At 48.4% G+C, this 115,940-nt stretch overlaps 7 protein-coding genes across 14 annotated transcripts; 2 read left to right on the top strand and 5 right to left on the bottom strand.

The window, feature by feature from the left end:
• Positions 1 to 3,577: 3,577 nt before the first annotated feature.
• PGF (placental growth factor) lies at positions 3,578 to 11,171 on the bottom strand. The gene is made up of 7 exons (XM_030005600.2): positions 11,009 to 11,171; positions 10,793 to 10,832; positions 9,888 to 10,084; positions 8,387 to 8,463; positions 6,594 to 6,623; positions 6,441 to 6,503; positions 3,578 to 5,846 (listed from the first exon to the last, which is right to left on the bottom strand). Exons 1-7 carry the CDS (start codon positions 11,072 to 11,074, stop codon positions 5,825 to 5,827), a joined length of 495 nt encoding a protein of 164 aa, XP_029861460.1. The 5' UTR covers positions 11,075 to 11,171; the 3' UTR covers positions 3,578 to 5,824.
• Positions 11,172 to 21,684: 10,513 nt separating this feature from the next.
• EIF2B2 (eukaryotic translation initiation factor 2B subunit beta) lies at positions 21,685 to 27,895 on the top strand. 2 transcript variants are annotated; one of them, XM_030036984.2, is made up of 8 exons: positions 21,687 to 21,895; positions 22,591 to 22,711; positions 23,275 to 23,423; positions 24,200 to 24,363; positions 24,647 to 24,742; positions 25,627 to 25,764; positions 26,462 to 26,528; positions 27,438 to 27,895. In XM_030036984.2, the coding sequence occupies exons 1-8, from the start codon at positions 21,733 to 21,735 to the stop codon at positions 27,593 to 27,595; spliced, it is 1,056 nt and encodes a 351-aa protein (XP_029892844.1). In that variant the 5' UTR covers positions 21,687 to 21,732; the 3' UTR covers positions 27,596 to 27,895. The 2 variants fall into 2 exon arrangements, with proteins under 2 accessions (XP_029892853.1, XP_029892844.1); XM_030036993.2 differs by lacking the exons at positions 26,462 to 26,528; positions 27,438 to 27,895 and adding an exon at positions 25,885 to 26,446 and having other exon boundaries at positions 21,685 to 21,895; positions 25,627 to 25,854.
• Positions 27,896 to 28,900: 1,005 nt separating this feature from the next.
• MLH3 (mutL homolog 3) lies at positions 28,901 to 50,316 on the bottom strand. 5 transcript variants are annotated; one of them, XM_041119485.1, is made up of 13 exons: positions 50,191 to 50,316; positions 45,914 to 49,284; positions 42,193 to 42,291; positions 41,474 to 41,544; positions 40,384 to 40,488; positions 38,278 to 38,350; positions 37,558 to 37,629; positions 36,478 to 36,586; positions 33,034 to 33,193; positions 31,809 to 31,832; positions 31,520 to 31,601; positions 30,040 to 30,191; positions 28,901 to 29,396 (listed from the first exon to the last, which is right to left on the bottom strand). In XM_041119485.1, the coding sequence occupies exons 2-13, from the start codon at positions 49,209 to 49,211 to the stop codon at positions 29,301 to 29,303; spliced, it is 4,341 nt and encodes a 1,446-aa protein (XP_040975419.1). In that variant the 5' UTR covers positions 49,212 to 49,284; positions 50,191 to 50,316; the 3' UTR covers positions 28,901 to 29,300. The 5 variants fall into 5 exon arrangements, 4 of the variants coding, with proteins under 4 accessions (XP_040975419.1, XP_040975424.1, XP_040975425.1 ...); XM_041119490.1 differs by lacking the exon at positions 50,191 to 50,316 and adding an exon at positions 49,803 to 49,985; XM_041119491.1 differs by lacking the exon at positions 42,193 to 42,291.
• A 294-nt stretch (positions 50,317 to 50,610) lies between these two features.
• On the bottom strand, positions 50,611 to 51,875 carry ACYP1 (acylphosphatase 1). Its single transcript, XM_030007315.1, has 2 exons — positions 51,719 to 51,875; positions 50,611 to 51,282 (listed from the first exon to the last, which is right to left on the bottom strand). The coding sequence occupies exons 1-2, from the start codon at positions 51,800 to 51,802 to the stop codon at positions 51,067 to 51,069; spliced, it is 300 nt and encodes a 99-aa protein (XP_029863175.1). The 5' UTR covers positions 51,803 to 51,875; the 3' UTR covers positions 50,611 to 51,066.
• Positions 51,876 to 52,023: 148 nt separating this feature from the next.
• ZC2HC1C (zinc finger C2HC-type containing 1C) lies at positions 52,024 to 58,079 on the top strand. The gene is given in 4 exon segments (XM_030042256.1): positions 52,024 to 52,364; positions 52,860 to 53,907; positions 53,909 to 54,091; positions 54,779 to 58,079. Coding segments are annotated over 3 exon segments (1,491 nt in total). The 5' UTR covers positions 52,024 to 52,364; positions 52,860 to 52,866; the 3' UTR covers positions 55,046 to 58,079.
• Positions 57,295 to 84,368, bottom strand: NEK9 (NIMA related kinase 9). Of its 3 annotated transcripts, XR_005931202.1 has the most exons (24): positions 84,069 to 84,368; positions 83,588 to 83,617; positions 82,676 to 82,853; positions 79,580 to 79,635; positions 78,644 to 78,714; positions 76,634 to 76,739; positions 73,864 to 73,995; positions 72,794 to 72,904; positions 72,117 to 72,181; positions 71,111 to 71,161; positions 69,817 to 70,009; positions 68,427 to 68,571; positions 67,285 to 67,485; positions 66,822 to 66,868; positions 65,814 to 65,969; positions 65,315 to 65,423; positions 64,605 to 64,766; positions 64,059 to 64,229; positions 63,770 to 63,829; positions 63,008 to 63,198; positions 62,609 to 62,773; positions 61,717 to 61,929; positions 61,069 to 61,316; positions 57,295 to 57,406 (listed from the first exon to the last, which is right to left on the bottom strand). XR_005931202.1 is itself a non-coding variant. In XM_030042243.2 (23 exons), exons 1-23 carry the CDS (start codon positions 84,255 to 84,257, stop codon positions 61,194 to 61,196), a joined length of 2,925 nt encoding a protein of 974 aa, XP_029898103.1. In that variant the 5' UTR covers positions 84,258 to 84,368; the 3' UTR covers positions 58,836 to 61,193. The 3 variants fall into 3 exon arrangements, 2 of the variants coding, with proteins under 2 accessions (XP_029898103.1, XP_029898094.1); XM_030042243.2 differs by lacking the exon at positions 57,295 to 57,406 and having other exon boundaries at positions 58,836 to 61,316; XM_030042234.2 differs by lacking the exons at positions 57,295 to 57,406; positions 83,588 to 83,617 and having other exon boundaries at positions 58,836 to 61,316.
• Positions 84,369 to 88,909: 4,541 nt separating this feature from the next.
• TMED10 (transmembrane p24 trafficking protein 10) lies at positions 88,910 to 105,115 on the bottom strand. The gene is made up of 5 exons (XM_030040930.2): positions 104,840 to 105,115; positions 100,558 to 100,678; positions 96,001 to 96,074; positions 91,675 to 91,801; positions 88,910 to 91,195 (listed from the first exon to the last, which is right to left on the bottom strand). Exons 1-5 carry the CDS (start codon positions 105,065 to 105,067, stop codon positions 91,074 to 91,076), a joined length of 672 nt encoding a protein of 223 aa, XP_029896790.1. The 5' UTR covers positions 105,068 to 105,115; the 3' UTR covers positions 88,910 to 91,073.
• Positions 105,116 to 115,940: the final 10,825 nt, after the last annotated feature.

Here is a 115,940-nt window from a genome sequence, read left to right as displayed (position 1 = left end):
GCAGGGAACGTCTGCACAAATGCATTAAGGTGCAGCAAAATGACAGCGTAGTCGAGATCCCGGCTGGTGGACAACAAATGCTTTGTATGTGGAAAATACCAGTCTTTGGCTTAACCTAGAAGCACACATTCCCGGCCTCCTTGGCCTGGCTTTTTCTTGGAAGGCCAGGTCTGCAGGGCCCGCTAGATCACCACGGTTATTAGCGAAGGGGATTTGCTGAATCAGGAGTGCTCAACCAGTTATGGCTCAGGCCAATTGGCTTGATGCATCTGTGAGATGGTCGGTCCGGGTCCAAACAACCGCCTTGCTGGAGGGGTGGCAGGGGACCTGGAAAGGGAGGACAGCTGGAATCCAGTCCCAGCGATACCCTAAGACAGAGTGTGCTAAGATGGGTTGGGAAGAAGGAGACACCTGCATCTTTGTCCATCCCTTGCTAACCTATGGGCATGTCCCATTGCAACAGGAAATGCTTCTAAAAAGGCAGTTTCACTTCGATAGGAGCTGGCCCCGTGCCGTTCCATCGCAGCCACACCAGCCTGGACGGTCGCTGCGTTCAGCCCCTGCTGGAGCTGGTACTTGCTATGGGGCTGGCCCCAGCCTCTCCAGGGAGTGACCAGGTGGCATCTGAGCCCGGAGCAGAGTGAAGGTTCCAGCGCCAGGCCAGGATGCCCAAGGGAGCATCCGTTTGGGGCTGACCCATTACTTCATAACCTGCGTACACCGATGGTGGGGGATCTCCCCTGGCTCAGCTCCCCCAGGCAGCTCTTTTGCGCAGCCCAGTCTGTTAACAGAACGGGAAAAGTAAAGCCCGTGCCCGCAGGTCAGCTCAGCGTTCAACAACCGAACGCCCTCTTTCTTGCGAAGACAATTTGCTTGGGAGTGCGAAAGGCTAATGCTGTGCCTCAGAGGGCAGGTCTGGTAGGACGCATAGGGGTCAGCTTTGTAAGACAACCTGCTGCCCAAACACAATCTGTGTGCTTGGTTCTTTGGTTTTTTTGGTCAAAACACTTCTAAGTTCCTTTTTCCCACCAATCTTTACCTAACAGAGACCAATTTTTTCTGCCCAGCCTGTTTATACCCCCCAGTCTCTAGGGCCTTTTAATTCCCACCAGAGCCTGAGGGCTCCTCCTTCAAAAGTCTGAGCCAGCAAGAAGTGAAGCAGGGCCCGGGATGACGGCAGGGATGCTGCTGGCACAACTCACCTGCCTGACTTGAGCAGATCTATGTGGGCCTGGAGAGGATGGAGAGCACAGGTAAATTACAAAACCCAGCATAATGTATCTGTAGAGGGGTTTGGATATCGGGGTGATGGTGGTGGAGAGGTGTGTGAAGAGGAGTCACCGGGAGGGGGAACAAAACTCTGGTGAGTTCATTGCCAAACACCTCCTTTAGGCCTCGCAGAGATAAAGCAACCATTACCTAAAGTCACATCAGGACTGTATTTAAAGCATTTTATTGCTTCACACAGTTAAAGCTGTTCAGCCTCTGGACAGGAAGGGAGGAGCTGGAAGACAGTGGTTTGACTGCCTTTTGGGAGACCGCAGTGGAGCTTTGCAGAGCTGAGCGGGGCCGTTTTTGGGCAATGCTGGGATCGTTCAGCCCTGAGCAGTCACGCTGTGGGGCCAGCAAGGCAGGGGGGACAAGGGACAGCACAGAAGAGAGCAAGCCAAAGGCATCGGCAAGAAGTGCCCCAAGGACTGGCCTGTGATGAAGAGCCTTGCAAGGGTAGAAGATGTGTACCAGCCCTGAGGCATAGTGGCCCTTACCTGTGGGCTTCCAGTTTCCCATGTCAGTGCTGTCTGGAGGATGTTAAATTTGGGGGATTATTTTCAGATTAACTTGCTGAAGAGCTTGTGGCACTTGTCAGGAAGTTGGAACTTCCAAAGTAAGACCAGCAAGACAAATAACAGGGAGGGGAGTGAGAGCCACCCTTTTTCTCACAGCCTAAAATAGATGCATGAGAGCTGGCAAAAGCTTAAAACAGGCTGAGACTGCAAACATCGCTGGCTGCAACAAGCAGAAAGATTATGCCCAACTTTGTGAGGATGCAAAATCTTGTAAGTTTCAAGCGAGAGGTTAGGACCTCGGTACATCTTTATTTGCACAGAGACACGTGGGAGACCTGCGCCGGCATGTGCAGGGAGGAGCTGCTGCGAGGCAGCACTCCGCTGGCATCCCAGGACTGGGGAGGATGGAGGTTACCAGAGAAGCTTTAACATCAGGGCTTCACCAGCTATGATACTACATCTCTGGGCTGATCTCCACATCACCTTTTCAGGTAGTTCCCCAAAAATATGTGATGTTATGTTCCTAGTGCAGCCTGGAGCCCAGCTTATGTTTTGTCTCCCCTATAACTCTCCTTCTAAACCATCTTGCTGCAGCTCTGCCTCCTAAAGCTTTATTAAACAAACCTTTGCTCTGTAAGGCTGGGAGACACAGGGAGCCCAGGGACGCTGATAACCCAGTGGCGTGCTGCTCCCATGAGACAGCTGCCCATCTACAAGGGGTACACAAGCAGGGGAAGGATGGGGGATTTGGGAGCACCAGGGCTGGGGCACGTTTGGTGCCTGTCCATGGAGGATCAGCATGGGGTTGTTCTGCTCCCCGCTGGCTTTGGGGCTGGGGTCTGCCCCAGTTCCTTTTCAAGGGAGCCAGTCCCCTCCTACAGCCCCGCTCTGCAGCGCGTGGGCAACATGGGGGTCTGTTGATGTAGCTGACCTTGTCGAGGTGCTCAGGGGACATCTGCTGCGGCCAGGGAGGGCTGACAGGAACTACTGGTGTAAGCCTCCAAAAAGGGCACAACTGGGAGCAACACAGAGGGGGAACAGGCAGACAGCAGCTGGTCCCCTTGGGAGGGAGCGTGGGTGGTGGCCATGAGCCCCAAGGTCAGGAGCCCCGCTCTCCCGCTCAGGGCAGCAGGCCTCCACCCTGACCCTCATGTCACCGTCGGGTGTGATGTCCTGCTGGAAGTCCCTGTCACCCTGGGATGAGGAGGGTCCTGGGGGGTCCTAGGACTGTCCCCTCTGGCAGAGACATGCAGAGGGAGGGAAGGGAACGGGTCCTCCCCTGGGCACGTGATGCCTGCAGCAGCTGTGAGAGCGTCAGGGCTCATCATGTTCCCTTTGCTGGTGAAGCCTCAGTGAAACATGCCCAGGAGCTGGAGGGAGCCCCAGACGCCTGGAGATGGAGCTTCCAAACTTCCCATGCTGGTGGTGCCTTCCCCTGCTCCTGTTCTGCCCCAGCTGATCCTCTGTGCCGCAGCGGGACAGCCACATCCCTCCCAGGCACCCACGTCCTTGCTGTCCACCCCGACATTCCATGCCATGGGAGGAGCAGAGGCTGAGGCCGCACACAGCACGAGGGGGCTCAGGCAATGCAGGGGGAGAAGCCACACAGGGCGGACGTGCAAGGCAGGCACCCGGTCCCCCCCAGCTCTGGGCAGAGCTGCCTGAAAACTCTCAGTGCCAAGCAGCAGCCAAAGAGGTGACGCCAGACAGCAGGGACCATTAGGAAAAGCCGCTGGGTGGGAGTTTGTTTGAATTTTTCTTAAACCTAATCACCACTCTTGACAAACTTATTTTTATTCATTAACATCCTTGGGTTTATGTAACTTCCTTCTTAAAGGTTTAATACTACCGCGGTGAAAGTTTTACTGTTAAAAACAATACAGAAACCATCACGTACATCCCTCGAGTGCTGCACACAGTTCTCCTTAGCCTCAAAGCACAACCAGCCAGGCTGAAATGGCACGCAGGGTTGGCAAGAGCCTACACGGACCAGGACAGGCCGCCGGAGCTAGGGTGCCATGTGGCCCATGCAGATCCTGACCCAGGAAGGGGAGCAGCAAGTCCCCCTCATCTGTGAGGCAGCCATGGAGGAGCTTCATGGGTCATTGTTGAGGCAGAGTCCATGTAGGCTGTGCCCCAGGACACTGTGGATGCCAGAAGCGGAATGGGGTCCAAAACGGATCCAGCAGGCTCCTGGAGGATGTGCCCAGCTGCATAGGTGCAACTCACCCAGTCCATGCCACGTTGCGTGGTGGCAGCGTGGAGATTCACATTGCCTCAACGACCACCACTGGCTTTCCCTGCCAGGGTACCACTGCCACAGGACCTGCCCTGTCCCCACGTCCTTGTGCCAGCCCCAGGCAGCACCAGCATTATGGCTCTGAGGGACCCTGCCCTGGCTACATGCTACCATGTCAGATGTGGGCAGGAGCTGCCTTGGACCCCAACACCTGCTATGTTAGGCCCCACTCTTCTTCCTCAGTGCAGGATAAACCACGGGTCACCTCATTCGATGGTAACGCTGAATCCTTTGCACATCTTGCCCTCTAGCTGTTTGCCTGAAGCTTTCAATAACCCTTGATTTTGTGTTAAACCCATGCCAGGGGTGCCCCCGAGCATGCTGGTGCCCAACTCGCCCTTAGGGTTTCCACCAGTGTGCGCTGCTCCAGGGTACAGCTTGCACGGAGCAGCACAGGATGCGCTTGGCAGCCAGCCCCAGCCCCCCCGCAGCACAGGCAGGAAAGGGGAGAGGAAAAGCCCCAGGGACACTGCTTAGGGCACGCAGAAGCGAGGGCTGGGGCTGCCCCCCACACCTGGGCACAGACCTGACTGAGCGGGGAAAGCAGGAAACAGCAGCACCCACAGCCACCTCAATGAGGGCCACCAGTCCCCGACAAACCCCAGGATGTTCCCCGTAAGAGATAGGCCCCCAGGCCAGCCTGTCCCCATGCTGGGTGAATGAGTCTTGGTGGGGTGTTTGCTGGGTGGGAACGCCCATGGGCTGCCTGCCCACCGCTGCCCTAACCTTACATCAGCCCAGTGAGGGAGAAGGAAAGCCACAGGACAGTGAGCCAGACACTCGGACTGGGGTGAGAACAAGATGGGCATGGTAAACAGGGAGACGTACCAGCACCACACCATGGTGTAGAGGAGAAGGGCAGTTCCCTCCAAGGTCTCCCAGTACCCCCCTGAGCTCCAGCACACGGGTAACCCCCAGCAGCTTGCTCCTGACCTGCTGGTTGCCCATCTCCAGCATCACACCACAGGCAGCCCCTTGGCTGCTGCAGGAGTTGGTGCTGGGGACAAGCCCTGGGCCACCACAGGATGCCCTCCTCCAGTCTGGGTGGGTGCCCATGGGGAAGAGCCCTGCCTGCAGCTGCTAGAAAGCAGACAGGATTGCTCACACTGCCAGCTCCTGCATCTGACCACCAGGTTTTATTGAGCAGGGCAAGGCTGGGATGTGGCTGTGAGTATGAGGAGCCCTGGCAACCCAAATTCCCTCCCCTTCCCCACCAGGCAAGCTCCCTGGCTCCCTCATGGGCTAACCTGTGCCAAGGCTGGGACAGACACAGCCTTGCAGCCTTGCCTGCCCCAGGTTTCCTTCCTCCCCAGCTGCAGGGCGCTGGCAGAACACAGCAGTTTTGCAGCTGCAGCCCTCCGAGCTGCCTCCACTCGCCCCCCACATCATGCTGTCCCCAGCCAGCTCCAGCAGCACATCCACCAGCTCCGCTCCTCATTGCCCCCAGGACGCCATCAAACACCAACACGCTGCTTGAGCTCCTCATCTTCAGCCCCAGGCCTGGTCATGGGTCCTCTTGTCCTGCTGCCGCCGATGGTGCAGACAGGGCAAGGGAGTCCTCGGTTCCAGGCTGCGTTCCCACCAGGGCCAAGCAAGAGTCCAGTCAGCTCTCCCCTGCCGGAGTCCTGTTCCCCACCACTGCTTGGAGGGGCACAGCTCCACAAGCCCCCCATGCTGGGGGGAAACACAGCTGGCTCAAACCCAGGCAGCAGGAGCGAGGCCAGGGGCAGAGCGGAGGCTACCTGCGTGGCGTGCCACATCTGCAAAGAGAGCATGGCACAGAGTGAGCACCACCGGGACTGGGGGGGACACTACGACCCCCAGGCTAACCTGCTTTGCCCCAGGTCCCCCCTCTCTGCCTGGCCCCTCCAGCACCGAACCGCAGGGGTAGGGACCACAGGCAACCTCTTCACAGGGAGGAGGGCAATGGGGCTGTAGGTGCTAGCTGAACGCCGAACAGCAGGCTTCAGCCAAAACGGGGCAATGCAACAGGGAAGTGCCAGCCACAGGCACGATACCCTAAAAGTGTCCACAGGAGTCCAGCCTGCCCTGTTACAGCAAGCTGTTTGAGAGCTAAACATAAAGAGGGAAAGGGTAGAGTAACCCAAACAACAACCAGCCAAGGACGTCAGGAAGGACAGAGCAGGCAGCAAGATGAGGCTGAAAGTGGAAATTCATGGATCCAGAAAACCCTGGGACTGCACTATCCCCTCTGCCCTGCTTTCTCCTGTTCTGCTCTGCACAAACCTCTCGCTGCTCACAGTGTCAGTAAAGACCTAAAGGCTTAATGAAGCTGCTCATCCCAAAGAAATAAACCCAGAAGACACCACCCATACCTGCCCCTGCTCACTTACAGTTCACAGTCTTTACGTCTCTTCTTGTCTTGTCTTCTCTTACCTCGGCCCTTGGACCTCCTCCTTTGAAAGAAAAGCACCACAAGAGAGGCTGATGTGTGGGAGATGAGACCCACAATCCCAGCCGGTAACGCCAGCCCTGACATCACTTACCTTCCCAACCTCATCAGGTCCTGCCGGGGCCTGCAGGGTGGGAAAAGGACAGGGTGAAGTGGTTACTCGGGCAATGGTGTCTCTTGAGCTGCTGGAGGTGGTTTATTGAGATGCCCCAGTGTACAGCACAATCTACCTGTTACTATTCATGCTTAAAACAGACCCAATACAACCTCTCCACATTATCAACTCCTCAGCCAGGAGCTGACTGCAGTAGGCAGAGAGAAGGCAGAGACAGCAAAGGGGCAGGGGATGGTCAGCTTTGGTGACTCCCCTGGGGATGTGACATTTTGCCCATGAGGACAGGAAGCACAGGTTCAGTTTCAGGTGCTCTCAGTGACAGCTTTCATAGCTCAGCTGGTTAAACAAGATGCAACGTCCTGAGTAACATGTGGGATTTGCTGCAACATCTCAGTAGTGGTTCTCAGACAACAGCCATGACATACTTGGCTTAAGCATCCCCTATAGGGGCCAAGGCTGGGACATTCACCACGCCTACGCTATACTTCAAAGGTGTGCAAGGCAACTTAGGGAGAAGCCGAAAGGTGCTGCAGAAGCAAGAAGTTTACACAGATTCAAAGGCAACCTGCACAAGTGCTCACAGGAGATCCCCTGGGAGTTACCCTAGGTAGGAAAACCACAACAGGCTCAGGAAATTCCCTGCATGGAAAATAGCTGGAAGCGGAGGGGGGAGAATTAACACGTGCTTCTTCCCGCTCCCCCTTCTGCATCCACCGAGAGATACTCCAGAGACGGCACAGAGCTGGATGGGCCTTGGGTCTGTTCCAGCACCGCCTCTCTTACAACTGCAGGGGAATACCGACTCAGGCTCTTCTTCCAGGCAAGCATCACATCTAACGGTTGCCCAGCAGGACACTCAGTCCCCAGTTTTCGCAATACTAAATCAGCCAGGGATCATGATGGAGAGCAAACGCCAGGACCCCCCATGCAGACAGTGCTGGAGAGGCTCTGTGGTGGGGACCAGCTGCGGGCAGCACCGGAGCTGCTCCCCACTCCCACAGCGCTGCAGCCCCCAGGCAGAGACCCCATCCTGCCCAAGCTCTCACCACTTCTGGGACACAGCGAGCACCCCGAGAGGTTAGCTATATGCCACGAGTCTGCGGCAGATTGGTGCTGTGCATCCATCCCAGGCCAGCACTGTGTATCCATGCCAGGCTGGCGCTGCACGTTTTAAGCTTTCATTTGTTGGCCTGGATGTAAACCACAGCTCCCCAGCCCTGGATGGGGCAGCCTCCCTTAAATGGAGGCCCAAGGCCCAGTCCTTCAGCTTTCTCTTTGGGCCACAGTCACACTCAGGTATACGAAGCCATGGAGCTCCCTGCTGAGCCACCATCTTGGGCATGCTGTCCCACACCAAACACCTGCCTCAGAGGCACCAGTCTTGCTCCGTTACGCACAGGCAACTCTTCTAGCCAGAGGAGCACACGCCAGGCATGCCAAGGCAGCTGCAGGGATGGGGGGCACAGATATCCCTGCTCACAGAGCCGGGGTGCCGCAGCAGCTCCAGCCCTGCAGACAGTGCGTGGTTCGTGACCTGGCCGCACAATGCTACGCACCCCCGTGGCTGCCAGGAGCAGGCTGCAGAGGCACAGTGCAGCCTGCAGCTGAGCAAGGTCCATAAGCACCGGCAAACCCCAGCGCAGAGACAGTGAGGGTGTCCCAGCATGGCTGGGGTGCCCCCAGAGCATCCTTGTCCCACACGCAGGGCGAGCTGGCAGGGTCCCTCTTGCTGGAGGGGCACAGGGTTGCAAAATGAGCCCGGGGGTCCCTACCTGCACTCGCACTGCTTGTGCTCGGTGAACGCCATCTCCACGTAGGGTGCCTCCCCATTTGGCTTTATCTTCAGGAGCTGAAAGAGGAGCAAAGGTTACTTCCCAGCTGGCTGCAGGAGGGGGCTGGAAGGGCTCCGGCGGCACTGCCTCGCCACCCCAGCCTCTCGGGCAGATGCGTGTCTAACCTGTTCCTCGGGACCTCCAGCAGCGGAGACTCCACCTCCGCATGCAGGCAGCACCGGCCAGGTCTGGCCACCCCGGCAGCTTGGGAGGCTCTGCTAGTACCGCCCCATGTCTTCAGGGCTGTAATTTAAGTCCCGTGGTCTTGGGATTTCCCAGCCTTATAGGAGATTTTTCTGTCTCTGCCTTTGTGGAGAGCTTTCACGTATTTGACCACTTTGCACATCTCCCTTCTCTGATGGAGATATCCCCCTAGACCCCTTTCCCACAGCACCGAGCCTGGAGTCAGTACCATGGTGCTACTCCAGCCCAGGGGTGCAGGATTTCCCCTGTGACGTGTCAGTCCACAACCCAGCCTGGAGTTCGGGTGGGACATCCAGGGGCTTCACAGGGTATGTTCATCATTGGTGTGATCCACACTAGCCCGCGCAGAAGTGCCTGGCATTGCCACCCCGCACACGGCAGAGGGATCCCTCCTGTTGAGGGAGACCTGTGCTTGGGGAATTGCCTCCCATTCACGTCAGGCTCTTGCTCCACCTCAGTCAAGATTTTCTGGAGACTCCCACCTTGCCTTCCAACACACTTTCAACTCCCAAGGGACCAAAATCACTGGTGATTTATTGCAGGCACTCTCTAGCCCATCACCCATGGCAAAGCAGAGCTTTTCCCTTCTCCCTGCAGCAGCAGCGGGTTGATTACAGCAGCACAGCACAAGGGCTGCAGTGTGAGGACAACGGCTGCCTGGCGCATGGGGAAGACCTGACTGGCGGCTTGTTCGCAGTCTGGGATCTCCCACGCTGCTTCACAGAGCTTCCACAGTGGCAACTGGAAATGCGGCTGGCACAGCCCTTCACGCTCACCATGCCCCCAGCACACATTCACTGTCAGTACCATCGCAGGCATCTCCTGACACACAAGAGCCTCGCTTCTCCCCATGATTCAGGGGCAGCGCCTGCTTTGCCCCAGCAAACAGTCACAGGCAACTGGGACACCCCCAGCCCCAGCGCAGGAGAGGGGAGGTCTGGAAAGGTGACAGCAGTCAGCAAGATGGACCACATAGAGAGGAGGGGGCAGGGAAGCAGGGAGCGAGGCCAGTACCACCAGAGGTGTCGCCTGGACTCAGGGACAAGCCCAAAGAGCAGGCAGAGGGACCCTCCTGCTTTGGCATGCATTTGAGCAGTTGTGAGTAAGCCCGCTCCCCTGTTAGCCGTACTGCTACGATGTCTGAAGAATGTGAAGCTGCAAGTTCACCCTCCCGGCGCTTGGCGAGGAGCCCACTACCTCCCCAGCACAGCCACAGCCCCACAGCAGCAGCACTTACCTGCATGGTGACCGTGCTTGTCTCCACGGGGACGCAGCGGAGACCCTCGTCCCCACAGCAGCCTCCGCAGCGCTGCAGGGAGACGCAGGAGGGTCTGAAAATGTACTCCACCTCGTTGGGGAACTCGGTAATGACGTCCACCAGCTGCTCCAGAGGCCGGCAGAAACTACGATTCCAGATCTCCCGAAAGGTCAGGACTGCAAGAAAGCGGGGTGGGGGCTATAAGGAGGCACCCCGGAGAGGCTGAGCCCAGCCGACCCACTGCCGGGGCAGGTGCAGCAGCCGCCGTGGGGTCCTGCATCCATCACGGAGGCACAGGGATGCAGAGGACCCCCTTGTGCCCCCAGTAAGCCCATCAGCGCACCGGTGCGGGGGCTCAAACAGTCACCACATCCACCCCGATGGGCTCGTCCTCCGCCTGCCCGCCAGCCCCTCTCCTGCTCGGGCACCCCGCCTCCCCCCGCAGCCCGCCGCGGCGGGGCTCCCCCGGCTCCCCCGCCCTCCCTCGGCGGGCGCAGAAGCCCAGCCCCGCGAGCGCAGCAGACAACCGTCCCCTCGGGTTTCCCACCGGGGCGAGCAGAGGGGAGCCGAAGGGGAGTACTCCTGCCCGGGACCCCGCAGCCCGGCATCGGAGGGGCGGCAAGCCGGGGCCAGGGCTGCGCTCCGCTCCGGCCCGCGGCGGTGCCCGGTGCCGCAAGCGCCCGGGGCGGGCCGGGGGGAACAGGCTGCTCCGAGCCCCAGCACAGCTCCCCGCCGCCCGCCCCCGCCGCGGCATCGCCACGGGACTCCGGGGAGGATAACGGCCCGGGGGGTACCAAGTTCCCCCCCGGGCCCTGCGCGCAGCCCTCCCCGGGCTGCCGCCCCCTCCCAGCCGGGGCACCGGCGGCCGCCCGCTGCCAACTCACCGGGCGGCTCCGCGCTGGCTGTCCCCCGCGCCTCCGGGGCCTGCAGGGAGGGAAAGGCGGGCGCTGGCGGGGGCGGCACGGGGGGACCCGCCGCCGTGCCCCTCGCCACCCAGCGCCGGGAGGAGCTGCCCCGGCCGCCACCGCCACCCCGGGCGGCGGCACCGGCGGGGCCGGGCTGCCCCCGCTCCGACCCCCCTCCCGCCCCCCGGTTCTCACCGGGGCGGGCGGCGCCCCCAGCGCCCCGGCCACCAGCAGCCGCAGGAAGGCGCCGAGCAGCCGCATCGCCGCTCCCGCCGCCCCGGCACGGACTCGGCGCCGCCGCTACCGCCCCGCCGCCCCGGGCATGCCGCCCCGCCGGGCCCCCGGCCCCGCCGTGCCGCCTCCGCCGCCGCCGGGCCATGGGAGCGCGCCCCGCTCCGCCGCCGTATTTCACCGCCGCCGCCCCGCCCCGCCCCCGCCCGCCCCGGCCCCGCCGCGGGGCGGGAGCAGGTGCCCGGCCCCGGCGGCCGCGGGGACGGTCGGTGCCCCCGGGCGCGGCGGAGCCCCCCGCCTCCAGCTACCGGCACCGGCCGTTTCCCCGTCGGGCTGCCCCGGGGCTTCTAGGGACCGGCCCGTGCAGAGCGGGAGCGGGAAGCACCGGGGCTGTGTCGGGGCTCCTGGGCTCGTTGGGCTCCCCCGGGTCCTGTCCACCTCTCCCAGGGCCACCCCGTGCCGGCCCGGCCGCCCCGTGCCCACCCAGAAGCCCCTTTCCCATCCATCCACCCCGTTCCCCTGCTGTTGCCCTGTCCTCACCCGGGCACCCCAGGCCTGTCCACCCACCCTGTTTCCCTCAAGCTGTACCACACCTGCCCAGCCAGCCCTTGCCGCCGGAGCCCTGGCAGGGGTTTCCAGACCCCTCAGCCTCAGGGACAGCATTCCGCTCCTGTCCGCCATGGGGAGGGGGTCCCGCCAGCTTGGGAAGGAAGGGGGCACAGTGGTTCCCTGGAGCAGGTCTGGGGCCAAACCCTGCCGCCAAGGGCAAACCCAAAGGAGATCTGTGGCCTTTTCTGTTCTATTTTTAAGGCCCAGAGGCCAGGGAAGCTGGAGCCATGGGAGGTGGGAAGGGAAGAGATGCCAGCAGGCAACACGATCCCCCGTGGGCCACAGGTCCCAGGGAAATAACGGGCTCTGTGTCCCTGCCAGGGTTCACGTTTCTGTCCTCCTGGGAGGGCAGGGAGGCTGCTCCAGGGCTTCCCTGCCCACCTCTGTGTGAGGTCCGTCCCTGCCGCATGAGCATGCTGGTGGCTTGTCCGCAGTCCCGTGGGGTCTGTCCCCAGGGGATGTGGGACATGCCAGCTGCCTGTCCCCCGCCCCGCCGGACCATGCAGGCGGCAGTGGCTCAGGCGGCAGCGGGAGCTGGTCTCTGGCTGGAGCTGCCAGCCATTGGTACCGCTGAGTGTTCGAGAAAGCTGCTGGAGCGGGGCCTGGCAAATTAGCAGGGAGATGCTGCAGAGATAAGCGCACAGAAATCCCGGCCCCCGGGTGCACTGCAGTTCATCACTCAGCAGGACAGCACGGCAGCTGCCGGGGGCTGCCATGGCGGCGTTCGGTGCCTGTTCACTCTCTCACCCCTAGCAGGGCAGCGAGGAGCCGGTACCATCCCCACTGTGATGGCTGGAGCATGCCCGTGCTCTCCCTCTGCTACCCCACAGACCCTCCAGGGCCAAGGGGACCCCCCCACCTCCCCAGGGATGGTTTTGAGATGAGTGGTGAAGGGAGTGTTTCCTCCCACTGGAGAGGCCGGACCAGAGGCTGCCCTGAGCAGCAGCTGCTGCCAACTTGCTGGACAGACAGAATCCTGTTATTGCAAAGACCGTGACCACACGGGGCCTCACGCCTGTCCTTGCAGGAAGGTCCCTCAGGGCCACCTCTCAGACACAAGGCCCAGCCTCTGGCGCTGGAGCAAAGGGCTCTCCCCCAGGAGCCGTGTGGCTGGGGAGACCAGCCCTTAATTGCCGAGTGCAATCCTGTTCCTGGTCCGAAGTTATTTCCTCAGAGGCCTTGGGCAGAGTTTACATTCCTGGGATGAGCATCCCCTTTCTAGGCGGCATGGAGCAGAGACAGGAGCAGAGAAATAATATTTGGACACTGGTAACCTGTGACCAGCAACATCCTCCTGCAAATGGGACATCCAGCTGGCTGGGGCCATGGCCGCTCACTTTCCCCTCTGCTGTGCTCCTTCCCCCGGGGGCCAAGCCTACCCTTCCCCAGCTGCAGGACAGGGCTGGAGGTCGATGCTATAAATGCACCAGCGTGTACCTCGCACCGCCTCCCACTGGGCTCTGGGGAGCAGAGTTACGCACTTTGGGAACAAGGGACAGAGGAGGCTCAAGGGATCGGCCTGGGACATAAGGCAAATAGAGTCATTTCCTTAAAGGGCAGATGCCTCGCCCGCGGTGAGCCCCATGCGACAGCCCCCGGGCTGAGAGCATCGCCTGGAATATGCCACGGCCTGCCTATGCCACCTCCTTGCCTCGCTCACACCGCTGCGGAGGAAGGCGGGTGGGGAATGATGGTGCATCCCTGTTGCGGGTGAGCCCTGGCAGTCCGGCAGGGATGGCCAGCCCCAGCACCCGGCTGCAAGCACGCTGTGGGGCAGCCCTGCTGTGGAACGGGCTCACCTCCATGCCTCTTACACCTTCTGGGTGACGGGCAAGAGCAGGGGCCTGGCTGCCCGTGAGCACTGAAGGAGACCAGCACAGGCAGCCGCTCTCCCCTGTGAACCCCCACCCTGCTCACCACAGGAGAGGTCCCTCTAAGTCCCCTTTTCCATAAAACAGTCCTATATGAGCATCAAAATCCCCTCATGCGCATCTTCTCCCCTGCAAAATCCCATCTTCGGCATCTCGGATGAAAACAGCCCAACAAAAACTCGTCCCTGTGTCACTCTTAATCCAACTGTAGCCAGGACCTCCTGTGTCACCGCTGAAGCCCTTGGAGAACACGCCTGAAATCCTCAGGGCATTATTTTTGTGCTGCTGCTCTTTAGGACACCAGAATCAGCCTCATCAGGGCTGGAGGCTTCCGCTGGGGGAAGTGCCAAACCCCCCGTGCTCCAGCGCCTGGCACAGCCACCCCCTCGGGCTGCTGCTGCCGCTCCTGCCCAGTGGGCAAGAGCCCCCCCAGCAGCTACCTACATCCTGCGCTGTGATGGGACTCCCAAGGTCAAAGCAGCACAAAGACGTAAGGCGCTGGGCTCCTCATGCCCACCCTTCATCCCAGGGAGCCCATGGTGCGCCCTCAGTGTTTCGTTCGATTGCTTTCCCCAGCCCTGTGATCTAGCTCTTAGACTCTCCTAAGCTCCCCTATCAGTGAGCATGGAGGACTTGGTTCACAGCTAACGCTGAGATAAACCAGCTCAATCTTCTGCAGGTTGTGTCTCTGCAGTGGGGACGGAAGGCAAAAAGGCAGAGGGCTGGAGACTGGCTGGTTGGAGCTGCATGTACCCGCATGTGAGAGTGGGAACGGGGATGGGCATGGTCTGGCAGGGGCTTCCCCAGCACCAGCGTCTCCGCATGGGGAAACCCAGGCCTCTCTGCCAGGAGGTTGTCGCTGATTTCTTCCGGGAAACACAGGGCTCTCCAGTGCCCTTGCAGGCAAGCGGGGGTGCACCAGTGGCCCCTGGATGGTCAGCATTGCTCCTCAAGGAAACAACCTGCAAACAACCCGCCTGGGCACCCGGGCCCTGAAGGACTCCCCAGAGCCATGCCGCAGCAGCTCCGACTCCGAGAGACGCTGGTGGCGGCACATCCCTCGCTCCTGGCAGCTGGTTCCCGTGGCGTCAGTGCCTCCTCCCAGCCCAGGTGCGCAGGGGGATGTGTTTGCGGAGGGGGAGGCTGACAATAGGGGGAAATGGGCCGTGCCGCGCACCCCGATGGTGGTGGCTCACGGCCCCGGCCGCTGCTGCCCGTGGCAGGCGGAAGCGTCTGGCCTTAGTCAGCCCCAGCTGCACGTGGCAGGAACTCTGCTGTTTGTTTTGGTTCCTCAGGAGGGGAGTTCGGCCCCCCTGGGGACCCACGGCCAAAATTGCAGGCACCTGAGGGCCCAGCCCCATGCCTGGGGAGAGCAGGGTCTGGCCCCCCTGGGTCACAAGCACTGGGGCGGGCCCAGGTCAGACACGAGTTTCGGAGGGGCACAGGACGGGCACCAGGGCTGCCCGAGAGTGCTCAAGGCAGGAGACCCGGGCGAGGGGAACCTGTGGCAAGCCTGGCTGCCGCTCCTAGGCACGGCTTAAATCCCCCATGGGAGCAGGGACAACGCCACCAAGGAGGAGGTCCCTGATATCACCAGACCGGAGCCCTGGGAAGCCATGGCCCTCAGCCAGCCAGTGCTCCAGGAACAGGTCGATGACTGGCAGACTCAGTGCAGCTCAGCTTAACGCTTTGTCTTTCAGCGTAAGCCTCGTTTAGCGCCGAGGCTGAGCCCGGGGTTGGGGACGGAGTCACCTTCCCACCGGGGCAAAGCTGTGGGCAGGTGGCAAAGCGATGCCAGCAGCAGACGGGAGGGTTAATGATGACCAGCCATCTCCTAGCCCAGCCATCAGTCAGCTGTGCCCGGTGGGGAGGTGACAGAGAGCACACTCGCCCGGCACAGCGCTCGGTGGCCGGCCAGCCGGGCAGCCCTGTGCAGCAGGGACTGGCCGGACCACGGGTGTTTGCAGGAGAGCACAGCCCTGGAGCAGGGCGAGGCACCGGAGAGCCAAACCGCAGCCCCAAGCATACGTGGGCACCTACAGGTAAGCGTTTTCGTCAGCAGCCTCCACAGGGCGTGCAGCTACTGCGCCAAAACAACAGCCCCTTGCACAGGAGGTGCCCAGAGTCTGGAGCAGGAAGCGGAGATGCAGCACCCGCAGCATGGCTCACCCTGCTCTGCCCGAGCTCCTCTCCTGAAGCCCTGGGTGGGAGCAGAGCCCCCAAACCCCAGAAACCCTGCGGGAATTTCTCTCCAGCAGCTGCAGAGCGCTGCGCTTGGGAAAGCCTGAACAGGCTGCAACCAGGACAGACTGGAGCAGCAGCATGTGCGTGACCCTCCACCACCGCCAGAGACGAAATACCCCAGACCGGCATGGGGTGGGAGCGACAGGGTATGGCAGCCCTGGGAGGGACGGGACTCTCCCAGCAGGAGCAGAGCAGCCCCTCTCCCCAGGAAAGAGACTGGGGTTACTTTTCTACCAGAGAACCGAGCATAGTCTGCACATCTATCGTGTTTCATCTCCCCTGGGAAAAGGGCAGCGAGCACTGCACAGAGAGGAGAAGCGCATGGGTGTGAATTGCCCACTGCTCAGCTGCTGCCCCTCGCCTCCCAGCTCGCCCAGCCCAGCCAGCCGGTGGGCAGGGGCTGCCAGGCGCTTTTCTCCCCTGCCAAAGTCGAACCCAATCCACGCCCAGCCCAGAGCTTCTGGCTGCTTATCATGTGGATGCAGTTCTCCTGCTTTTAGCTGTCATAATATTGACACAAAGCAAAATAATAGTGACGGCGAGACTCTGCCTGGCTCTGGAAGTCAAACAGGCGAGGAGATGGTGAGCAGCACGATCCGCTATTGTGTGGGACAGGACAGCAGCACGGGCTGCTTCCAAGCTCTGCTCCCCTGTATCACACCTGCTGATAAGGTCGGGGAGGGGGGGGGGCATGGGATGTGGGCAGAGAGGGGATGCAGGATCCATAGCACGCTCTCCCCATTGAGGAGCGAACGTGTGCATCGGCAGGGCTTCATCCCGGAGGCTTTCCCAGAACGTGGGTGGAGGAGTGGCTCATCTCTCCCTTTCCCTGAAACCTGGCAGCCGCTGAATAGCTGCCATCACCCGCAGCAGACAATGAGCAAAGCGAGCCCGGGGCCAGCTGCAGCGCCGGGAGCGCGTGAGCAGAGGAACTGCGGGGAGCTGGCCGGTGACCAGGAAGCAGCCCAGACTGCTGGTGTCACGGACCCCTCGGTGACCACAAAGCGGCCGGGCCGCGCTTTGTCTTGCCCCAAGGGCCTGGCTTCCTGCAGCCGCGCCAGGTTTGCTTGGGGGCTTCTCTGAAGCCATCCTGGAGGGACGGGCCCCCAGCATCACCTCCTCCCTGGCCCAGCCAGCCTGCCGCGTGCCCTCTGAGCAGCGACAGAGCCATGGCCAACACCTGCACAGTGCCACCGAGACTTCTGAGCCGCTTGTGCCTCTGGTGGCACCGAGCAAAGCCAACGCCTTTTCCGGGTATGAAGGCCCACCATACCGCTAGCGACGCTGGGGCCGGTACCTCCCGCCCAGCCCCGCACCGTGCTCCCTCGTCCCTCACTGGGGCTTGTTTTCCTACATGACACACAGTGACTTCCCACACTTCCCTCGCCTCTTCCTGACCAGCCTGGCCTTTGAACCGGCTGCCTCCAGCTGCCTGCATCCCGAGAGGAGACCTGGGGAACTGCCACAGATGAACAAGCCGACGAGTGAGGCTCCACATCCAGGGGAGGCATTTGGACACCAACTTCCCATGCCTCTCCTGGGGGCTGGGAAGGGCGAGGGGCAGCCCAGCCTGGGCTGCTTCCACGAGCCCTATAAAAACCCTCCCGCTTTCCAGCCTCGGTCTCTATTTTTAAGGCTCCAAAAAGCAGGGGGACACGAATGGAGAACTTGCTGGCAGGAGAGACGGTCCCTGGGCTGGATTCAGAACCGCCTACTCGTTTCCCGTACGGATCGCAGACTGCATCGGTACCGCAAGGGTCTGGCTATGGACTTGGCCTGCCTCTGGGTGCTGCGTTGATGTGAGGATGAGCCAGCAGCCATTTTCCAGGCAGAGACAGGCGCACGTACACGCGGGCTGCTGAGCAAGGAGCTGCATCAAATCCTTCGCTAACCTGAGGCACTGAATCCGTCCTGTTACTCCCCGTAGCAACCCCTGTCTGTTTCTCCTTGGCCACCCAGGCAGCTATGGCAGCCTTTCACTTTCCTGAGGATGACCAGTTTAGGGGACAGTTGTTTACCAGGGTCATCAGTGAAGACCAGCAGACCACGTGCCCTGGTACCTGCAGCGTCAGCCATGAATTTCAAGCATGCTAAAACTGCCAATGACTCAGGCAACGTGTGTGCGCCTCCAGACCCACAGAGATGAGCTTTCCAGCTATTGACGTACCTGCTTTTGATCACCAGCTGTTTGTTTGGGTTTTTTGTCTTCTTTCCCTGGAAGCTCGAGTTTTAAACATGCATTCAGCAGTCGGTTCAGCCTATCATTTCCACCCCCTTCACTTACTAAGTGACCTACTTTCTCCCCTGTAGCACGTAGAAAACACTGGTTTGGGCTCCCTCAGCCCTTCAGCAGATTCACTCCTGCCTCCTTACAGCTCTGCCTCCACATCTGTGGCTGTAAGAGCTTTGGGCTTCCATTGTCCCCTCCCTTTTTTTTTTTCTCAGGCCTTTGAGCATGGACTTTCCAAAGAGCAATCACATCACACCGAAGATGCCTTTGGTGCATCTTTCTCCTTAGACTGTGCTTTGTGTTCCCCCTGCTCCCACGCACCATGCCATCTGTAACTCAGTCACTTGTGCTCAGCAAGTGGCTTAGGCACGCAGCGATGACCCTACGCTGCTTCCTCCTGTGTCACCTATCCAGTCTTCACAGTCCGTGCTGTCCTGACAGCCTGCCCTGTTGTTCCTGCTGGGCCATGGCTCTGCTGGCTCTCGCCTGCTGGCTCCTTGCCTTCGCCTGCACTGAGCGCGAGCAGCTCGCTTTGCTTACCCGGGTGTTGCAGACGAGTCCAATTACTAGAGTTCAGCAAACTCTGATTTCCCTCCCTGGCATTTCATCCAGCCCACTTATCCGCCGAGAGTTTCTAATCCAAACAGCCTCCCAGCACACGATGTTCCAATGCTCCCAGGCTCTACCCAGCCTCTGGCCTGCCTTCTCCTCCCTCACATGAGCAGTTGGGGGATAACATTCAGCCCCCGGGGATGCAGAATTCACTGGGTGGAGAGCAAGCAGTGTCTCCAGCAGCTGTCCCTGAAGGTACAGAGCAGGACGCCATCCTGGGCAGGCTGGCAGCTCTCCGAGGAGATGAGCCAGATTTCAACTCCTCTGCAGGCCCAGAAAACGTGCTGCCTTGCTCAGCCAGCCAGCTCATCCCCTGCTCAGCTCTTTTGCCCACAGCACCAGCACCGTCTGCAGTTGTCTCAGCCTCCTCGCTTGCTCATGCACCAGCTGGGAAGCTGCAGCGACCAGCTCTGCCCCAGGGGACCTGGATACACCCGGGAAAGGAAGTGAAGGGAAGGAGGGTGTGCTGTGCAGGAGGCAGCTGCCTGCAGCCGTGGCAGGAGAGGGGGATCCTGCTTCGTAGCACCTGGCAGCTGTGGACCACCAGGTAAGTCTCCTTCCAGCTGCCCAGGGACATACACACGCACTCCCCACCACATTGCCTCTACCACAGTGGCCAGCACAGTCTGCAAGGCAGCAAGATTTTAGCCGAGTACACCAGGACCCCAACATGCGTCTTTCCAGCAGCCTTGCCCACTTAACTCATGCTCCCTGCGCTGCCCTCGCTGCCACTCCTCTTCCCCACTCCCTCCTTTTCAGTCCTCCTGGGCACTCTTTGCCTAACTTACTGGGTCCTGGCGGCAGCCGCTGGCTAATGACAACCAGATGTCTCGTAGCCACGGTCCCTCTGAGCAGCCAGAGCCAAGTGTTTGCCTTTCAGCTCTCCCGAGAGCCGCAAGTTCTGGCTCAGCTCAGCAACATGGGGCTAATAGCTCCCCAAATCCCCATTCAGAGGCTTTCATTCATGAAATACAAGGCAGCAGACCAAGCGCGGGACTCTGCCCTTCAAGGGACACCGGAATGCCGGCCGTCTTTGGCTGGCTGTGGCAGCAATGCCTGTCAGAAAGTGCTGTAGGAAGAGGGCAGGAACAGCACAAGCAGGGAAAAACCTCTGCAGCCCGGCACAACGCTGAGAAGAAACTGTCCCGCAATAGTTACTGGGACCGGAGCAGGGAATGTAAACAGCCCAGCATCCACAAGGAGGTCATAACCTCAGAGTCCAGTTTCCCTTCCTCTTCTCTCTCCTGCCTAATCTCCAAGAGCTATTCTGTTTACTAGCGAGATAAGTAAACAAACAAAGGAAAGCTCAAAAGCAATGATTGGGGGGGGTGGGGTGGGGAGCAATTCACTGTGTGCCCAGTCCCAGGGTGCACACATGGGATTGGTCTCTGCACGCCATGGCAGCCGGCACACAGGCACAGCCAGCGGCAGAGGCAGGCAGGCAGCCGATGGGCACGGGCAGCCCTCCCCTGCCTTGCCTGCAATGTAGCTGTGCAGAAGGGCAAAAGGGGGAACTGCATTACCCTGTGTATATGCGGAGCCAGGCAGGCCTTGCTCCAGGGAGCCTCCAATTTACGCAAGATGGAAGAAAACAGATCCCTAAAGCAGGGGAGAAAGGGGAGAGAAAGCAGCAGGGAACAAGGATGTGCCTGGTCAGTACAGTGGGGCCCAGCACAGTCAAGCCAACAGCAGGGCAAACCCTGTTACCCTCTACTGACTCTCTGCAGGGGCAAAGGACAAGACGAGCTCATTGAGGAGGGAAACTGACTTCCAGCCAGGGCAGCAGCACCCCCCAAGCACATCCAGGCAAACCTGGACATGTGGCCTTTTGCCAGACATTTGAGGGATGCAGTGAGCTTCCTTCCCCAGGCTGGCAGGCGCTCTGCCTTCCAGGCATACAGGGGCGCTTGGGGAAGTGGCAGGAAGAGAGAGAGGTGGAACGACTCTCAGCCCAGCCCAGGCTTTGGGTGAGAAATCACCTGCAATATGTCCTCCAGACCCAGCGCGCAAACTGTTGGTACCTTGCTGGGGACTCAACAGTCCCTGGATGGCAGCTGGCTGTAGGGCAAGTCTTAAAGAGAATCAGACAATCACAAAAAGGACACGACGAGCACCCAAGGCCCTACAGGCCCCTGCAGGAAGCACCCGCTGAGAGCTTCCAGCATAAACCAGTTTGCTTTGGGATCCTAATCTAAAACAGGACACAGAGCAGAGCCACGGAGTACAGCAGCGCCGCAACGAGAATTACACCGTGGCTCCTGCCTGCTCCCTGGACACAGAGCTCCAGGAACTAGACACAAAGGAGCTACATTCCTGCCTTATCCAGGGCCGGTTCTGGCTCTGCCAGCAAGAACAATTGGACTGCCAGGAACTGCGCCTTTCCCACCCCATTTGCTTTGGCTCTTTGCGTCTAGAACACCGCACGGTCCAAAGTAAATCCCTGCATATGGGCTCTCCCTGCTGCTCGGCACAGACGCCGCTCCCTCCCTCCTGCCCTGCAGCACAGACACTGCGTTCCCTCGCACAGGCCCTTCCTGACGCCGGCCCGCAGCATTCCCCTCCACAGAGGCGTCAAAGGCGGCGCGCAGGCCGGGCGCTCCCCCGCGAGGACGTAACCTCGCTTCCCCGTCCGTGCCAGCCCGGGGGACCCGGCCAGCACACGCCTCCCGAGCTGTGCCGCGGAGGGTCACGTCAGGCCCGGCGCCCACCTCAGGGGGCACCTCCCCAGGGACGGCGCCCGCGCCTCCCGCTCGCCCGGCTCCAACACCTTCACACCCCCACCAGGCCGCGGCCCCCGGCACCGCGGCCCGGCCACCGCCGCCCCTCCGCGCCCGGCCCGCCGCCGACCCACAAGCCCCCGCGCGGCGGGCAGCGCCCGGGGGGGTCAGGGGTCGCCGCCCGTCTCCCGGGTTACGAGACACGCCCCCCCGCCGCCGCCCCGCGCGGCCCCCGCCAGCCCTCGCGAGCCGCAGCCCACCCGCCGGCCGCACTTCTCATTGGCTGCACCGCCCCCGGGGGGGGTGGGAGCACTTTGGCGGCTTCCGCCAATGGGGAAGCGGAACGGCGGAAGCGGAAGCGCTGCCAGTGGCTGCGGAGCCCTGCCGGTCCGGAGCGCCGCCGCCATGCCGGGTGCCGCCGAGCGCGGCTCGGAGCTGTCGGAGCAGATCGAGGCCTTCGTGGCGCGGCTGCGGGGCGGCGGGGAGCGGCCGCGCTCCGAGGACACGGCGCGGCAGACACTGTCGCTGCTGCGGAAGATCATCGCGCACGGGCGATGGAGCCGGGCCGGTGAGGGCCGGGCGGCGGCGGGCAGGGCCCCGTGTGGCGGCGGGCGGACGCAGCGCTTCTCCCGGGCGCCTGCGCCTCCCCTGGCCCCGGGAGCAAGGCGGCGGCCGGGCCCGGCCGCGGGGGACGGGGGGCGCCCGGAGGCCGTCGGGCCGCGCTGCGGCAGGGCCCGGCTTCCCGGTCGCGGCCGGCGGGTGCGGAGGGAGCGGCGAGGCCGGGGCAGGCCCGGAGCAGTGCTGCTGATGCTGCGGCCCGGGGGAGCTGGGAGCTTCGCTAGCAGCTGCCGTGGGTTTGCGTTCCCGGTACTTGTGCTGCTGCACCTCGGCCCTTTAAAGCCCGCTGTGCTCACCGGTCGGTGTCGTGGCGTGAGGAGCTGCACGGGTCTCCCCCGCTCCAGCCGCCCGCTTTCCCCAGGGGCGTCAGTCCCGGCGTTGACCGTCCCAGCGGCAGACGGTACCCTCTGTCTCTAAACTTGCCACTTATGGTCTTCCATAAGTTTCGAGTCTGCGTTGCACCCAAGCGATCCATACTGCAGAAAATCTGGTGGAACCAGCTGCTCTGCAAGTGGCTTTCTGCTTGCATCGCTGCACTCGTTCTCCATGTCATGTTACTAGCACCAGAGCCAGCCTCTGGCCGTAGGGCTGTTGTGGGGTGGGTTCGCTCTGGGCAGCGATAACCAAGGCCCTCCCCTCTTTCAGGGGAGCTCATGGATCTGATCCGGACGGAGGGCCAGAGGATGACGGCAGCCCAGCCATCCGAGACGACCGTGGGCAACATGGTGCGGCGAGTGCTGAAGGTCATTCGGGAGGAGTATGGCAGGTGAAGCGCCCCTCTCTTGCTGTCTGTACCCCTCCTAGGAGCCCAGAACAGCCCTCCCACGCAGTGTGTTCTGCTGCTTCTGTGAGACCCCTTCAGTTTCTATCACCCCCTTTTCCTACCTCCCCTACGGAGGGATTCCGCGAGTTTAACACCAAAGGAAACCTGTCGTTTTCAGCGTAGCTGGTGACATTTCCTCTAGGGAAACTCCAGTTGGTGTATGTGTTGTGGGTGCATGAGAACAGTTTGTGCCCTGACCTCAGGCTGTTCTCTACTTGTGTTCCCAGGGGGGTCCATCCTGCTGAGGCAGTAGCCTTGAGCCTGCTTCTCATCTGTGGGCTGCAGCGTTTGCACGTGACTTAGGAAGACGCTTCCTGGCGGAGGTTCGGGTGCCTTTCTGCCAGAGGCAGCTAGGGAAGCTCTGTGGCGTGGTGTGGTGTGCCTCTGGCATGTGGTTTTCCTTCCTCTCTGTTCACGTCCAGGTGTGCTACGCTGTGGGGACGCCAGTCAGCCTGGCCATGCCCCTGTGCTCTCTCCCGAGGCTGAAGGGCTGCTTCTCTCCGCAGGCTTCACGGGCGCAGTGAGGAAAGCGACCAGCAAGAATCCCTGCACAAACTCCTGACTTCTGGAGGACTGAGCGAGGATTTCAGCACCCCTTATCCTCCCCTCAGAGCTAATGTTATTGAAGCTATTAATGAACTGCTAATAGAGCTAGGTACGGATGGGTCTGAACTGCCCCATGAGTGGAGCTTCTTATGGGATGGGACAGATGCTTCCCCCTCCTCTTAGGTGGAAAGAGAATAGCAAGGCTCTGGGAGGCTGAATCTGAAGGAACTAAGGAGCTGAAGTCCTGCTGTTCCCAGGACTTAGTTTAAGTCCTCTTTGGCTTACAGGGAGATGGGTGGAATGTTGCAGAGGGAACAGTATGGGAGGCTATTGGCCTGTGCTCTTGGTCTTCTGGGAAGTCTTGAGCTGAGTCCTCTGAAGAAGAGTATCAAAAATATGCCAAGGTTGGACTTAATCCCTATGCACATATAACCTGGCCCTTGTCACAAAGCACTGTGATATGTTTTTCTTTTTCTGCAACCTTATGACAGATGAGGCACCCAACACTCCTTCTGAGGCCCAGGTTGTCCTGCCTCTCTTCTACGTGGTTCTAGTGCTGTTGAACTGTAAAACCATTGAATTCTGTCACTAGTTGTTGTATGGGCATGGTGGTTATCTGGAGTAGTGCTGATACAATCTACTCCCCTCATGATGGAGTTTTCAATACAGGTTTTTCTATCTGTAGCTGGGGAGCACAGGGCATTTGGGGGCCAGCTTCTTGGTCCCTCCCCACTGGTAAAAAGAACAGGGAAAAAAGCTGCTCCTGCTTTACCAGTGCTCATAGCATCGCTTTAGTAAAAAATGACTTTGTTGGAGGACAGCCCTAGCAGCACAAGTGTTCCTTCTCCTGGCTGCTTTTCCACCCACGGCTTCCTTCTGTTACAGAGGGCACCACTGATAACATTGCTATGCAGGCGCTGGAGCACATCCACTCCAATGAGGTGATCATGACAATTGGCTACTCGCGCACTGTTGAGGCCTTCCTGAAGGAAGCTGCCCGCAAGCGGAAATTCCAGGTCATCGTGGCAGAGTGTGCGCCATTCTGCCAGGTGAGGCCCGGGCTGTCTGTCTGCTCCAGGCGCTGTGTTGTCCCGCGCGTTCTTGCTGAACTCTTGTCTCTGGAGGCAAGCTGAACATTACAGAAGTTCCTCTGCAGTGGAGAGATTGAAGACAGCTCGTTCTCCTACCCAGTGTCCTTCAGTTGGAGGGCTGTATTTGTGTTCTATCACTTGGTATTTTTGTGGTTCAGACAAGAATTGAGTGCTAATATCACTGCAACTGCATTGCAGGACCTGTGTCGCAGGGGACCAATTGGATTCTCCCTCTTTTTAGGGTCATGAAATGGCTGTCCGACTGTCTAAAGAGAACATTGAAACTACTGTCATGAGTGATGCAGCTATTTTTGCTGTCATGTCTCGAGTCAACAAGGTAAGGAGAGCTCTGCTGGAGGAAGGGAGTTCATAGCAGATTTCAAATCAGCTGCAGGTCCCAGCAGTGATGGATGTGTTTCTTCACTGAAAACTCAAAATGTTAATAGTCCCTATTTACAGCTGGGGTGGAGATTCAATATGGAACCCCAAGTCAGTGTGATGACTAACTGCATGGCGATAGGTTTTTCTGCCTTAGTGGCTAACAGGCAGAACAGTTACAAAAAAACAAGCCAGAAGAGCCTCAAAGGATTAACTTCATGGTTTTTTTAACAAGATGGAATAAACCCCCGTATTTCCAAAGGGGAGAAATTCCCCTTGTGTGGAACACAAGATGGGTGGTGAAGGGAATCGCCAAGGTGTGTCTTTTCAAACAGACCTGTTCTGTACTTTTATAGAGATGAAGACTTGGCACACCAAACCAAAAAAAAAAAAAGTACTTATAATAAAATCCAGCCACACCACTTCTTTTCTGTATATTTTAAGCTGCTTTACATTATTCCCGTTTTACAGCAAGGGAATTGTTGCAGCCAGCAGTCAAGTTACTTGTACAAAGCTTACTTTGCAGGCTTGTAGAACAACAGGGAACACAGCCCAGTTTCTGCTTGGTGTTCCCTGCAGTAGAAGATACATTTGTTCTCTGAAGTTCTCTGTGCTGGCCTCACCATGCTGGAGTCAACTCTTGTTAGAGAGGAACGTCTCGGTGCAGAGTCAGTGCCAGATGAAACAGGTCAGGCATCCAGCTGCCCTGTAACTCCAGCCTTTGGCTGGCTGGCTGTTCTGACAAACTCCTCCTCCAGCTCATCCGGCAGGGTCCAAGCCAGGAAGTGTTTCTTCCCCAGTTTGCCATGGAACATGCTATTTAATGCTGATTTGCCTTTTAAGGTCATCATTGGTACAAAGACAATCCTGGCCAATGGCGCCCTGATTGCTGTGAGTGGGACTCACACTCTGGCACTGGCAGCTAAACACCACTCCACTCCGCTCATTGTGTGTGCCCCCATGTTCAAGCTTTCACCGCAGGTAAGTACAGCAGCTCTTCAGGACTGCACCTGCTTTACATAGAGATGGGGGCTGATTTTATGCTTGTGGAAGTTTAGGGTGGAGAGCACCATCTGTCCCAAGGTGAGGTTGGTAAATGAGCTGTCTCCCCCATCGAGCGTTGTTACTTCAGATAGGAGATCCTCACCCAAATCTGTCACACCTCAGGATCTCCTTGAAGCACCCTCCTCTGCCACATGTGCTGAGTAAGCAGTGCATTGGGTATAAGGATGTAGACCACTGCCTATGAGAGACTGACATCGCTATACTTACTTTTCTTCAACCATAGTGGATTTCAATTTATATTGTTGAAAGATCCTGTATACTGACAGAGGTAGATGGAGATGCTCTAAACTGTTTCTTACACTGAGCACTTTTTCAGTATTGTCAGATGAAGTTGCAGACTGAGGAAGTCACTCTGCTCCAGTTCCCTAGGCTTTGCAGAAGGGCAGCCAGGTTATAGAAGATTCTAAAAGCTCTGAGGAAAAACCTTACACCTGTAGATGTTACAGAGGTTCTAGGCACAGGCACTATGTAATTATTGTAAACAGATGTAGTATCACCTGGCAAGTCATCTTCCTCTGCTTTAGTTCCTTCCAGCACCCAGGATCTGTTTTCACTAGGCTAATGAGGTAGTCTCTTTTTTTTTCCTGACCTTCCTGTACTCTTTCTCATTCAGTTCCCTAATGAAGAAGATTCATTCCACAAGTTTGTGTCACCACAGGAAGTGCTGCCATTCACAGAAGGTACTGGTTCTTCACACAGGCTGGTCAAGCTGGTTCAGGCTATAATTTAAACGTTTTTTTAGTGGCTCACATAAAATTTAAACATAAGACTATCCTGTAACCCAAGACAGAAAATCCTTTCCTATTGTCTTAAGCAGAAAAAAGTGCTGGGAACCATCCTAATTTATATGTAACTTTCTATTACAGAAAGGACATAAAAAGGATTTCCTTTGAACACTATCTTTGCGCTTTTGCTTTAGCTCTGAAATAGTCAGTGTTTTATTATAGGATTGTGATAATGGTGCCAGGCAGGTGGTGGTTTCCTGTGGGACAGATGCCCAACACCAAGGGCAGCTTCGTTTCCTTCCTACAACTCATGTTAACTTCTTGAAACTTTGTTATGTGATCAACTTGCTGAAATCCAGTATCTCTGCCATGGGCTTCCCACACAAGCACCATCTTCAGAAAGGTGTCAGCTCCCAAGCCCATTTTCAGATAGCAAAGTCTCTTTTCAAAGCCCTGTTTCTATGTGACAAAGACTTTTTAAATGACGATACCGGGTTTGGCATAGGTTTTTGATTTTGGCCTTCTGAGCTTTTCTTTAAATAACAACTTTGGCAGCATCAGGATTCTTGTATTCTAATTACATACTGGCAGGTTTTTTGGAAATTAGTAAATCTACATCAGAGGGGATCTGGGGTTTTTATCAGTAAAAACTACCAAAAGAGAGTGCTGCCATTCATCCAAGACTGCTGTATACCTGTAATTCAATGACATCAGTGAGGAAGTTGGAAAGTATTCAGGATGTTTCAGTATTGACTTCAGGGTAGCATGTGCATAGCCAGTTTCTTCAGGGGCTCAGGAAGATGTGCAGAAGGCTAAATGTACTTTGAGTTGCTTTGTCTAATATTGCTGCTGTTCATTTTACAGGGGAGATCCTGGCAAAGATCAATGTTCACTGCCCAGTGTTTGACTACGTCCCTCCAGAGCTCATTACTCTCTTCATTTCTAACATTGGGGGTAACGCACCTTCCTACATCTACCGCCTCATGAGTGAGCTCTACCATCCAGATGACTATGAACTCTAATGCAGTGAAGCACGTCACTCTCCAGCCTCTTCCTGTCTTTCTCTTTAGAAAGATACAACAGCTAATTAAAGGGTACGTTGCAAAGACAAATTGCCGTGGGGAATTTGCTCAGCAGTGTCTTTCCTACCCAAAAGCAACAGAAGGCAGAGCTTTGGTACAGGTTTTGATTTCTCTGCTGGGTTAGAAGCCACATGGAGCTGCTAACCCACTTTGATTTTGAAACAGCAAGGCATATGTGTAACTCTGGGACAGCTAAGCTATTAATTCAAAGTATGCTGCAATAAAGGCTGTTTACAGTGATCTCACTATTAAGCGTGTTTTCCATATACACTTATTTTGTTTCTTTAACTAGCAGGAGTTTTACCAGTGTAGTGAGTTGCCTGCACCTATAATGCAGTAGCAGGCTTTAAGGTGTGCTTTCACATATGAGTGTGATTGATAGGAATATATTGGCAGTTGTCTTCAAAATGGATTTCTTTGTTAGAGTTTTCTGACAATTTTTGGTGAGTTGCTGAAATACAAACCAGCTTTTTGGACAATGCTAGAACGAAAATTCCATCCTTGATGAAAGGCAGACCTTCAGAAGCCCCACCAGCTAGCTTGTTCACCACTGTGTCAGAAGGCAGAGCTCAAGCTCTTGCTTCACTTATTGTAGTCTGAGGGTCTTCTCCTGTACTAGTTGAGTGACTGTGATTATTCTTCTTGGGTGGACATCTTGTCTCATTTGGAAAGTTCTTGATTTTTGTGAGGGGCAGCATGGAACATCTTGGAAATCTCAGGCTCTTGCAAGTTAGATCACTTTTCCGTAGTCCTTTTTATCAATGTGTGGCATACACTACACCACAGTTAAATCATCAAATGAAAGTAGTTTCCACTCCTTGTTTTGCTTTTGATTCAGCAGATGTCAGTATCATTCTGATTTGGTTTTAAGTAAGTTGGATGTCTGTGATTAAACAAAGATATCATCTTCTTTTACTCTTCTGAAATAAACTCTACTCGTCTACCTTAGACTGAGACACAAAATAGAACCGGAACTCATAAAAAAAAGTCTGCCTATTGTAAAAAATGCTGTGGGCTATTTAGTTATTTCTGTGGGGGTAAGTTTCTGTACCCTGAGAACGTGGGGCTATGGTAGGATTTAGAAATTTGTCACTCAAGAATGCAAACTGCAGGGAGCTGGAGAAACAGCTGAGTGTGTCATTCATTGCCTAGTTAAATAAAAATGTTTTTTGATCCAAAGTTGGCCTATATATACACTATGAAGCTGGTTGGTCTGCATTCCAACCACTGCCATGAGCTCAAGGAAAGAGTTTAGTGTTAATTTTATTAATAAATACCTCCCCATTTTCAAAGCACTATAAAATACATTAATTGAAAGTCTCCTCTCTTACACAGAATCATGCTGTGCTTGCAGAGAAAAAGCACTTTAGTAACTGCGAGTGGCTGCAACTTCTTGCCTCCAACAGTCAAACACTGACATAAGGCCCAGGCTTACAATGTAACCCGTTAATGTTGAAGACGCTTCTGCAGGCTACAAGGGTGGACTCCTCCGGCCATGTTCTCCTGGCTGGTCTGTGCTTCTTAGGTCAGTACTTGTAGCAGAACATTGGTGACTGCACTGGCTCAGAAACTTGGCTCCACGCAGGGTATTGTTGTCTAACAACAGGGGGACCTGGATCATACCAACACTTCTAGTGGTTGCATCTTACAGTCTTAACTTTTTTTGATTAGGGTCTTTTTTTTTTCCAAATAGGTGCCACGCTCGTGCCATCTTCCGCAGTCTAGCCAAATTAGGTTTAGGCTGGAGGGAGAAAAATTAAGCAGCACTAAATCATAACTAAGTAAATTAACTTCAACGTCTCCATACTCTTTGCCCTAATACAGTCATTCCCAAGTTTTTTTAATATCTATTTCAAAGTTCCACGTGACTTTCAACAGTATCCAATTTCATAACTTAATATATCATAATAATAGTAATAGCAAAAGGGAAGTAATTTTTTTTTTATTATTTAAATGTTGCTATTTCTTTGCTTTTCTTCCCCACTTTATACCGTCTTAAACTTTGGGGAAGTAGGCGTTTGTTTAATTAGCATCTTTGCCACTAGTAGAATATAAGAATTTACATGTTTTCCAAGTTTTACCCTTAAAAACTGCAAACACTTTAAATATATGCTTAACTTCAAGGACTAGTGGACCCCATTCAAGTCAATATGATCATTCAAATGAAATTAGCAAGGATCTTGCCATAAGTGTTTGCAGGACAGTGGTTTAATGTTCTGAAGTTTTATTTTATTGGTAACAGCTATGTAAAAATTCAAGTAAGATACAGCCAGTGGTGATGGTTTCAAATTGGTCCATTGTAGTGCTAACCCACGCATACATGAAATGCCTCTGATAATCCAGAGTGTGGATTATCAGAGGCATGTCTGTGTCCCAAACAGTACCTGCTTTTCCTGCTGTAGATGGTCTATGTCTGCAAGAGGCATCATGGAAGGTCTTCCATGAGCACACTGGAAGGGCAGCTGGCAAGATGACAAAGCTTCAATAAGCCTGCAGCTCTCCTCCACAGTCAAACGCTCATTAAACTTAATAGCTCCTGAAAAAAAGATACAACTTCTCACACATGCTGCCAAATAGACTTCAAACCACCCAGCAGACTTCCCTCCACAGCTGTGGTTTTCACAGAAAACAAGGCAGCTCCCAAAGATTAGCTGGGAGGCTGCAAAGGCTGCAGTAAGGCGGCCTTAGGGCTTAGCTCAATTAACCAGCCTGCTGCATAAGGATCAGCTTTCCATGGCCTAAACTTTGACCTAACTCAAGTCTGATGGATGGTAAGATGATTAGTTTTTGGCTTTTCAGATGACATTGCAAGAGGCAAATGGGCTTTTTTTTTTTTGCTTTTCTTTTTTTTGTGTGTGTTGCAGCTGAAGATGCAACCAGTTCACAAATCAAAAAGTATTAAACCAAGACAACAGCTAATATCAGTTCCATAGGCTTTATCAGTTCTATGTGCCTGCCACTGACAGGCATCAGTTCCAAGAGCAAACGCTAGCCCTGCCACTAAGTCCTTCCTCACAAGTGAGCACTTAATGGCATCCAGAGGAAATCCAAGCAGAACATTAGGAAGTCATTTCACAGGTGTTTGCAATCTTTAGCCTTCACAGATGCACAAGACCATCTCCAGTCTGCCTTTCAGCCATGGGACTTTTTTTAGATATAAAAAAAATTACATATTGTCTGCCACTTGTAGAATGCAGTGACACTCAGTGAAAATAGATGCTTTTGGTTCACATTTACCCCTTCAGCGTAATCTTGTTATACTGTATATGGCACAGGAACTGCCACAAGAGGCTAGAGCTACTACAGTCTACACTTGTAAGGTCTGCTCATTTCCAGGTGCTGGTAAGCCATAGTCCCTTAGAAGATGTAAATTCTTACTGCACTCCTTCCAAAAATACTTGAAAGGTCACAGGCACACTTAAACTAGCACTTTTGATACTTATATGAAACAATGCTTTTTGGGAAGAATGTCTAAGTCTTCATTCCTGCTTGCTTTAAAGCAGATTCCAGGACCTCCCCTTGCCCCATCACAGAGCTGTTGTTTGGATGGTTTAGAGCTTACAGGGATGACTGCATCTCAGAACTGTATTCTATCTGTGTTTCATCTGAGGGCTGGAAAGTACATTAGGCCCATACATGAATAAATCAGAGCAGTATTGCTGTCCCTCACAGTGCTGTCCATGAAAAGACCATTATCTCCTCATCCCTATGAAACACACAGCCTGTAATCCTGGAATTCCAGCAAACACATTCTGAAACCACTGCCCCAGGGAGGATATTGTGTAAAGACAGAAAGGTTTTTAAAAAAAACAAAACAAAAAAACAAACAAAAAAAACAATGAAAGAAAAGTACAGTTTCCCTACCATGACAGGCCTGGGAAGCTAACACCTTCAAAAACGTCAGAGGCAGTGTCCCTCGTGCTCCTCCTCCTGTGGTCTGCACTAGCTAAAAGTATTAAGGGAACATCATCTCACTTTCCATTTAATATGAGAAAAAGGAAAAACTGTAACACAAAGAAAACTAAAATGAGGAAAAGCTAGTGGATTATCTAGTCCACCTCTCTCATTTGAGGCTTAACACACTTACTCCCTTCGGTTCATGCAGTAAGCTTTGCATTATTATAGTCAACTTTAGAAGCAGACAGTAACTCACCTCAACTTGTTCTTGAATAAGCTCCTGCAAAGAAAAAGGTAGTATCATCAGTTGCTATTTCTCCCTTTCATTGCCCATACCCTGCTTTGTCCCCATCTGTGTATAATTTACTGTGTAACTGCCAGAACCAGGAAAAATGATGCTGTTGCTAGTACACTGACCACAGTGTGAAATAGGTGCAAGTCCTGACCTCTCACGACTATCTTATCAGACTATAGACTAATCATTTATTTTTTCTCTGCATCAGTTTCCTATCTGTAGAACGGGTATAATGGAAGTCTTATACCTCAGAGTGCAATGAATGCGTGTTATCTTTGAATAGCTGCCCTTTCTTCTTTGGATAATAGTCCATGTGGATTTCATTTATGATGTCTCAAATGCAATGAATTCATAATCAATCATGAATGGGTGCTACCAGTCCTAATTAAAATAAAAAGGATTGCAGAAGAGATCTGCCAAAACACTCAGGAGATCTTGAGGCATCAGCTAAGATTAAGTGCTTGTGAGGCATAGACCTGATACCCTCCTCCGCCACTTTTAGTGCTCTTGGCTCCCAAATCACACCAGGATAGTGTGTGTGAGTTCTTCCCGATTATAGCAAGGTTGGAAAAGAAAATTTAATCAGATGAATCATCTTCTCTGTTTCTTCTTTTCATGTCGAAAGAGATGGATGGCAAGACTGGACTGATTCACAATGGCTCAGCCTAGTGGCTGAATATGGTACTCCAGAAACAATTTTTAAGGAGTCCTTGAAGCAGTTATGATTGCGGGGAATTATTTACGATGGAAACTGCAAGTAATCTGTTCAGCAATTTCTTCCTCAAACCGCACAACATCTGGAACAGCAGCTTTTAGAAAGCTGCACTGCCCACGTAGAGAATTCATGAAAACAACTTTAAATCCTAACAAATAATATTTCTGTATCGGCAATATTAATCATTTTACTGTTCATTCAAGCATTCATGAGCAGTAAACTGTTGAAATTTCTGTACTATATACTATTTTTCTTAGCTTCTCCACTAGTCAAAGTCTGAAACAGTCTCCTATAGTTTCTGTTATAGTTCAGGGATTTCAGTTGTGGGAGTATTTAGCTACTAAAAGGGATGGCACCCACATTTGCCAAGGGACTTCATTGTCTCCCTCATAACAGAGATACTCTAATACCCTGGGCTATTAACACAGAACAAGACCCAGTATCACAATTTCACCCATATTCACAGCTGACCTCCACAATGCTTTTGGTGACAGGTTGTCTTTTCCGTCGTAATTCATTGGCTTCTCTTTCTATAAAACACAGTGGCACTTTCCTCACTAGAATCAAGGAGCTGTTGGTTTCAGGAAATGATAATTCAAGACCCAAGTCCTCCAAATTTTTGTAGCAGCATCTGCGGAAAAAAAATACCAGAAATAAGACATCAACCACAGTAGCTGTGCCTCCACAGCATACGTAAATATTACTGTAGTCCCCATATATGTTTCTTCCTGCGAGAGTTTCCAATCTCAAAATCCATGCATTATGAGATTCCAAGTAATTTTGCCCTTTCAGCCTACATTCAGCCACGTTTCTTCACTCCAGTCAACTGTGCATATTTCATGTTCCATAACCACAAGATCTAAGAGCTCCTGTATTACATGGAGAGAAGCTTTATGTCTAAATTTATAAACCTATCTTTTCTAAAGATGCACAAGGTGTCTGGTTCAACACACAAACACTCCAAATATTGAAATTACACAGTGTAAAGACTCCTTTAAGTCTAACGTAAAGAATTGTGATTTCAGTTGACACATCATAGCAAATACTTACAATGGAAAAATATATTTTAAGAAATATATGCTGGTTTAATGAACTTTACATCCCATTAAGCAAAGAGAACCCAGGAAAGAACAACCTCTAGTTAATCTGACATATGTCACCCTGTGGATAGAAGAATACACCCAAAAATGGGACTTCACAGTCAGATGAGAACTTGTCTTCAAAATGAAAACAACTGTAACAATATATAGTTTATTTTATTAACTCCGGGAATATTCACTTAAAACAAAGGTGGTAAAGGTCAATTTTAGAAAAGAGATTCTTTGAACAAAAAAGAAGCTAATCTAAACTTACTAAAAACAGTCATGAGAATAATACAATTATTAGCCTCCATACGGAGATGACTTGTGTAATTCTACCCCAAAACAGAAGACATGTATAGCCTTCAGCAAGAGCAGAGAGAGACAGAAAAAGCCCATTGTGGTGAAATGACAGAATCCAAGCAGCTATTGAAGTCAATCAGGCCTTTTTTTTTTTTCAAGGGGGAAAAAAAAAAAGGAAGTTCAAGAGAGTCAACAGAACAATGCATTACTACAATGCTTAGTAGACAAATAACAGAATCAAAGCTGCAGGTGAACCAGAGGTCCAGCTGAACTATTAAATAGCAAACATAGCTGAAGAGAAAGGTCTTTCAGGGAAGTTAATTTATTTCATTACATCAAACTTTACCACAGAATACAGTCATACTCTGCCAGCAACAATAACAACAGAATTTAGATTCTTACATAGCACTTTTAATTCATAACTTTTTAGTAAGGATAGTCTCATAGAGTGATTGTAAAGAGATGAACTGCCAATAAATACTAACAAATTAAAGAGCAACACATTAAAAGCACCAATAAGCCAGCACCAGTAAGCTGGTTGGATCAATTATCTTAAGGGATAACTGAAAATCACAACTGGCATCCCACTGTGCTGAATAATTTAACCAGTTTCCTTCAAAGAAAACCATGCCTCTCTGATTTGCTTTATCTTACTGATTTTTGTAGTATGTTTGTGATTTAGCTGATGAAGAAAAGTAGCTCACAGAATTTATTTGGTCTTTCAAAAAGCCTTTGATGCCACCTCTTAAAAGTGGCTAGAAATGCAAATGCAAAAGGTTGTCATGGATAGAGAAGTAACATTAGTCATGATTCAGAGACTACGGAAAAAAGGTATGCTGGCAACAGATGGTCAGTGTTCAACATGACATGAGTCCTGATCTGTATCTTCATAATTGTTTATTAATGATGTGGAAAAGAAGGGGCCTGGTCAAGCAGGCAAATTTGTAGAAAACACAAAATTATTTAGCTTAGCTGAGACTGAAGATGATGTTGAACTCAATCAGAACTTAAAACAAGTAGAAAAATGATGAATGAAATCAGTAGGATGAATGAAAAAGGCATAATGAAAAATGGACAGAAAATCTGAATTCACTGCTCCTAAGGACAAATAAATGCAAGTTATCAGGAATAATTTGATCTATTTGTACATTTTGTTGGCTCCTACATAAATAGGGAAAATAAAAAACTCCCACAACTCTGTGTTTCATTGTCATGACCATTCAATAAACAAGCAGTTCATGCAAGCAGCAGTAGCCTTTTTTAAGCAGGCAAAATATCAGGTGTGGATATAATAGACAGAAAATACAGGCACAACTGCAAAGCTACTGTACAAATCAATGGGATACCCTCACTTTTTATATTGTATTCGATTTTGGCCATCCAGTCTCAAAAGCAGATATATCAGAAATGGAAGACATTCAAAAGATGAGTGCAAAATAGTTCAAAGTTGAACAAGAAGCATTACAAATATTGTGATTTTAGGAAGAACATCGTTAAGAGATGGGAACAACAAAGGCATCCAAATATTACTGAACTGTGAACAGCAATGGTTATGTTCTCACATTTTTCCCTCAGGCAGGTGGAACATAATAGTGCTTTACACTTTCCTTTGGAATTTCTGGTATTGGCCATTGTCACACAAGAGTTACCAAACGGATACAGCAGGGATACTGTTATGATTGGAATACAACCAAAAAGGGCTTTACACCAAACAAGTGTATCCCTATAACAAGCAACAATCTTAACAAGAAGTGATTTAAAAGCTGTCGAGTTTGCCACAAGCATCACAAAAAAGAGCAGTTTGAGAATAATGAGGTAGTCCTGTGAATGTTAAGATAGAACTTCACCTGAAAATGAAGAACAATGCAGAGAAAAAAACCCCACAAATGCATGTGGCAGGTGACAGACAAGGATTTTGGGGAAAAAAGTTTGATCAGTGTCCAACGGGTCTGCAATAGTCCAACAACAAATCTGTATCTAAACTCTTGCAGTACAAAAGTTAAATATCCTAATAGTAGCTAGGCCACCATTCTGAAACATTTGGGAAACTGTTCATTAGTTACTCTTGGCAGGCACCTAGGATTGAGGAATGCATTTTTGAAGGATTCACAATACAAACTTTCCATACCCCATCCTTCTCAAACGGTGCCTGTTAAATCAGTGACTAGATCGACACTATGGGCACTGCACTCCAGTGTGCACTCCCAAGTCCTGAGCCCCAGACAGTACTATCTGTTGGAGACTGCTTTCGCACTTTTCTGGCCCACACATGAAGATTTACTTTCCCAGGGAAACCAGAGCACATTGCAGAAGCACAGAGATGGCACACCACAGCGTTTTGTCCTGAGATGTTGTAATGACATGCCGGAGAAGCACACCTATTTTCCTCAGCACAGATATAGCCAATTGGTCTCAGCTCAGGAAAGAATCAACAGCTTCTCTCCTGAGCTTCATGGTAACCTAGCAATATATAGAGATCTTCCCGGTCAACAGAGCCATCCCCAAAAGTTTAGAGCTATTGGCCATTACTAACCGTAGAAATCTTCTTTGTTCTTCTGTAACTTCAATCTCCAAAGGGGGAGAGATGGAGGAGGACAGTAATTTCTTCTTGCCACATGCTGCAGCTTCCTTCTCATAGGAATCTGTGAATGAATCATTTAGAAGTATCCCCTCTTAGAATATTTACGCAGGCATTACCCTTAATGACCCTATGGTTTGGCATGTAATCCTCTGTCTGGATTAAAAAGTGACCACAGAATGCCTTCTCCTGAAACTTGTGGAGGACTGGGAATGTCACAAACCAGACATCTAGTCTCTGGGGAAGGGTTGGTTAATGCCACTTTGTTTTTTTCCCACCAGTTCCAAAAAAGAGTCACCCTAAATAGCAAAAAAACTACTGATATATTTAGTTCAACTCAGAGAGAGCAATTTTTCCACAGAAAAATCTGATATAAATGGCATTAAAATACTATTCATTAAGCATTTCTCCCTTTGGTCTTTTAACTTTTTTCAGTACCTGACCAAAAGGAGCAGAGTTCCTGGAACCCTCTCTGCAGGAACTGTGCAGTATTTGTCAATGAAAGAGAAGGTCAATGATTTTTAAGTACTTGATGGATGGCTATTGTGCTTGTTAACACTGAAACCAATGGCTAATGTGCTTACAGAGAACACTATTATCCCTTTGCAGTATCAGACTGTGGAAATTTTAGGCTTTAAGCACAGTATTCAGCTAAAAAGGAACCAAATGAACTATGCTCTTTACTCTGCATCCCATGTCTTATTCTTCACAGCATAACCACTTAATCTTATTAATGTTGTTCTATTTCCTCTTCATTGTTTTTCCTATCAGTCTTCCTGCTCTTTCATTATGTCAGGACTATTTTAGTTTGATAGTTCTGTGGGTAGGAAGTATATCTTCTATTTTTAGAAACACTGTAACAATTTTCAGCTGCCAATACTATGACTGCTACAGATACTGAATGTCTGCACTCTCCCAGGGATCAAGATAAAGATGACAAATGAATATCCTATTGGTTCCATACATCCCAGACAGTTTGTTTATACTTTTCTGTGCACTGATTATCTTTTTTCCAAAGACCATCTGAATCCTCACCTGCAATAAGCTGCTCCAAGCGGATCCGTTCATGAGCTGCATGTTGGTCCACCAAAATCAAGAGGTTTCCATCTAAAAATGTACCACAATAGATGAGAAATAGGCAACTTTGTACCAGACAACTGCACGGGTTGGGAAGAATGACCACTCCCTAAAGGCCACATTTAGAAGGTAACTATCAGCAGTTTTACAGAAATAAAGTGAGGAGGCAGCTGTGTTGGCAGAACATAAAGTCACTACAGAACAGAAATTTAGTGATTCAAATTGGCATTTAAATTAAGGTAATTAGATTGAGTCAGAAACTCTTGTCTATTGACATCTTCTAACTTCAGAATGAGAGCTGAGGTCACCCACAAACTGTTCTGTTTAATACAGTCTTTAAAAATGTTACAAAAACTGCTGGTTTTGAATGCCTTTTTTGTACAGCTTCAGCAAGCTTCAACAATGAGTATGTCCAGACACTGTGAACAGAGTCTGAAAGACGTTAGTAATTTGAGTACAATCTATTTTTATAACACCAATCTGAAGGCAGTAGGAACATTCCACAATGTCCAAAATAAAGATAGAGAAGATCCAGGAAATTTCAAGTGAAGACTAACATTTTCCTCTACTCACAGTATCATCCCTAGGCAAGAAGAGAATACAAAGAGGACAGAGTTCCCTCTGCAGTCTAACTGCACTTGACAGCCACCTCAACTTCATGTTAATCACCCCTCTTACCTGCCTTTTTATCCATTTCATTCCTAGTGTTGATTAAACAAGCGATAAATTTATTGTCCACTTGCTGAAGAACCTGTAAGATACTCAGAAAAATCATTACTCAGTGGTAAAATTATTTTTAAAATGAAGGTAAACAAAAGAAGATGACAATCAAAATGGATCAAGTGCAACAAAAAGCCAGTAGGATGATTAGGGGAGTGGACGCTACATCTTTTCTAATCCCAAAGGCTTAAAGAATTTGGCCTAGCAAAACTGAGACTGAGAAGGTATATAATTATTCTTTATAAATACAGTGGGAGGCTAAATATGGAAAAGGCAGCAATTATTTAAGCTAAAAGACAATACTGGCAGCAGGTCAAATGACCATAAATTGGTCATGAAACAGTTTAGTCTGGAACTAAAAGAAAGTTTCAAAATATCCAAGAAAATAATTGTGGATCAATTTTTTCAGAGAGAGACATAAGGGCAGGAGCTCTAATTGTTCTAAGGTGGAGCTGGAAATTTACAGAATGGATTAAATGGTCATGTAGAAGCCTTGAGTTGGGAATTAAAGCTGTGCACAGCGACTCTGAGTATTTGATTTGCTGGTATCACCAAATGAGAATGTAAACTACCTTTTTTAACCTGCCCTGTATTTAAGGACTTGTGCTGATCATCTGTAGCAGCCAGGAAGCATTTTTTTTTTCCTCATTTTCTGATGTAGAATGTGTCTCAAACATCAGAAATCAACCAGAGCTACAGGGAATACTAAGCAGGGATGCACAATGCTTTCAGTACCTTATTGTTAGATTGAAATTAACAGATGTGGTGTTAGGGAGGAATTTCTCCCCAAGTCACATAGATAGAGCTCACTCTGAATTCTCTGTCTCACAACATGTGCATTGGTCCCCTCCTAGGTAAAAATGAGTAGATGATCCTATTTCTTTGCAGGGATGCAAGACATTGATGATTCTTTTTATTCTTTTTCTGTGGCATGATGCAATATTTTGTGCTTTTGGTCTTTTCTACAGAGATTCTCAAAATTGCTATAGGGTACTGAAGGCAGTATTTAACTTCTTCAGAGTTGGGAAGTGGTAATATCTTCTAGCTTTACCTTCTTAAAAACATACAAAGGAAAACATTACACAGGAAAAGTTAATCAAAGAACCACTCAGTAAGTTTTAAAGAACAGTTCTTATTATCAGTGAACAGAAAAATGGTACCTTTCCATTTTCCAGCTTTCCTCTCCTGTCTTTTTGAAACATAATCTGTTTACTGTAGTAACTTTATTTACTCCTGTTATTCTTGCACACACAACATAAAGGAATCATTTGGATCCTTGTCCACACTGGAGATCAACGTTACCATGCCCTACACAGTTAGAACCTGCAATCTCAAAGTCAGCAACCTGATTGCACGAGAATAATGCTAACTGGGCACATAGGCCTTTTGTCATTGAGATGCAAGAGAGGAAGAGAATCCGCTTTGGCACTTCTACCCAGGCAAACCATAAAAGAATGCAAGTTTAAGCCACACATTTACATTAGCTTTTAAGCTAACATTCAAAACATTTGATAAAGAAGCACTAAAACAGTTAAACTTGATGCTATGATGGCATTTTTAAGAATCACTTTTCAGGGCAGACATAAAGTGAAATTTCAAGTCTTTCCACAAAATCTGGGATTTGCTTTTGAAACCACTCTGCTGAAGAATTAAATTTCTAAGGTCAATAAAAATGGAAGATACAGGACACAGATTTCTGAGGAATATGAACTAAGCAAATGCCTACAATAAATACAAAAAACAGCCCATTGAAATATCACTTAGTTAACAGTGTTTCTAAGCAGCAGTAACAGGGCTGCCTCTTGATTTGATTTAACCATACATTCAAGGAATTTTAAAGTCACTTACAGATAGCTGATTAACCATAAGATGACATTAAGATCTGGCATGACATATGTGTCTGCTGGTATCACACAGCAACCAAGAATTCTGTTTGTGCTTGTGAAAATTAGGGATATGAACTATTTCCCTGGATACCTTTTTCCCACCAGGCAGAAACACCAGCAAATCCCATCTGCTAAGTGGGAATTTGGGGGTGAAAACTAGTAATAGATCATATTGTACCTGCATTGAATGAACCATGTCTTTGGTGAAACGATAAGGATACAAGATATTGTGAATTTTCACAGCCAGATTGTCAGCCTGACTGCTGGTCACATCAACAGCAATCTGTAAAAACAGAATTACAGATCAAGCAGGCTATAAAGGATATGGCAAAAAACCCAAACACACATAAAATACCCCCAACAAACTAGCTTTAAGAAAAAAATGGAAATAACTCTGTATTTTGACAAACTAAGCTTTCTACACAAGAATAGCACTAGCTAAAGATACCATCTGGCAATCCCTCTGATTCCATCCTCATATACTTTCCCATCTGCTAACTTCAACGCATTCAGCTGATTTCAAGTACTTATCAGAAAACCTGAAGTTAATTATTAGCCTACGTGAGTTCTCAGCGGATTGCTTTACAAAAGATGTACTACCCTGAAATGAGTCAGAGTAGACGTCACAGAAACAACTGAACAGAACTGTTCCTTTTCAAAAACTCACCAGCAGGTGGTTTGCTACTCCATCCCTATTGTTTGCAGGTGGAAATGGTTGCATACATATGTTTACACACACACAACATAATGATTAAAGATAATGCTACCTCATGACAACAAAGGAAGTTTTTCTAAAAGCTCCAACATTATTTCCCTCTCACATGCTATAATACTGCCAGGCTATAAAAATACCTATAGTAAAATACACTTTTAAGACCCGTTGCACCCCAGAGAAGAGACCTGGGTTATTTTAACTCAGTCCACAAAGAGGACAGATGCTATATTACAATTTTGCCATTCGATAACTTTGAATTTTAAGATGACTATCTCTGTAGAGGGCAAGACACCTTGCAATAATGTTTTGCTTTTGAAATGACATAAGGCAAAAGATTACCCTGATACCTGCTTCTCTGACTTTGAATAAATCCACAACAACTTACATATAAACAGTCTATAAAAACACATAACTGCCAGGTCTATAGTCTAATATATCGCTGAATAACTTATATGCAACAGTTACAATATTTGCATTTTTGGTGCCCATGTCAAACAATAACAGAAGGCTAAAATGATTCCTATTTTAGCATGAGATGTGAGATAATACTTACCTCTGGGCAGGGAACAAAAACAGGATTATCCCATTCTGAAAGCAATGACTGGAGAGACTCCCCTTCAGCATCTAGGAAAGAACACATAGATAATACAGGGACTACCACCATCCATCAACTGAAGGTGCATTAGGTACCTCTACCTCATACAAGTATTATTTTATATATTTCCTTCATAAAAATGGGAGAATGTACAAATAAATAATAGAACATGAGACTGGGCTTCTCTATTGTCGGCTTTAACTAGGAAAGACACCGTGCAGCGTTCTGACTCTTAAACATGCTGCAGCACAATTCAACAGGCCCTGGAAATGGGGCAGGGGGGGAAAGAAAGACCTGTTTAGCTACCCACTCGCTCTGGACAAAGCCACATACCAAAAAGATGATTTCATCCTTTCCACTGCAAAAAAAATTGTGAGGATTGAAGCTATTTTTCACATTCCAAGGTTGGAACGAGTACAAAGAAGGGAGTAGGTAATTATTCTTTAAACTACTGACATAATTCAACAAAGAACTGGGTATTTCATCCTGTAAATAAGTATCCCCTAACCTGCCTTCAACCCTAAAAGATTTTTTTTTCCAGTTCTAGATTTGAGATGACTCACACAGTCCCATTGTTAACAGACCTTGAGTAATTCTGGGTTCCTGTTGGGACATCTGGGAGAATTCTTTGATTTGTTTTTACCACAGAACACTGTGTCCTGGAAAGCTGGCCCTACCTCTCAGATCCTGGCTTGCTAGAGTCTTCTCTTTTCGAGGTCTAGGAAGGAAGGGCAGCACAATCTCACTTCTAAAGGGATGGCACCTGAACTGAATCCCTAAATACAATATAAATTTACTGCTGCAGATTCAACAGCATACAAAATTACAAAAAGTTATACAATTATGATATTCTCATAAATGAGCATGTGCTTAACCCTGTACAAATTAAGAGTATCCCGCAGATTTTGCAATCTAACATTGAGAAATAACAGCACATATGTAAAAAGCTGAGAATTATCAGACACACCTGCATCGGGAAATGTATTTTAAAATATTACTGTGGCTTCTGCAGGACTGTCGTTAAAAATTGGCTGCTGCTTTAAACATGTAACAATTCTTTCCAGAATTAGTGCAATCAGAAGTGTTACCCCCAAAGAAAAAGAGGAGGCATATAGTAGTCTGTCAGATATCAAAATGCTCTCAAATTCCCCCTATTAAGGGGCAGCAAAACTGCCAGTCTATCACCACTCCTATCAATACCTAATACAGTTATCAGGAACTTGTAAAACTGAAAACTACAAGTCAGTGAGACCACATGAGATATCAGAGTTAGCCTAACAACATGTTCCTACCCACCCAGAAATGATTTAATGATATTACAAACCTGCACTGTTATCAAGATTATTAAGAAAAGTGGCTCAGATTTCCAGCACAGTGGTAAACATTTCACCCTTCCTTTGGTACAATTCAGACTTCTATTCTTTGTGAAATAATAATGAATTAATAAAGTTCCTTTCTACTGAGAAATTAAGGGTGTGCATTCAGGAAAAGTGGCAGAGTGATAACGCCAAAGAAAACCAGCTGTGTGCTGATAAGCTCAGTATGACAAGGCTCTATGTGATCCTAGGCCAGTCCATAGATTCCTGACTGTTGGCTCCATTCCAGTAAGGACCAGTGATGGTCCTACCCTGGGGACTGAGAATCCTTTCAAGAATCCAAACTGGCAGCCCAGCATGGGAGAGTAACTCAGCATCCCATTGTCACAAAACCCAGAATAGAGGACAAGATGGCCTGACGTGACTCCTGGTAAATTGCAGAATGCTGCCTAATTCAGACTTTGACAGAACTTTGACAGAACTTTTATAGCTATTGTCATGGAAAGATATTATCTCTCAAGTTCACAGAAGCATCTATCATCTATATGAACAGAACTCCAGTATTTTATACATGTAATAAACAAAGAGTCATCTCCCTACTTCTTGTTGCAGGGAAAATCCTTGTTTAGGATATACATTGTTCATAAAGCTAGGATTTTCTTTCCCAAAGGCCAATGAGAATTCAGAGTTGGCAGAGACATTATTAATATGATTTTTCTGAAAAGTAACATCAGAAAAGGTGCTGAGGATAATAATGTATCTACTTTATACATGCAAACCATGTATAAATTACCATACTTCAGTATTCATTTTCACTTGCCTCAATTAGATCATTAAAATATGCTAGTGTAATGACACATCGGTCAATAACGTAATAAAAGTAACAAAAAATGCAAACATAGCTGGCATAACAACGAAGACCAAGTTGAACTGGGATGTTAACCTACTACAAATGCATAGCATTAGCTTATTCAAAAAGGCATCTGATGGTGAAATGAAGCTTGATAAATTTTCCTGTAGCAATCAGTTTCATCAGTACAAAGATGCCTGAGTCTAACCTTCAAAATCTAGCATTTCTGTTGAGCACATGGTTTGTGACTGGAGAAGATGGCAGATGGCCACTACTGTCATGGAAAAGAGGATATGCATTATTCTTACCTCCTTCCACCTGTCACCAACCAGTGTAACTTCCCTAAATTTGTGTATGAGATGCTGTTCTTCATAAATCACAGGGCTATGAAATTCTAAGTCAACACCATGGGGTTACTGATACTACTCTAAAAAGCAAAATGAAAGCATACATAGCAAGTGAAAAAATTATTCCACTCCTGGGTCTTAACAGCAGTCCAAAACAGTGCTCAATGTCAAGAGACACGAATGCTGTGTTAGGACACAGTTATGTTTATTCCTATGGCTAAAAAGAATGAATATCCTTTGCTTGAAAAATGTGTGAAAGAACATGTCTGTTTAACTTTGAAAATCTAAGATCTGTAGGGTCTAGCCACAGTTCAAACACCTTGTGAATGTTTGGGAGGTCCGACCTTCAACCTAAGAAAAGCAAAAAAATTGCAGTAGACATCTCACCAAAGAATAACGCCATTGACAGAGTTAAGAAAGAGTGGCACCGTTGATATGATGGAGAGTAACACCAATGATAAGGCTAAGAACGAACAATGCCATTGGAGGTAAAAAGATGCAACACAATATACATCTTCAAAGACTACAGACTAGACATCATCTGAAAGCGTAAGGGTACATAAGGTATTCTCTTCATAAATGTGAATGCACTATCCAAACATTTTGGATAGAAGGTCAAGCTCCACATCTCAGTGCTTTGGCTGGCTACTAAACAGCACTGTGGGCAACTGACATTGGTAAACCACAGAAATTAAAAGTGTTAGTCAAGAAGTGCACATTTGCGCTTGCAAGTAGTTTTACCTAATAAAACCAGAGATGTTCTTCTCCTTGTAACAAATGTACTTCAATGGAACACAATAAATATTAAGAACTATTGGCATCAATTATTATATTTAAAAGGGAATAGCTTAACAGCTGAAACACCTACTGCACCAGTGTTTCTATGACTGGTGATAAAGGAAGTAACAGACAAAAATGAAACAAAATAGAGGCTATCATGACTGATTAGACAAATATTTCACAGGAGAACTATCTAGAAAGAAGTCCAAACTACTTTTTCGAAACAAATTATGCAATAGAAAATACGGTCTACACGTGGAATGGCTGCATCTTCGCTTATAAAATCTGCCTATAGACAGAATGGAGAACAACTTTGAACAAAGATATATCCATGGAAGGGAAAATTATCAAGGACAGTATTCTGCCAAGCCAGATCAGGAGGACACAGAAAGCCAAACCCAACAGACAGATCTATGAAGACTCATGAACACCACAGCCCTGAAAAACCAGCACAATGTAGTGGTGTCCCGTCACCCCTGGAAAAGCTCCACCATCAAACCACCAACAATGCTGTACAACATCTCCTACAAAGCTAAGTGTGAAGCAACAGCCTTCCAAAAGATGCAGAGAGGAGACTACACATTCTCAATGAAGAGTTAGATTTTTGTTCATTTTTCAAAGGTTGTTTTAAATTTTGTATGCAGGTTGAAGAAAGATCATTTTAATATGGGCCTCTCAGTAACAACATATTCTTAGAAGCATAACCATTTAGGACAAAATGGTAAAAACCACCATATTTTTCTGGTACACTTACTTTGGAGTAGGTTTCTCACTTTATATGCAACAACAATTATATGTAACTGTGATCACAGTAAATGTCATGATGCCCAGTGAAAACTAGGCAGCTGTCTGTTAATTGACAAGTTGCTGACATTTCTTTTTACTTATTAAAAGATAATTTTTGATAAACATCTTGAATGTTAATGTTTTACTGTCTCCATACTTCCCAACGCTTTCCTGTTTTCCATACAGCTATTACATGTCAGGCAGTGGCTATTTCAGTATAAACTGTCAGGTGCTGCCAGCAAGATATTTTATGCACCTAACAGAACACACAGTGTTTTCCTCATCCCATTTTTACAACAACCACCACCACCCCTCTTACCATTCTCTGAGACAACATTCACGGCCATTGTTGTTATATCTTGAATGCAGGCAGCTTGAAATCCTTCAGTAGGAGGAGTGTGGTACATGCTCAGTCCAGTTGCTTTATTGATGTATATTGTCTTACCCGATGAAACATCAAAATCTTGCAGCCAGTCAGAACACCACAAATCATTCCTGGGATTGCCTGTGCTTGTGTTGTCTGCAGAGAATTCCAAGTTACTTAGGAAGGTCATATGGGGAACCTCAGTATCTTTCAGATTTTGTTCTGAGGATTCATCTAATGTACTTTTATCTCTACAGATGATGTTAGTACAATCCTTTTTAGGAGGTAATGATAAAACACTGCTTGAAGAGACTGCGTACTCCCCTTCGATGCTGCTGAGTGGTGATGGGCTGACAGTACTTTTCATGGACTCTGCTCTCGTACCATCTGATTGACACCATGCACCCCCCTTAGAAATGCTGTAATTACATTCCTTCATTTTTCCCACTGAAGATTTATATGTTTGACAAGCACTGTACAAAAAATCATTACTTGAAGATTCGAGATCAAAAGAGTAGTCATCTTTTCTACTTGAATCTGTTTGGAATTGTTCACCAAGTTGCTCTACTTCTTTGTGGTCACTTTTCATTCTGGACAGTTTGGATGATAATGATCCTGGACATCTTTTACAACTTATATTTATTTTACTAACCTGAGAGTAATCAGACAACGTCAAAGGACTCTGACAAAGGGCTTGTTTGTCCTGTGAAGTTTCTCCACTGCAGAGTGAAGTCTCTTCCAAAGAACCAAAAACTTGGCTACAATTATTAGAATCTGTACCTTCCAAAGTCAGAGTTTCACAAGTGCTCAAGCTACCATGATTGTCATTCTCATCCTTTGAAAAGTCACAATTAGCTTGTGAATTAAAAACCGGGCGATCAAATCCTCTCCTCTCTGACAACGGTGTTGATATTGTGCACTTGACTCTCCCATAGTATCTCCTGAACTTTTCTAACGAACCTAGCTGTGTGTACAAGCTCAGCTTCTTAGAAGGCTGAGATCTTGGCACAGCTATTTGTCTTCTAGTGCTTTTTATAACTTCATGGTGAGGAATACCTGAAGAAGTTGCCAGCGGCAATTCTGTAACATTTGTTGTCTCATAATGTCTTTTACTGGTGGCAATGGGCATAACTATCTCCTCACTCACTTGATCTGACAAAGTTTTGTTCTCTAACCACTCATCACCATCAACCATGCATACTTCTCTGGTGTAAGGAGGTGTGTATTCTTTATTTGTATTACTGGAAATATCCTTAGCATTTAAAGACTGAATCGGAAAATTCATTTTGTGGCCAAAAATATCCTTGTCATTGACAGGGCCAGCTCTACACTGCATGTTTAATGCAAGATTTGTTTCTGTTTGCTCACATTCACATGGGGGCTCATTTTGCATAACACGTGTTGTAAGGCCTGTAGAGCACAATTTTAATGGCACTGAAATAATAGCCCCTCTTCCAGCATCATCTATCACTTCAGCTGTTTCCCTGTCTCCTCTTCTTGCATTACATAGTCCCATCAATGAACTTCCAGTGACAGTTTCAGGTCCCACTGCTGTTTCGGTAGGGTCTTCTCTCTCAGACAGCGACTGAATAACATCATTATTTAAGATATGGACTGTGTTGCTTTTCTGCACTACTTTGCCTTGCTGGCTTCCCATATCTTTTACGTAATTCTCTGCACAATGCTGCAGGTCACATCTGTCTATTTTTCTTGTTTCTGATCTGGCCCCTCCACTAAAAGAGGAACAAAGATTTTCTGAAGGTTTCAGATGAGTATCAGATGCTTTTTGGGAACTGTTGGTGTCTTTTGGCTCCTGCTCTGAGATCTCTGATATAATGAAATCAGAAGCTGTGTGATCTTTGCTGGGCAGTGGAATCTCCACTTTGTTGTTTCTACATGGATCAGATGGTTCAGCAATCTTCTGATGTGGGGCGATTTCAGTTTCCTCCAGATTTTTATTTGACTCGATAAGATTCGAAGATTTTTTTGCAGTCATGGATTTCCTTTTGACATCTTTTGATTGCACGTTACACATTTCATAGGAATCCACAATTTCATCACATGCTTTCTTAAAATTGTCTTGGATGCTCTTCTCGTCAGAGAGTGAGGGCTTCAGAACTGGAGCGTTATACAAACAAAAGTCACTATCTTCATTAAATTCTCTGATGTCCTCACTACACGGTTCAATAAATAAATGTTCTCGTTTCAAAAATACTTTCACTCCTTCCTCTATGCATGTTAGAAGAACATCCCAGCTCTGGAACTCAATTAGAGTCTTTGCAGGTTCCAGACACACATCATAGTCACTGAACGCACAGGTCACATTGAGAATAAAGATCCCATACAACTCTGGGCCACAACGATGGCGACCAGGACTTGAACTAGCCTGTCTGCTTGCAGGGCCACTTTTTGCCTTGCAAATGACACTTTGTTTTCTTAATAAAAAATCAATTAGTTTATGTAGTCTTGTCTTTAAAACAAGCCTTCTATTCACATACAAGAACTGCATATTCTTGTTGTAATGTCCTTCAATACTGATATAACCACTTAGCGCAAATCCCCCAGACTTATAATTGATTTCTCGTAACTTCTGCGATCTGCCCAGTCCATAAATTTGACAAAACCGAGAGTATACATCTCTTGTTTTAGGGAGCTGAAGCACCATAGAACAAGAAGAGTCGTTCCTTAAAGAAAGTGAAACAGAGGGATGCATCAGCGAAATAGCCTCTACTTTCTGTCTCACTCTCTCAAATTCCAACACAGGATCCGTACACTTTCTCCTCACCGGTAGCTGATGGAATAGATTACACACGGTGACTGTAGTTCCACCACTTGGTCTGCTCACTTCAGCTTCACAGACTTCCAGTGCCTGCCCGTTGTGAAATAGTTTCACAAATGTTTTTGCTGTCCTGCTGGTCTTAGATGAAACTTCCACTATGCTGGCCATGTTGGCTATGCTTGCTACAGCCTCCCCTCTAAAGCCGTAGAACATCAGGTTCTCCAAGTCTCCCACTGAGCTGCACTTGCTGGTGAAGTACCGCTTTCCCATTGCATTTAAGTCCTCTCTCCCCATTCCGGAGCCGTTGTCCACCACTTGGATCTTAAAAGCTTCCAAATCCACCCTGATAGCTACACATGTCGCTTTGGCATCGATGCTATTGAGGACAAGCTCCTCAACGCACTGCCCCAGTGAGCTGATAGTCACTCCAGAACGCAGCCTGGCTCGCACATCTTCCACCAAACATTTGATCATGTCAGAATCAGACAGATGAGAAACTTGAGAAACTGCAGGGAGCTCACTCCTCCATGTTCCTTAAAGCAATTCCCTGGAGCGAGGAAAAAAAAAAAAGGAAAAAAAAAGAAAATTAAAGGCCTGAAAAAACTTTTCTTTATTCCATTTACCCACATAAATATACTTTTATTAGTCTTCCTAGTATTCAGAGGCTTTTTCTGTGATAACTTTCCTGCTCAGGCTTTGACTACACATCATTGGTGCCTTCAGGGTAAATGGCCAAAATCTGAGTATATGCTCCTTACTAACAATATGTGGTTCTCAGATTTAACATACCTAAACCAAACTCCAGCCATGATAAGGCTAAACTCAAATGATCTGCAAGCAAAAGGTTTCTGCTTCCATTTGTACCAAAAATATATAGAAGGCATCACCAAGAAGCAGGTGCAGAGCTGCCTTCCTCTCATTTTTAGCTCAATCTCCTCACATAAATTCACAATGCCTCATGCTGGCCAAAGAGCATCAGCTGTAATTCATCCAAGAAAGGAATACAGCGGACTTGGGAACAGGTGTGGGATACTGAGTAAACCGTTTACATGAAAGAGATCCCACTGTTTTCCAGTCCTGTCCTTGATGACTACCGGTTTCTTAGTGGTATTCGAGGGGGCATACAATTCCTCCTCGCATCCCTCACGCAGAGCTCCCCACGCAGCTTCGCATGCGCTGCTGGCCGTCTCGGGGGACCCGGTGCCCCGCTGTGTGACAGGTACCCCGGGGCTCCCCGGGGCGGAGGGGGGCAGCCGAGACCCGCGCCCGGGCTCGCTACCACACGCCGTCCCCACGGCACTCGGCAGCGGCGGGCAGGCAGGCCCTCCCCTCACCGGGAGGCAGGCGCCCGCCGCGACGGGGCGCTGACAGGAGAGGCGGCCCCGCTCCACCGGCAGCGCAGGGCGGCGTGTCCACCCCGCCCCCTCCCCTCCCGCTCTCAGCCCCTCGGTACCCGCTGGCCTGGGGAACGGGGCGGCCCCTCAACAGCCGCGGCGCGAGACCAACCGTCGCGGGCTGCCGCGCCCGCAGGCGGCTCCTGCCGGAGGGAAAGGGCGCGCGACGGCCCGGGCAGGGAACACACGGCGCCTGCGCGGTTGCTGCTGGCAGGCCCGGGGGGGTGTGCCCCTCCGAACAGTGCGTGCTGGGAGCTGTAGTTCCCGTCCCCGGCCTGGCCGCCGGCGGGCACAGGCGGACGGGAGCGAGGAACGGCCGCGGGAAGGACCCCTTCCCCGGGCCTTTGCCCTCGGAGCGGCAGCAGGGGCCGCTCGTAACACCACACGATCCCGCAGGGACAGGTACCGGCAAGAGGATCACCCTCGAAGGGCCGCGATCCGCTCAACCCCCGTATGACGCATCCATTCCACGCAAGCAGGAAGCTCCAAGAAGTTTTATTCTAAATTAAAAATAAAGTTCTGGAACAAAGTAAGTTGTTTCTGAGGCATTCAGAGCACAGAAATAACGTTTTCAGCAATTTTTCACATCAGCATCGATTCTCTGATTTCCTTCAAGCGAGCACAACGCTATACAAATCAGGAATTTTACTCACGTACGACTACTCAAACACCACTCTGCACAGACATTCAGAAATAGACACTGTGTCCCTGAACAACCCCTTTATTTAATAAAGGTAGCACAGCTCTTCCTCTGCCTGCCAAAATTTTATGAAAGGCCAGGAGTTAGACTAACAGTACAACAAACTAATAAATTAAAAATGTAATAAAATAAAGTTCTCTAGAGCTGCATATTGGCTGACTGAACAAATGGGGAAGAGGGACAATGTTGTGTGAGGGCAGCTCATGCTTCAGCTTTTGCTTCTTCCTGGACAAGGTTATTTCAAAATCTGGAAGTCCTTGTGCTCCAGCGCCGTGATCTTCTTCTCATTGCTGAACTCTGCCTGGCTGATGCGGGACTGGGGGCTTCCTACCTTCCTGAGCCATTCCTGTAGCTCCCGTACCCTGGCCGGTGGACCCTGAATTTGTCCTTGCACGGTGCCGTGGCTAGTATTTTGGACCCAGCCAACGAGTCCTAGCCTCTTAGCCTCCCCCTGAAGAGACAATGCAGAGCAAAATGAGATTAATCCAAACTGTAAGAGAGCTACAGAGTGACATTCGCATACAGGAGTCCACTTTATAGGTAAGACACAGACCTCCAAGGAAGTTCCTACGGCTCAGGCAGCAGGAGAGCAGCAGAGGATTCACCCGACTATTCATTAATATTCTTTCACGCGAAAAACCGGGGCTGAAACGCAGTTTTCAGCCGTGCTTACATAACGCGGCACAGGCCGCCAGCAGCCCTGAGAGACGACAGCCCCCATTCAGACGCGGCAGGAGCCGTGGCCGCCACCCAGCCCGCCCGTGGCTCAGCCCCACCGAGGCGCCCACAGGAACCGCCGCAGCGCCGCCGGCGCTAACGGAAAGCGCCGCGCACTGCACCAGGCAGGCCGCCCCTCAGGAAGGGGCACGCGGGACCGCGCCCCGCACCTGGGTGTACTTGCGGAAGAAAACGCCCTGCACCCTGCCGAACACCTCGTAGTCCACCGAGACCAGGCCCTCGCCCTCCGCCATGGCGCCGGCGCCGCCGCTCCCTCCTCCTCCTCGGGCTGCCTCCGCCGCACACCCCGCTGCGCCTGCGCGGCGCGGCTCGGCTCGGCTCGCGCTGGGGGCGTGGCCGTGTCCGCGCCTGGGGCCAATCAAGAGCCAGGACCCGGGAGAGGCCGGTCCCTCGTTAACCGCCTCATGAATAATAAATATTGACTCGCCCTCCGGCCAATCGCCCCTACCCGGCCATAGAGGTGGGGTCCTCCAGAGAGCGGAGTGGAAGGGGAGCGTGGCGGAGCAACCATCGAGAGGCCGCTCACCGGCGAGAGCGGCGCAGGAACTGGCCTTCGCGTGCCTGTCTCCAGGCAACAGCCGTCAACACGGCGGCCCGGGCGGCGGCGGGCGCGGGCGGCGGGCAGAGCTCCGCGCTGCCCCGGGGCGAGGGCGGAGGGCAGCAGCAGCAGCAGCAGCAGCAGGAGGAGGAGGAGGAGGTGCCGGGTCTCTCGGGCGATGGGAGACCGATAAGCGAAACGGGTGGCGACGCAGCTTGCCGAGGAGGCCGGGCAGAGCGCCGGCCGCAGCCCCGCAGGTAACCCCGCTCGCCCCGCGGGGCCGGCCTGCGGCGTGGGTACCTGGCACGCTCCGGGGGATGTGGTAGAACGAGCCACGGGAAGATTGTACCGAGCTTTACCGGACGCCTGCCTGTCAGACCTGCATGCTACACTGTCAAAACTGAAGGGACACGCTACGGGAAACACCCTGGGGGAGTATAACAATTTCTCTGGCAGTACAGCATACTTCTGCTGCCACCATGATAACACCGGGCTCAGACAGAAAGCGAAATAAAAGCATATTTTATTTCTGGCTGCATAAATGATTGGGACTGGAAGAGGCAGCATGGGAGCTCCCTAGGTGGAAGGAATGTAAAGATTTACAGATCCCAGAAAAGTTACAAAACTGTTGCTAATATTTATTATAGCCTCTCATTGTAGCCTCCAGGTGTAGACTGTTAGGAGAAAAGTTGTCCAGTTTTGGATAAGACAGTCTGTAATGACTTTGCTTCTAACCTCAGGCTCTTTCTCAGGCACTGAATGGCTTTGTTTCCACCGGTGGATTCTGTGGTGGCAGCTGCTAAGCTTGTTCCCAGTTCCCAGCTGGAACACCAGAAGAACAACTATCAGCATGAACTCATACCTGACAAAGAGGAAGGTTTAAAGGATCTCTATGCCCGAAAGAGCCGAAGCTATTCATATTCTCTTTCTGCAGAAAGCAGTCAACACGGCTCCAGGCACAGAGACTTCTGTTCAGCTGGACTGCAGAGCAAGTATTTCACCAGCCAGACCAAGACTCTGCCAGCTAAATCAGTAGCCATACAGAAAGAAGGAGTGGATCGTGCCCATCCCCTGAAACCAATCCTTCACCACAAGGGTGTGAGTGTTCCAGTGGTCAAAACAGCACAGCCCAAAAGTTCCCCATACATGGAGGAAGGTCCAAATAGTAGGCCTAGCTCAATGAGCAAAGGGAAGCCTCCAGCAGGGAGGTCTCAGCTAGCTGCAGTGCTCTCTCCTTGGACAGCAGAGCCTAAACAGTCAGCCTCCCATCTATACAGGAGAGAGCTGGCCTACATCCTCAAGTTGGAGGCAGATGGACGGAACCTGGAAGAGGAAATTCGAAAGAAAGAGGCCCTCCTGAGAGAGAAGCTGAGGAGAACGAAGGAGGAGCTTCGGAGGATTCAAAGAGAGAAGGAGCTTGTTGAGACAGAGGAGAGAAGAGACAAAGTGGAGAAGACCCATGAGGGAAAAGCCGCAAGGCACCCTGAAGAGAAAATGTTCAGAGTTGCAGTCAGGCCAGGTGATGGGGTCTTTGGCGGGGTGCAGTCTGCAGAGGCCACTGTTCCCAAGCCTGGCACCACTCTCTACCCCCAAGAGCTGGCTATGGGGAAACTTAAGAAGGAGCGGTTGGTGGCCAGCAACAGCAAAATTCGAGACCACAAGCCCATGGAGCGTTTAGCATCTTGTTCAAAGCTGGCCCTAAAATGCAGCCCTTCTCCCTCTGCCCTCTCAGACCGAGAGTCTGGTGACCACCTGTCTGCAGAGGTGCTGTACATGCAGGCTGCCAGTGCTGTGGAGCAGGGGGGGGCTCGGACAGTGCAGCTTCTGCGGACGTAAGTTTCTCAGCACCAGGCTTGAGAAGCACACAAGTATCTGCAGCAAGAGCCAAGGCTCCAAGAGGAAAGCATTTGACTCCAGCAAGGCCAGAGCTAGGGGCACAGAACTGGAAGAGTATCAGCAGTGGAAAAGCTCAGAGAGGCCTCAGGTAACATGCAGTCCCTTTGCCTCCCTCAATCCACGTCTACTACTTATGTTCATTCCACCCCAACATCTAATTCCGAGTGAGATGTGAGCGCCTTCACGCGTACATGGGGCTAAGGGATACAGTCCAGCTATTGCCTTGAAAGGTTCTTGCCATGGATAAATAGATCCATTTAAAATCTAATAGGTGGGTGGCAGGGGTCCTAACTGACTTGTCTTTGTATTGTGTCAAGGGTGTACTCCTGGAGAAAGCTCACTCCTTGCATAGTCAGGATGCTCAGGATTCAGACTGGGTCTGCTGCAGTAAAGCTCTGCAACATCAGGGGCTGCAGGGAACTGGCTGAAAATCCAGGTAGTGACACAGGCTATTAAAACTAAGGCAGTGGAAACATGCAGCTCTGTTCCTGCAAAGCAGCTATAGCAACCCTCTGCAGTTCCTTGGCCCTACTGCTTGCTTTTCTGGTTATTCTCAACCTCTTTCTAAGTGTTGATGTATCCATCAGTATTTCCTTCAAATCCCCCTTGATGCTGGTCTTTTTGATCCCCTTCGTGGGACTCAGCTTCTCAGGGAGGGTTTTACATCAACAGGGAATATCCAGGGATGGGTGACCTGAGTTGGACCCTGAGTGTAAGATTGAGAATGGAGGCTGACGGTGGTGCCAGTTGCTCTGACTGCCTTTCTCTTCTGCAGAATACGCCACCCAGAAGGAACAACTGGAGACAGAAGCACGAGGTTTTCATCCAGACCCTGCGCCAGGCCCGCCAGGTGCAGCAAGTCCTCTCCAAAGGAGGAAAGGTGTCCGACCTGCCCCCATTGCCTCCCATTGAAAACCCAGATTATGTTGCCTGTCCTTACTGCAGGCGCCAATTTGCTCCCCAAGCAGCTGAGAGACACATTCCCAAATGCAAAACTGTCAAAAATAGACCCCCACCCCCACCTCAGAGGAGGCGCTGCTGAGGTGTCCAACTGTACCTGCTGCTGCGATTCCCTGCCCATTTTCTGCCAGGTTTCCAGCCACAGACACTTGCACTTTCCCTAGTCTCAACACTGGCTGCGAGGGTTGAGCTTGTATGTACCACAAGTGAACAGCTCAGGATGTATAAGCAGAATACTAGAACTTGTGTACTTTGACCTGTGCCCTGGGATGCCCTGCTGGGGGCTGCTTCTCCCATCCAGTGAGCTCAACATGGAGTCTCAGTGTGGGTGTAAGGCTGTCACTGTTCAGTCAGCTGAGCAGGAAAGAAAGGCTGTTGCTACAGGTTGTCAGCAGGACAGCAGCAAGGAGCAAACCAGCCATCAGAAAGGGGCTGTTCTTCAGAATCGTATTTTGCCTGTAGGTTAGGGAGGCTTGGGCTTTTTTTTTTTTTTTAACAACTAGAGGTGTCTGATGTAGAGCTGCTCTCCTATAGCTCACCAGTGGCTGCAGACTCAGTTTTTTTCCTTCTCCAAAAACATAAAGTAGTGCTGTTCATGAGAGGAAGAGCTGGGCCAAACACAGCAGCATCTGCCTCATTTGCTCTACTGCTCTGTAGGTGCAGATGTTCACCCCTAAATGTGCTAACAGTGACAGTCGTTCTGGCTGGTGTAGCATTTTTATTGTAGCTCCCTACAAGAGATGGGGGATGTGAGGGGTGCCTCTTTTTTTTGCCACAGAAAGGACTCTCCATCCTTCAAAACTATTTAGCATTTAGACAAGGCATTTGGAGAAGTCAGAGGAAGGGGAGGAAGCTATGTAAGCAGTTAACTTTTTTGCAGCGAAGAGACTGCTGTGTTCTTCTGTCCTTGGTATCTGTACTAGACAACAGGATCCAGAGCTGCTGCTTGGTCATTGCTCTTGCTCTGTCCTAGTTGTTGTAGCACCGTTCAGTTGAATAATGAAAGCAGCTATGTAGGTAGGTTTATTCCACACTTGCTCTGCAGCAACCCAAGAGTTTATTTAGATACTTTTCTAGAATGCTAGTGACAATCCTGGGGCTAAATCTTACCAGCTGAAGATCTGTAACACTGCCATTTAGAAATCCAGTGTGGCAGTTTGAATTAGAAAAGGAGAACCGGGAGGAGTATTATTAAATAATTCCTGAACACAAGAAGCTCAGGATTGGAAATTCAGGGGGTTAGGAAAGCTAGCAGTAGTAACAGGCACTTAATGTTTAAGTTCATGTGCACAGAATAGCAGAGATACTCCGAACTGGCCAGGCCCTCGAGGCAACAGAACAACCATCCTAATGTGTTACCATGTAAAATAGCTGGGACTCAGAGTCAGGAAAGGGTGGAAGAAGAAATATTTAATTAAAGAATAGTGCCCCACAAGATCAAAAATAGGTCATGAATAAGCTCAGACTGGAAATTAAGTTTCTAACCAGGACAGGAGCAAGGTCATAGAAAAACCTTCCAAATAGATCAGGCAACAAACTTACATTGTTTCAAGATGGACTTAGAGAAGATCATGGAAGGGAGCATATGGCAGGACTTAGAAATTAAGAGTCGTGATACAGAACATTTGTTCCTATCTCCAGGCTGCTTGTATGAAGTGTGAAGAACAGATCAACAGATCTGTGCCTCAGTGTATCACTTTTGGGAGCTGAGAAGGAATTTCCTTCCCACAGCAACCTTCCCTCGATTCTTAACTTGGCATCTGATTTATTTTTTAATTTCCATCCAAAATGTTTAAGAACTGCTACAGTTAAAAAAAGCCAAACACACCCTGCCCCCAGACAGTACACTAGGGAACTTCACATTAGAAAACCTGTTAGCTGCTTCACTCCTATGTTCAGGGTTAAATCAGCAATTAGATTCAATATAAAAACCTGGAGTTTTCCTTCAGGCCAAGTTGCTAGGGACCTCTAAAACACAAGGCTTGCACCCTTCCTTAAGTCATCTTATTTTCATCTTAGTTACTGCAATGGTAGGGAATTATGAAAAAAATATACCCCTTCTTCTGCTTTCTTCTCAAGATGTAAGGTAGTTCTTGGTGATTTTGGCCTCATGCTAAAGATCTTTGTTTGTCACACACTGTTAAAGGGCCTTTTGGGGGAAATAGGTGTCATACAGACCCTTTTAGAGAATCATCTGCTTATATTGGTGGCAGTTCCTGCACATTTTTAAGTCAGTTATTTTTCCAGGTTCTGATTTTTAATATATTAGAGTAGTTCTGTGGTGTAAAAGTTGTTTTAAATGGTCACAGAGTGGCTTGTGTTCTCAAAGTAAGAATGACTACTTCGTGTGAGAACATTGCAACAGGAAGCAAACAAGGAACAAAAAAATTCCAGCAGCTCCTTTTGCAAGTCCTTCAGTAATGTAGCAGCAGCTCATGGGAACCTAGAAAAAGATAAAAAGCGACTAGATTAAATGGGTCAGAAGCCAAATATGAAGAAACACGCCAGCCTGCAGTGGGTGGACCAGACTCCTGAAAGAAGTTGGAAAGCTTCTGCCCTATAGGTGTGGACAGAAATCCCAATCCCTTGGCACACCCTAGAAAAGCATGAAAGTCCCAGGAAGGGTCAGTGCTGTACTGTGCCAGCCAGGTATGAGTGTACAAACCTAGAGGAGAGAAAACACAGACTTGAAACAAGGGAAAATAATCTGCTATATCCAAATTGACCGGAGAAGCAAGAGCAATGCCCTAACTTCAGAGCTTCAAACTACAGGACAGCAAGAGGTGACAAAAGATAGGAAAGGGATAAACTGGAAGCTTTATGCCAGCCTCCTTGAAGTAATAGAAGGGTGTAACTGAATTAAACAAAGAGTAGTTAAGAAATTAAGTACCACTGCCTGTCCTGTAATACTAACTCTGTTTCCCTTGCACCATGTTCCTTTGGCTGTGTTTAGTGGACCCTAAAAGTCAGCAGAGTGCAAATGGTGACTGGGGTAGACACACACAGGAAAGCTTTTGATACTGTAAAATAAATCCATATGTTGGGGACTTCTCTTAAGTGACAGGCAAATGGCTAACACACGATCGAAACTGTAGATTAAACAAAATTTACTGAAATTAAATCACCAGGCTTCATTTGTTATCTTTGTTTCAGATCCAACCACGGGCAGTTCACCTCTTTTTGCTGAGCTATTGTTTCAGATCAGGACAGACAGCAGTATCCAGAAAGTCTCTGATAACTGGTTTAAAAGTTAGTAACAGTTTAGCCAAAGCATCAGGCTCAGCTACTGCAGTACAATCCCCCTCTCGGAGACATGCTGCATTTTCAGTATCCAGATCTCTGGTGATTTTAAGTCTTTAACCCAGCTCTGCCTCTCAAGACATTTCTCAATTTACTAAAAACCCTGATAGGAAGTTAGAAGTGACAGGCATTAAGTACAGTGTGCAGGAACAGTTGGCAGAGCAGGTGTCAGGCAGGTTCTTCCTTCTGTAGGTCTTAATGCTCAGTAGAAGCTGTTCCGAGAGAAACAGGTACTTCTTCCCTTTGAGCCTCTCTCTTCCCATTACTCATTTCCCACTTGGCACTCAAACTGTTGAAATAAACACACGCACAAAAGCCCCCTGACGTCACTAGGAGCAGATGCAGCAGCAAGAGAAAAGAGTTGTTTTGTTGTTTGGTTGGTTGGTTTTTTTAATGAAGGGACACAGAACCTGATTTTTTTTCCCCACAGCAAAGAACGTGCAAGCCCCTTGGCCCTCTTTCTATAAGCAAAAAACATAATCAAACAACAGAATGCCATGAAGCCAGCTGACTATATGCGTATTTCCCCATCTTCTCTTGGAAAAAAAACCCCAACAACTCAACACAGGAGAACGAGTTTAAACATTTATTTAAACAGAAACTCCAAACCACTACAACCTTTAACCTTTCAAAAAAAGACAACGACAAACTAGTTTTCAGCCAGAGTGTCAGAGCAGGCGTAAGTTGTGTTCCACTATAACAACTCAGTAGCAATACTAGCAGGAGACCAACACATACGGAGCTAGCACTGCAAGAAGGGGAGAAGTAAAAAGGGTTTGAAACTGCTCAAAGGCACTTCTGCCCACTTGCCCTTCCATTTTCAGCCCAAGACAAAAGTGCTGGCTTTAAACTGCTTTTTTGGTTGCATAGCTGGCTGGTGTGAAATCTGTGGTCTGTAACAGGCACAACCTGGATAGCGTGAATCCTCTAAGGCACATATGAGATTGCGGAGCACAGGGCATCCTCTGTCAGGGACCCTAATCCTCCACTAGATCCAAGGGGAATCCAGTCTGTGCACCTAGCTTCCCAACTGCAGAGCATTGAGAAATAAGGATAGCAGTGCACTGCAGGAGAGCGACTCCCATCAGCTTGGTGCTTGCTTATTGGACATGGCTCAGGCTCAACTCTTCACTCCTCAAAGGCACTGCCGCAATGTCACCAACTCAATCATTTCTAACCGCAACAACAACCCTCAAGCCGGGACCCTAACCTGAGAGCTGGCTCCAACACACATGGGGGAAAGGATAGCAGAGTCACAAGGGCAACTAAGCGACGTGGCCACACCAGGGCGCCTGACGCTCACCACCTCGCAGGACGGCTGTCCTCCTGCCCTTCCTTCGGTAACAATGGATGGGCACGCTAGTATGATCCTCGCCCTGGACACTGCACTGGAGAGACTGCACTTGATTCAGCTCCAAGACACTAGCAATAGGCACCAACAAAGTATTTAAGGAGCGTAAGTTACAAGCAGAATGGTTTGGCAACCGCCTCTAGAGACAAATGGGGAACGCTGGCTCCCCTGGAACAGTCAATTCTAGTGACATGCCATTGATAGGGATGGTATAAGCCTAATGAAATCACAACCCCGCTCTCACAGCAAAGGTGAGAGGTACTTGGGACTCCTTAGAGGCTTCACGTAAGGCAGGGAAGGCTAGCTGCTCCCAGGGATCCTACCAATCCCAAAAGCTTAGTTCAAAGTCAATTTGGTAATAAATTTAAGGCCAATAAAATTAACCTCATTCTCTGACAGGAAATGAGGAAATCTTGAGCATCAGACCATGCCTCTTCCCATCTCCAATTTTCTTGGGAAAGCCTCTCACTTCTAGAAAGAAGGTGAATTCCAGAGACTTGATCATTCATGGTCATTGGGGAAGGCTGCATCCTGTGACCATGGCATTAACGACCTATTCTGGGTAGAAAACTGCATTCCAGCTTCGTCAAAACATTGAGTGGAAAAACACTGATTCTTCCCACACCCACACAGAGTGTGGGCACCAGGGGCTAAGCAGAACAGAAGCCAAGCAAGGAGCAGCTACAGGCTTATGCCAAGAAACAAGAAGCTCTGGCACCCAAACCAAGTTGAACAGCTGGAGCAAGAAATGGGTGACAGTCTCAGGCCCAGACGCTTATCGTCTGGTTGGTAAGCAGGTGGTCTGAAACTGAGAACCAGAGATCCCGTCTCAGACAGTCCCCACTACTGCTATTTGAAATGACACCTGATTCACTCATCTCGGTGCATTGCCTGGAAGTTGGAAAGCTCTAGGCACCCAGAATAAAGCCTTTAAACTCTGTCTATACAGGCCACTGTACACAGCCATATGGCCAGAAGCTGTGCCTCAAGACCAGGGACATGCTGTCTACCATTATCTTCCTAACAGGAAGATCTCCACTGCCTCCAGAATGAGACATTCTCTGCTCCCTCTGCCCCTGAGCAGAGGGGAGCAGCCTCACCGCCTGGGCCTTGCCATGTGGTAGGGAGAGGATCCTAGTCCTTCACCCCTCTGAAGTGAAGGTGGTGAGTTTTAGGGTTCAGCCAGCTTCAGTACAAAACACGTCTCCTCCTCTCATCTAGAGATGCAGTGATGAATACTGGGGTCCCAAAGGCAGCTCCCAAGAAGCAGTGAAACAATGAAAGGGCCAGAAGCCGCTACTGGAGCCATTGCCATAACGGGGCCGTTCTGCCTCACGTGCAGAATTGACGGATAAGGTACAAAGAGGAGCTGCTGCTGCTTCAATCACTGAGCTGGCCTAGAGCTCAGGGGCCCTTCCCCTCTCAAACTCACTCCTAGTTCATATCAAACGTACATGGGTGCTGCTCTGGAGCCTCCGGCCTCGCTTCTTGTCTGCGAGTGACCTGAAGCCAGGAAAGCCGCTCTCTGCATTCGGTTAGTGTGCTGTGAAGTTAGATGGATCCCAGTGGGCTCAGGAGACTAGAGGCTGGAGCGGCACGAGTCCGTTCCCAGAAGACACCAGGAATCTGAATCCAAGTCAGGTTTTGGATCCGCTTCCATCTCCTCTTTGGCTGTCTGTGTTCCTTTGGAATGAACGTCCACCTGCCAAAACACACAGCACTTACACTAACAGCTCTAGGACTAGCTGCAAAGAAGCTAGGAGCCTCGCCAGGCACAGTTCCTATTCTTCACAGCCATTTGGGACTCTCCGTGACATCTGACTGCCCATCCCTTCTCATCAGGAGAAATAAAAGGGAATCCCAGGTCCCTCAAGGACTGGGCTGTCCTCACAGGAAACTGTCTCCTTGGCTTCACTCCTGTTGCTACTACCAGAGCCTGCATCAGCAGCTCAAACAAGAGACAGGCACCATGCTCAGTCCCCCAATTCGGCTCTAAGAGAGACATCTGTTGAGAGCTGCTTCCTTCTGTGCAGCCTCCACAATCTACATGGGAGTGTAGTGAGCCCTGAGCATGGATGTGCACCCAGGTGATGGGTCCTCACCTGCTGCACTCCCTCCGTCCCCCTGCAGAACCGCTGGAGTTGGGCACTCAGACGAACAGTTTCCTGCTGCAGCTTCTTCTGATCATCCAGACACTGTAAAACCAGGCTTCGGAGGTGCGTCACCTCCACTTGCAGAGCACTGCACATGCAGCCCACAACAGGAGACGCAGCCTTCCCTTCACCGCACGGCAGGGTTGGACTCAGGCAAGTAGGCTGCAGAGACACAGAGGGAGGTCAGGCCAGGTTTGAGTGCAAGGCCAGAAGTTTTCTATCCCATAAGAAACCATGCATAGAAAGTGTCACCCCAGCTCATTTCCCAACTTCCCAAAATTCTAGCAGCCAAGGTCAGCAAGCTACTAGTCATTATGTCTTCAGTACAAAGCCACTAACTTCCTCCTTTTTCTGGGAAAGCTGCTCCTGTCCTCCTATCACCAAAATCCATCTGGTTTACCCCCCTTTCCCTAAGCCTGGGATCCGTGCCTCTTCTTGGGACAGAAAACTCCTGGAATACAGTAATCTCACAGGTTCTAATTTCTCAGTGATTTCCTTTATCAGTTCTTCCTATCTCACAGCAATTTCTGCTTTCTAAATTTCTATCTTCTGCTAGGCTGCTGGGCCCCAGGTTTCTCTATTTTTTCCAATTGCATGAACTGCATTTTTCCACAGAACTGATCTCGTTATTTTCAATCTGACCAAGTCCCATCTTTGTGTTCTAGGTTCCTGTGAGTTGTTCTCTTTGCAGCATCATCTCTGATTATCAATAGCCCTCTTTTCCTCATCCAGATGAATTAGGCCAATTCAACAACCTCTTCTCAGCTCTCCCCATAATTGCAACATTGCCATTTATGGTCCCCAAGAGCTTTCAGCCAAGCATTCACTTGCATAACATTACCCAGGGCTCCGTTTTGGGCTCGTTTAATCCAACAGGTTCCTCAGAGGCCACTTTGAGTCCTTGAAGTTTCTGGTAAGGGAGAGTCTCCTTCTCAGGCTCTGAAGACGCCATGCTCAGAGGAAAGGGGCTGTCAGGCATGGGGATGAATTCAGCATTCTCCAGCTCCTGGATCCACAAAAGCAGCACTGTCAGGCCTGCCTGCCTTCCTGCAGCCGACTTCATGTCCTCAACCAATGCACCAACACCCTCTTGTGGTAAAAAGGGCAGCGAGGCCTAAAGGGCTCCCCATGCAGCACAGCTCTGAGAACCTTTCAGAGCATCCCTTAAGAGTGGAAGGGACCACTCGCTTTTCCCCAGCCTACATCCCCATTTTAAGGCATTTCTGAGACACCACATTACCTTCCGGAGCCAGCCAGGGCAGGAGCTGCTGTCAGCACTGTTGCCTCCCTTAGCTTCTGTGGTGCTGATCCAGCCCCCCAACTCACGATCTGCTTCCATGGTTCCCCGAAAGCCTCCACTGGGATTGGGGGTCTCCGCTTCCTGTTCATTATCCTCTTCCTCTCCGCCTCCAGTGGTGCAGCTCTGAGCCACTAGCAAACAAGAGTGAAAACTTTATACTTTCCCCACCTCCGCTATTCCTGTCGCCAAACCCCAGCTGGAGCAGAGGAGCAGAGAAGATGCAGAAATTTGGGCTGTATGGCCACAGTGAGAGCACATGCTAGTGGAATCTCCCTCAACAGCTTATCTCCTAACACTCCCTGCAGGCCTCCCCAAAATGGCTTGTGTGCAGCAGCCTTTTGCAGCTTCTTGGCCCCAGCCATCCCACAGGTCCAAAAAACTGGACTCCATCTCTCCAGCAGCTGCCCCATAGCCTCCCTTCCCTTATCAGCTCCCTTCAGTGAATTCCTCTCAGCTTTTCCTTGTCAAACTGAAGTTCCTCAACTACGCTGCATCCATGTTCTTCCTCCTCTGTTTCAGGTCTCTCTTTCTGAGCTTTGGGACATCCCTTCTCATGCATGGCAGCAGCTAGATTTCCTCCCTTTGAGCTCTTCTTTGAGGCCTTTCAAACACAGAGGAACCATGCTGCAGGACCAAACTGCACCCACTCAAACTAACCACTGAATGTACTTAAACAACAGCTCCCCAGGGCAGGTTACTCACCAGTACCAATGGACAGGCCACTGCTGTTGGATCGGATTGTTTTAGAGTTCAACACCTTTTCTGCAAGGAGAGAAGCATGCTTTCAGTAAGCATGCCACATGGACAGCAAGATAACTCCTAGAACAGTGCACAACAAAGCCAATGTTGCACACCTAGAGCCCAGAGCAGCTTGCCACATTCCCCCCCAGCAACCTGGCCTGTTCCCAGGCAGGATTTATAGTCTAGGTCCTGGCAAGCAATACATGATCATAACCAAGATCCCAAAATTTCATCCTAAACTTACACTTACCAACAATGATGATGGTGTGCCAGCCACGGCACGACAGGTCTGGAACATGATGCAATGATCCAAATATTGGCCGAGGCCATGAGGTACAAATATCTGAGCCGTGAGCTCTCTCGGTTGATGTCATTGCCAGACGCCCATTCCCACCATTACCCCAGGCAAAGATATGGTTGTCTGAGGAAAGAGAGATTCAGAAGCTTCAATTCGCTCTCTCCCTCTTGGCCTGTAATCGTTTCAAGGATCACAGCCTGTCTGCTATAACTGCTATCCCAAAGTATCTTATCCACCATGTCCATTTTGCCAGTGGCAGAAAAAACTGATAATGAATCTAACAGGCAGCCACCAAGCCAGCACTCTGCAGCCCCAGGGACAGCAAATGCTTGGCGCTGCACTGGGATAACTAACAGGACCAGACAGGCCCAGTCTAGGAGGATTTCCTTCAGTGCAGTGCTGCGGGAGTGGTCTAGGAAATGCTCAGTGGGAGCCAGTTAACCACCCTGCAGATCTAGTTCAAAGGAACCCACCACAACTTCGCAAAGACCCACTCACCGTCAGTAGCAGCTATGGTGAATTCATCTCCACATGAAACCCTGATCACCTGCTTACCCCCCAAGGGGCCTCCCAGCAGGTTAATTCCCAGGTGCTTCTTATAGTCCCCAACACCAAGCTGTCCACACTTGTTGGAGCCGAAGGTCAGCAGGCGGCCTCGCTCTGAGAGGAGGAACAAGGAGACAGTCACAGCGAGGGCCCAACTCTGGAAGCAGCCATGCATGCAGAGAACTAGCAGCAACAGCCCATGACCAGAAAGGACTCTGCTGAAAAGCCAGCAAGGCCAGGAGGGGACAGTGCCAGCCAAGAGGAATGGCTTCAGCCTGGAAACACCTCCCTGGTTCCTTCTCCTGTTGCTCCCCTTTTCTGATGCTGGAGGCTGGGACTTCTCACAGACCTCTGACTGGTGTCACTTGGGCAAAGCCTAACTCGGTCATAAACAATTCCTCTGCTAGCCCAGAGCATGACTCTTTCCCAACCCTTTTTTTTTTTGTCCCTTTAAAAAAAAAGGAAGGCTGACCCAGAAGCTGATGTTGCTGCTTCAGCTGGCCAGGAGGCAACACTGCTGAGGAACAGGAATCCTGGGTCCTAGAGTAGGCACGAGCCTTGCTACCAAGAGCACAACCCTCAATGTCAAGGGCCAGGCTGAAAGGGCAAAGCTGATGTAAAGTAATCCAGCAACTAGTATTCACTTAATACATAGGGCTCACCATCAATGGAAGCTGTGTGTGTCTTCCCTGGAGAAATGGTACGGATCTTGTAGAAGGACAGCTGCTTGGCCAAAGTAAGGGAAGTGGCGTATGGCACCTCACAGTATGTCTGATAAAAGATATGTGGGTAAGCACAGAGTGAAAAACCACACACTCGTCAGCTAAGACCTACTCAAGCAGGTCCTGGCAGACCACAACATTAACATAGACAGTCCCAACATGGGTATGGTAAAGAACTGCCAGAATCCATGTCACTGGCTAAGTCACCCTGGAGCAGATTGCTATCTGTTTCACTACGTCAGATCTGACATAAACCCATAGGACAGACAGGAAACTGAGGAACAAACTGCCTCTTCGCAGAATCCAGTATCCATTGTCTCGGATCGGAACTAACAAATTGGCACAAAGCTAATGAACGTTCTGTCACTGTCACAGGACCTCCATTTCCCATATACTACTGACTGCTGGGAGCTGGAGCCAGGGACCCAAATGCACTTACATCATGGTTGATTATCCCTGATGTGCACTGATTCAGGCCCAGCTTGTTGAACTCATTGAGTCCACATGCCAACACTTTGCCTGTCTGGGTGAGCAGGAAAGTCCCATCACAGCCACAGTGAACAGACACAATGTTTAAGGTCTTCGGAACATCCACCTATGTAGAAGAAATATATCCCAAGAAAATCAAAATCCCAACACCTACTACACAGAAGCTGGCACATAGAAAACATATGGGGTTAGAGCAGTGGTTCAGCTAGTCTGGGCACTGACAATACCCAATGCAGTTGTTTTGAATGAAGGTGCAAAAATAACATAAAGTCTATAGCATACTGAAACTCTGGTCACAATGCAGAAATTCAAGGCATTCTAGACCTTGTGTACAGACACTGGTGAGCCAGGACAGGAACAAGAAATGTGGTGCACAGGCATCCTGGCCAGCTGGGGTCTACAAGCACCAGACCCAGTTAGCCGAGCAGGGCTGGGTCTGTGCTGTGTGGCTGTGATACTGTGTGATCACAGATATTTGGCTTCCAGGCACATCCTTGTTGGTTTCTAACCCCCAATGGGTTAGATTACCTCAATTACCCCCAGCACTGTATTTCAAGAGGGTTTTACTTTGAACTCATCTTTAACTCCTTATGTCAAATTCAAAGACTCCCAGTTGTTTGCACTGCTGTGAGTTTCCTCTACAGACCCGAGGTATGCAATTTGGTATTTTCTACTATGATTTCTACAACTGTAAGTTTAGCATTTCCAGTTCCAGCATGGAGATCAGAGCAACGAAGCTTTAAGTTGTGATGCTGGCTGGTTTGGGAGTGGTATGCCCCTCTACCACGATCTCTAGGGAGAAATGAAGCAAAACAAAGTGAAGAAGCAAAGTTAAAACCCTTGCAAACTCTATGATACCTCAGAAAAAACACCTGAGCCTCAGACAGTTAATATTTCCAAACAGCAACTAATTTGGATTTATGCCCATGCAGATTGTGAGAAGTAGTCACAGTCCCACCTTCTGAGGGGTGTAGTGATCTTCTTCTGAATCCAAGCCCAAGCGCCCTGCATCAGTGAAAACAGTGCAGTTAGAAATGGCCTCACAAGGTGCCTGTCCCTAAGAAATGGTATTGTCTCTCCATAGTCCCAAAGGAATCTCCCTACAGAACTAGAAACCTGTTCCCCTACATGCATCACTGCCTGCCAATCCTCAAGGCAACCCAACCCCACTCACAGAACAACTGCCCTACCCACAAGGAAGCCAAGTGACACCCTAGAGCTTCCCAGAGTAAAGTCCCAAGGGCTCAGTCCCCAGTTCCCCATTCTTACAAGGAAAGAAAGGCCCAAAGAAACAACATTCTTTGACCTCCGGGGCATACCAGACAGCCCTCACCCAGGCCCTGCATTACACACCTGCATCAAGCTGCTTTGTGGAGCAGACATGACCCAATGCCTTTAGGTTCCAGAGAGACACTACCTACCATACTCTCCACAGCCCCATGTGTAGACTTCTCTGTTCCTGGTCAGCACTGCCACATGGTTATCTCCACACGAGACCTGCTCCACAGGGTTGGTAAGAAAGAAATCCAGCTGCAGGGGCTCAAGCACTTCAGAGCCATAAGCCTTGTCAACACCAACGCATCCGTAATAGTCCGAGCCAAAGGCATACACCTGGCCCTCATCTGAAGGACACAAGGGAAGCTCGGTCAGCACACAGAGCTTGTATTAGGCTGCATATTAACCTCTTAGGACACAGCCAGAGCAATCTCTTTTCTGTAATCATCCTCCTCTTTAGTACTGAATGTCATCAGGATAATATGGAGTCCGTTCTTGTTCACATTAAGATGGATGACCTTATACCACAACCTGCAGGCCACCAGTATCAAAAAATCTTGGGTTGAACATGCCACTTTGTTTAACAGAAACTCACAAATTGATCCTGTGGCTCCCTAAGTCACTCCTCCAGCACACTGAGCGTCTGAGCTTATCTCTGTCAAACCTCTGCTTTTCCAGCACTGGCAAAATAAGCTGGAAACTACCTTGTTGAGAATTATGTTTCCATGGGTAAAGCGAGATTCAAATTCTTCCATAACAGACAACGCCACAGTTAACATATCTTTAAAAGTATGAGCAGGGTTAGAACTAGAGACAGCTACCAGGTCTCAAGTTTTCCAAATTAAACAGCAAATCTCAGATACACATCTTCTTTTATCATTGGGTGACTCTTTCCCCACACAGTCCATAAAGAGTTTCAAACACATTTACATTCTTGACTTCAGGCTCCTCTGTCTTTAATACAGGCATGCACGGAGGCAACACATGCACTGGTAAGAGCAAGGACTCTGCACAGCCACAAGGAGCTGTGCTCAACACCCAGCTTCATCACCAAAAAAGAGCATATCCTTAGCAAAACACCCAACTTTCTTGGGAGTCAATATCTTCCTCTGTATAATAATGCTGACCTATCTCCACTGCCACACCTACGATCCTCAAAACTGAGGGGTGAGTAACATATGGGACTTTCTCCTTTTTGCACAAAGCTGCTGGGCTAATCTTATTGTGAAGGCAAACATTTCCACAGCACAGCAAAGTGAGGAGACAGGGGTCCTCTTCCAGCTCTCACCTGTAATGCACACTGTGAAATCATCTCCACAGGACACCTGGCGAATAGCTTTTCCCTGAAGCTTCTCAACATGCTTTGGCTGCCGGTAGGAAGCTCTGTCTCCATGTCCCAGCTGCCCATGCAACTTGGTGCCCCCCTGCATATTCTGCAAGACAGAAACATCTGGTAGGGTTATGTATCCACAACTCCAGAGATGGTGCCAATAATTACAGCACCTCAAATAAACAACAGAAGACAGCAAAGAGCAAGAGAAAGTGTGTTAGCTACCTTAGGGAAGAGACTGATATCTGCTATGTGGCATAACAACAGGCAACATTCTAAATGGCAGCACAGGCTTTCAGGCAGTTATGCACTAACGAGAAGTGATCTGGTCTCAGGCCACCAGCTGGTGAGGAATTCCTGCTCTTTTCTCATCTGCCACACTAGAGAACCTGCTCCCTACTACAGGACTGAAATTTGTCCTTCAGCTTTTTGACCTACTTTTCTAAATCCTAATGGCTGCAAAGAAACCCATAAAATGAAACAAATGTCACCAAAGTGGCCAGACCTATCAATTCTACAGGAAAAACAAAATGACTCTGAGTAGCGTTGAAGCTAAAACTAAAATATTAATAGCCAGCTGAAAGATTTCAGTGGCCATTCTTGCAGAAACATCCAGCAAATGACTTCAAGTTGCTCTGCTCCCATTTGGATCTTTCTTTTCTCACCTACCTACCATTATTTTCTCATCTGTCTCAGCAGATTCTGTATCATCAATATAAAAGCCCGTGGAAGCCTGGAGATGCAAAATACCTCCATGTCACTGACCATCTAAGCCCAAGAAGACTGGGTTCAATTGTTTTAAACACATTATATGTCAACATTTTTTTACTCACTTTCAACTCTTACAGAATTTCCACTCATCACAAAAAGCAGAGTTGTTTAGTATAAAACATTGCTGGTTTCATTCACAAGTTGCCTTGCAGATGACATCTGTATTACAACAAGGTCACTCATCCCACCCATTCTGATCTCAGAAAACCTTCCTCAAAACTACACAAAGCCAACAGACCATCACAAAGCCTCCAGTGCATTTCTAGTAGCCAGGAAGGGAAGGAAGAGATGTTTGACTCCATGTCTGGGCCTACAAGTCCACCACCTACAATTCTCAAGTGCACAGCAAGTCTCCAATACACTTCCTGTCATGACAGAAAACCTCCCCAAAACACAGTTGCCTTGGGAGACTTGAGTCAGCCCCGAAGCAGATGGCCTCACAGTGTCCACTGCAATCAGATTTCTCCTTTTGCAAGCCGTTTGCCTATCTGATTCTAACAGGCTCATGAACAGTCAGCAGTGGATCTGGACTCTCCTTTCCCACCCTTACCCCCTTCCTGCAGTTTCTCTCACTTACCACCCAGGTGTAGAGCTCCTTCTCCACTGTCACCACAGCAAAGTGAGTGTTACCAGCACACACCTGGCGTGCACTGCAGCCACTTTTGATGGCATCCAGCTTCTGGGGGGTGGACTTCCCACCCCCCCAAACATACACCTCACTAGTGCGCGAAGTCACCACTGCAATGGGAGCCTCATTCATGGTACTTGACCTGCACAAGACCCCGCCCCCCCCAAAACACACATGCTTTTAATAATGAGTTTGCGTTCACTGTCATCACTCATTTTCCTACGGTTGTCTATCAGTTTCCCCTTCACAACCATTCATGGTTTTTATTTTCACAAACTGTTCTTTTCGTTGAGTGATTGTGAGGCCTCAAACTGCTATAGAGAGACTCAGGATCAAACCTGTCTCAGAGCAGCAGAGAAAGTAGCCTCCAGGAAGCATTTTTAATAGCCTACAATTCAATATGATGTAATTTAAAAAGACTGGGCTTTCAGTGAATGGCCATGGAGCTGTTCTCATTTGTGAAAAATGAAAGCCTTACAAACAGTCATGAAATCTTGCTCAAAATACAGAAGCATCCAAAAGCTTCTAACTTCCCTCTCTCCTCTTTATTTAAATTACAGGCTTCCATCTGAGGGCAAAAATATAACTCTTCGATACAGGTAAGAATCAATTCACAAGCAGATTGCAAAATGGAAGTTGTAATCAAAGCAAACTGTTTGCGAGCAACCTATGAACTGGAACAACTCCACATAATGTGCTCATACAGTACTTCGAAGTTTACAAGGAAAAAAAGATCAAATTCTATCTGACAAATCAACAGAAACCCAGCTATACACATCATGGAAGCTATCTGCTTCATGGATTAACCCTCCTTACAGGCTTGCTGGGGACTGTGGAGAACCTCTGCATATATCCAGTTTTATGAAAGATACTTATATTCACTTTATATTCAACATTCAGACAGTCATATTGCTCCTGCTCAAGGGAATCTGCATGAAAGGAGGGATCTACATTACATCCTCAGATATGCAGGCTGTAAAGACTACATCCTCAGTAGTACAGATTAGAGCTGTATGGGACCTGCTGAGGTAAGGCTCCAGCCATACATATAAGCAGGATATAAAAGGCAGAGTAAAACATGGGACAATAATCATGTAACAACTATGTCAAATTCCCAGCATTTAGGGATCTTCTAAACTACACTATTCCATTAAGGTTGTCACAGACTAACACCCTCAGCAAAGTTCCTCTCTGGGGGCTGTTCTCTCCAGACTTTCTTTCAAACACATGCCCAAATAATTACCTTGGTCGCTTATTTGGCCCATTAAGAAGTGTGACTTTCTCTTCCATCTCCCTGCCAAAGGATAAAAAGCATTTTAGGAAACAGTGACATCGCCAAAAGCAATCTACTGACAAGCAGCACGCAGAGACTGCTTTTCTTTCCAATAAAATGCTGCTCCCTCTTGGAGGAAATGTGGCAGCTGTTTACCAGCTCACAGCAATACACAGTAAGTAGGGCAGAAGTAATGTACCATGTAGCTAACAAACTTCCAGGACAGCTGAGGACAACAAACTACATATATACCAGAATGCGGCCAACCAATACCCATACTGCACAAGAATGACTTTGAATGGCTAAATATTATCAGGATTTGGGCTTTTACTAGTGCATACAGCAAGACAAAACTCAAACTTTGCTGACCACCAAGTAAAAGAATCTTGGTATAAAGGACTAAGTCTGCTGTTCCCAATGCAACCAAAGTGGGATCCAAACAGCCCAGAATTATGGTCCACCTTTCATAGAAAGACAGCATGTGCAGACTAACGGTCAAACTAAGCTAAAATGGGCCACTTTCAATGGAACTCTCTCCAGAAGAGGGAGGCAACAAAGGAGAAAGCAAGGGTCTCTATACTGCATGAAACATATATTTTGAAAGGTTTTTCCCAATGACCATAGGATGATCTCTGTGACCCTTCGTTCACAGAGATTTGAAGAGCGGGAACCAGCATTCCTCAAAGGAGCCTCAGAAAGGGATGCCTCAAGCTCCTCAATACAACAGCTTCTAAGACAAAGGATGCAGAGACCTTTCTCACCATATCCATGCACCAACAGAATATCAGAGCAGAAGTCAAGACAGCAAGAATGCACTTCTCTGCTAAAGAGGATGAAGTGTACTTCAACAACCGCCTCACGTCAGGCCAAATTACCTTAAGGACTTCACTACAAAAGCACAAACCCCACTAGTCTGCACAAACCCTCCTGTTCTCCCTGACACCTGTCCAGGTTTCAGGCAAGACCATCTGATTACCTCCTGCGTTTGCTGAGAAGGGGATGTTCAAGCAATTCATCTGCAGTGGGTCTCTTCTCTGGATCCTGAAAGAAGTGAGCAACAAGTCAGTCTCTAGGAAGTGCTCATCATCTACAATGAAATCTTGGGCCAGAAGACCTCATTCAAGCCTGCATGGACCTCCTTCCCTGGCTCCCTTCAGAAGGGAAAGGAATGAATTCAAATATTTGGAATGAATAGGGATAAATGTCAGGGACATGCAGGAGTGGCTTCCATTCTTTGAAGGTATCAATACTATGTTTGCTTTCAAGAAATTAATTCCCTACAGAAAGCCAGAGTCACAGTCAGAAAGCCAGAGTCACAGTCTCACACCTTAAGAGACTGTACCGAGATGATGCTCCCACCTTTGCAGCACTGCATTAGAAAATAATTGCTCCTGCCAGCCCATTAAATAATTGTTGTCAGAGTAAACCCAGCACCCCTCCAAGCCTGCAGGACTGAATGGTGTATCATCTTGAGACAATGCTTTCAGAGGACTGGAGGAAGCCCAGCCTTAGGGATGCCTCAGGCCTCACAGAAATTACCCTGCATCAACAGCCCTCATGCTGAAACAAGCATGTCATTCCCCTTCACCCCTGAATTCCATGGCTTAGGCAGCTGGGAAGGGGTGTCTGAAAATTAAAAAGTATTTCGCCAACCTGATCAAGGCAGAAATTCACCATCTGGATCAGCTCCCGGGAGTAGACAGTGGAATCAACCTCCATGGCACGATTTCCCTGTACAATCTTCACGCAAAGGTTCAGGGGATTCTAGGCAGAAACCAGAAAACAGCTTTAAGGGAACTGAACTGGACAATGTGTCCAATGGGGAGAGATGCTATAGGCCACCATTAATTCCTTCCTCCTCCTCTGATCAGGACACATCCTTCTTGGCTGCCTAGCAGGTTCTCCAGAAACCTAATAGTAATTCCTGTAGAAATGGGATCTCTGATAGCTGTTGGTGGCAACATCCAGCTTTTCACCAAATTCCCTAACAGTGGAGGGAGGATAGGTTTCCCTCTGCATGGAATCTCCTATGCAGCATATTGCCGTTGAAACACCACACAGAAGCAAAGTTACTGGGGACTCGGTAGCCATGATGAGAGGAAATCAGAAAAGGATGGTATTTTCACTACGTCTCTTTAAGGGTTACAAAATCTTGTATCATGGCAGCTAGCAGCTTTTCCCATCTCATGGCACAAGCTGGCAAATCACATATGCCAGCCAGCAATGCTCCCTTTCACCCTCCCCATGCCAGCTTGACCACACTTCTCTTGCACCCAAACTTTGAGAAAGGGTAACAGGATTAAATCCTATAAAATCCAAAGGCTGGAAGTTTTTGCCACAGAATGCTGCACAGAAAATTCACAGCTAGTAATGCTGAAAAAAACAAGACAACTACACAATCACAAACTTCCTCCTTCTAGAGAAAAGGATGTTTCATTCACAACCATGATACAAATTAGCACAGCTTATATTCTGCATCTGGTAAACCCAGGGCTGCAGACAAGGCTGGGTTTGGCAGAAGCCAGAGAGGCACCTGCGCTGCAGGCTAGGGAAAATCATGCAGACATTTTGTCTGGCTACAGTTGGCACTCGCAGGCCACTATCTTCTTAATCAGCAGATTTAAACGACAATGAAAGAAAAACATGAGTTAATAAGAGACAAGTGTGAATCTCAGGGTGATAAAAAATAAGGTTACTCAGTCCATCCTGTTTTGCAGCCTTACAGTAGCATCAAAGGTCCTCTTCAGAGTAAGCAGCTCAAAGATGACACAGCCCACAGCCCAAATATCTGATTTGAAGTTGTATTTCACACCCTGGCAGAGTTCTGGGGACATGTAATATGGAGTTCCCACCAGCTAGGAAAAAAAAAACATTGAAAAATCAGAAATGATCCAGCAGCCTTCAATTCCGGAGCCCTGCATCCATCATGTTTACACAGGCCCATGAGCATCAGAGCTAGACACAGCTCTGACACAGCACTGAAGTGACACAGATGACACACCCCACCAACGTGCTGGAGGGATGAGAACAAGGATGCTTCTTCCCTTCTCATCCACACGCCTGTGCCCGAGTTTCTTAGAAGATTCTAGACACTTCTCTGCTCAGATCCTGATGTGGTACATACTTCTCAATAGAGTAGTAGTCATGAGAACACAGCAAGGACTTGCCCCTCTCTTAATTATACTACATTTAGAGGTAATCAGGGGCTTACGTACTGACAAGGCACATGGAAACCCTCATAAGACGTTGAAGGAAAAGGGATCTAGCAAAGCTTCCAAACACAGATGCCTGTCCATGGCTATGGAGCCACTCTGATCACAAGGTACTGCCAGGACAAAGGCTACTCTGTCTCCAGTGAAAGAGGGGTTACTTTTGGGTCATTAAGTAGAAAGCTCACTTGAGTCCCACCTGAAAGGCTTTCACTTCAGAAGTGGGCTTTCCTGAACAATTGGTTTAAAACAAACACCCCTCCACCACACACAAAATCCCCAAACCCAGCACTTAAATACAGAAGCCCTCCCAGGTACAACAGAAATAGTGGCATAGCTCAAAGTCACAACAAGGAGAAACAGAACAAACATGATAAAAGATCTAAGAATGAAGCTTCCAGATGAATGGAGCTCATTCCCTGGCAAGGAACTAGACAGCGAAATAAAATGAGACAGAATTTAAAAGATGGGGAAATATTTATAGTTGCCCTCTTTTAAACTCTCTCAGTAAAGCTCCAAGGACTACAAAGCTTGCCTTTCATTAGACTCTACTAGTATGCTAGATACCTAATGGGCACATTCAGAATCTGCCATCTCCCTTCCATTTCCCATTACAGTGCGTGACAGTTACAGAGCTACGTGAGTCCCAGCCACAGGAACATTTAGAAGCCCACCTAGTTGGAGTATCATATGGAGAACTAGGACACTGCATCTAAACCTTTTTTAAGCAAAGGATAATGTAAGCTTTCTGTAAGACGCAGACATATTTTCTATATCTTCCTTGGTAAATGGGAGAAAGAATGATAAATTAAGAAATCAGTGTTTAGTAAGCAAGACATAAACATTTTACAAAATCGTAATTTGACTGTTACAATTACAAATACTGACAATAACATGTTTTGCACTCATTTCACAAAAAGTTACTTCCAGACCACCACTAGTCATTAGATCACAAATTGAGCAACTAACCCAGCATATACAGAATGAAATATCGTTGAAGGTATGTAGCTCAATATTTTTCAGAAGTGAAAAAGGAGAAAAAAAAAGCTCGCAGGTGTAGATGAACACACACAACACAGGCAAAAAACAAACCTGGAAATTCATAGCACAGACTGCACTTTCCCTGAAAGCCAGAAAGCCATGAAAAATGTGATGAAACAGAAGTGGTATTGCTGCAGCCCAGCTTAGCGAGGGCTTTATGCAGTAGCCTTCAGTTCCCACTTACTGTGCCACCACCAATAGTGCTCATGTTCTGGAAAGAAGTTGGCAAGTATTTAACTACACATCCTAACAGAACACCAGTAGCTTGCATTAAATCTAATAATACGGCCTGGTAAGGGGAAGTGCAAGCTGGCTTGCATCCCAAACTATAATAAAGGCCTTTAGCAGATAGGAGCTCCAGACACTGTCTCCCTTTCCAAGCCTAGTGCTCACCACAGAAATTAACGGAGCTGGGAAATCTAAGCTGAGCCTTTCAGGTGCCTGCAATACAGCTTACCCCATGTCATAACACTAGTTGCAAAACTGCTTTCTGGAAGGGTCTGGAACAAAGCTAAGCTTGACAGCCTTCTGGTAAAATTAATCTCTCCTACAAAGCTTTGCCCCCCTCCAAGAGCATTGCCAATAAACCATACACCTGGTTACCATAAGAAGCACAAGTGCCTTTCTTGCTTCTTTGTAATTCAGTTCAGAGCCTGAGTATTAAAGAGATAGGAAATGTATCTATGGCATAGTGCAATGTCAGGCAAGTACATCCAAGCTATCTCAGATCCAGCTGAGGCAAAACGCCCCTGTCAGCATCGCAGCATGACCAAATTAACTTGCTGGGCTTAATTAGCCCAGAGGCAGAGCACTGCACTGATGTGACTATATCGCTGTCTCTGTACCTTCAGATAGCACCGCCTTTGTGTTACATAGGTTCACCTTTGGAAGTATCATGCCTAGGTACCAGGGAAAGAAGAACAGCACCCTCTAGCACAGCTATACTGGCTCTGGCACAATTCCATGCCCACAGTGGCACTTATCTTCTTTACTCTACTGCTGCTTTGGAGAGAGACAGACCTCTAAAAGGTAACCTGAGAGCAAGGATAACTGCAGGCTGCAACACACCAGCAAATATGCCAATGTTAGTGAGATAACACAGAGGGAAATTGAGGGGAGAGGGAAAGGAAAACCACAGAAAACGAGCAGCAAGAATGTACAGCGTCCCTGGTCTTCTGCAAGGCATGCGGAGATGAAAGAAAAAACACACCTCGGTTTGCACACAAAGAAGGGAGATACTCACAGTCTCAGCCATAGAGTACTCGGAGTTCAGCTTCTTTGCCAACCCATAGTCTCCCAACTTGATCAGGTTTGCCTTGGTTAGAAAGATATTTAATGTCTTTATATCTCTGAAAGGAGAAAAAGAAATGCAGACACTCAAATATATTTCTGGATTTCACAGTTTTCCACACACTACAATACCTCCCCTCCCAAAATGAGGTACTTGCTACTCTGCCAGCACACTCTCTCACACACACAGAGCTCTCCAAAGGCAATTTGACCCCAAGTACTGAGGCAGTAACTGCACTTATCCATGTTTTATCACATCCCCACACAAACATAGCACAGTCTAGAAAGCTCAGGCTCCAGACAACTATGTAAAAGGCCACAAATGAAAGACAGTTCTTTTTCCCCCTCTCAGTCTCTTCTCTTCTCATGTGAAGGTCATTGAGCAGGTCTTATTTTTCCTAGTTTTATAAATAGACCCAAGTCAGGAGTCCCTGAGCTCACTAAAAATATGAATGTATGTGTGAATGTGTTTGTATGCAAATATAAACACACACACAGAGGGTGTGAAACAGATGCCACTCTAGAACTTAAGCAAAACATCCCTCTACCTTATGCCTCAAGAACAACTCTTTATAACATGAGGTACTACGCCCAGAAGATCAAAAGGCTGATGGCCACAAAAATGCCGAATTCCAAAACTCTTTGAAAACACTTTCTCCCAGACAGAATAATTTGTATGTAGTTTCACAGATCAATAAAAGAGGCTGTAAATACAGAGAGGAAGCCGCCGCAGTATGATATGCTTCCCACGGCCAACACTTCATAACGCCCCCTTTTCCTAACGTACCATCAACAACTTCCCAGTGTAGATCAGGACAACATCAAGTAAAGCAGCACTTTGCATTCATCCACTTGGGGCATCGCAAAGTCCTGGGTCACTCTGACAATGTCTGCAGCAGAAGGAAATCACTGCAAACATTTAAATAACTGTTCAATTCATTATTATGGAAGGATTTGGGGCCACACGTTCCTAGACTGTGAACCCTGCTGTGAAGATGGGCAACAGAGGTGGTAAGCAGGAAATCACTGCAAAGAAGGACAGACATGACATCTGCTTTAGGTCAAAAACTTAGGCACTACTTTGTTGAGTGTAGGGTACCAACCCTTCATTAGCAAGGCTTTCCAATTACCAAAGATTTAGAATGGCAGCAACCAGGATACTATCCCACAGAAAACATCCTCACACAGCTATGCTCATTAGTTAGAGAAGGATGTTGTGCAGCACATGATCCAACCATGCTGGAAACAGCTGTCGGCATGTGCAGTACTCCCCAGAACATCACAGCCTCCGTGAAGCACACATAAGCCATGAAATTTACCCCTCCCAGACAGAAGAGAGCAACAGAGGAAGGTAATTAGCTACTCATTAAAATCTCAGTGTCAATGTCAAAATTACCACTACCAGCTAACAAGCTATATTACTTCCTTAAATAACAGGCCGAAGAAATTAGATTGGGCCAAATGTAGGACAAATCTTTGCATGGGTTATACTATAGCAATCCACCAATGCAAAGTCTTCACCACTGTTAGCTTCCAGGAATTACAGAAGGATGTACATGTTGGTTTGAAGCTATTAATTGTGGAGCAGGTAGGAAGTACGTTTGGCCTGTGGTAACTGTTCTTCCTACCCACTTTAGCAAACGTCATTTATGTGCTATGGCAATAAAGGGCCAATTTACTTCCTTCCTACATGGATTAACTCTTTGTTCACAAAGCTGCAGCATCAAAGACAGCAATTCCTTTTTCATATACAAAATTTCTTACACCTTTATCACAAGATAGTTTCTAGCCCTATAAAAATTCTTTACAGAAGTCATACTTAACATCTAGGCAGTCCAGCTATGCTTTGGAGAGAAGCTCAGTGCTTGCTTTAAACACAGAAGCAAAGGCTACTCAAAGGAGTTCTGCGCTCACATCTGTGAACCGCACTGGTTACCTTAGCTTCACCACATGCCACACTTACCTGTGAAGAATTCCTGCTCGATGAATGCAGCTCACAGCTGATGCAATTTGAAAGAGATACCAAACCACCATCTGCAAAGGTAGAAATAAAAGCCTTATGTGAGGCTCAAAAAAAAAAATCCCCAAACCCACTATGTCCCTGTCACACAGAGGCAAAGCAAGAGGGCCTAACAGTACCATTTAGAAGCTCTTTTGGGAGCATGAAAATTTAGAATTTCCTCTTTTGGAATTCTCTGAAAAGATATCCCAAAAAGTAGATTGTTCTAGTGCTGTTCATAGTGTCTGCCCTGACAAGCAGAATTCAGTGAGTGAAAAGACTTAGGAATGACAGCTAGTGACCACCTGGGAAAGATCTACAGTTGGGCTCTCTGGAATATGAATATTCACCACAAGCTAGAAGGCCTTAAAAGTCATTACATAAGATAAATAAGTGTAATCATTAACCACCGCAGCATGAGGTGGAAGCAGACAGCAGAAAAGTTTTTTTTAAAAAATGAAGAAAGAAAAATAAAAGGAACAAGAAAAAATTCTATGGTGAGATGGATTCAAGGCAATTACTGAGAAAAGAACCTACAAAATTATTAAGAGAAAGAAATTGAGTACCAACCAGGAAGAAATGCAGAAAGAGGTTTTAAAGTTAAATGTTAGCCAAGATGACAAGGTGACCAAAGTCAGTTGAATGCTCTCTTTCATTATTCCTTCCTTGGAAGTTTATACTGCTTATAGACAGCCAAAAAGGTAAATAAAAAGTTTCTGATAGTCCATAAATGCTTGCAATAGTCAACAGGAGAGGAAGGATGTCAGTCCCCAGATATATACAGAAATTCCCCACCAGCACTATGGAAAAAATGCTGTATAAATACTCAGATAACCAGACCAGACAGATCCCCAGAACATTAGGCCAGCCCCACTACTCCCTCAAAACAGTCCAAATTACCTCTTCTTCAAATAACTTGTCTTTCTGCCGCAGAATCTTATCGTAGAGGTTCCCTCCTGTAATTGTAAGTGAGAAAGTCAGAGAGGTTCATCTTAGTTAATGGCACCAGTTACTCTGCTCGGGTACTGCTGGGAATACTCAAATCCCCTAAGAGATCTGGTGAATCACTACAGCTCTCCCTCAGCACTCTTCACTTAAACTGGTCAGGCACTCAAAAAATTTAGTTCTTCTTCCATCTAAGAACTTCACTGGCATATCTAAGTTTAAGCAGAGATGACTCTTTTTTAACACCACTATTTAATACTCTCTGAAAAGTGAATCAGTAAGATAGGCTAGTAGTCTCTACTTTTTTTAGTTGTAAGAGCTTCTTGGGTTATTTAAACATTTATAACTTGTACACCAAATCATGTGAGATTGTCCTGCTCAGCATTATATTTAAATAAATAATACATTAAAAAAAAAGAAAAAGAAAGCAATTTTAAGTTCAGAGTAGTCCCTGAAAGCATAAATTGCTGCCTTTCCCCACTTAATGCCCAGCTCTGACCTGCCTCTCTGCTTCATCTGCCCTGCCAAATACATCGATGCAGAATTCACAAAGTGTTGACAACAGCAGCACCATCAACAGAAGCCTGAAATCAACAGACTCTTCAGGGTACCTCACAACTTCAAGATGGCAGACTGAAAACCACGGAGAGCTAAAAGAAATGATGCTGAGGGCTGGAGGCAGTGAGACTCCCTGTCAAATTAGCATCCTACCAGTAAACCCCAAACCTCTGATCACATCCTGTTGCTATTTCATTTCCCAATTATCATATATTATGTCCTAATAGTAACAGAACACCAGGCCCTTCCCCATTCCCATGGGCATAGTGCAAGACAGCTTTCTGCTGTATGATTTCCATGGGCCTGTCAAGTTGTAGATGTCCAAAGCAGGTCACAATGGCTCCCCTTTGCCTCCTTGAGGGACTTATTTCAGAATTCCATGTTAGGAAGACTTTTCTGATATTCTGATTAAGATTCCCTTCACTTAATTTCTTCTCATTCAGCCTTGCTACAATCTCTCAACATTTCTTTTTTCTGCCTTATGATCGCATTTGCAAATTATCCACAAATCGCTCTTCACATTCGCAATTTAACCAAAGTATTCACTTCTGCCTCTTCTTATGAACCTCTTTCCTAGCAATTCAGACTATAGAGGCTTTTAGTGAATTCTGTTCCTTGTCTCTGATTTTTTGCCATCTTTTTTGCAGCATTTCTGAACCAAAGAGCAGCATGACAGGTACTACATCGCCAAAACCCTACACAAGGAGACAAATTAGCTCTTGACTCAGATAACCGATACCTCTATATGCACATACTGAAAAGAAAAACAAATTACTTTCTTCTTTGTTTCATCTAATCACACCTAACCTTCTGACACTCTAGTCTCTCTTCAACGAATGTATTTTATAGACTATTTCTTCCTAAATCTATTTCAGATGTATTCACGGATGTTATCCCATGATAAACCCAAGTCTTACAGTACCATGATACACATACACAACTATAGGCAAATAAATCAATAACTTGTCTTCCTCCCCTGTAAAATGGGGACAATATTTACTCAAGTTTGAAAGTCTTTCCTAGATCTCCAGAAGAGACGTGACAATGAAACAGTAAACACTTTGGATTCTGAGTAGTGTCTGACAGCAACTACTCCAGCCTTACTTTAAAAATTACTGACAAATTATCTTGGACTTGTAAAAAAAGCCACAAAAACAACTGTTAACACATTCGCAAAACCAATATCCATAAGCCTAAGTAAGATTCCCTCTTTCTCATGTCCCTACTTCTGTTCCACTCAGACATATTCAGGCAACATAGGCTATATACTCATCTCTTGGTTATTGTCCCAAAGTAAAACAAACAGTTTAGAGACGTTAACAAACATGCACAGACATCAGTGCTATGCAGCCCTCTCTCTATGCCCTCCAATGAATTTGTAACGGCCCCAAGCATGCAGTCTTTTCAAGGCAGCTAAATAACTCACACAGAGTACTCCTAAAATAAACAGTGCATCAAAGAGCTAACATTCCCCTACTCTTGCACTGGACTCCAGCCTGCATAAGAACAGAAAGCAGAGAAGCAAAACCAGCTTTGGCCAACATGCCAACCAGGTGTTTGACACCCTTCAAAAACACTTTCCAGAAGTCTGTTGTCCTCCCCAACCTGTCCCAGTGAAAGCAATCTAAGATGATAACATCATGATAGCCTTTTCGACCAAAAGTTTCTGCTGATGAGCCAAGGCTTAACGTAACCCCCAAACACACACAGGATACTTAGCTGGGGACCTGTCCCACTCATTCAAATAGGAACCATATTGCAGTTCTAGGTAGGTATCCTGTTCCAGCAGTATTAGCTGTGTATGACCTCCTCTTCCAGCTGCCTACGAGTAGCTGCAACTCAGACCCTCATATCAAATCCTTCTGCCTCTCCGTCCCAGCTCGGACTGTTTCCCCTGCAAACTCCAAACAATACCATCTGATCTACTCTTAGACGGAATTTTAAAGTTTTCTCCACCACCAGAAGGAACAGATTTCTTTTTTTAAAATAGTAAACATAGAAGCTGATAGCACAAGGCAGAAAGAAGTCCTGACTGCAGTATGCCAGTAGATTTTTAAGCTTTGATTTAAAATTGCCAAATGGATGGGTCTATTTAAGTGATGCTACTGAAAAACAGCCCCACTCTGTACTGCCAGAGAGGCCCAAATATCCTCATGGTCTTTTCCCTCTGTCCTCCTAAAACAACACAGCAAGGAGCATTAGAAGTGTACATTACCAATAACCCACTTCTTCCACTGCACCAGCTACTCAGAAGACTTGAGAAATCATCTACTGCCTGAACTGCCTGCACTAACTACTGGGCTTCTTTCTTTGGCACCTGAGACACAAATCAATCAGAAAGGTTCTGAATCTCTTCTTCAGGAACTATGCAGAATTCACCTCCACTCCTCTGCTCCCCAGAGGACACCCCAGGAATACGCCCTGCAGGTTCTGCAGGAGGGTGACTCAGCAACGTGTCAGCTGCCTGTTTGTAAGTGGGAGCAGGGATCTCACCATTACAGTACTCCAGCTCAATCAGCAGCGTGGTGTTATCCATGAAGTGATTGTAGTACGCGATGATGTTCTCATGCTGCAACAGGGCAAGGATAACAATTTCGTTCAAAGCATCACGACGCTCCTTTTCTGACAGCCGGGTCAGGTCCACCTCCTTCCACACTACAAGTGAGTCGTCCTGAAACACAAAAACATCTTTTAATTGCAAACACACTACTATGAAGAGTACAGGACGTGTCTTTATAGCAGGAAATTAAAATTTCAGGAAAAGTAAAAAGACTTTCCTGCCACTTACAGATTTCAGACAAAGATTCTTCACAACAATAAGTTTTGAGGTTTTCTGTTTGTCACTAGGAATAGCGAAGGCCTGAAGCCATCTTTCTAGCTGACCAGCACTTGCTTTGAAAAAAACCAAACCACCAAAAAACCTTACTACAAGGCTTCCAGGTAAAGACTAAACATACTCCAGTTCAATAAAGGGAGAACAGTGTATTTCCCATAACTGTGGGACATCGGACAAGACCATAAACCATTACAAATATCCAGGTACGCCTAGAGACAAAAAAAAAAAAAACCAAAAAAACACAAAAACCAAAAAATCAACGAAACGAGGACAAATTTAGTTTGCCCTTATCAGGCCCGCCCACGTTGTCAGACAGGCTACGAGTGATCTGTTAAGTGAACTGAAGCGTTCATTTACAACTCTTTGAGCCGTCACTCCTCAGGGTGGCCCTCCCCCAGAGAAAACCTGAAGAACTTCCCTTAGGAACCAATCAAGCACTCTTCTTTGACAGTTGTGCGCTAAAAAGATTGAACTGGATGGGATTAAACGACTTGGGAGCAACGGGAGGACTGGCTTTTCTGCCAGTTTCCCCTGATTATGCTGAAATGCTGATCACGCGAGAGAGTTACCTGTATGAGATGCCCCCATGTCCTCTGTGACTGGAATAAAACATAGAAAAATGAGGTATCTATTAGCGTCAAAAGAGTCTCTACATCTCCCTAAGAAACTTTAGGGGACCGAGAGACTGGCGGCGCTCAAACCTGCCGAAACCCAAACCCTGCGCCCCTCGACACCGAGGGCCGAACTCGTCGCTTTTCAGACGGGCTCTTCCCGGAGCGGCGCCAGGGGCTGTCAGTCACCCGGGGGGCTGTCAGTCACCCGGGGGGCTGTCAGTCACCCGGGGGGCTGTCAGTCACCCGGGGGGCGAGCCCTGCTGCTGCGGCTCTTCGGGCGCCGGGGCCTCCAAGCACCCAGCCTCCGGAAACCGCCCCGCTCGCCCTGAGAGCGGCCCTCGGCCCGCCTCGGAGCAGCCCCGAGGGCCCCCTTCCTCGGGGAAGGAGGAGGAGAAGGGCCCCTCTCCCGGCCCGCCCCGCCGCCAAGGCAGCCTACCTCGGTGCGGCGGTAGAGGGTGGCTTCGCCGAAGGCTCCGCGGCCCAGGGTGCGGATGGGGATGTAGTGCAGCTCCTCCTGCTCGCCGGGCAAGCTGCCGCCGCCGCGGGAGCCGCCCCTGCCCGAGGACTCGCTGCCGAAGTCGGAGCTGATGGAGTCGCAGTGCCGCTCGTACTCGCCCAGCGACATGGCGGCGGCGCAGCCCCGCTGCGGCCCGGCTCTCCCTCAGCGAGGCCCCGCGAGCCCGACGGGCTCCATGTTGGTTCCCGCCGACGACCCGGAACCGCTTCCTCCTGCCGCCGCCGCCGCCGTCGCGACGACCTCCGCGCTCCCGCCCCCCGCCGGGGCCCGCGCCGCCGCCTCGGCCTGGACCCGGACCCGGACCCGGACCCGGACCCGGACCCGGCCGCCGGCCCAAAACCGGGTCCAAAGCGCGTTAAACCCAGCGCTTTCGGCAAGGCAGCGCTTGGGATGAAGCGCCGGCTGCCGAAGCCGTCTCCCGCCCCCTCCGCCTCCGAGCCGTCGGTCGAGAAAACCTGTGTAAAGCAGACGTTGCCTCGGCGCTTGGCGGAGAAGTTACTTCACTGCCCGAGGAGTCAGGAGTTCAAGGTTATTTTCCTAAAAAGCTTTCCAGTTATGTTTTGGTAATAAAAATCTGTCCGAAGGAGCTGATTTCTGTCAAAAAAAGTCATTACTCTTTCTTATGCTGCAGATGTTAACTTTTTCTTAACCGCAGTACGCATAACACACGTTTTCGCAGCAGAACGGTTGGTGCGACAAGCACCACAACCGTATCCCAAGCTCAAAGATCTGCTGGAAAGACCAGGCCTCTCTGGTGGATACACACTTCACACCAATAAAACGTATCCTTACCGCGCCACTCACGGTTCATGACATTTCTCTCTAACAAGGATGAAATAAACTGAAAGCTTCATAAATAATATTTAGGTCTGGAGCTGCAGTTAACTTCTCTGTCATAAGGAAGCATTAGCAACCTTAACCTTAGGCAAGCGATTTATTTTCTTCATAGGTAATGCACACCATCATCATTTCAGTATTTTGTTTTCAAAGTTCAGTAGTCACCACCACAGATGGGAAAGCAGAGTTGAACTATGGGGAACGTTCACTTCAGGACAGGTGAACCTACACTTACAGGAGACGTCAGGAGCTGAAGCACAAATCCCTAAAACCAGGTGTGACAAAGCCTGGTTAGCTCTTACCCCACTACCTTGGGAAAATGCTTTATGGCTCAGAGCTTGAAACAACAAGCAGGGCTCCTTGCAATGTGGTGAGGGTTAAAGAGCTGTTCAGCATTATATGGATCTATTTTAAAAGTGAGTAACTTATCCATCAGAGTTTACTTGCTGTCCATCATAACCATTTCCATACAAAGATGTTGTGCTTCCCAGCAGCGAAGACAGCACGTCAGTTTTAGAATAAAGGAGCTTGCAGGAACACATGAAAAAGCTCAGACGTGTTTTGCTAAGGATCATTCACTCCCTCCACTGCGAGTACCTCGCAAAATGTCATCTGGCAAACAATAATAATTAAAAAAAAAACAACTAGATGGCAAAATCTCACAGAAATGCGATTAAGCAATCTGGAACAGTTGTAGAAAACCAGAAGACTAAGCGAAAAAGTCAATCTTCATTTTTCCAATCTGAAAAGTAGAGTTATCTTGCCCATTATTATCTACAGTATCATACAAATTCTTCCATAAAACTATCACAGTAGTGGCTACAATCAGGTTTAGCCATCCCACAGCACAGCCTTTACTACGCTTTAAAAATCAGGGCAGCAATTCTCACAGCAAAATGCTCCTAAGGGAAGTAACAGCCGCTGCCTACTCAGGTTTAATGGAATGTGACTGAAGAACATACACCTGACTTTACACTGAATTTTTTATTAAAGCATTTAAAGAAATCACACCACCTAGAGGCAATGTGCCATTCTGCCTCTTGCAAAATCGTTACCAAATGATGAATTTGGGTAAGGGTAGGAACACTGTCATTTAAACCAAATCATAGAAAGTATCTGCCTTAGTTCAAAGATCTCATTCATGGTTTTCAGAGTCAAGACAGTACATTGATTATGTTACTAACACAAGGAAAGAGCAGCTCGTGCACTGAGAAGGAAGAAATGACAAGGCATCTACATGGTTAATTATAATTAAGACGACAACACCATGAGAGTTCAGTTACATATGTATAGCAAAGATCTTACACCTGGGGGAAGATTATCCAAACAAAATATATTCAGGGGGAAATAAAGACCAAGCAGCTGGTATGGGTGAGAACACCCTAGAGGGTAAAGCTCTGCAGCAGATCAGACCAGAGCTGCAATGGGATATAACTGGAAAACACAAGCCTGCCCTCCCCTCTGCCTGCCTCAGCTGTGCAGCGGCTGTAGGAACAGCATCCCCTATATAACCAAGAAAATCCAAGTTTATCTCATTACAATTCCAACAGAACCTCCTGGTGCACCTTATGCAAAGATCACATAATGCAACAGATTTAAAAGCTCAGGGAAAAGGTACCTCAGGAATATCAGCTATGAAATTAAGTGACACAAAACTGCACAAGCGAGACAGAGCAACACAAGCATGGTTCTGTCGTTGCCTTTTTTGAGTAACGTACCCCCAAAGGAAGTTATTCAACATGTAAATTTTATTGTAAAAACTGAAATAAAACAAGTCAGATGGGTCCTTCAGGACACAGCAGCTTTCTCCAAACATGAGCTAAACAAATGATCCTCATAGAAAAGATCACTGGGACGGACACCTGGAGACCACAGGTCCTCTGGCAGGCTGTGTCAGCAAGCTGGAGGTGCAGAAGCTAATGCATTGAGTTTAAGGGGATAAACCACATGGGCCTCTGGCAACAGAAGGAGCAATCAGGCATCTGTTACCACCATTTTGCAGAAAGTTTAAGTCACTTCAGCTGCAGCTGAAACAGAGCAACTCCCAACTCCTGCCAGAGCAACAGACTTCCAGTGCAAAGCAAAAGAGGCTTCTTACAAACTGCTGAGCAAATACAAGTATTTTAGTGCTGCAGCAAAAACTTGGGCTCACCTGCTTCAGGTTTACAAAAAGGTCCAAGAAACACCAACAGGCAGTTTTCCTAATCTTCTGCTCCTTCCACCTTTCTCAGAGAAAGGCAGGCCTGCCAGAGCCACCACACCACCACCACCAGCGGTGGTTTGGGGGAGGAACAACAGAACAAGCACAAGCCTGACAAATTTTTCAGGTGGAGAAGGGGCAGCAGACAAAACTACCAACCCTGCAGCCACCACACCCAACTTTTTTTCTCCTGTGAGACATATCCATTTCAGATTTGTACTCTCTCCTTCCCAACAAGCCACCCTGAATGTACGGGAAGTTAATTTCCCAGAGACTTTGTTCACTAAGGACAAGGCCATCTCAGGCATCTGAAAGACAAGTACAGCACAGGGAGGCAACTAAAAATACGAGAGACAGAAATACATCACAGGAACTGGCAGGGGTGAAGAGAGGCCACGCTACTTTCCCAAACCTCTGCCATAAGACCCTGTGAAACAAACAGGCAGGAATCCCCCAATGATCTCACCAACCAGTTGCCAAACTAGTTTTGAGTCGAAAGTCCCTGACCTGCCAGTTAGGAGACAACACAGGTGTTATACACTTGGGTTATTTCTCACACACCTGAGCAGCTTGTAAGAAACGAGCAAACGAGCGTGTAAAAAGCTCATCCCCTTATGCATGCACGCACACAGCAGCTGCAACAGGCACTTTGTACAAGGTGCAGCCTACGTTGGCATAGCAGGAGGGGGAATACATGAAGATATACCTTACTTAGGAATGCTCACGCGCTGTGTTAAGTAGTGTGATAATTAAATCGTTAGTCACATTGACAAGTGGGTGGAAGAGGCTGGAAATGTCTGATGCAGTTTGCTACAGGCAATTATAGATTTACCAGTGATGTATCTGTCACACACAAAGATGGGCTCAGACCCAAGTATCTGCAACAGCTCAACTTTAGCCCATTTCCCAGAAGTAAAATGGAATGAAGACACCAGCTCTGCATCTGCAGTACTCTGAAACAGCCCAGACCCACCGCCAACCTACCGCATAAGAACAGCTGTACAATTTCACATACTCAAATATTCATCTGGGCAAGGACTTGCTGAGGCTAATCCTTATCCAAAGATCTGGGAATTTCCCTTCTTGAAATTCTCCCTGATAATTCTAACTAGTTATGTAGCACTTACGTGCCCCCAGTCCTGTTATGAGGCATATCTCACTTGGCTACCGCATGACAAAAGGCTCGCAGGCTCAGCAGAGGAGATCTGACAGCAGTTCAGTAAATACCTAACCACCCTCTTCAGTAAGCATCTGCCACTCACATAGGACTAACTCATCTTTGCAACAATTCAAATTTTCCTTTAAAGCACAAAACTGAAAATATTTCCATTTGTCTTCATGAACTAAATTTTACATGGGAACCCACGGTGAAAAACTGGATCTTGTACTCTAGAGCACCAGCCCTGTTTCACTGTCAGCCTCAAAATTCCTCCACGTAGAGGGATATAACTGGGGGGGGGGGCGGAATGCAACAAATGGTAACCCATATTAGAGACACCCCGCTTGCTGTGCTGGTCCCGCTCTGCAGAGAAGCCCGTGCAAGCCAGTACCTTTCCTTAGTCTGGAATTCTCAAATTCTTTAGAAATTAACTGTTGCTAGAGAAACCCAAAGGCTTGCAGGGAGTCTGTGTACTTGCTGCTTCCTGCAACAGGTCAGCTTGCAGGAAACAGCAGTTGGTAAGAACGTGCACAAAGAGGACAAGACTCACACAGACAACTGAGGTGGGTTGTTCTTCCCCAAAGAAATTTTATTTGAGAAAGTTGACAAAAATCCCCCAACCAGTCATTACAGGTAAATCCATATCAGTCCCCCACACCTGCTCCCCAGTAATCGTACCAGTACAGTGAAGATCAAAATCCAACACCAGAACGATGACAGTGTAACAGTCACCTGGGGAACTTAAGGTCTCGCCACCATTTTTAAGATAAAGGTATCTTTGTACTCAGATAAGGACGGGGAGAGGATATCAAAACAGACAAGACTGGAAAGGCCCCTTTCTTGTACTGTTTTTTCAAGTCATATAAAAACAAAAGCAAAACCTTAACAGATCTACAGGCTTCAAACTGTAGGACCTAAAACTACCTTCAAATGACTTCTGTAATTCAGTCCTGTGGCATCACTGCTGTTCTGCACTGTAACAGCTTTCAGAAACGTAGAAGGATAAAATGGATGCAAGGGCAGAGGAGTGGACTTGGGTTCTTAATATGGCTTTATCAAAAAAGAAACAAATTAAAAGCAATCTAAGCACTTGCCAGTGGAACTAACAACGCCGGGAACTTGGCAATGGCAAAGGGGAGGCAAAGTACTAATATATTTAGATGACAGGAGGTCATCTTTTCATCCTCTTTCCCATTGCCTCACCCTGGACAACCATTTCCTTCCCAGAAATAGATCAGATTCAGGTCAGAAATTATAAAACCATGCTTTTTTCAAAATGGTAGCTCAGGCCCAGGGCCATGACAACTTCTTCCCTAGGTGGAAGTGTCTAGGCACATGACACCAGAATGCTGTGCTGCTGAACCATTTGCTCTGAAGGAATGCAGAGAAGGTGAAAGAATTTTAATCACTGCCTAAAAACTGCAGCAGGTAAGTCCAGGAAGTTAACCTGCCCGTTTTTTTCCCAGCCTGGCTTATTTAACATCATGCCATCTGGACGGCTGAGAAATGACGAGAAGCTGCTTGCTCTCTCTGTAGTACTGCATAGCAGAATAACAATTCTGTTGAGGGCACAGTTCAGACTCCCCCCAGACATAGAATTAGCCTATTCCTACCCTGTACTGTTTTTTTGAGTTCATCCACATCCTTCCAACAACTCCTCTGCCAACCTGCAAAGCACCCCTTGCACCCTCAGACCTCAAAGCAGGGCACAGGCCCTCATGCTTCACATGAGCAGCAGCCCACCTTGCTTTGAGGTCTCGGAAAAATGAGATTCAGCCAGCTGCCTGCTGGATAAACACTACACTGTTAGATGAAAGAAGTCTCCTGCTCAATGTAAGACCAAGTTTCCTAGCATAACCTGCTCCTATTTGCTCTGTGACTGTATCTGACTGAGGCCTCCTGTCTGCACAAAAAGCCATCCCTGACCAAGGCTTTCAGGAAAACTGCTGCATCATTTCAGAACAAGGGAGGCAAATCCAAGACAAACACGTGGAGCAAGGGCGGGACAAGGAGTAAGGCTGGACAGCTTATTTGAGCAAAGCAGGCTTCTCCTTTCCAAGCTCAAACACGTTCCCAAGCCATCCTTCCAAGGCTCCCCTTCCTCCAGGCTGAACCACCATATGCTCAGGTGCCCTGACCTGTCAGCACAAAGACACCAGCTCCCACAGGGAGAAACACAGAGGTCCACAACAGGGACCAAACCTTGGACCTCCCTCTATCCTCAGGCCCTGCTGGAATGATGAATCCTATTGCTTTACACTCACCTCTGTTTGCACAAGGCTTAGATCCCAGCTGGTCAGAACAGGGAATCCCCTGCTCTGCCCCGGTGCTAGCCGCATGGCACCTAAAGAGCTCAGCAGGGTCAAGTGGCTCAGAGTAACACTACAGTCACAGACAGATGGGAGACACCATCAAGCCAAGATTATAAAAGGAGAACAGACAGCGCAAAAACTTGCTGCAGCTGTCATGGAAACATCTTTTTTTATTTAATCACTGCCCCAGGAATCCCCAAACCCATCACAACCTCCCCCACCCTCAACATCCAACAGGATTTCACAGGTCCCCCATTGCCTTCAATGTTTAGGCTCCCCTCCCCCTTTAGGGTCCAAGTTCCTGCAGAAAGGCTTCAGTCAGTGGGTATCATCTGTGAGATGGCTCCAGGGGGCCATGGCTGAGTCCCAGCGGTGTCCAGCTGGGTCTGAGAGGAGGGGGAGGAGGACTTGCTCCTTTACTCAATCAGTTTCTTGGCCTTGAAGAAGCGACGCAGGTAGAAAACCTGCCACGTGGCCAGTCCGATGAGACAGCACATGGAGAAAATGCTGAAGTACAGAACCCGGGTGTTTGTCGACTCTGAAACAGACAACAAACCATTGCACGGGAGTCTGACATCACAGGATGTGCCTCAAGAGGGCAAAGTTCCCAGGATTTTCTCTCCCCACCCCTGCGAAACTTCAAAGGTGAGATATCATCCAGCAGGAAGGCAAGGGCACAGAAGCACAAACAGTACTTGAGAATAAATGCAAAGGGAACAATGCAAAGGATAATGAGAGGGAACAAGGCAAAACTGTGGTTAATGGGCAACAATAAATGGTACAGAGTAATTCATGTTAGGAACGGAGACAAAAAGAAATGATTTCTAGAGCTGGGACACGCAAGACTCAGTGACTGCTTCAGAGGGAGAGAAATATCAGCAGGTTTCCCTCACTAAGAACAGAACAGGCAGAGACCACTATCATTGCTTGATCTCCAAATGCTGTCCTAGTAAAACATTCAGCAGAAGTAAGGGGTCTTAGAGCTCCATCCCTCTGAAGGAGCACAGAGTTTCTTACCGTTCGTATCCCTCATCTCCTCTTCTCGTTTCTTCATGTAGGCAAAGTCATTAACAATGGACTCTGAAAGATCTTCCAGGCGCCTCAATTCTACTTCCAGAGGCTTTAACTTCTCCACTTTCGCGATCTAGAAAACAGAGGGAGGCAGGCAATCACTGAGCCAAAACCAAAAGTTCCCACATGGGTTTTTACTGCCAGTTTGAACCACTCCTCCTCACATACTACAGATCTGGGGCATCCTTCCCCTAGGGAGACACCTCTACAAGCCAGAAACTACAACTGCATAAAACACTAACACTTCTCCCACCTGTTCTCTGAAACACACTTTCCTACTACTCCTCCTACACAACAGAGGAGCACAGTATGCATACAAGCACATTTCTTCCTTATTCGGCCTAATGTTAGCTTATTCACAGTTGGCTTCTGAGGAGTGGGTAGAAGAGCTTACCACATGACTAAGCCTCCAGTGAATAGAAGTCACAGACTGAGGTACAGGTGACTAACTTACATACGCATACGATATTGTTCTATAGGCACACAGGATATTAGCACCAAGACTCACTTTGCTAACTGTTGCCACACACCCCAGAAAGCCCGAGCAGCCTGATTCCTAGTAGTAGTGGTTTGATTACACCCACAAGAGCTCAGGGCTTTTATCCCTTAGACCGATAACCTCAACGGCAGTATATGCTCTTGGTAGGGACCACGCAACTACAAAGTGCTTCATCTGCCTCAGGCCACCAGGTGACGCTGCTGGAATACTTATGGGCTGCTTCTGAGCCAGTTTGAAAGAAAAAGTGCACTTCCCTCATAATAGCTGGTTTATAGGACATCATTTTTGTGCAGAACATGCAGCCTACAGTCCTGCAAGTCATAGGCTTGCATCCAAAAAGAAAAATCCACAGGACATTCAATTAGAAAGCAAAGTCCACAACAGCAACTATTTAAAGTTGAATGTGTAAACACATGTCCCTGCCCCAGTCCTGGCTGCAACCTGAATAAATCTGTGACACAAGGACATTACTCAAAGGAAGCTAACTGCAGTTCCTGCCCCTGCTCCAGTGCAGGTTTTGGGTAACCCTGGTTCTGGCGTAGAAACTGTCACTATTACCAACGACTGACAGGCCTCCGCCATGAAGACCAGATGCTGAGTAATGCAGCAGAAGAAAGATGCGCTACAGAAAACTACAGAAAACACATGGAGCACCTGCAGCTCACCACCGGTCTCACTGTCACACAGGATTACTCAGACATAAGCCACAGGATGACATCCGTCAGTGGTCCAGGTGCTAACAGGCAAGCCACAGAGTGCCCAGGGTACAGGCAAACCTGAAACACTGCTTCCAGAGGCAGCTGCCTGGGCATCAGAGTCCATCTGAAGAGATGCTTGTGACCAGGCCAGTGCTAGCTAATCAGCCTTTTCACTGAAGTGTCTTCACATGACATGCATATCCTGGCAAGCTGCAGGCCATCAAGCAGTCATCTGAGGATTTTTATGCTGAGGCGAGCTGTGTGTTACAGCTCTGCCAGCACAGCGGTGTCAATTTGGAGTGCGTTTGTGAGGAGGGGTAGGAAACGGCAGGTTAAACCCCTCCCGCTTTCTAGCTAATGGGTTGTACTGACAAAACCCGTGGCCTGGACACGTACGTGCCAGCAGAGCTTTGCTGAAAAACTGGCACCAGTGGATGTGTGCCTATGGCCCAGGCTCTGCTGACACAGCTAGAGCAGCAGGTCTATAACACACACGCAAGGTCTTGGACAGCTCTACTGACAAGCTAGCCCTGTGTTGACCAGCTTCATTATCCTCCTGGAGGGCACTTTTCCTCATTCACAGAAGGCTACAAAGGTTCCACTGGGAAAAACCAAGGCTTGTCTGCTCCATCCTGCATCTCTTCAGTTGGTCTTAATAGGCATAGCTAGAAACATCTGATAGCTACTTTTAGCCCTGCATATACTCCGCGACACACATCCTGGAACCTCTTTCATCCCTAGTGAAGCCAATACACACAGCTGCTCCAAGGGATTTTGTAAAAAGCCCACCAAGCATCTATGATGGTGGAATGCCATCATCCTAGAAGGAACATCTCCACTGAACTTCTCAGGGGCTACTAAAAGATTTGTCAAACCCTAACTCTCTTCCTAGCATAGAAAGAGATGTGCTACAGCCAAGAATTAACAAGGATTAGCTGATCTGGAAAGGAACCCAAATCACCAAGCCTTCCTGGTTCCCTCTGAAAAGTCTTTTCGCATTTTGCTACCTTCATTTCTACTTATTGAATGGAGAAAGTTATTCCTCCCTACCCCAGAGAACTAAGGTATGACACTGCCATGCAGTTAGGTTTTCTAACCCAGCTCTCTCTCCCAGTTGCTTTGCTCCAAGAATGTCTGGATCTATGAAAGCTTATGAGGTCAGACTTGGACATCACCCCTCCTCTCACTCCATATATCCATGCACAAGCAGGACAGTATCAGCCACCATTGTTCAACTCCCTGCATCAAGTCTCCTTGCAGCAATTCAACAAGAACTGGGGGAGAATACAGGTCACTGGTACCTTACAGCAGATGAACATCACAAGCAAAAGGCTTAAAAAGGCAGCAATTCCAGGAGAGAAACCTGAGCAACAGTCCTCCCCTCTGAGGCCTTACAGCAACCTGTCAAGTCAAAACCCACAAATAGTACAGCAACCTGGGAAGAGAGAGGATAAAAAAAGAAAACACACTGCAAAGCAGTATGGCTAAACATCCGTAGCAGCTGTACAAACAGTAAACTAGTTTTGAGTCCCTTGCAGACTTGCTGCTCAACAAGGCTCAACACAGTCTGCCACTCAGAGGTACTCACAAGTCAAGGATGCTTGTCAGTGCTGCCAAGATCTGCATTTGGTATCAGGTGGGACTGCAAGTCTAAATTGTTCTTTTCCCAGGTTTGTCCATGAACCTTTTCCATCAATCTGACTACACTGACAAGCATAATGGATACTTACTTTTATTCCAAGACAGTTGTATCAGTACAACCATTGGGTATGTAGATATACAGGCACAGGAGAACCTTTCTGCATAGGAACAATGCTTCTAGGTAGCACTACAGTGATGTAATTCAGAGTATACTGCGGGGTTGTATTTAAAGAGATTCTGTAAATGTAATCACCATAATCCTCCCAGTTACGCTCTCAGGGGTCATCCTGTAAGATTTCAACACCTTGTAATCCTTCAGTAGCTGGTTGCCAGACAGCTGGCCCAACGATTGCTCTGTTCTTCCCTGACCCCAAGCACTTTTTTTACTCTCCATGTAGGTTGTGCTCTAGACTGACTTAAACAATGATTGCTCTGCTCTCCCCTGACCCCAAGCACTTTCTTACTCTCTACATAGGATGTGTTCTAGACTGACTTAAGCCACACAGGACCAGCTAGCCCAAAGCTCAGAAGGATATAAAAACTCCAGCACGCCCATCTCAGAAATTTGTTAGTTTTCTAACTGGCACCATACACAGCCTCCTCTGCTACCTACTCTCCTCCCTAAGGCATCTCCCACGCTGTTGTGCGCAGTGGACGCAGAAATAATTTGCAGGAATCTTTCTCCCATAACAACTCTCATTTTCTGCTGAAAAATTGCTGGGGGCTAGCTGACCCCAAATTCTAGGGAGCCAAAAGCATAGTAGCAGCCATCAAAATTCAGCATCCAAACCAGCCAGGACCATCCCAGCCACAAAGCAACTGCTAATCCACACAGCTGGCTCTTGGGTCTAAGAAAGCAATGTCCTCCTAAGATGGAAATGTTTAGGCTTTATGCCTATTTGCAATGTCATGCCTTCAAACCAAATACCGATTTCACACCAGCTACTACTCTGCCAAACACCTTTACATCGATACACTGCCAATTCTTAGAAATGCACAAGTGACACTTCACAGCTGTTGAGCCAGTATATCTTACAGTCAGGAACAGTAACAACGAAACTTGACCTCTAGGAAGATCTGATATTAACCTAAAATGCCCTCCGCTGCTGGGGCTGGGGAAACTTCACATCTCAGTCTCTTGTTGCCTCTAATGCCTATGCCCAGAAGCTGGGTCATGCTATCCTAGCAAAGAAATTCACACATTAGGCTCCAGTTCCCAGAGTACTGAATTCATTTTAGTCAATGTTTGTCTTTTTTTTTTTTTTTTTTTTTTCTCTCCCTTAACACACAAAGCTTCACTGGAATTGTAGGTTGCAGGCAGGCTTTCATCACCGCTGGGAAAACAGCTTCCCATCATAAGTCCCAGATCTACAAATGGCATCACGTGAGTGCTGGGAAAGGGGAGCCTGCAGTGCAGGCAGCCAGGGGACATACCTCCTCGTAGTTCTTTGCTTCAACTCCATGCTTCATATCCAGAGTCACGAGCTGGTCCGGCATCCTCCCTGTTCCTGGAAGCATCATGAAAGGATTCATTGTGCGAAACATTCAGCCTGCCAGGAAATCACCAGCTCTCCCCACCACTGAGGAAGAACTCACAACATCCCTCCCCTCCCTCCATGTCTGCAGCTAACTGCGGAGGCAGCACAGTCCAGCCTAAAAATACAGAGACTTCACAATAAATCCTGGCTGAAGGAGAGCCTCACAAAGATAATGAGAACAAGCTGTAACTAAAAGCGCTAAGTGTGTGTAGGATGCAAATCACTGTAAAAACTGCAGAGGATAAGAAGATGAATACCAGCTGCTATGAGACAGCCTGGCGAAAGACAAGTCACCAGAGGGACAAATATTCAACTGGGAAGCCCACGTTCCTCCTAGCAGGAAGTGCATCGGCAACTTGTCAAGGTTACTGGGGTTGCAAATTATTTTACATTCAAAGGAGCAGAAGGTAAACTGCTTAACTGAAGAATATGGCATACAGGAACTACTGACCCTCACATGCTGCAGTATCTGCAGAAATGAAGGCAATCCCTTTACCAACATATCTTTTCAGGGAAAGAACAGCTCAGATGTCAGAGACCCACGCTGCTAATGCAAATCCCAAGATGGCAGGAGGCTTCTGAAGCCGGGAAAACACCACTTCAGAGAACTGCAAGCTGGAGCTGCACAAACAGTGAGTAGGATAAGGCTGCAATCAACAGCACAGTAGGTATCTTTTAAGGCTGTAGCCCCCAGGCCAGGGACACCTATGGCTAATAGCTTCTTTTAACTGCTACAAACTGTCACATCCGAAAACATTCACAAGAGGGAATAAAAAAACAGAATAGGCATATAAGATACCCTAAAGAATGCAGCACATCAGCTGACCTGAGTATCATATTCCAGTATACCACCCACCAAGGAAATGTCTGTACATAACACATTCCCAAACCCCAGCACTTTGGAATTTTTTTTTTTTTTACAGTTGTCCGCAGCTGGCTACCAGCAAAACACAAGGTCTAAATTCACTCAGACTATGAATTTCAGTCTTTATCCAGGAGCACGTCCAATACTCACACTTTGCCTTAGGAAGCTGCCAGGTGGACATTCCCTCAGTCCACAGACAAATTCAATGTGCAGGTTACATTGGGTCACTCCAGTCAGAGCTAGGAAGATACTCCAGGTCTTCTGTACAACATCCCCAAGTTTTCTCTCTACCCACTGAACAGCTTTTCAACACCAGAGTAGAATCACCTCCACCTTCTATTGCTAGCAGAACACGGAATAACCTACTGACAAGATGGTCCATATCAATTACAAACTGTTTCTTAAATTTCCAAAGGGATACAGGAGCTCAAAATTCAAACCCAGCTATGTAAAAGCCCAATGGATAAATTAGGATCATGATGGAATTTTTTGGTTTTCTTATAAAAGACCGGTTACTGTAAAACTCAAATCCCAGCACTGTTCTTTAACAGACAGGCTGTATACAACCACCCAGTGCTCCTTTCTCCAACCACAAGTTTTGACCACTTATGCCATACATATACCAGCATGCCTGGAGACTGGCAGGTAAGACAGTCAACAGTAGCTGCAGAAGAAAATTCAAAGCACACAGTTCAGCGAGAGGGTTTTTTTAATGTTGTTTAAATTACAGCAACTTGGGTGGAGAGCTGGAGCTTCCAGGAAGAGATGAGAAAGATGAAAAGGCCAGTGAACAGGAGAACAGAACTGGAAGGATTAATTTGTCAGGCTGGAAGGGAGAGCTGCCAAGAAGCAGTAAGAAAGTAGAGAACTTAGAGCTGCTGCGTGCAAAGGGATGGAAAGCAGACATTCTGCAAGAGGTTAACACTGTCAGGGACTGGCCTGGAAAAACTCAAGCTGTTTGTCTACAAGTTTACTGAGCCCAAGGCACTAGGCAGCTCCCTTCGCGCTCATCAGATCCTCAGTAACTCCCTGCTCCTCCTGCAGCCACAGCTCACCAGAGCAGACTGGGTCAGCAGCAAAGAGAAAAACAGTTAAGTCCCAGAGATCTTGAACTAAACTGATACCTACATCCCCCAGGAGGTCTTCAAGAGGTCATCTCACATGAGCACAGAACTGTTTCCTGGGAGATTAGCAGAGCTCCTAATTTGCAAAGTCAGTGGAAAAACAGGATAGTTGAACTGGATGTAAAAAAATTTTCCCACAGGAATTCCAGAAAAAATGAGCCATAACACTCTTAAGAAAGTTTGGGAAGAGAAGGATTACAGAAGGAGCAAAGGGGTAAAGATTAGCACACAGGAAGAGCTCTACAGGGGAGCATGTAGTGCAGGCCAGGCTGTTCTTCTCAGCGATTAGCATACAGTGCGAGAGTAAGTGTGCCTGGGAACAGAGCCCTGGTCAGGAAGACAGGACCCTTCCACCCTGGAAGAGGGGAAAAAAGCCTGTCATGCAAACACCCGTAGCTCCAAGAATCACCCTAAGAACTCCTCCACTCTGATAAGGTGGACCTTCTAAATAGGACCTTCTTCTCACTTCCTCTTCCTCATTTCTGTGGTTAAGGATTGAGAAATCCCAGTTGCTTAGACCCCTCAGGTCCCAACGGCTCTGGGCTTCCTCTACCAACAGTTTTTCTATTCCACTATTCCTTGGCTGCCACACTACAAGTCCTGATCACTTACTTGATGAGACTGTGAAAAAAATCCCACCTTTAAAGAGAAACATGGGGATAAAACGGCACTTGGTCAGTTCCCCCATTCCCATGCTGACCTTACAGACGAAACAAGGCACTTCCTCGTGACGTAGTTATGTCTTCCACAGTACCTTAACCATGTCCTGCAGATGATCAAGCCTCACAGTGCCACCTCCTTTACTTTAATACCTCCTTGATTTCCAGTACAGACATGGGAAATCTGGAGATACTCACCACAGAGGATCTCTCTTTACAAAGGAATTCGGCGCACCTGAGTCCAAAAAGAAACCAGCAGCTTGGAGGCCCCTAAACAAAAAGCCTCCAGAGAAGGATCCAGCTGCTCAATTGAACAGCTCTAGATTTTGGCACCTCAATGCCCCACTGGTCACCAGGTAGAAGCTGCACTTTGAAATATTTTATCCTCATCAGTACTGAAAGCTTTAAAACAAACTTGCAACAATACAAGGGAGCCAGGGAACAAACATTTCCAACAATCAAAAGAGCTATAAGGGGCTCAGTCTAGGTAAGAAACCTCTGGTCACAAGCACTGAAATAAGAGTCTAAACACAACTGAAGAAAGAAGCCTTTCCCACTTCAATGTGTGATCACATGGAAGCTATGAAAGGATTTGTGGGACTGTCTGGAGACCTCCCAAACACCCAGGTGTTAGACAGTAAATAGCATGAGTGACTCCCAGATGAGTCACTAGTGCCTGCATGTCTCAATGCGTTAAGGAGCATTTGGAAGCCCTACCTTTGGAGTGAAATAAAAGCAAAATCCTGAGCATTTGGGGTCACTGTCTTATCTGTAAAATACCATAGAAGAGGTGTTACAAGCCAGGTCCCTCCCAATCCCAGCAAAGAAGACAGTCTTCTCTTTCTGGAAAGTTCTCTTCAACTTGCAAACTATTTGTATCTTATATGTGGAGTAGAACAGCAAAACAGAAGCTGCCTTTCAACAGACATGAGGAATGGTGCTAGTGACTGCTCTGTGAAATGCTCTGGGACCTTTTAGGATAAGACCTAAGAAGAACCAGGTCCAGGGAGCAGAACTCTGACAGTGAATGTGAAAAGATGTGAGCACCTACAAACTTGCATGCGCTCACACCACCGCAAATGAGACTACAGCCTACGTGTTGGCTGTTTTCAGCACGTTTGTCCTGAAGTTGAGCCCAGCCACTCAAAGCAGCACATGCGTCACTCACAGGAAACGAGCCTCAGTGCTTGTTAGGCAACCATCCCTGCAGCACAAATTCAAGGCTGACGTCCTGGCCGTTTCCCCTTCCCTTTCTTTATTGACCACTTGGAGAGCAGTTGCGGGTGCAAACCAAGGCCACGTTCTCTATACATACACACAGAGAAAATGGTTGCTAACCTAACGTAGGATTGCTGCCAAGTACACATTGTGGAGAGATCACGTTCCACAAAATGGGGAGAGATGGTCAGCTGGGGAGAAAGACAGGGTCTGGAGATGATGGCATTCTGCTCTGTCCTGGCTCAACTGCAAGATGGGGAGAAGCATGAAAAGGGCAAAAGAGGTGTGGTTTGCTCCCTGGTACTGCCACTCATTGCAACTGCGGTGACCTCTGCAGAAGGAACACGTGATTCCCCTTTCAGAGGAAACCCAAGCGCTCTACACAACAGCCGCAGAGGATTACTTAACTTCAAATGCAACACTGACAGCATATATTCTGCCCAGAACCTCCTGAAGATCACCTTTAAAAAAATCAAAGTGTTCTGCAGACCACACCCAGGACCACTTTACCCATACCCCTAATCCACATATCTACGTGAACTTAATCAGAAGCTAGAAGCAGCCAACAGACCTTTCACTTCACTTACCCACAGGAAGCTTGCTCTCAAAGCAGGCCTCAAACATATCATAGTCTTCAGTGGTGAAGGCAAACTTGCCCTTAGTGGCATCCTCCTTGGCATACAGGATGTGCCCAGCTGAGTCAGTTATCTGTAAGAGAGACAAGGAGGGTAAGAAACACAGTGTTTTGCTGCAACGGGCTCACACTGCCTGTGCAGGAAGAGTACTCCTAGTCTCCCCTTTCGATCTGCTGCTTTCTCCTTTCAAGTTTCCCCTCCTTCCTCATGATTATCAATTCCTCCCCTCCTCATCCCCACTCCAGGAACTGACAAAGTCAGAGTGCCTCTAAGGTAATTACTGACTCCTAGATTAAACAAAAAAAAAAACCACCAAAAAGCAATCAACCAACCAACCAACCAAAAAAAACCCCAAACCGAAAACCACACTAATTCCTCTTCCTCCTATAACCCCTGAATACAGACTACATTTAGGAACTCTAGCTGAACCAAACTGTTACTCATTGCTTTCATTTTGCAAGCAAAATTCATAAATTCCCATAGCAACACAGATACGGAGAAGCCTTATGGGACAAAAAAAGACTCATTCGCCAGAAGATGAAATGGAGAAGGGCACATCTATTCCTCTAGAAATGAACCACCAGCATGGCCCTGAGTTATACAAGGTTTGGGTGCCAAGATCCATAAAAGTGGCCACTTCAGAGGACAATTCAGACTACACAGAATAATGACTGCTTTGCGCTAAGTCTATGAAATTACTAAGAATAGGCAAAAACTGTAGGTCTACAAAAATGCTTCAACAAATAGTAAAGAAAAAAAGACACACATTTCATGACACAGACTTGAGAATCAGTGCTCAATTAAAGGCTCCATCCAGTTGACATACTCTAACCATGGACAGGGTGAAAAAAACTGAAGACATTACAATACTGCATGAAAATCAACCATGTGGATTTCACTGGAACGCTTCCCAGTTTCCCTCAGCTCTATCCTTCAACAGGTATGTCTGAAAAAGCATGCGTGCTAAAGTTACTAGGGGTCTTTGAAAGTCTTAGAGGTGAAGAAACTAAAAAGCTTGGGAATAATTTTAAAGATACATAAGACAGAAGTACACAAAATGATTTGTGGTATTGAGAAGGCAAGTCAGACATTCTCCTTTACTCCATCTTACAACAGAAAGACAGCCTTGTTTCCCTGTACAAAGGCCATATAAAAGGGCTATGTACCCAAAATTATTCTAAGGCAACACTCTTTATTCTTATTAGAACACCTAATTAACTCCTTGCCATGGGATACCACTGATGCCAGCAGCCTGCTGGACTCGGAACAGGTGCGGACCTTCACGTGGATAAAGAGAGTTGCTGCATTAGGCAGGAAAAATAATAAAGTAGATAAACCCTCGTGCCTCAGGGTATAAACCATAGCAGGCAAGACTTTAGGAACAAGCTTCCTCTACATACAGGTTATCCCGTAATTGTCTGTTACGGGATTTGTTGTAGCTGCCCCTGCACCATATGGTATTTGTCAGCGTCCGAGAACAACGAGGAGCACCGTTCTCCTCCCGCACTGCAGTTCCTGCTCAGAGCTCTACCTGTATTCAAGTGGTGAGCAGATGAAAGCACGCCTGCAAAGTCAGGCACAGGCAGCTGTGTTGCCATCCCCCTGCCACAAGCCACCAGACACAAGCCACCTCCCATCTGGAAGCCACCAGACTATTGGGAGGCTCTCGGCTCAAGTGAGCAGGCCCCGCTGGAGTACGGGACCATCCCACACCTGGCCACGCAGACACAGCGTAAAAACATGTGTTTTGGGCACCATACGGTGCATGCAATTTAATGGAGCGGTCCTGATTAACCAAGATGCTGGTTCAGCGTGATACCATATAATCTGCACGCTGGGTTCTCCTTCCCAAGAAGTGGTCACAAGAACACAGTAAAGAAAGCTCTCAAACGTCCCTATTATTTTGAGCACTATTCCCTTAGGGCTTTGTAGACACCAGAGCTAACCTTTAGCTAGAGAATATTATGCAGCTTGATCCATTTTTGCCCTTTGCAGCTCTAGCAACAGCCTGCTCACGAACAGGATTCTGGACAGTAAAAGCTCTGCTATCCACTTACATCAAAACTGAACAGCATTACCCAAATCAGCCAAATACACTGCCCATTCAGCTGGGTGTGCGGGGGCGGGAGAAGCTGCTAATAGCCCAGCCAGAACACTGTGGGGGAGTTGACCTGAAAGGGATTTTTCACGCTATTCTAACGTTATTTACGGTAACGCAATCCCCTACAGACAGGGCATTGTTCACCCTTAACAAACAGCCCGACAGTTCCCCAAACCGCCAGCCTCGCCAGCCTCCACAATGGGGCAGAGGCACGTGGCCGGGCCCAAGCGAGACCTCAGCTGCCCCGATGCTGCCCCTCAGCAGCCAGCTGGCAGAGCCCGCGGAGTCCTCCAAAACAGAGGGTGCCACTGTTAGCGCTGGGGTATCACGCACACAAAACGCAGCTTACCAGCAGGAACTGTAATGAGCCCGGCCAGGATTCACTACCAACCTCCTACGTTCGGTGGCCCGATCCAGGGGACCGAAGCAGGCCATCCAGTGCAGAAGGAGCAAGACCACCTGCAGACATGGTGTCTTGAACTAACTTTTCCCACGCAAACTTAGACACAAAAAGACGTATGCACCTAACAGAGGCATTACAGCACTTACAACAGGCTCAGCGTGTTGGGAGGCCACAGCGTACCTGAACAATAAGAAGGCAAGCAAGAATTGCATACATTATTGTTTCTCCTTTGTGGCTTTTCAAACTAGTACAGGACTTTATTTTATTTTATTTTTGGTTTACAGTTCCAGTAAAATACAACTTCCATGAGCAGTCCCACCTGGACACCAACTTCAGCAGCAAAGCCAGGCTAAGACTCAAGCATGGGATTCACTGCTTCACTACCTCCCTAGACAAGACATAAAAGTAAGTTTTGGAAGAGACTCTGGGGTCAGTTGACCTAAGAGTGGGCAACCAGAGAACCAGGAAGCTCGATCACTGAGCAGTAAGAGACAGACGGTAACGTGGCACTCAATCTGAAATACATGCACCTTACCAGGCAAATACTATAACAACAACTTAAAGCAGTAAAGCTGCTTGGCTCTGCCTATACACAGACAAGGTTCCTCTTACAAATGATGTAACCATACACAGCAAAACAAGATTTTTAAAAAAGCAAGACTCCAGAAACAGCCTTCTCTAGACATAACCAAGCACAACTGCCAAAAACCCAAAGCCTTTGGGTGTCTGTTGGCAAATGCTGGAAGGGCAACTTGATTTCAGGAGGTCTCAAATACTCACTGAGTAACGCTGAGTTCAGAGACTCCTGAGCAGACCACCCTGACTGTCTGCATGCTTACTTTTGAAGCCTTTGGAGCTTATACGGAAATAAAAAGCAGACAGAAAGCCGTTACGAACTGATTACATAGCAACAGACCTTACTCAGCTAGTTGGGAAATCTGAAGAAAGCCTAGGAAAGGCAGTCCGTGGACACAATTAAAGTGAAGGTGTTGAAGTTTTAATAGCTGTTTGTCACATAGGTGTATTGTTCACATATGTTCTGCCGACGCTTCCCTTATACTCCCTAAAGATGCTTTAGGAGCACTTTCTTCCCCGTAGCAAACACCTGCCTCCCTAAAATCCACGCAAGCCACGACACAGCAAGATGGAAACAGCCATTTTGCGTACCAAAACCTGGTTTCTAAGCCCCCACCTTGCTCTTTCCCCGCGGCCTGCTGCTCCGTCCCGCCGTGCCAGGCCGTACGTGGGGAGCCACGTCACCGTAACTCCTTCCCCCTCGCACGCTGTCATGAGGCTTAGGACGGCCTTATCGCAGCGGCCCGGCCCGCCGGCCGCCGTATAATCCTCAGGCTGAAGGCCTTCGGCGTGCGGATTATACGGCGGCCGGCGGGCCGGGCCGCTACGACGTGATTTCTGGGGGGGAAAGAGCCCGTATTTGGCTCACGCCAAAATCCCGCACCCAACACCCCGACGGCAGAGCCCGAGCCCCTGGGCGAGCCGGCGGCCCCGAGCACAAGGCGAGTCCTGCCCCATCCCTCCCGCGATGCGCCGCAGGCGGGAGGCCAGGCCCGCTGTAAACCCACGCGTGGGCTGGTGTCACGCGTGGAAAACGACGCTCATTCCCCCCGCCCCCGCACGCTCGGGGAGGCGGGGCCGCGCCGCCCGCCCCGGCCTTCCCCCCAGCTCCCCCCCGCCCCCGCCCGCCGGGGCGCCGCCGACCGCGGTCGCACCTTGAGGTTGGCGGAGGGTCCGGTGGAGGAGCCCTGCGGGGCGCCGATCTCGTACTCGCCCGTGACCAGCGTGTCGCGGTGGATCTCCTCCCGCAGGCACTTCCGCGCCTTGCCCGGCAGCTGGAAGGAGATGGGCCGCGCCGGGCCCACCAGCAGCACCAACAGCAGCAGCGGCGGCAGGAGCGGGGCCTGCCCGAGGCGGGGGCGGCCGGGCAGCGGCAGCGGCATGGCGGCGGTCTACGGGTGCGGCGGGCCGGGCCTCCGCCTCCGCCACACGTGACCAGCGCCGCCGGCCGCGTCACGGCGGGGGCGGGGCCAGGGGCGGGGCTGCGCGAGGCGCCCAGCGGGCGCTGGCGCTGGCGCGGGTGCGGGGGGCCGCGGGGCGGGAGCGCCGTCGCATGGACCCCGCGTAAGGGGGGTCCCGTGTCCTTCTGGCCGCCTGCTCCGCGGGGTGCCGGTGTACGGGGCTTAGGTACTGAAGCCTGCCCCTTCGAGGGGACTACTTGGTTATTTAATAAATGCTTGATGAAATCCATTCATTAGTAGCGGCTGATAACGATTAACAATTCTTTCATCCATTAAAGAAATGAAAAATTAAAAAAAAAAAATCAAACCGTGCTCCAATGCAGGGGAGCATGCTGAGGATGGGCAAGCAGTCGGAATTTCGTACAGCCTTCTGCACAGCTGGGAGCCTCCCAGGTCCTTCTCTGGGAGACGCGCTTGCTGTTCAATTATTATTTTATTAAACCTCTGAGTAATTTCCCTCTTGTCTTCTTCGGCCAAGAAAATTTAGTGTTACCAGATGTCTCGCTGCTTTGGATCAGCATCCCGCAAATACGATAGCGGCTGAGGTATGCGAGTGGTTTTGACAGCAAATAAAATTATGATGATTTTTAAAGATACACGGGGGGTTATTTTTTTTCTCTCCCTTTCCAGCATATGCTCAGATCTACTTCTGCTTTTTTTTCCTCTTGGTCTATTTTACCCTTTAGCACCGTAGCATTCAACAAGCCACCAACCGGCTCTGGACCGCTGCTTCCCCCGGCACCGCACCACCACCGGCTTCCCTCCCTTGTCGGCCAGCCTCCCCGGGCCCGCGACGCTGGCCTCGCCGCAGGGACCGCAGGCAGCGGCATTGCCAGGGAGAACGTGCTACACCGAGCGGGAGAAGCGACTTGCTCTGCGGTGTAACCTGCGTTCATGCAGGGGGACAGGGAGGAGGAAGTTTTCCCAGGTGTGCAGTTACCATCACCACAGCTGCAGTCAGCTCCTGGGATGCCCTGCCAATCTTTGGGTGTGCTGAGATGTAAGGACAAGCAGGAGGAAAGAAATGGATAGTAACATTGCTAGACAGTAAAAAAGCTCTTTTATTTCTATTAGCTTGAGTAAGAAACAATTACACCGTTGTTTCACTTTATTTCTTAAACATCACCAGTCCTCTCTCTCTGGGCAAAACATCTTTAATGACAAGCAGTAACTAGGAATCGGTACAAACTTCAGCCTTAAGAGGCTTAAAGCAGCAAACTTAATGCCTGGATGTTCATGTGTAGATCAAGACAGGCCACGTCATGGTCAGAGCACTTTAAAGAACAATTTCTCTGCTTTCACATCCTTGTGCTCGTATTTACCCAGACAATACGATGAAGCCCTACGTATGAAGGAACAGAAACTAAGCCCGACTGTACAGTGATGGAGTGACCTCCTTGCTTGGAGGGAAATAAGGAGAACCCTCACCAAAAAAAACTCCCAACACTAGACCTTTCCCCTTCATTTAAATGGCATTTTAGGGAAACACAGTTTTCCTTAGCAGACCACTTATCTTTTAAGTGAAGGTCAACTGTGCTCAGATATTTGGTTCATTACTTTTACTTTAAGCTCCAGTTTATTGTTTGAAATGGGATTTATGGTCACTTGTTGCACATTTCAATACATCTTTATTTTTCTATTCGGTTCACAAACCTTTCCTTACTTGGACAATTAAATTATTTGGAAACTTAACCTTAACAAAACAAATATTTAGCTCTTTCTGCAATATGTCAAAGTGTATTTGCAGAATGAAAACATTCTTTCCATTGCAGCACTTAAGGCAGAAATAGCTATTATTTCACAAACTTTAAGAAACATAGATTACTAGAATCTGAAGATATGAAATGTTGTAATGTTGTACCACAAAATTCCTGATGAAACATGCACAGCATGACAAATCTCTCCGTGCAGAACATTCCTCATACTAATGATACGTACCCAGCCTTCTAGCACATCTAAAACATTCAATAATGCCTTATTTTCTGGGGCAAATATGAGAGAAAGTGGCTCATTCATGTTAAAGTAGCCTCATATTCTAAAATCAAAGTGTGAAGTCAACCCATCAAAGAGCAAATATATAACTGACTACAGTCCCTTCCTATTGTGGCCGTTTTGTCACAGTACGTTTTTAGATGAGTTACATTTACGACTGACAAATTCATCCCCCAGTTTCTGTTGTAGCCTTCTCTCGTGTGGGTGCATTATGCTAGAAACTGCCGCACAGGCAAGTTCAGATCTAATTATAAAACCTCATCAGAGATGCTTTAGTGCTTTAGCTCGTTGTGAAAGAAAATAGTACGGAGCTGCTGCGAGTCTCTTCACAATACCCAGCTTTTCACTCTTTGAAGTACTTAAACATGCGCTGGGGCAATCTTCCTTGAGTGTGCAAAGTAACTTAGAGCAGAGGGAAAGCATTTTAAGATCCTTTCAGCTGCAGGTTTAGAAATAACAGTCTTGCAGGGACATGCCTTAACGTTTCCACATAGTGGAGGCTGGCAAAATGAAATGCTTCCTGTAATTCTGAAACACTTAACAGTGGAGAAGGAGAGATTGGTAACTTGTTACACAACTTTCCAGATGAAGCAATGACCTATTTTAGCCTAATCTGCTGTGTTAAGCGTTGTGGGAGCTTGGCAATTAGCTGGAAGCAGGTACTCATTCTCACTGCCGCTAATCCATAGACAAATGGGTGTATCCCCAAAGTAAATATTACCCTGTCATCTGCCAGTCACGATACATTGCCAAAACTTAAACCATTTTGTTTGTGTATACCTTTTATATTTCCAAATATCCCTAATGCAGTTTCATTGCTGTCTTGAAAATGATGAAGAGAGCTATGAATTATTTAGCTTTCAGCCCTGTGTTAACAAAGGAGCACTGGAAACCTTTGGGTATCTCTGTAGTTTGAGGCAGCAATGGCCACTGAGGAAAATATGCCCTTTCCCACCAAATTTCTAATTTATTCCCAACTGACAAAGAAGTTCACAGGGTGTTGGCAGTAGCCAATTTTTGCCATACCAAAATGTATCTTTTATCCATGGTAAATGGCAGAAAACAACGCTAATTTGCTGTCTCCATGAAACAATGTGTATGAATGTGTGTGAATGATGTAATTAGACTTTTTTTTTACTGTTTCTGCGTCAGCTGCTGTGGCATTGCTGCATTTTCTTCTTTTAGACAATAAAAAGTTGAAACAATTTTCCTCTTAAAAACTATTCTAGACTAACTTTTATGCTCTAATCTTTTTGCATTCTGCCTTGCACCTGGCAATCCATCACAAGCTACTGAAAAACTTCTATAAAAACTACATATGCCTTACGATGCTAATCGCTGTTTTTACTAATCATGCAAAATTATTCATCCACTTCTAGAAAGTGCAAGACCTCTTCTTTTAAGGGGCTATATTTGAACTCATTGCTGGGATATAGCCATCACAGTCACCATCGTGATCACAATCCAGATAGGGATGTTATTCAATCAACTAAAAATAAATCAGTGGCTAAACAGCCATAAAACAGCATCGCGCTGCTCTGCCTCCCTTGTAATGTGTCCCAGAGACCCCAGGTACGGTGTGCTGGCCATATAGCTAAAATATATAGTGTTTGGATAAGAGGCATGGAACAAAATAACCTTTAGACATCAAGAAGTATATAAGGTAATTCCTTTGAGGAGACAAACTATTGTTCGAATATATTTATACATACCTGTTTCCATTTCACCCTGTGACTGAAGTTATTTCTACCTAGAGTAATTAAAAGTCCCATATAAATGTGAATTGGTTTTGCTTGAAATCAAGTGTGTGGGGCTTGATCTAAAACATGAGTTAATTTAGGGAAACAAAACCCCCTTCATCAAAGACAGCCCAGGTTCGATCACACACAAACCACTTCGAAGAACTGAGCGTTCATGATGCTTCTCTTATCTCTCCCCAGCGCTTTGCCTGGTGCCAGGCAGGTTTTTGGCTTTCAAGCAATAGCCTGGCAGGCTCACGAGGCTCCCTCCTAGCTTTTTGAGGAAATCTCCCACTTCACTTCCCAGTGACTTTCATCTACTGCCCTTCTGGAGTGCAAGGGGAGCCAGTTCCCCTTTTCATTCCCAACAGGCGTCTCTGACCGAAGCCCTGCTGCTACCACGGCCCCAGCAGCATGCACCACGCAAGCTCCCCAGCTAGGGGAGGTCCACTGGCCTCTCCTGCTCACCGGCAGCTGCTTCGGGATGAACTTTCCCAGCAAACACCAGTTAAAGAGTCCACCTAGGAACCTTCACCATCTGCAAGACGCAACTGGCTTGTTGCCGCCTCTCAATCCCCAAGCCCGTCTCCTGTCCTCTGACCTCTGCAATAAACATGCCTCTGCTCAGGGAGGGTAAGAAATTGCTGTTTACACAGGCTTTCAAGAAGCCCTACAAAAGGTTGCATGCAATTTTGTTACCTAAGCCACAACTCTAAAAAAATATAGAGGCATGGGGTATTGTCATGTCTTAACAGGCAAACTCTCCAATATTAAGTCATACCATTATTTTTCTTTCAGATATGAAATGCAGTGCAGGCTCAGGACAACACAAAAGAGAGCATGTTTCAAGGTTTGGGGCATAACTTCAGGGTTACTTTTTCCTAGAGCTGAGATCCATCTGATTGAATGCCCATGTCTGCATCTGATGGGACATGGGGGCTACATCCCTTTTCCAAGCAATGGAGAGAAAGACATTATTCTAGAGAGAAGCTCATCTCATCCCAAACCAGACATCTAAATTTGGTGAGGTAAATCCCACTCCAGGTTTCTTCAAACTGAATTTATGCTGAAATTGAGGTCTAATCAGCAGTTACATTGTGTATTGCTGCTCTGTACAAGTCTGGCTGAGCAGTCTCCTCACCCATGAAACAAATGAGTGAAACAGAGAGATAAAGCCAATTTATAATGAACAGCACCCTAAATAAGAGGTGGTTGGCCATGCTACGTCCACCTCTCTGCGTATCAGGTGGACTCCTCACTCACCTTATCCCTGTCAACTGCTGGGGACCCCCAGGCCCCCCAGAGCAGTTCCTCCACTGTCCTTTCCCTGATAACAGCTAGTGATGGACGTGGCATAGGAGAATGGAGAAGCCCACAGCAGAAGGACAGGACATATTTACCCCAGCATCAAATCTTTACTAGTTAGAGCTAGCCAGAGGACCTCAGAAGAAGACTCACTATCCTTTTTAAAACATACACTGACTTTTAAAAACCTGGATGTTCCTACCAGCCATTTAAATTTCAATGCGTTTTAATCTTGCTGAATTCTTGAATTAAGTGCTTTCCAGACTTGCAGTCCAATGTCTGTGAAGGTATTTCCTTAACTCAGTTTCATTTTTTCATAACTGAAAGCTTATCTGTCGCAAAACTTGTCCTCCAGTTGTACCTAATGGGAACGTAGCCAAGTCTGCTCTCAAGGAAGATGGCTGCACAAGCTGTGGGGAGACAGCGACTGAGAGAAATACATGAGTAGGTACGAGGAAAGGCTTGTGTATGAGTGTGTTTAAGTGCCACTCTTCCAAACAATCCCCAGTTAAGACGAGTTGTGACTTCAGTCACATTTTTAAAAGAAAAATTCTGAACTGAATTCTTAATGTAGCCATCCAGAGAGACTTTGACATGTCAAAAGTAATACGAAAAATACCCAGGAATTAAAAAATAAATATTCTTGTGTAGGCTTTGCACATGATAGCAGTAAGCTCTTACTGTGTAGGAAGCCTGAAGTCTTTTTATTATTCTACTAAGGTGATGATTAAATGTCAAAAAGGTTTGTTGCTAGAGGCTGTATTTCTTCAAGGGCTAATTTCAATTATTTTTAACTTCTCAGCTATTTAACATTTGTATCTGTCTGCTCTCAGATCTTTCCTTCTTATACATAGCAAGTAAGTGCAAGAACACTGGGAGGGAACACCAAGACAGGAGAGAGCTCAAATCCCTATTTTAAACACAAAATTAATCTCAGCTGTAGCTATGGAGCCACTATTTCTGAATGATATTACCCTCGTATCACCTGGTAATAATAAACAGAGGACATTTATGCACAGGGACACTATATATTTCAAAGGTACCTTCATGCTAGATGCAATGGAGAGTACCAAGCCAGGTTCTCCACTGAAGACAACCCTTAATGAATTCTTCCAGGCTGATGTGATTTTTTTCAGCTCAGAAGAGCCGTGCTGATTATTTGAAGATTTACATGAAGAACATTCCTTCATGCAACTCATCAGAGTGGTCAGCATCTAACAAACAGCTTAATGAATATTACCTCGTATATATCAACGACAGCACAGTTGAATGCTACTCAAGTCGCCAACTCTTGGGAGGAGGCTTGGCAGCAAAGGCAGCAGTTAGATGGGATGTTTATTGGATGTCGTCCACCAGCTGCACTGTGTGGTGGCTTGAGAGTTAGATTATAAATATTTCCCCTTGAGAAAAGGGGAAGTTGGCTGGATGAACACTGATTCAGCAGGACATATTCATAGCCTCGGCAGAGATTGGTGTGTAAGAAAGCACGAATGGGAAGCATTGAATTAGGCCTGGGAAGTCCCCTCTCTCCACAGGCACATGAGGAGAGCACTTATCCCTGGAAGCTAGTCAGCACGGCACGTGGGCAACAGGAATATTAATAACTCCTCTACAGCAAGACTTCTGCGGGGCAGGATGGCTCACCCAAACCACAGCCTCTGTGGCCACTCGGTGCAGATGGGCAACTTCTGCATTGCAGAGTTCCTTCTGCAAGGGCAAACGGAGCTGCTGGGCTGGGTGGGGGTGCAGGAGGCACCCCAAAACCCAGGGAAGAGGTACCTCGGGGATACTGGCTTTCTCACTGCTGACCACAGGCAAGAAGTCACTCCTAAGCATCATACCAAAGACTGGTGGGCCTTGCGAGCCTTGCCGGTGCACTGGGCTTCGTGAGTACCAAAGATGTGCCTTTTGGTGAGTAGCACAGGAAAGGCTTTCTAGCTGGAGGGAATGGAAAACCAGGCAACGAAAATGGATAGGATGTGCAATCGCAGGTTCTCATCCGTTCTGCAGCATGGCTAGGAAGAGCTGATAAGGATCAAGTGGTAAGAGCAACGTGGAAATTTCCTTTGCCCTGCAGAATCTTTCCCAAGAGGAGTGGGTCACAGGAGAGGTGTCAGAGTGGTGGGATAGCTCTGGAGTTTGTCTTGGTGCTGGCTTTGTGCAAGTGGCTCTGACTCACCAGTGCAAATCCGGACCAGGGGAGTTTCCAGGAGGCTGGGGCTGAAATCCCCAGGGATGTTAGTCTAGACAGGGTGCTCTTCCCTTTAACCCTATTGAGGGCCTCAGCTTCCTCTTTATGCAAGTAACACCAGCTGCCAGGGACAGGTTATTTTGGGCTACAGAACAGTTATGAAAGAGCAATGTGCTGAGAGTTTGAGGAAAAAGATGCTCCTGTTCTAAGTATCCTTTTCAGACCACAGTTGTGCCAGGCTGCTCCTTGCTACTGCTCACGAGAAACAATTTTTATTCCTTCTAAAGAAGACTCAAACATGCTGAGAATGGCTCCTTGCCTGACGTCGGGCGAGAGCTTGTAAAATGAGCTCCAATTCCCCCAGGATAACCGGAGGGAAATCCCAGTCATTAAATCTTCCGTCAAGTGACGTAAGAGGGATTGCAAATTAATCCTGCTCCCTATTCATCTCATCCCAGCAGGGATCCCGCTAGTAAAAACCAGTCCTCCAACAGCCCCAGGGGAATCCCAGACTGTATCATAGTGCTCTCCTGCCCCTGCCTGCAACAAGTACGCCTGATATTCGATGCTCATGTGTTACTTCTTCCATCCCTCAAGAACTGGTGTGCAGGAGAGGTCACGGGCAAGGTGTGAGTGCAGTGGAATCACCAAAGGCTTCCCATATTCCGTGCCGTTGAGCTGTGCAACCCCCCTCTGCTTTCCCAGCAGCTGGTCCATGGCTGCCCCACCTGCCTTTGGTGTCTCGTAACTCTTCAGCAACAGCCAGCATGGTCTGAGGAGGTGTGATTTGTGGCTTGTGGGGAAAGGACATGTTTTGTAGACCCTTCTGGCCTGTCCCACCCTTGCTAGTTCCTTCCACCTCTGTCTTCTCTGCTCTCTCAGAGGCTTTCTGCTACTAATAAACTAGCAATTTCAGTGAAATGAAGGAACCTGGTAACCTGGGCAACCACATGTTGAATGCCCCCTGCCCAGCCAGCAGGCAGCACCGTGAGCTCTGCCTGCACACGGAGTCGGTGCCGTGGGCAGCACCAGGCAGGAGCCTGCTCGGAGCAGCACCGCAGGGCGCGAGGCTGCGCTGGGTCGTGCGGATGCGGATGCAGCTGTTTGTGGCCAGGAGGAGTCGCGCGGACTTCGGTACCAACCCAGAGAAGCTGGATTTTGCTGTACAGTCACATGAAGCCCTTTGATTTCCAAACACCTTTTCTGAACTACCTCTCTGAATACACAAAACCAACCTGTGCTGCTTCAGGCGCTCCAGTGTGCTGTGCATGAGCACACGTCCCACAGCCTTGTCAGGGGCCAAAGGAGAAGAAGATAACAGAGGACGCAGGGACGCGCCAGTTGTTCTGCACCATATGGTTGACATTTGGATTGCAGGGCAATTCCTCAGAAATCGGCAAGATAAGATAACGGGCAGCAATAGATACTCAGCAAACAATGTCCCCAAGGAAATGTGAGCAACTTCCAGGTGGCCTTAGCAGGCTGAGGGCAGGACTGAGTGAGGAGGGACCCCACGGTGTGACACAGGTATCCCTCCTCCCATCTGGCCACTTCTCTGTCAAGCTATTCAACTCCAGGAACTCGTGGGGGAGATGAACAGATTTCATTTGCTCTGTGTGGTTTTGGGTGTTGTTTTGAGCTGAGGAGCTGCTGCTGTGATTGCCTAGCTCACCTCTTGCCATGCTGCTATATATATATCTGCGATTCCTGCCTCCAGGAGCTGGCTGGGATCTGAGCCACCTCTCCAAGAGCAGAGGTATCCAGCACTATCATGTGACAGAGGTGGAGGGGGAAAGTGGCAGAGCTCCACGGGACGGGGCATAAATTACCATCACAAGTGGGCACATGTCTCTCAGACCAGGAAAGTAGTTTTAAACCTTTTGTCCTCTTTTTACCTTTTTTGGTGGCTTTTCCATAAATAAAGATTAACGTAGAGATTTTCTCCAGGGCTCTCGTCATTTTCGGTGTTTGACAAATATTAACTCGCTCACCTTCCTGAATCCTTACCCTGTCAGCTGGACGAGGATGGAGAATGTTAGCCCCAGCGAAGAGGATGGGGCACCAAAGCACCCACGCAGACACATGGACACCAGGGAAAGATGTGCCCAAGGTCACAGACCGGGGCAATGTCACAGCATAGGGGACAACTGCATTCCTGGCTCCCTCTCCTCTGTTCAGACCAGTAAACCAGACAATAAAAACCAAAGCCAATGCATCCAAAAGAGAGAGCTGAAGTTAAGACACCTCCATCTGCGTGTGCTTTGGACAATGACACTATTGTTTTTACCTAGTATTCAGAGGCTTTGAGCAATTGCAGTTTCTCATGCCATCAGGGAAAGGCTCAAACCTTATCTGGGTGTCTATACAGGGTTGTAGGTGACTGTTTTCCAGCTTCTAGCCTACGCTTTTGTCCTGGTTCTTTTTTCCTGTTCATTTTTTTCTTAAAGGGGTCTGAGTCTCCACACAGTGTTTTCTGAATCAGCTTTTCACCACCCTCCAGTACTACATAGCCTGGGGCAGCTCCACCAGGTTGCAAAGTCAGCAGAGATGGAGCGGGGCTGGCCAGCTCTGTGGGTCACCTCCCAGGGGACAGCAGCAGCTCTGGGTCCCAGCCCACAGAGGCATGTTTGCTCGAAAGCTCTGGCAGAAGTATTCCGGCACTCCCCTCCTCAAGGGCTCACCCCTCTGAGACGTGTCAGTCGAGCTCAGCCTTCGGAGAAGCCCTGCTCCGACCCCTGTGGTGTCCACACTGGGAAGGTGAAGGTCAGCGGGGCACCGAAGCCCAGCTTCCACACGAGCGCTCAGCCTGCATTCCCAAAAGGCAACGACGAGGTGTGAAGTGGTCCCTGAGTGCCTTCCGTAGCCGTCCCCCCCCGCCCCGCCTCCTCTTCTTCCACACATCTATCCCCTGCGGCCACACAGCAGCCTCGCTGACGGATTTTACTTGAAAGCTCTGGCAGGCTGCGCTGCTAATGGCAGAGCCCTGAGCCGGCTCCCTCCGTCTCCCTGGAGTCCCTGCGCAGACGTAGGTGCACGTCACCGCCTGCTCTAATTTTATCCGTGTTTGATGGAAGAGACGAACTGAGCAGCAGGGAGGCAGCTATTTTGGTTTTCTCTGTGGCTGTAGGTTATATAAAGCATCCTGCCATGACCTGCATCACTCGGGAGCCGCTTCGCTTTCCCCACCTCAGCCGCCACGAACCGGTGGCTCGGATGCTCGCTCCCGGTAGCCGAGACCTCCACGCGCACGGCAGCCGCATGGGCCAGGTGTGCCGTACGTGCGTGCGTACGGAGAGAGCGCGTCAACGAGATTCAAGGGCAACCATCTATAGGGGAAGACCAGCTCTCCTCCTTGCCGTGCAGTGTGACATGTCCTCGGGGGTTTCACCCGTTCCAGCGCCCTGCACATCACACATGCTCCCTGCCAGCATGGGCACGGACACAGCCGAGCGGCAGGCTGCCCGGGGTGTGCAAGCTTTGGCCTGCCAGTGCAGAGCACTGCCGCTTTCATCTCACCCGGGCCGGAGGAGCAGCTCCGTTAGGTGGCAGCAGCAGCAGCCGCAGCAGG

This window comes from Aquila chrysaetos, chromosome 2 (assembly GCF_900496995.4).
Source record: "Aquila chrysaetos chrysaetos chromosome 2, bAquChr1.4, whole genome shotgun sequence".
NCBI lineage: Eukaryota > Metazoa > Chordata > Aves > Accipitriformes > Accipitridae > Aquila > Aquila chrysaetos.
This window is presented reverse-complemented; position numbering and strand designations above follow the sequence as displayed.

What these genes read in the sequence shown, in the direction of transcription:
- TMED10 (XM_030040930.2), bottom strand. Translation starts at nt 105,067, where the DNA reads ATGCCGCTGCCGCTGCCCGGCCGCCCCCGCCTCGGGCAGGCCCCGCTC. An exon ending in GACCCTCCGCCAACCTCAAG is followed by an intron (nt 100,679 to 104,839) that starts GTGCGACCGCGG and finishes TCTCTCTTACAG; the next exon opens with ATAACTGACTCAGCTGGGCA. An exon ending in AAGCAAAGAACTACGAGGAG is followed by an intron (nt 91,802 to 96,000) that starts GTATGTCCCCTG and finishes TCTGTTTTCTAG; the next exon opens with ATCGCGAAAGTGGAGAAGTT.
- PGF (XM_030005600.2), bottom strand. Translation starts at nt 11,074, where the DNA reads ATGCGGCTGCTCGGCGCCTTCCTGCGGCTGCTGGTGGCCGGGGCGCTG. An exon ending in AGCCAGCGCGGAGCCGCCCG is followed by an intron (nt 10,085 to 10,792) that starts GTGAGTTGGCAG and finishes GCTTTCTTGCAG; the next exon opens with TCCTGACCTTTCGGGAGATC. An exon ending in AGACGTAAAGACTGTGAACT is followed by an intron (nt 5,847 to 6,440) that starts GTAAGTGAGCAG and finishes CTCTCTTTGCAG; the next exon opens with ATGTGGCACGCCACGCAGGT.
- NEK9 (XM_030042243.2), bottom strand. Translation starts at nt 84,257, where the DNA reads ATGTCGCTGGGCGAGTACGAGCGGCACTGCGACTCCATCAGCTCCGAC. An exon ending in TGAGCTGGAGTACTGTAATG is followed by an intron (nt 79,636 to 82,675) that starts GTGAGATCCCTG and finishes TTACAATTACAG; the next exon opens with GAGGGAACCTCTACGATAAG. An exon ending in ATGGGGCTGTGGAGAGTATG is followed by an intron (nt 66,869 to 67,284) that starts GTAGGTAGTGTC and finishes TCACTGATGCAG; the next exon opens with GGCGCTTGGGCTTGGATTCA.
- ACYP1 (XM_030007315.1), bottom strand. Translation starts at nt 51,802, where the DNA reads ATGGCGGAGGGCGAGGGCCTGGTCTCGGTGGACTACGAGGTGTTCGGC. An exon ending in TCTTCCGCAAGTACACCCAG is followed by an intron (nt 51,283 to 51,718) that starts GTGCGGGGCGCG and finishes TTGTCTCTTCAG; the next exon opens with GGGGAGGCTAAGAGGCTAGG.
- EIF2B2 (XM_030036984.2), top strand. Translation starts at nt 21,733, where the DNA reads ATGCCGGGTGCCGCCGAGCGCGGCTCGGAGCTGTCGGAGCAGATCGAG. An exon ending in CGGGCGATGGAGCCGGGCCG is followed by an intron (nt 21,896 to 22,590) that starts GTGAGGGCCGGG and finishes CCCCTCTTTCAG; the next exon opens with GGGAGCTCATGGATCTGATC. An exon ending in AGTGTGCGCCATTCTGCCAG is followed by an intron (nt 24,364 to 24,646) that starts GTGAGGCCCGGG and finishes CCCTCTTTTTAG; the next exon opens with GGTCATGAAATGGCTGTCCG.
- MLH3 (XM_041119485.1), bottom strand. Translation starts at nt 49,211, where the DNA reads ATGATCAAATGTTTGGTGGAAGATGTGCGAGCCAGGCTGCGTTCTGGA. An exon ending in AGCTTCCCAGGCCTGTCATG is followed by an intron (nt 30,192 to 31,519) that starts GTAGGGAAACTG and finishes TCTTTTTTTCAG; the next exon opens with GAGCTATTAAGTTTAATGAG. An exon ending in ATCTACAGCAGGAAAAGCAG is followed by an intron (nt 29,397 to 30,039) that starts GTACTGTTTGGG and finishes TTCTCCCTCCAG; the next exon opens with CCTAAACCTAATTTGGCTAG.